The following is a 121,896-nucleotide window of genomic DNA, read 5'->3' on the forward strand; positions in this document are numbered from 1 at the left end:
CCGTCTCTACTAAAAAATACAAATAACTAGCCGGGCGAGGTGGCAGGCACCTGTAGTCCCAGCTACTTGGGAGGCTGAGGCAGGAGAATGGCGTAAACCCGGGAGGCGGAGCTTGCAGTGAGCTGAGATCTGGCCACTGCACTCCAGCCTGAGCGACAGAGCGAGACTCCGTCTCAGAAAAAAAAAAAAAAAAAAAAAAGGATGACAGTGTGCCATGAATTGGAGAGAATGGTAGAACCATCTCGTCTGGGGATTGAGAGACAAACAAAATGAAATAAACATCACCCTCTTATCCCCCTTTTTTCTTTATTAAGTGGAGCAAACTATCCAATTCACAGATCCTTCAATTCGAGGTAATGACACATATATTAATTTTTTAAAATCCCTTTTACTCCCAAGGGCCTTCCAGGGCAAGAACTGGAAAGCTGGAAAGAATGAGTAAGTTGGTTGTTATATTTCTCTGAGATCAATTAAGCCACTGCAGCATTCTGTAAGCGCATGGGGGCCCAGGTAAAATGTATTCAAGAGATTAAATTTGAGCCAGTGAGGGACCCTTCCTGATAATAGCTGAGCTGAAGTCAGACAAAGAGGGTTTCATATCACCAGAGACCTGAAGGTCAGTCTTGTTTCTACCTGCTTCTCCCAAATGTGGACAGTCTGGCAGCGGCCAGGACAGTAGTATCTGCTGAACCACAGCAGTCTGCTTCTTTGCCAGGAAATTTTCTGTGAAGGGAATGGGTGTCCTGAGACAAAGGGCTACAGAGCTGAGACAATGCCCCTGCTGTGTGCCCCCATTCAGTGGGCCTGAGACGATTCCTGGAGACATTTTTGTTGGGTTACTCCACACCCACAAATAGCTACTTAAAAAAAGAAAAAGAACAAAACTTAACAATTAGTGGGCTATTTGGAAAAGGCATTTTAAAACTAACAGATACACAGATGCGCCTGTTACTTCTTGCAATAGGCTCTAAATTGTTCTCCCAGCCTCCAGTCTCTCCCACACCAATCCATTCTGCACATTGTAGCAGAATTAATCTCCTTAAAGCACAGATCTGATCTTGCCACTTCCCCACTCAAGCATTTTCAGTGGCTCTCCACTGCCTTCAAAGTAGCCAAGGAATGAAGATCCTTCAGCCTCCTTTCTCTTCCCAGCCCATCTCCCACTATCTCCTTTGGGCTTCTGCGAAACCGAAGCTTTTCTCTCCTGCAGAGCTCTCTTCTTCTCCTTCTCCTTCTTCTTCTTCTTCTTTTTTTTTTTGTAAACGGAGTCTTGCTCTGTTGCCCAGGCTGGAGTGCAGTGGTGTGATCTCGGCTCACTGCAACCTCCGCCTCCCAGGTTCAAGCGATTCTCCTGCCTCAGCCTCCTGAGTAGCTGGGATTACAGGTGCCTGCCACCATGCCTGGCTAATTTTTTTGTTTTTAGTAGTGATGGGGTTTCACCATGTTGGCCAGGCTGGTCTTGAACTCCTGACCTCAGGTGATCCACCTGCCTCAGCCTCCCCAAAGTGCTGGGATTAGAGGTGTGAGCCACCACACCTGGCCCAGAGCTCTCTTCTTTATCTCTCTTCTCCTCTCACTTGCCTTCACTCACTGCTACTCCATCTGAACTTTTTTTTTTTTTTTTTTTTTTTTTAGATGGAGTTTCACTCTTGTTGCCCAGGCTGGAGTGCAACAGCACAATCTTCATCTTGGCTCACTGTAACCTCTGCTTCCCAGGTTCAAGCAATTCTCCTGCGTCAGCCTCCCAGGTAGCTGGGATTACAGGCTTCTCCACCACATTTGGCTAATTTTTTATTTTTAGTAGAGACGGAATTTCACCATGTCAGTCAGGCTGGTCTCGAACTCCTGACCTCAGGTGTTCCTCCCACCTCATCCTCCCAATGTGCTGGGATTACAGGCGTGAGCCACCGTGCCTAGCCCTACTCCATCTGTTTTGTTTTGTCTCTTTGAGACAGGGCCTCATTCTCTTGCCCAGGCTGGAGTACAGAGGCGTAATCATAGTTCACTGCAGTATCAACCTCCCAGGCTCAAGTGATCCTCTTGCCTCAGCCTCCCGAGTAGCTGGGACTACAGGCATGCACCACCATGCCAGCTTTTTCTTTTTTTTCTAGACAGGGTCTTCCTAAGTTGCCCAGGTAGGTCTTGGACTCTTGGTGTCAGGCAATCCTCCTGCCTGGGCCTCCTACAATGCTGGGATTACAGGCATGAGCCACTGCCTTTGGCTCCTACTCAATCTTTTACTCTTAGTTTATATGTTATTTATTCTGGTGAGCCCTTCCTGATTCCCACTCCCAATCTATGAAACTCCAGACTGAGCTAGGTGCCTCAGCAAGAGGTGTATATAACACCTTCAACTTCCTCCTATTGCAAAAGAAATTGTTCTGTATTGTGGTTGTTTGTTTAATTGTCTGTCTTTTCTGGTAGAGGATGATACGGTTTGGCTGTGTCCCTACCCAAATCTCATCTTGAATTGTGGCTGCCATAATTCTCATGTGTTGTGGGAGGGATGCAGTGGGAGGTAATTGAATCATGGAGACTGGTTTTTCCCATTCTGTTCTCATGATAGTGAATAAGTCTCATGAGATCTGATGGTTTTATAGAGGGGAGTTCCCCTGCACATGCTCTCTTGCCTGCTGCCATGTAAGATGTGCCTTTGCTCCTCATTCTCCTTCCACCATGATTGTGAGGTCTCCCCAGCCATGTGGAACTGTGAGTCAATTAAATCTCTTTCCTTTATAAATTACCCAGTCTCAGATATGTCTCTATGAGCAGTGTGAGAACAGACTTAATACAGGGGATAAGTTCTGAGGACCACAGGTGAGTCAGGGACCATGTTTATCTTGCTCATCATGTTAATTCCAATGACTGGTATGCACTTATAAAAGTAAACAAGAAAGATGCTGGCCACAGCGGCACCCCTGTAGTCCCAGCTACTCAGGCAGAAGGATTGCTTGAACTCAGGAGTTTGAGGGCATTGTAGCAATATCCCATTTCTTTAAAAAAAAGAAAAAAAAAAGTAAGAAAGGAGGAACAAATGAACTGAATGTTTTTCCTTGACTTCAAAGTTTCACTCTTGCCTTTATTTACCCCACCTGACCTATCTTTGCCACAATTCCTATCAATAAAAATTCTACAGAAACCACACATATACAGTCACTCAGTTCATAAGGTGATGCTACAGTAACACAGGAAGAGAATAATCTTCTTGACAAATGATTCTTAGTCAATCAGATATCTATATGGAAGAAAGGAATCTTGACCCCACCTCCCACACATGGCAAAATCAATTTCAGACTGATCACATATCCAGATAAAAAGTAAACAATGTGACTTTTAGAAGAAGAATCTTCAAAACCTTTAGGTAGGCAATGATGTCTTAAGCAGAATACAAAGAGCACTAATTATAAAGGAAAACATTGATAACATTTAGATTAAAATGTATTTTCACTAAAAGAAACCATTAAGAGATATAAAAAGGCAGACACGGAATAGAAGAATAATAGAGAAAAAAATCAACAAAACCAAAACTTTGATTTTTGTAACGATCAAGAAAATTGACAAAGCTTTAGCTCAATTGAACAAAGAAAAAAGGAGAAAAGATTCGAATTACTAAAATCAGGAATGAAAGAGACAGCATCACTACTGATCTTTCAGAAATAAAAAGGATTATAAGGGAATAGTATAAAAAATTGTATGCCAAGAAACTAACTAACCTAGATAAAATGAACAAATTCCTGAAAAGACACAAGTTACCAAAACTGACTTAAGAAGAAACAGAAAACCTGAATATACCTATAACAACTCAAAAGATTGCATTAGTAATAGTAATTAAAAAACAACAACACACTTCTCATGAAGAAAAGCTCAGACCCAGATGGCTTCACTGGTAAATTCTACCAGATGTTTAAAGAATTAATACCAATGCTTCCAAAAAATAGAAAAGGAGAAAATGCTTCCCAACTCATTCTATGAGGCCAGTATTACTCTGACCAAAACTAAACAAAGACATAAGAAAAGAAAACTACAGACTTATATGTCTTATAAATATAAATGCAAAAATCCTCAACAAAACACTGGAAACAGAATCCAGCAACACACAAAAAAGATTTTACACCAGGACTAAGTAGGATTTATCATGGGAATGAGTTTGGCTTAACATATGAAAATCAATCGATGTAATATTCCATATGAATAGAATAACAGATGAAAACAATATGATTATCTTTTTTTTTTTTTTTTTTTTTGAGACGGAGTCTCCCTCTGTCACCCAGGCTGGAGTGCAGTGGTGCGATCTCAGCTCACTGCAAGCTCCACCTCCCGGGTTCACACCATTCTCCTGCCTCAGCCTCCTGTGTAGCTGGGACTACAGGCGCCCGCCACCTCGCCCGGCTAATTTTTTGTATTTTTAGTAGAGACGGGGTTTCACCGTGTTAGCCAGGATGGTCTTGATCTCCTGACCTCATGATCCGCCCGTCTTGGCCTCCCAAAGTGCTGGGATTACAGGCGTGAGCCACTGCGCCCGGCGATTATCTTGATAAATATAGAAAAAGCATTTGGCAAAATTCAACTCCATTTCCTGATAAAAACACTCAAACTAGAAACAGAAGTGAATTTCCTTAACCTAACAAAGGCCATCTGTAGAAAAATTCATGAGCATCATCATATTTAATGATGAAAGACTGGTTGATTTCCTCTAAGATCAGGAATAAGACAAAAATGCCTGCTCTCACCACCTCTATTCAACCCAGTACTGGAAGTTCTAGCCAGAGCAATTCGGTAGAAAAAGAAATAAAAGGTATCCAGATTGTAAAGGAAGAAGTAAAACGATCTCTATTTGCAGATGACATGATCTCATATGTAAAAACCCTAAAGATCCCACAAAAAACAAAAAAACTTGTTAGGGCTAATGTTAAAAATTTCTCAATATTGCAGTATACAAAATTAGTTGCATTTCTATGCACTAGCAGTGAAAAATTCAAAAAGGAAATTAAAACATTTATGATAGTATCAAAAAGCATAAAATACTTAGGGAAATATTTAGCAAAAAAGGTGAAAGATTTGTACACTGAAAACCAAAATTTCTTTGCAAAAATTAAAGAAGACCAAAATAAATAAAAATACATCCATGTTCATGGAACAAAAGACTTAATGTTATTAAGATGGCAATACTACCCAATTTGATCTACAGATTCAACTTAATTTCTATCAAAATCCCAGTTGCCATTTTTGCAAAATTGACAAGCTGATACTAACATTCATGTGGAGATACAAGAAACCCAGAATAGCCAAAACAATCTTTTTTTTTTTTTTTTTTTTTTTTTTTTTTGAGACGGAGTTTTGCTCTTTTCCCACAGGCTGGAGTGCAATGGTGTGATCTCAGCTCACTGCAACCTCTGCCTCCCGGGTTCAAGCGATTCTCCTGCCTCAGCCTCTGAAGTAGCTGGGATTACAGGCATACACCACCATGCCTGGCCAATTTTTAGTAGAGATGGGGTTTCACTATGTTAGCCAGGCTGGTCTCAAACTCCTGATCTCAAGTGATCCCTCCACCTTGGCCCTCCCAAAGTGCTAGGATTTCAGGCGTGAGCCACCACGCACAGCCCAAAATAATCTTGAACAAGGAAAGCAAAGAGGGAGAACAGGAAAAAGTTTGAGGACTCACACTTCCTTATTATAAATCAACACAGTGTGATAAGGGCAGAAGAATAGAAATATAGATAATGGAACAGAATTCAGAGTCTGGGTATAAACCCTCATGTTTATGGTCAACTGTTTTTTGACTAGAGTACCAAGATAACTCAATGGGAAAAAAATAGTCTTTTCAACAAATGGTGCTAGGACAAGTGAATATCTACATGAAAAGGATAAAGCTGGTCCCCTATCTCATACCATATATAAAAATTAACTCAATAACTTGGTCCTCAGTTTGATCAGAAAAAAAGAAAACAATTCACTCAAACTGGATCATAGACCAAATTTTAAGAGCTAGAACTAGAAAACTCTTACAAGAAAACATAGGAGTAAATCTTCATGACCTTGGATCAGGCAATTATTTCTGAGATATGAAATCAAAAGCACAAGTGACAAAAGACAAAAATAGATGAATTGGGCTTTGTCAAAATTAAAAATGTTTGGGCTGGACATGGTGACTCACGCTTGTAATCCCAACACTTTGGGAGGCTGAAGCAGGCAGATCACCTGAGGTCAGGAGTTTGAGACCAGCCTGACCAACATGGTGAAACCTTGTCTCTACTAAAAATACAAAAATTAGCTGGGAGCAGTGGTGCACACCTGTAATCCCAGCTACTCGGCAAGCTGAGGCAAGATAATTTTTTAAACCTGGGAGGTGGAGGTTGCAGTGAGCCAAGATCGTGCCACTGTACTCCAACCTGGGAGACAGAGCAAGACTCTGTCTCAAAAAAAAAAAAAAAAAAAAATTAAAACCATTTGTGCTGCAAAGGATATCACCAAGAAAGTGAAAAGATTACCCACAGAATAGGAGAAAATGTTTGCAAATTATATACCTTATAAGGGGCTTGTATCCAGAATATATAAAGAATTCTTACAACTCAAAAACAAAAATCAAATAACCCAATTTAAAAATGAGCAAAGAAGTAGGAATAGACATTTGTTCAAAAATGATATAAAAATCACCAATCTGTACATGAAAAAGATGATCAATATCATTCACTAGGGAAATGCAAATCAAGACCACAATGAGGTACCATTTCTTGCTCATTAGGATGGCTACAATAAAAAAGATGGACAATAACAAGTGTTAATGAGGAAGTGGAGAAATCAGAACCCTCACACATTACTGGTGAGGATATTAAATGCTGGAGCCACTTCAGAAAACAGTTTGGCATTTCCTCAAAAGGTTAAACATAGAGTTATCATATCATGCAGCAATTCCTCTCCTAAGGTATATGCCCAAGAGAATTAGAGCCTATGTCTGCACAAAAACTTGTACATAATGTTCACAGCACCGTTATTATTATTATTTATTTGTTTATTTTTGAGATGGAGTCTCGCTTTGTCACCCAGGTTAGAGTGCAGTGGCACAATCTCAGCTCATTGCAACCTCAGCCTTGTGGGTTCAAGCAATTTTCCTGCCTCAGCCTCCTGAGTAGCTGGGATTACAGGCATGGGCCACCATGTCCAGCTAATTTTTGTATTTTTAGGAGAGACAGGGTTTCACCATATTGGCCAGGCTGGTCTCGAACTCCTGACCTTGTGATCCGCCTGCCTCGGCCTCCCAAAGTGCTGGGATTACAGGCATGAACCACCGCACCCAGCCTTACAGCACCATTATTTATAATAGCCCAACAGTGGGAACAACCCAGTTGTTCTTCACCTGATGAATGGACAAACAAAATGTGGTATATCTATATAATGGAATATTATTCAGGAATGAAATACTGATGCATGCTACAACATAGATGAACCTTGAAAAGTTATGTTAACCAGGAGAAGCCAGTCGCAAAAGATCACATAGTGTGATTCCATTTACATGAAATGTCCAGAATAGGCAAATCCATAGAGACAAAAAGTAGAGTAGTGGTTGCCAGGGGCTGGGGAGAGAGGGCAGTGGGAAGTGACTGCTAACGGGCACTGGAGTTTCTTTTGGGGATGATAAATTTGATAGTGGTGATGGCTGCACAAGTCTGTGAATATATTAAAACCACTGAATTGGGCCCTTTACAAAGGTGAACTTTATAAATAAATTCTATCTCAATAGAGCTGCTTTTTTTTTTTTTTTTTTTTTTTTTAAGACAAGCCAGAGATGGCTCATGCCTGTAATCCAAGCACTTTGGGAGGCCAAGGCAGGTGGATCACTTGAGGTCAGGAGTTTGAGACCATCCTGGCCAACATGGCGAAAACCCGTCTCTACTAAAAATACAAAAATTAGCTGGGAGTGGTGGTACATGCCTGTTATCCCAGCTACTTGGGAGGCTGAGGCAGGAGAATTGCTTGAACCCAGGAAGTGGAGGCCGCAGTGAACCGAGATCACACCACTGCACTCCAGCCTGGGCTACAAAGGGAGACTGTCTCAAAAAAAAAGAACTTTAAAAGGCAAGCCATAGGACAACAAAGGACTTATTAATATATCCAGAATGTGGCCAGTGTGGTTGCTCACACCTATAATCCCAGCACTTTAGGAGGCTGAGGCAGGCAAATCGCAAGGTCAAGAAATCAAGACTGGCTGGGCGCGGTGGCTGAAGCCTGTAATCCCAGCACTTTGGGAGGCTGAGGCGGGTGGATCATGAGGTCAGGAGATCGAGACCATCCTGGCTAACATGGTGAAACCCTGTCTCTACTAAAAATACAAAAAATTAGCTGGGTGTGGTGGCGCAGGCCTATGGTCCCAGCTACTTGGGAGGCTGAGGCAGAAGAATCGCTTGAACTCGGGAGGCAGAGGTTGCAGTGAGCCGAGGTCGTGCCACTGCACTCCAACCTGGGCGACAGAGTGAGACTCTGTCTCAAAAAAAAAAAAAAAAAGGAAAAATACCTACAAATAATGACAAAAATGGAAGATAACCAAATACAAATATATGAACTGAGCTGATCACAGTGGTTCATGTCTGTAATCCCAGCTACTCGGGAGGCTGAGGCAGGAGGATTGCTTGAGGTCAGGAGTTCAAGGCCATCCTGAGCAACACAACAAGACTTTGTATTAAAAAAAAAGTAAAACCAAAAAATAGACTGCAAAGTAACTTCTTAAAAGATGAAATTCAATTGGCCAACAACATATGAAAAAGTGATCAATTCCACGAATCATAAGGGAATACAAATTGAAGCCACAATGAGAGACCACGGCACACACATCAGGATGACTAAAATTAAAGATGCTGGAGATATCCTAGTGTTAGTGAAAGATAGGGAGCAACTGGAATTTTCATACGTTGCTAGTAGGAATGGAAATCGGTACAACTCTTTGGAGAACTGTTTGGCTCTGTTGACTGAGGCTGAATATTCATACACATATCTTATGGCCTAGCAATTACTCTACTGGAAATATTCCCAACAGAAACATATATACAATCATCAAAATATTCATAGTAGAACCACTGGACAGTGACCAAAATGTTCACAGTGGCACTATCATTACAGACCCACACTAGAAACAAATTTTATATACATCAGACAGCAGAATGGATACATAAAACATAGTTATATTCACAAAATGAAATACTACTGCAAGGAGAATGAATTATCTTCAACTACATTGACAACAGGAATAAATATTATGAATACAATGTTGTAAGAAAGAAACCAGAAACAGAAGAGTTGACATTGTATCATTCAACCTGCAGACAGGGTCGTTCCAGCATGGTGAAAGTCAAGAGAGCGTTTACCTCTGTCAGAGGTGAACAGAGTAGGAGGAAAAGGAAGATATCGGGGGTGCTGATATTTTATTTCTTTATCTTCATGCTGGTTATGTGGATGTTGTCAGTTTGTGAAAATATTTTGAGCTGCAGATTTTTTCAAGCTGTGTTTGTGTGTCTGTGTGTGTGTACTGCACTTAAATTAAAAAAAAATACTTTACTTAGAAGCATCCTAACAATTCTCCCAGATTCTTTTTAAATACTCCCCCTCCCCCACCTTTTTTTTTTTGAGATGGAGAGTCACTCTGTTGCCCAGGCTGGAGTGCAATGGCGTGATCTCAGCTCACTGCAACCTCTGCCTCCCGGGTTCAAGCCATTCTGCCTCAGTCTCGCAAGTAGCAGGGACTACAGGCATACGTCACCACACCTGGCTAATTTTTGTATATTTAGTAGAGATGGAGTTTCACCATGTTGGCCAGGCTGGTCTCAAACTTCTGACCTCAAGTGATCTGCCCACCTCGGCCTCCCAAAGTGCTGGGATTACAGGTGTGAGCCACTGCACCCAGCCAATACCCCTTCATTAACATTCATCAAGTCACAAAGTCTCTGGGATACCTGCAGTTGGAGACAACTCTCCTTTCTCCAAGATTCCACAGCACGTTGTAGAATCCTTGGATGACTCAGCCTCATCTAGAAGCATCTGTAGGGAAAAAAACAAGAGCTTTGGAGTCCTGGGTTCTAGTGCAAGCCACTTCCCAGGTGGGTGACCATAAGCAAATTCCCTACACTGTTCAGTTCTTAGTTACACACAGCATGAAGTGATTCTGCTGATATAAGGGGCTCAGGTAGTTGCTGGAATCTCCAGAAGACCCGAGCTAGGCTCAGAGGTATGCTGCAGGTGTGTCTAAATCACACTAAAGAGCTCGTCTGGTGCAGGCACCATTTCTATTGCTGTGGGCATCACTCACATAGCCAACCCTATGGACACTCAGTAATGTACTGCTACTAGAATCCCTGATATAGCTGCCTCTTGAAATGGAGGGTGCCATATACATGCCACCAGGGCAGATTCTGCACAGTTCCTGCCCCTTTATGTTACCAACTTTTAGATGCAAAGTCCATGGCAGGAGTGTCTATCAGTCTGATTAGCAGGAGTCTGGGTCATGTCCCTCACCCTTGCTGAAAGGGATTCTGGGAAAAGAAGTATCTGGGCTCTTCAGCTTTCATAGTAGGAGGTAGTCTGGCCTTTTCCCAAACATGACAACAGTCACCAAAAGAATGACAAATGTTCATTACATCACTCAAGGACAAGTTACCTTCCTGAACCTGTTTCCTGAGCCATAAAATAGGATATGATGGCTCCTATGGATAGGAGTTATAAGGATTAAAGTTGCTGGTGGTTATAAAGGGTCTATTCTCTGCCTGGCACACAGTAGGAGCTTCATTTATGGTGAACATCATTACTGGTGTTTTAGGGTTCATTCTAAGGTCTCCAACAGTCCCCATCCTTGGCGTGTCAGTGCCTCTTGTATTCTAACTATAGGCTGTGAAATGGGATTTCTTTTGTCATATCTTAGCAAGTTAACAAGTTTTTCAACTCACAGAAAGGTCTGTTGACAGCCAGCCCATCTTCAGTCTTTAAAAGTGATGACGCAAATGACACAGTGTTTGAAAAGACTTTCCCTTAGGACTTTTTTTTTTTTTTTTTTTTTTTTTGAGATGGAATCTCGCTCTGTCGCCCAGGCTGGACTGCAGTGGGACAATCTCAGCTCACTGCAAGCTCTGCCTCCTGGGTTCAAGCGATTCTCCTGCCTCAGTCTCCCAAGTAGCTGGGATTATGGGTGCCCACCACCACACCTGGCTACTTTTTGTATTTTTGGTAGAGACGGGGTTTCTCCATGTTGGCCAGGCTGGTGTTGAACTCTTAACCTCAAGTGATCCGTCCACCTTGGCCTCCCAAAGTGCTGGGGTTATAGGCATAAGCCACCATGCCCGACCGTCTTAGGACTCTATTTTGTCAGGGAAAGGAAATTTTAGAAACGGTATTTGTTAACTCTAAACTTAACCGAAATCAACTCAACACATGTTTGATTTAAACCTTTTTATTGTCAGATATTTTTCTTTAAGCATTTATTAGCTTTGATTGCTTTGGCGGCCAAACAAGGCAGCATCTGCTAAGAAAGGCACCTCATCAGAAACAAAATACATAACCACGTGGTGAGGTCCCCACATGAGACCAGCTGCTAACTCCTTCAGAGCAGCAGTTGTGTCTTAATATACTTAGTAGCACCTCAACTTGCACATAGGAACCCTTCTTACAGGCTGTTTACTGAGTTATCTTCATTAGTCAAAAATGAGACACTCAAATCCTTTTATTTGCCTCGCCCTCACCACTCCATCTCCCACTCTTTCCTCCACCTCCAAGCCTTCGTTTAGCAAGAGAACATATACTAGAGGGTAACCCCTAGAAGACTGCACTGTGGGCAGAAGAGTCTAGTTTCAGGGTTGAAATATGCTTTGAGACAGGGTCTGCCTCTGTCACCCCAGATGGAGTGCAGTGATGCGACCTCAGCTCACTGCAACCTCTGCCTCCCAGGCTCAAGCCATCCTCCTACCTCAGCCTCCCAAGTAGCTGGGAATACAGGCGTGCACCACCACACTTGGCTAATTTTTGTATTTTTTGTAGAGACGAGGTTTCACCATGTTGCCCAGGCTAGTCTTGGACTCCTGGGCTCAAGCGACTGACTGCCTCTGACTCCCAAAGGGCTGGGATTCCAGGCGTGCACCACCACAGCTGCCCCGAAACAACTTTTTCAAGCAGAATATGTTGAGGGGAGCATATTTGTCTATGGCTTGAGCCCTCAAATAAATGGCTTTGCTCTGGTTAGATGCCATTCTACCCCTTGCTCCTTGGGCCTGAGTAGTAGGGTGAATGAAGCAGGAATCCTTAGCACTTGGATGTGTTGAGAAGGGGCTCCTTTGGCCGTGATCATGGACGCCCAAAGGAGTTAGAAGTGGCTTTCCCCTCACCTTCAGCCTGGAAGCCAGAATCCTGATTTCTACTCAAACACATGGACAAACCCATGATCCTCCTGTTCAGCCCATAAGAGAATCCGTGGTGCTTTGAGCCGGGCCGGCAGGAGTGTGATACAGCAAAACAGACGGACTTTGGAGTCAAGAGACCTGGTTTTGAGTCTTGTCTTTGTGACTTACTAGCTGTGTGACTTTGGGAAAGTACTTTTTTTCTCTCTCTCTCTTTGAATCAGAACATTTCATCTGTTTTGAAAAAAATAATTCCTCCCCAGGTTATTGGGAAAATTTAATCCTATGAGATACTTTATGTGAAATCACCTTGCAAAGTGCCTGGCACTTGGTGGATGTTTAAACACAGTAGGAAGAAATAATGACCAGGGAGAAGGAATTTGCCAGTATTTCTCCAGAGCTATTCCACAGAGTATTTTTCCAGTGGGATGTCATGAGCTGTGTGACCCTGGGTCAGACCTCTTACCTCCCTGACTCTTGATTTCCCCTCATAAGGGATTTCTCTTTTTTTGAGACACAGTTTCACTCTATTGCCCAGAGTGGCACGATCTCGGCTCACTGCAACCTCTGCCTTCTAGGTTCAAGTGATTCTTATGCCACAGCCTCCCTAGTAGTGGGATTACAGGTGCCCGCCACCATGCCCAGCTAACTTTTGTATTATTAGTAGAGACAGGGTTTCGCTATGTTGGGCAGCCTGGTCTCAAACTCCTGACCTCAAGTGATCCGCCCGCCTCAGCCTCCCAAAGTGCTGGGATTACAGACATGAGCCATGACACCCAGCCTCAAAAGGGATTTCTGACCCCAAGAGGGAGAGACTCCTAAAATTTGAGGTTAAATGTCAAAGTGTGTCACTCTCTATAACAGAATAGAGATTTATTACCTTGTTTCCAAGATGCCATTGATTATAAGATACATAATTTATTAAAAACAACTTTTTGAGAGGAAGTAAAGAACTACAATTATATTAATGAACCCATCAATTGCAAGATATGTTCTGATTTCAGAATCATTAAAATGTGAAGAAATGTCTATCTTGCAATTGAAAAAAAAACCTATAATAATAATAATAATAATGTTGGCTCCTAGGCTGGGCACTGTAGTCCATGCCTGTAATCCCAGCACTTTGGGAGGCCAAGGCAGAAGGATCATTTGAGGCCAGGAGTTCAAGACCAGCCTGGGCAACACAGCGAGACCCCCATCTCTACAAAAATAAAAAATAAAAAAATTAGCCTGGTGAGGTGACACATACCTGTAGTCCCAGCTACTCTGGAGGCTGAGGAGGGAGAATCCCTTGAACCCAGGAGTTCAAGGCTGCAGTGAGCTGTGAGCGTGCCACTGCACTCCATCCCAGGTGACAGAGTGAGGCTCTGTCAAAAAAAAAAAAAAAAAAAAGAAAAAGAAAAAGAAAAAGAATCCTGGTTCCCACTTATTAAGCATCTCCTGGGTGCCAGGCACCATGCTCCAGATGTTTTCCTAAGTCCTTCACTTGTTATAGTGAGGCAGATGTTATCATTTCCACTTCATGGTTAGGAAACTGAATATAAAGAGGTTGAGTCACTTTTCCAAGGTCACACAACCAGGAAGTAGAGCTTGGATGGTAGGATTTCTTAATTCCAAATACTTTCTCTTCTTGGTAGATTGTTCTCCAGGTTAAGGAGTCAGAGATGAGGTCTCTATAGAATAGAAACGGGTTGTGAATGTGTTGCTTTGAACATGTCTTGAATCTGCAAGGTGACCAGGAAGGACAAAGGTAACATAGATAGAGTCGTAATCTAATTAATCTCCAAATACTGGTCCTTGGAGGCAAGGCATTAACAGGACAGTCAGGGTTGCTCAGAATCCAGATAAAGGGGAGCCAAGGACTGAGACAGTCAGGGTTGATACAGCCCAGAGTGGGAGAAGGACCCTGATCAACCACGAGGATTGTTCCAGGCCCACAGACAATGCAACAAGCTCTTACCCTAGAGGCCACGATTCCCCAGAGTCACCCTATTCCTTCATTCACTCTTTACTAATGAAGCAGAAATCTTTTGAGAATCATTTAGTTCTTCTTGCAACCTTTCTTCAAAAGGGGAATATGTGCTGAGCAATCGTCATGAGCCAGCAGGCAGAGATGTAGTACTGGAACAAGTTATACATTAACAAGGTTTTCTGGTTAGTTAGTCCAAGTTAGTTCCCCTGTGCCTGGTTATGGGATTGAATGTTTTGCTCTGTGAAGCTGTGGATATGGCGCTTCATCTGATAGGAACCCTGTGACAGATCCTATTGTGATACTCTCAGCAGTGCTCCCTGACATCTGGCTCCTGGGCTATCTGTCTATCTGTCTAACTACAGTGTTGGGGAAAGCCAAGCCCACACTGGTGGATTCCCAACATAGCTCTACCTCGTCAGATGACAAAAGAATGTTCTGCAGCTTTTTGGTGGGGTGGCAGCAAGGATGTGGACATAGCTGGGGGAGGGCAGGGCAGACAAGGTTGAGGATTGCTGGAAGCATCAGAGATTGCGTCAAGGATGTCTCTGGCGACCCGACCAGAAGAAACTCATCTTGAAGCTGCCAGAGAGTGTGCCTCTGGGTCTTGACTCTGGAGAGGCTCTTTGGACAGTGGCGGAGATAGCGCCAGGGTAGAGGTCACCGAGTCTCCACATGGACGTCAACAGGGCTGAAGGTCACAGTTGGAGGGTGTTGGCTGCCATTGTTGTTTGGACCCACGGCAGAAGGGGTGGTTGGCTTGGGGCCCTTGGGCTCCAGTTCCCGCCTCGTCCTCATTTTCCTGTAGGGAGATAGTGTGCACATGGTTGAGTCTTTCCTGTAGTATGCCGTGGGGAATGGGCTCTGTGACTACAGTTCTGGCCAACAGATTAATGTAGATTAACATGGACATTAAATCACGTTGCTTACTTGCCGCCGCAGAATTTTACAACTGGAAGGGACCTTAGGCATCAGCTGGTCTGCCCTTCAATTTTTTCACTTAGATCAGATATTTAATTGTATTTGTTTCTATTAAGGAATGAGTAAAATGTCAGAGGTGGCTATATAAAAGATAAAAATAAAGATATTACATTTTTTTATGTTCCAAGTTGTAGCATGTGTTACATTTTCCAGCCTCATTATGCTTGCTAAGTTTATTGCTAGAAATATTTAAGAACTTTTTACATAGTTGAAAAGAGAATGTACTTAAAACATATATCTTGGCTTCATTTAATATGCTATAAAATTCAATAATGAATAGCAATTATGAATTCCTTTTTTTTCTTTTTTTGAGACAGAGTCTCGCTCTGTCACCCAGACTGGAGTACAGTGGAGCGATCTCGCCTCACTGCAACCTCCGCCTCCTGGGTCCAAGTGATTCTCCTGCCTCAGCCTCCCAAGTAGCTGAGATCACAGGCACCTGTCACCATGCCCAGCTAATTTTTGTATTTTTTATTAGAGATGGGGTTTCAACATGTTGGTCAGGCTGGTCTTGAACTCCTGACCTCAGGTGATCCACCTGCTTCGGCCTTCCAAAGTGCTGTGATTACAGGCATGAGCCACCGCACCCAGCCAAATTTTTGTATTTTTAGTGTAGATGGGGTTTCACCATGTTGGCCAGGCTGGTCTTGAACAGCGGGCAAGTGATCCTTCCTGCTTGACCTCCCAAAGTGCTGGGATAGCAGGTGTGTGCCACTATGCCTGGCCAACAATTATGAATTCTCATGTCTTCATGATATTTCATCTTGCTGACATATATATATATATATATATATATATATATATATACACTTTTTTTTTTTTTTTTTTTGAGACAGAGTCTCACCCTGGTTGCCCAGACTGAAGTACAGTGGTGCAATCTCAGCTCACTACAGCCTCAACATCCCAGGCTCAGGTGATTCTCCCACCTCCACCTCCCAAATAGCTGGAACTATAGGTGCATACCCCCATGCCTGGCTAACTTTTTGTATTTTTAGTAGAGATAGGGTGTCCCTATGTTGCCCAGGCTGGTCTCGAACTCCTGGATTCAAGCAATCCACCTGCCTTGGCCTCCTGGGGTGCTGGGATTATAGGCATGAGCCACTGTGTCCAGCCTTATAATTATTTGTTTAAAATGTCAAATCTTCAGGGAAGTTGCAAAAATAGTACAGTTAATACTCTAATACCCTTGTTACAATTTGAATGTGGCCCCCAAAAAGCCTGCATTGGAAACTTAATCCCTAATTCAACAGTATTGAAAGGTGGGGCCTAACGGGAGGTGTTTGGGTCATAAGGACTCCACCTCATGACTCCATTAGTGCCAATTATAAAAGGACTTCATAGGCTGTGAATTTGATCTCTTGCTCTCTCTTTGCCCTTCTATCATGGGATAACAGAGCAAGAAGGCCCTTGCCAGATACTGGCCCCTCGATATCTTAAACTTCCCTGCCTCCAGAACTGCAATAAATAAATCTCTTTTCTGTATAATTTACCCAGTCTCAGATATTCTGTGATAGCAGCACAGCATGGTCTAAGACAGCCCTTTGCTGAACAATTCACTAATTACTAACAATTTGTCACATCTGCTTTTTTTTCTCTCTCTCTACTAGTTTATCTTTCTCTATTTCACACACAGTTTTTTAAAACCATGAACCATTTGTGAGTTGCAGGAATCATGCCACTTCATTCCTAAATACTCCTAAGAACAAAGACATTTTCCAATGCATCTATAATGCAATTATCAAGCTTTGAGACTCTTCATTTTAAACATGACAACATATAGGCAGGAGGAGGTTAAATAACTTGCTTGATTTTGACAAACCAAAGACTACTGAACCCAGGTTTCTCAATTCCCAGCCCAGGCCTCAGTGCAAACAGGGTGGGTTGAGTGGATTCTCCATTCAGATACGACCTAAAAAAGAGGTTCAGAGCTCCAGTAACAATGGAGAAAAATAAAGGGTAGACATTGGGGTTTGATGCCACTTCCTGGTTTGGGATAGACCCAAATTGTAATACCCTAAATATTTTTTTAAAATAACCTTTTAATGTTATTATGATTACATGTTACATGTAATTGTGGGAGTCCTTTCTTCGAAACCAGGTGAACTTAGGTTTGAATCCCAATTGTGCTAATCAGGGCTGAACAACCTTGGGCATACGATTTAATCTTTCTGTATGTGTTTCTATACCTATAAAATTGAGGATAATAGTAGTATCCACCTTGTGAGGTTGTTAGATGAGGATTAAATGCATTAACACATGTAAGGAGCTTAGAACCATGCATGGCATGTGGTATGAGATCAATATACATTAGCTACCTTTAATTAATTAATTAATTAATTAATTTATTTATTTATTTATTTTTTGAGACAGAGTCTCATACTGTCATCTGGACCAGAGTTCAGTGGTGTGATCTCAGCTCACTGCAACCTCCATCTTCTGGGTTCAAGCGATTCTCCTGCCTCAGCCTCCCAAGTAGCTGGGATTACAGGCACCCGCCACCATGCCCAGTTAATTTGTTGTATTTTTAGTAGAGATAGGGTTTCACTGTGTTGACCAGGCTGGTCTCAAACTTCTGACCTCGTGATCCTCCCACCTCAGCCTCCCAAAGTGCTGGGATTACAGGTGTGAGCCACCACGCCCGGCCTAGCTACCTTTATTTTAAAAACTTTTTTTTTTTTTCCCAGAGACAGGGTCTTGCTATGTTGCCCAAGCTGGTCTCAAACTCTGGGGCTCAAGTGATCCTCCTGCCTCAGCCTCCTGACTAGCTGGGGTTACAGGCAGAGCCACCACATCTAGCAGCTACCTTTATAAATAATATTCATATTCTTATAAAAACAATGCGTGTTTACTATTCCTCAAAACTTAGGAACATCCCCCTCCCAGCAAAAACTAACAATGTCATCATGTAGACGCACCAGTTGTTAAGACCTTGCTGTGTTGCTCTCCCTTGGATATGTGTATGGGTAACCTATGTATATGATCGTGATTACCATGTATATATTGTTTTGCAAACTTTGATAATATATTGTAAACAGCTTTCCTTATTAATCTGTGCACTTCTAATACATATATATGTATGTATATATGCAAATATATTTTTATAGACAGGGTCTTGCTGTGTTGCCCAGGCTGGACTCAAACTCCTGGACTCAAGCCATCCTCCTGCCTCAGTCTTCTGAGTAGCTGGGATTACATAGCACACTACCACACCTGGCCATGATATCTTTGTAAAGAAATGGCTTCTAGGTCTTCTATAATATGTTTTATTTATAGTTTTTAAATTTTTATTCCTTCCCTGAAAATAATTACCTTCCATCAAGGTTGCGACTGAAGGTAATTACATATAAGGTGATAAGATATAAAATTTATTTTTCATGTGATCAAATTATATTCTTTTATTTCCCCTTATATGTCTCCAGAAAGCAGAGTCAGGGTACATGCTTCCAGTATTTGTCATCTCAAACACTTATGTGGCCAGCTCATACAACCTAGCAGAGGGATCTCTGAGAGAAGAGGTCTGAACATTCCTCTATTATCTGTAAATTACAAACAAATGTTTACCACAGTGCTCAAGACCATTATCATTGTCACTATCATTATTACATTTAAAAAATATTTCTCCAAGTACAAATATAGTCGCTTTGAAATTCCTTCAACAGAACAGACTCAAAAAGGACCCCAAGGGTTAGACCATTTACTAAATGCTCAGGGATACTGCCAGGTACACGATGGGCACCCACGTATCATCTCCCATGTATTCTGAAGTCGCCGAAGGGGCCAGGCAGTTCCAAAGCCCAGGGCATCCGTACCTGTTGTACATCTTCAGCAGGATCAGAACCACGGTGAAGATGATGATGACAACGACCACAACGGCAGCAACAATGGCTCCAGAACCTACAGAAAGGAGAGAAGCAGAGACCGTGAACGTGCAAACTGAACGCAGACAGGGAGGACGCCCTGCTGTGGCACCTCACATCCTCACTGGGTCAAGCGAAGCAGGAGAGAGGGCAACGTCCTGGGATACTCCCAGGTGAGCCCAGGACAGTCACATCTGGAGTGGCTGTGCACCCCTGCCCCGAGCTGCGCTTGAAGGACCCCATCCTCAGTACATCGTCTGCCAAAACTCTGCCTTAGGCAAAGTCCTGGTTCTTATCAGCTCCAGCTCAAGACTAGCCTGGGCAACATAGCAAGATCCTGTTTCTAGAAATAAAATATTAGCCAGGTGTGGTGGCATGCACCTGTAGTACCAGCTACTTGGGAGGCTGAGGAGGGAGGATCTCTTGAGCCTGGGAGTTTGAGGCTGCAGTGAGCCAAGACTGTGCCACTGCACTCCAGCCTGGGTGACAGAGCAAGACTCTATCTCAAAAAATAAAAACAAATACATAAATAAATATCTGGCTAGGTGCAGTGGTTCACATCTGTAATCCCAGTACTTTGTGAGGCTGAGGGGTGAGGATCACTTGATCTCAGGAATTCCAGACCAGCCTGGGCAAGATGGCAAGACTCCATCTCTATAAATTTTTTTAAAAATATCCATTATAGTTTTAAAATAATTTAATACTTATACAATTGAATATCTGTCTTAAAGGAAATATTCCTAAATATGGAAAAATATGTACTTGGTAAAAATGGAACCATGGCCAGGCGCAGTGGCTCACACCTGTAATCCCAGCTCTTTGGGAGGCCAAGGAGGGCAGATCACAAGGTCAGGAGTTCGAGACTAGCCTGACCAACATGGTGAAACCCTGTCTCTCCTAAAAGTACAAAAATTAGCCAGGTGTGGTTGCGTGCACCTGTAATCCCAGCTACTCAGGAGGCTGAGGCAGGAGAATTGCTTGAACCCGGGAGGCAGAGGTTTCAGTGAGCCAAGATCGTGCCACTGAACTCCAGCCTGAGCAACAGAGCAAGACTCCATCTCAAAAACAAACAAAAAAAGGAACCATGGTTCACATACTGTTTTATAACAAATCGTAATCATCTTTCTGTTTAATTATATATTTTTCTTCATGACTTTTCATGGCTGCATAGTACTCCATTTTTTTGGTGTACCACAATCTGTTCACCAATTCTCTATTGAGAATACTTAGGTTGTTTTCAGTTTTTCACTATTAAAAACAAGGCTGTGATGATGTTCGTGTAGCTTAATGTCTTAGACTCTAATTTCAATATTAGTTCCCAGTTCCAATGTCACACTTCAATTTTAGTTTCTTTCTTGTTTTTTTTTTTTTGTTTTTTTTTTTTTTTTTTTTTTTTTTTTGAGAGGGAGTTTCACTCTTGTTGCCCAGACTGGAGTTCAGGGGCACAATCTCAGCTCACTGCATCCTCTGCCTCCTGGGTTCAATCGATTCTCCTGCCTCAGCCTCCTGAGTAGCTGGGATTACAGGCACCTGTCATTACACCTGGTTAATCTTAGCATTTTTAGTAGACATTGGGTTTCACCATGTTGGCCAGGCTGGTCTTGAACTCCTGACCTCAAGTGATCCACCTGTCTCAGCCTCACAAAGTGCTGCAATTATAGGTGTGAGCCACCACACCTGGTCTCCAATTTTAGTTTCAAGATCAACATCCTTGTCAGAATTGATACTGAAAATATCAAGAACCGCTTGCTGTGGTTGGTGGCTGATGCCTGTAATCCCAGCACTCTGGGAGGCCAAGGCAGGCGGATCACCTGAGGTCAGGAGCTCGAGACCAGCCTGGCTAATATGGAGAAACCCCGTCTCTACTAAAAATACAAAAATTAGCCAGACCTGGTGTCAAGCGTCTATAATTCCAGCTACTCAGGAGGCTTAGGCAGGAGAATCGCTTGAACCCCGGAGGCAGAGGTTGCAGTGAGCCAAGATTGCACCATTGCACTCCAGCCTGGGTGACAAGAGCAAAACTCCATCTCAAAAAAAAAAAAAAAAAAAAGAAAATATCAAGAATCATAAGCATGTTTATACTTTAAAGCAATCTATTTGATTCTGGAGAATTTATCTTATGGGAATAATCCTAAATACAGAAAATGTTTATGAATGAAGATGTTTATTATGACAATATTTATATTCTAAATATGAGAATGGTTAAATAAGGTATGGCAACCTATAGAATAAAATATTATACCACCATTTATTTATTATTAGAGGTGGGGTCTTGCTTTGTCATCCAGGCTAAAGTACAATGGCACAATCATAGCTCACTACAGCCTTGAACTCTCAGGCTCAAGTGATCTTCCCTTTTCAGCCACCTGAGTAGCTGGGACCATGGGTACATGCCCCATGCAAGCTAATTTTTAAAACAATTTTTGTAAAGACAGGGTCCTGCTATGTTGCCTAGGTTGGTCTTGAACTCCTGGCCTCAAGTGATCCACCTGCCTCAGCCTCCCAAAGTGCTGGGATTACAGGTGTGAGCCACCACACCCAGCCAGTAGTAATAACAATAATCATCATCATTAGGTACTTAGCATGTACCAGAGGCTGTGCTAAACTGTCGACCTGGATTATCTCCTTTAGTCATCACAACTGCCTTATGTGGCAGCTTCTTTAATATCCCCATTGTATAGATGAGGAAAAGGAAGCACAGAGCAGTAAAGTCATGTGCTCTGTCTCAAAAAAAAAAAAAAAAAAAAAAGAGACACAGTCCAGTCCCCAGTTGTCCCCCCAGGAAGACTCCCACTCGCTATTTCAGACAGAAATAGCGATTCTGTCCCCCACCCTTCCACAGCACTGCCCTGCAAAGAAACACCACTGAGGCATGTGTCCATTGCTTTGTCTGCCATTAATGCTGCAGTTGGCTGGTGGCAGAACTGAGCCTGAGACCCAGGCACTCCACCTCCGGAGCCCACACTCTTAACCTCTGCACTATGACCATGACCTGCCATCCCTCCCCAAGCCTCCAAGCCAAGTTGACCTTACTCTTATACAGGAAGTCTTCTCCCCTGGTGGTCATGTTCAAGGAGAAGAAGGTGGTATCCCCCAGAGGGGTGGCTGTGGTCATCTCGATCCTGATGAGAAAAAAGAAGAAGTTTTGTTTAAAATTAGATAAATCCTTATTATTGCTACTTGATGCCTTTTTTGGTCTTTATCTGGATGACTGTAGAATATTCAAGCATGCAGTTTCTCTTGGAAGCAAGTAAATACAAACCCTATTATTAGATACCATGGCGGGGGGAGGAATTTCATACTAATACCTGACATTTGTAAGGAACTTTGTTTTTCAAAACGGTTTAAATTTATTCAACAATATTTACTCAACTCCTTCAAATATCTGGATCAATCTCTTGAAACTATGTGAGGTGAGTTACTGTTGCCATTTTACTGGTGAAACCAAAGTCCCCAAAGCTACCTGGAATCCCAAGTTGACCTAACAGAATTTAACCCAAGATGTCAATCTTCCACTCTGGTGGGCTTTTCTCCAGTGACTGCAATGACACTTGAACTGGCATTCCTACTTTTTTTTTTTTTTTTTTTTTCCTGAGACAGAGTCTGGCTCTGTCGCCCAGGCTGGAGTGCAGTGGCACCATCTCGGCTCACTGCAAGCTCCGCCTCCCAGGTTCACGCCATTCTCCTGCCTCAGCCTCCCAAGTAGCTGGAACTACAGGCGCCCACCACCACGCCCGGCTAGTTTTTTTGTATTTTTAGTAGAGACAGGGTTTCACCGTGTTAGCCAGGATGGTCTCAATCTCCTGACCTCGTGATCCGCCCGCCTCAGCCTCCCGAAGTGCTGGGATTACAGGCGTGAGCCACCACGCCCGGTCCGCATTCTTACTTTTAAAGGCTTTATTATCTGAGGAGGCAAAAATAAATAAATAAATGGATGAAAAATGAACTATGATTTAAACAAAATTTTTTTGAGACACGGTCTTGCTCTGTCACCCAGGCTAGAGCGCAGTGGTGCCATCACAGCTCTCTGCAGCCTCGACCTCCCTGGGCTCAGGTGATCTTCCCACCTCAGCTTCCTGAGTAGCTGGGACGACAGGCATGTGCCACCACGCCTGGCTAATTCTGAACTATGATTATCAAGCAGTCAGTGACGTGAGCCATTGGGCTGTGAGGAACAATTTCATGGGAGAGACACAGTCGAATACGCCTTGAAAAATGGGCATGGTTGGGGTGTAAGGGGAAAGAGAACAAAGCCTGGATTGTACAAAGCCTTCAATCGGAAGACAATTAATGCAGTTTGGGAATCTACCATGTACCAGGCTCTGTCTCAGGAGACTCCACACACTATATTATCTGATTTAATCCTCTCAGTCACTGAGAAGTAGCTGTCATCTACCCCTTCTATTGAGCAAGCTGGGACTCAAGGTGGTTGAGTGAATCAACCGGTCCTACAAGTAGGAGGTGGAGCTTGGACTCACTCTCTGAGTGTACAATGTATTTTTTTTTTTTACCCTGAGGCCACTAAGAATCAAAATGCACAAGGCTACAATGTTACATTTGAGGGGTGAGCCAGGACTTACACAGTTAGTATGATGTCACCACTGGAAAGAAGTGTTGAGATCCTCCACCAAGAACCATAATCTAAGCACAATGATATTATAAATAATCACTCTGGGCCTGGCATGGTGGCTCATGCCAGTAATCTCAGCACTTTGGGAGGCTGAGGTGGGAAGATCACCTGAGGTCAGGAGTTTGAGACCATCCTGGTCAACGTGGTGAAACTCCATCTCTACCAAAAATACAAAAATTAGCCAGGCATGTTGGTGGGTGCCTGTAATCCTAGCTACTCGGGAGGCTGAGGCAGGAGGATCACTTGAACGTGGGAGGCAGAGGTTGCAGTGAGCAGAGATTGCGCCACAGCACTCCAACCTGGGTGACAGAGTGACTCTGTCTCAAAATAAAAATAAAAATAAATAAATAAATAATCACTCTGAACTATAGGCGTCAAGAATATAAGGAAGCAAACCAAGCTTAGCTTCATTATTTTAGAGTGGCACTTTGACTCCAGCTGCTGACAATTTGGAAGCCCACAAAGGGTCTACCTCAAGAGAATTGCCTAGACTTGTTTGTAATCTTAAGAAACCATAGGCCTCAACACAGCCATCTACTGGAGAAAGAGATATTCTGGACATTTTTTTAAAATGGTGCATACATTTATTTTCTTTTTAAAAGTAAGAAATGTTTTTTAAATTATGAAGACAAATATTACAGGAGCCCATGTACTGACCACTCACATTTAACAGATGTTTACAGTCATGTTTTCTTCCGTTTTTCTATGTATTTATTTATTTATCTGAGACGGAGTCTTACTCTGTTGCCCCCACTGGAATGCAGTGATGTGATCATAGCTCACTGCAGCCTCAACCTCCCAGGCTCAAGTAATCCTCCCACCTCAGCCTCCTGAGTAGCTGGGACTACAGGCATTCACCACCATGCCTGGCTAATTAAAAAAACTTTTTTTTTTGTAGAAGCTAGGTGTTATTATGTTGCCCAGGCTGGTCTCAAACTCCTGGACTCAAAGTGATCCTCCAGCCTTGGTCTCCCAAAGTGCTGGGATTACAAGCATGATCTCCCATGCCCAGCCTTTCACCCTGTCACCCAGGCTGAAGTGCAGTGGCACAATCTCAGCTCACTGCAACCTCTGTCTCCTGGGTTCAAGTGATTCTCCTGCCTCAGTCTCCCGAATAGCTGGGATTACAAGCGCCCACCACCACATCCAGCTGTTCTGTATTTTTAGTAGTACGAGATTTCACCATGTTGGCCAGGCTGGTCTCAAACTCCTGACCTCAAGTGATCCACCCACCTCAGCCTCCCAAAGTGTTGAGATTACAGGCGTGAGCCACCGCGCCTGGTCCCAGTTCTTCTTTATAAGAAAAAAAAATCAGACATAGCTGAAATCCCTTTTGTATTCTATCTCAATCCTATTTCCTCTCTTCCCCAAAGTAACCACTCCCTTGATCATTAGTGTGTATTCTTATCACAGTTTTAAAATGCTAACTACATAACATATATATATCCATAAACATTGTATATATTGTGGCTGTACATATCTATGAAACACATCTATTAAATATCAACCTGGCACCTACTAAGTAACTGATGCTGTGCTCAGTGCTGGGAATACACAGTGAACTCCTTGCCTTGGGAAGCTTACATTCTAGTGAGCACGACAGACTATAGGTTTGATCATATGATTCTGGGGCTCAGAAAACAATCATTTCCCCCTGTCAACACTTCAATATCTGGTAGTGAAAGCCCTTCACAGGCTGATTCTACCCTCTGTTTTTAGCATCTCAGCTACTCACACCACCCTCCGCCAAACTGCTGTGACAACACGGCACTGCCTCTTCCCCCATCATACTTGGTTTTTGCTGCCTCTGGGCTGGCTGCCCCAGGCATTGGCCTCCCCAGTCCTCACCCAAGATCTCTCCACAGAGTCCTTATCTATGGGCTGCAGCTTTCCTGCTCTCCCAGCTCTGATGGAAGCAGGGGTCAGCACCCCCCTTGAAACACACACACTAGGGTCAGGCCATCTGCACCCCAGCTCGGGGCTCTGGTGGCAGTGGCCTGCCCCGGGGGCTTCACAGGGTCAGAATGGCCTCTGTGGCCTGGCCCTGTTAATCTATAGGGTGGGCTCTGCCTCTACCTTATCTGCACTCCCTTAATCCGGGGCCCTGCCTAACACTCCCTAGCTCTTATCTACCCCTCCTTCCCAAGACCAGACCCTCCGGACTCCCATACTCAGGCTCCCACTAGGAGCCCCGTGTGACTCTGCCTGACCTCCCCACTCCTGCCACACTGTCTCCCTGCCTGGGCTTCCTGTCTCCCAACACCTGAAACAGGCTCAGGCTGGCCATGCTCTATTGCTCCCCAAGAAAAAGAATATAGCCTCGAAGACGCAGCCCAGGCCAGACACGGTGACTCATGCCTGTAATCCCAGCACTCTGGGAGGCGGAGGTGGGCGGATTACTTGAGGTCAGAAGATCCAGGCCACCCTGGCCAACATGGTGAAACCGCATCTCTACTAAAAATACAAAAACTAGCTGCTTATGGTGGCGCACGTCTATAGTCCCAGCTACTTGGGAGGCAGGAGAATCGCTTAAACCCAGGAGGTGGAGGTTGTAGTGAGCCAAGATCGCGCCACCGCACTCCAGCCTGGGCAACAGAGCGAGACTCCATCTCAAAAAAACAAAAACAAAAAACACAGCCCAGTCCCCAGTCGCCCCCCAAGGAAGACTCCCACTCAGACAGAAATAGCGATTCTGTCCCCTATCCTCCCACAGCAGCGCCCTGCAAAGAAACACCACCGGGGCATGTGTCCACCGCTTTGTCTGCCATTAATGCTGCATTTCATTGTCAGGTCCTTGAGGATAGAGACTATTTCTTGTTCTTTCTCATATCCTTCTACCTTCCTCAGATAAAGTGTCTGGGTCTTCTCTCCTTCGCCGTGCAAGGGCTGGAATGAGTCACTGCATTTCTCCCAGCTTCATTTGCTCACCCGTAAAACGAACTGCCTCTCCCTTTCCCTAAGGGAGCCGAGAGTGAGCAGTGGGGTATGGAAAGTGTTTTCAAATGCTCACTAAATGGTGGCTGTAAGTTTTATAGTGAATATTAGTAAATATTTGCTGAACTAACTTAGAGACAGGGGGATCTGGAGCTGAAAACAAGGAAACATTCTTTCTGTAAAAATAAGCACAAATTAGCCAGCCTGGTGGTGGTGTGTGCCTGTAGTCCCCACTACTTGGGAGGCTGAGGAGGGAGGATCCGTTGAGCCCAGGAGTTTGAGACTGCAATAAGCCATGATGGCACCATTGCACTCCAGCCTGGGTGACAGAGCAAGACCCTGTCTCTAAAACTAAATAAATAAAATAAAATTTTAAAAGCACAGACAAATATGAGAATTTGGAATGAAAGCCTTTCCCACCCAGCACTGCCCACCTCTACTGTCAAGGGGAGATGCTGGCCCTGCCTCAGCCTGTGAAGGGTATTAGTACGTATTTCCCTAAATTTTCTCCTTCTAGCCTCACCAATATCAAGCTAAGAAGACTCACCAGTGAGGCTTTCATACAATTCCTTTAAAAACAGAAAAGAGATGCAAATAGATGGCTGCGGATCAAGGTTTGCTTAGTGAGAGAGACATGGAACAATCACTGGCCAACCCAGACCCATGGACATATTCACCGTGAAACCAACACGCACAAAAATGACAGAAGCCACCATCTGAGTGTTTGCCATGGTCCAAGACCTTGCTCCAGATAGTTTCTGTCCATGCCCTTATTTAACTAGCAAAATGCCATATCAGATAAGTTTTCCTTTCCTCTTCTCTCAAATGAAGACCCTGAGACTTGATCATATAAAGCTAACTCTCGGCCAGGTGCAGTGGCTCACACCTGTAATCCCAGCACTTTGGGAGGCCAAGGTGGGCAGATCACTTGAAGTCAGGAGTTTGACACCAGCCTGGACAACATGGAAAATTAGCCGGGTGTGATGGCAGGTGCCTGTAATCCTAGCTACTCTTGAGGGAGGCTGAGTCAGGAGAATCGCTTAAACCCAGGAGGCAGAGGTTGCAGTGAGCTGAGATCGCGCCACTGCACTCTAGCCTGGGCGACAAAGCGAGACTCTGTCTCAGAAATAAATAAATAAATACATAAATACATAAAGCTAACTCTCCACGCTTATGTAGCCCCAGCGCTACAGAGCTGGTTTGTGAACCTGGGTGTTACAAACAGCAACATCTGCATCCTTCCTACTGCCCCACCCTGTCTGTGACACACACTAGTGGGGTCTGTGACTGGTTCACTGCAGGAATACAGGGATGCACACACATGCACACACATACACACACTGACCAGTAATGCAGCCACCTAAGGCCACCAGGACACAGGCTCTTCTACAGGTCCTGCAGGGGTGACCTCCTGGGTGCTGAGTTCCAGGTGCAGACTGTCTTTTGGATGGGCCCAGTTACTCTTCTCTCTCAGAGAACAGTGAGGAATCTCAGAGCATATCTCGCCTCATCTCGGAACTGAGGGCTTTCAATTGCCTCTGTGTGCCTGCTGCATCAGAGAAGGTGGGAGGGAGGGTGGTAGCACAGCCACGGCCAAGGATGTGGGTGTTTTCATGTGTGGGGCCCCAGCACAGTTGTTAACCAAGTGAGGACCAGCAGGGGCACTTCAGTATCAAACATCCTTAAGACTAAGGGCCACGGCCATAGAAAACAGGGAGAGGACAGGGAGAGGAAGGCCCGTCTTCACTGAGAGAGGCTAATTTAATCATAATAATAATGCACTATGTGTCAGGCACTGCACTCGGCGCTTTATGATGGAGAGCTCACTTAATCCTCATACCGATCCAGTAAGGAGGGCACAGGCACTTTGCCCATTCTGCAGATGAGGAATCTGAGGCTCGCAGCAGAGAAGCAACTGCCTTAACTTCACATGGCTGATATGAAAACCATGCCAGGATTCAAGCCAGGGTCTGTTCAATTTCACAGTTCCTTCTTCAAAAACCCTCCTAGCGGCCGGGCGTGGTGGCTCACGCCTGTAATCCCAGCACTTTGGGAGGCCGAGGCGGATGGATCGCGAGGTCAGGAGATCGAGACCATCCTGCTTAACATGGTGAAACCCCGTCTCTACTAAAAATACAAAAAATTAGCCGGGCATGGTGGCGGGTGCCTGTAGTCACAGCTACTCGGGAGGCTGAGGCAGGAGAATGGCCTGAACCCAGGAGGCGGAGCTTGCAGTGAGCCGAGCTTGAGCCACTGCACTCCAGCCTGGGCGATAGAGCAAGACTCTGTCTCAAAAAAAAAAAAACAAAAAAAACAAAAAAAACCCTCCTAGCAAATCCACAAGGCACAGGTGGCCCAGCATCCAGGGCCACCTGGATCAATGTGGGGCTTTGATGAAAAAACCCACACAGGCCAGGGTTCAGCAGACAGACGAGGGCCCTTGTCCCAGGTCCCTGACCCTGACCGTGACTCCTACCCAACGACTCCTGCCCTTAGCCACACTGTGAGCCTCTGGCTTCAGCAGAGCCTCGATCACATTTACGGAATCTACAAGGGACCTGTTGTTTTCTTGGGTTGTTTACAAAGGCCTGTGTGGGAGGTGAGTTTGGAAAGTGATGGCGGGTCATAACCATTTATTCACGGATCCATCCTTCTCTGACTAGCTCTTGACCAAGTCTAAGAGCCGAATCTGGAAGATAAATGCTGTCGACCCCACCTGTCCAAAATATCTCCCCTGAAGCTTTGCCCTAGGGGTACCCCCTCTCCCTCTGGCCTGGCTTACAAGTTCCTCCCTGGATAAGACAATAGAGAGACTACCCACCCTGGCAGACCGCTCCTCAAACGGCCACCTGTAACTCAGAGCAGGTAACCCACGAAAGCCCTCGACCCACCAAAACATTGGGATTGATTTCTCCCAATCTCCTGAGAGAGCGGAGACTTAGCAGGACTTGATCTCCTCCACTTAAGTGGCTCACTACTCCCAAGCAGCTCCTGGAGATATTGGGATGTTTTAATGGTCAGAAAATTGACCTTCAGTCCAGGTGTGGTGATGTGAACCTGTCATCATAGCCACTCGGGAGGCTGAGGTGGGAGATTCGCTTGAGCCCAGGAGTTTGAGGCTGCAGTGAGCCATGATCGAGCCACTGCACTTCAGCCTGGGTGACAGAGCAAGATACCATTTCAAAAAATTAAAAGAAAAAGAAAATTGAGTCTTTTCCTCTCAGAAGTCCCATCTTTCTCACTAAAGACAGAGCTGTTTTACTTTCTGTTTCTTTCTCTTTCTTTTGCCTATTAAACCCCCGCTCCTAAACTCCTACAAAAATAAAAATAAAAAATAAAAGAAAAAGAAAATTGACCTTCATATTGGCACCTTGTAATTTTTACTTATTGGTGCCAATTACCTCCCCACAAAGGTAAACCTGCTACCTCTTCTAAGTGAAAACCTGTCAGGATTAAGAGCACTTTTGTGGTGGGGAGTGGTGGCTTACATCTATAATCCCAGCATTTTGGGAGGCCGAGGTGGGTGGATTGCTTGAGCCGAGGAGTTCGAGACTAGCCTGGACAACATGGTGAAACCTCTTCTCTACAAAAATACAAAGATTAGCTGGGCATAGTAGTGTGCAGCTGTAGTCACAGCTACTTGGGAGGCTGAGGCTGGAGGATTGCTTGAGCCTGGGAGGCAGAGGCTGCAGTGAGCCAAGATCACGCCACTGCACTCCAGCCTAGGCTACAGAGTGAAACCCTGTAAATAAAAGAAAAGAAAATAAAAAAAAAAAGACAAGGAAAGAAAAGAAAAGAAAAGAAAAGAAAAGAAAAGAAAAGAAAAGAAAAGAAAAGCACCTTTGACCTTTGTATATGAAAGGCTCAATTCAAACTTTCCCGGTTGGAACAGAGCAGTTAGGGTAGGCGGTATCACCACATCAATGTTACCTCCCACCAATAGGTGGCGATAGTAGTTGGCTGCAGGTTGGTAAACATCCTGTGAAGCCAATCTGTTTTTAAGCAGAGGAGCTTTCTGCCCTTGAAAACAGCAATTGTATGTTCTCTGATGATTTTCTTCTCTGGGGTAAATATTCTCAGCTTCTTCAAACAAGTCTTCGAGTGATGGTGTCCCTCATGGGTTCCTCATTCCTCTGTGTCAAGGACTCCCCTAAGAACGACCCCAAAACTGGACACATGACTCCAGAGGGGTGCTGACATGTTCAGAATGACAGGTTTCTTGATGCTTATCAGATGTGAGCCTGAATTCTGCTATTTACTAGCTGTGTGACCTTGGCCAACTTTCTTCACCTCTTAGTTTTCTGGTCTGTGAAATAGGAATTATAATAGTCACAATTCCACAGCGTTGTGAGAATTAAATGATATGAAACATGTCATATATTCAGCACAGTGCTGTAGACGGTATCTATTGATATTGCCCTGGATTGATAAAAACAAATAGCTCATTGGCCTTATAGGCAGCCACAGCACACTGCTCCTATCCACCTACTGAAAGACACCCCCCTACTCTTTTTCACACTTATCCTTACGCTCGTTAATGGCCAAAGCCCCAAGATCACCAAGTGAAGGGGATTTTTTTTTTTTTTTTTTTTTTGAGATGGAGTCTCACTCTGTTGCCCAGGCTGGAATACAGTGGGACGATCTCAGCTCACTGCAACCTCCGCCTCCTAGGTTCAAGTGATTCTTCTGCCTCAGCCTCCCGAGTAGCTGGGAGTATGGGCACCTGCCACCACACCCGGCTAATTTTTGCATTTTTAGTAGGGACGAGGTTTCACCATCTTAGCCAGACTGGTCTCGAACTCCTGACCTTGTGATCTGCCCACCTCAGCCTCCCAAAGTGCTGGGATTACATGTGCGAGCCACCGCGCCCAGCTGTGAAGGGGCTTTATAAACTGCCAAGTGGAAAGAGAGTGGCAGTAACAGTCTCATGATGACAATATCATGATGGTCTGCTGTCCTGTCGCCAGGACTCCATTCTGCATTTGTGCAAATGACTTTTTGACAATCAGGACTTTGCATTGATCCCTGTTAGCCTTGACCTTGTTGATTTGGACCCTCAGGAGAGACATTTCAGCTCCTCCTGGATGGCTGAAATGACAGTGCTGTGACACAGCACATTGGCTAGAGGCTCATGATCCAGCAAGGACTTTGGGGTTGGGTAGACCTGGATTTTCACCTTTGCCTCATCACTGACCAGCTTGATAAACTGAGCCGCTCTTTCATTTGTAAAACAGGGATAACACCCCCTAACTCGTGGGGTTGTGAGAATAAATGAGATACCATAACTGCTCAACAGAGTGCCTGGCGTGCTCATGCCAGTTCCGGGCCTCTCTTCACCTCTCCCTGACTCCAGTCTGTGTTCTCCCTGCTCTGTCTCTTTGGAGCTTGAATGCCCGTTCTCTGTCTGGTCAAGTTTTGGGCTACACTTGGTCAAACTTAGGTATAAACAGGGAGGTCAGGGAGTCAGACCATGAAGCCTGGTGTCCCAAGGAGGGGATCTGAGCAGGGATTCACCAGGACCTCTGAAGGAGCTGATCTTCCTCTCCATCTCCACTGAGAGCAGAGACAGAGGAAATAGTGAGATCTCCCCCAGAGAGTCCTGATGGGACCAGTGGGGCACAGGGGCTGTGGCTGGACAGGGGAAGAGCAAGCTGTGGATTCATAACCTGAGACTCAGAAGACCAGGATTTCCCTTGTCACTCACTTGCTACCTGATCCTGGAAAGTCCTCTTCCTTCCCTGGACCTTGGTTTTCCTGCCTGTAAAATTGCCCAGTTTGGAGATCATCTCTAAGGGCTTTTCCAACCAGTGATTCTGTTATATGGAACTGTTCATAGCTTTACTCAAGAACCAGTGTCTTCCAAAAGCTTATTCTTCTTTGTAGATATGGACTCAGGGGATGTGAGGAGAGGGAAGTCAGCGTGAGCAGGTCGCTCTGGAAGGCAGCGATCCTTCCTAGAAGGCACTCGAGACTGGAACAGACCAAGGCAGATTCCATGCAGGGGCTTTGATTTGGCAACAGCAGTGCACAAGAAAGGAAACCCGGGAATGAACTTCCAAGCACTCTGTAGGGTGCATAGTCACCCGAGCCACCTGAATCCTGCATGGCCACTTCCTTCACCCTCCATTCCTGTTTGGTCCCTTATCATAAGCTCCCCACCCCATCTGCCCTGTCTGTTCATGGCTCTGTGTATCACAGCTCCCAAAGTTGGGGTAGGAATTCTGCCGAGTGCTCCCCCGAATTGGAGGCCATATGCAATCACATACTGAACATGTGTTCCTTGTGGTTGGAAGCACATTTTCTGCTGCATTTACCCATCCATTCTTTCATCCTGCCATTCACTCATGCCCCCACCCACTCACCCACTCACCCACCCACCCACTCACTGGGCACACAGTCCTTCCACCCGTTCTTCTGTCCATCTGTCCTCCCATCCATTCAACCAGCGCTCACCCTGCGCATAGGACTGAGAAGACTCAAAGAGGGCCGTGGGTCTGTTTTAAACCAAAGAACAATACACAAATAAATAAAATAAAAACCAAAAAACCAGAGGGGCCGAGGGGATTATGTCCTGAGGAACTCAGACCAAAAGGATGAGAAAAGGAATTGTTTCCTTTCAGAATCTTTTCTTCAATCACATGTACTGGACATCAACCCCACCCCCACTGCCCACTCCATGCCCAGCCCAGCACTGACCACAGAAAGGTGCCCGATCAATGTCATACTGCAGTCAAAGGGCAAAAGCCGCAGCCTGTGGCTCTGGAAGTCTGGGCTTCAGGCCCACCACACCTGTGAAGTAAGACCCACCCTGACAAACGGTGGCTCAGATGTCCTTTGTTCTGATTTTTGTGGCCTGCATTGTAAGGAAAGGGGACTCCCGGAGCTTCTAACCCAAGACCTGCAGATATGATAAGCTGTATGTGCTAAGAGTTATAAATAGAAACCCCAGCTGAAAGTGGTCACAAGGCTTATTTTGCTTGTGCCAAAAGTGTGGCACACACAGTGCCAGATGTCGGTGGGAGGAAGAGACCCGTGGACATTGTGGTGGAGATTGACTGAGAGCTAGAATGCGACCTGTGGCTTCCATCTGTCTCTCGGTCTTTGGGCTCAAGCCAAGGACCCAGCTCTTGAAAGGCCTCGACCTCCATATGAGCTCCCACGTAAATCTCCAGGTGTCCCACTGTCCCTGTGGGGCAGGGGGAGGCACAGGGTTAATGGGTTTATGTCCCTCAGTGAATATGTCAGAGGGTAATAATGCCACCTCGATATTCTAGGCCAGGAGGGAAGGAAGCCAGCACTCAAGCAGTCCCTACCCAAGTGCCAGGCACTGTGCTTTCACATGCTTCCCCATTCAATCCACACAACGAGGCAGGTCTTTTCATCTCCACTGTGCTGATAGGAAATGGAGGCTCAGAGAGGTTAAGGGGCTTGCCCAAAATCTAACAGCAGGTCAATGGAAGAGGTGAGTCTCAAACTCAGATCTCCTACTCCAAACTGTCCTCGGTGACTCTGGCCCCCAGGAGGTAAGCAGTATTCCTGGGGACACTCTGAGGGTCAGTGACCCTGCTAGGGAAGGACTCTGCTCACTTTTCTTTTCTTTTCTTTTCTTTTCTTTTTTCTAAGATGGAGTCTTGCTCTGTCACCTAGGCTGGAATGCAGTGGCGCAGTCTCAGCTCACTGCAACCTCTGTCTACCAGTTCAAGCAATTCTCTTGCCTCAGCTTCCTGAGTAGCTAGGATTACAGATGTGTGCCACCATGCCCAGCTAATTTTTTTTGTATTTTTAGTAGAGATGGGATTTCACCATATTGGCCAGGCTGGTCTTGAACTCCTGACCTCAGGTGATCCATCCGCCTTGGCCTCCCAAAGTGCTGGGATTACAGGCATGAGCCACCATGCCCGGCTACTCTCTGCTCACTTTTCTTTCTACCTGTTGATATTTTGAGCCCAAGAGGTACAGCCAGGCCTCAGAGTATGGCAGGGTTTCTCATCCTTGGTACTACTGACATTCAGGCCAGGTAATTCTTTGTCGTGAGAGGCTGTCCTGTGCATCATGGGATATTCAGCAGCATCGCAGCATCCTGGGCCTCTGCTCACTAGATGCCAGTAGCATCCCCTCAGTTGTAACAACCAAAAATGTTACAGGGCATTTCCAAAAGTCTTTGGCAGACAAAATTTTCTCTGGTTGAGAATCACTGGAGTAGCGCTATTTGGCCTGCCTCTTAACAGTTTCCTATTCTCTCTATCCAAGAAGATCTAGATAAGAAGGAAAATGTCCAGTCCGTTTTCACATCTGCAGATAAACAACCAATAACGGTGATAATGATGATAATGGAGATGACCAAAAGCACAATTACTACCATTGATCAAGTGCCTCACGTGTGAGTTACCATGCCAAGTACTTTGTATATGTTTTCTCAGATATATTATTCCTATTTTACAGACAAAGGAGCTGAGGCCCAGAGAGGTTAGGAAACTTGCCCAAGGCATCTGTGCTGACACATGGCAGAGCTCGGATCTATTCGTTTCCTATTGCTGCTCTAACAAGTTATTGCAAATTTAGTGGCTTAAAACAACACACAGTAATTTTCTTTCAGTTTAAGAGGTCAGAATTCTTAAGTTGGTCATAGTGGGCTAAAATCAAAGTGTTAGCAGAGCTGTGTTCCTTCTGGAGGCTCTAGGGGAGAATTCATTTCTGGGCCTTTTCTTGCTTCTTCTGCAAACTGCCTGCATTCCTTGGCTCGTGGCTTCTTCCTCCATCTTCAGACCAGCAGCGTAGCATCATCTTACCTTGCTCTCTCTGATCTCTGCTTCCATCATCACATCTCCTCCTCTCTCTCTGACCCTCCTGCCTTCCGATTATAAAGACCCTTATGATGACATTAGGCCCACTCAGCTAATCCAGGATAGTCTCCTCACCTCAAAGTCATTAACTTAATTACATCTGCAAAGTTCCTTTTGCTGTGTAAACTAACATAGTCTCAGGTTTGGGGGATTAGGATGTTCTTTGGGAGGCCATTATTCAGCTTCCTACATAGGAGTTGGAGTCTTATCTGTCTGATCCCAAGGTTTGCGCTTTGAATCCACTCCTGCTTCGTCTACACTGCCTTTACACGCAGACACATAGGCCAAGCACCGTGGGAGGCATTGAGGTGGATCCGATGTGTGCAGGGGGTGGTAGGCACCAGCAACACATCAGGAGGGCGCGCATGGGAAGGGCTGTGACAGATGGACAGAGGAAGAGTCCTGGAGCCGCCGGGCCAGCTGGGGTAGGGGAATAGGGAGTGGGCTCAAGAGGCAGTTGGGCAGGACTGATTCCTTCCCTGCTGAGCAAGCTGATTTCATGTAAGTCTTAGCACCAACCTACTTTCAACCTAACTTCAAAGGTATCTATAGTTCATCTTGTCCTGAAGGACCACTTCAGCCCAGCCCCTGCCAGCCCAAATTCTATCCCATCTGTGGGATTTATTTGCCTAGTTAACTCATAACCAGTCTCAAATCTTCCTTTCTAAAGTTCCTCCCTGCCAAGGGCTTAGAAGGTCTTTTGTCTTGTAAGGATTTAGTCTTGTAAATGTCTACTAAAGTAGACTGTCTGCTTTAGGGCACTCCCTGGCCAGTTCTGATTTGCAAGCATGTCTTTCAGCTGTCTTGTCCCTCCATGAGCCTCATCAATCCCTTTACAGACTAGAGAAAGTGCACTGGGTTGGTTAGCTGGGCTCTTTCGCAGGCAGGCAGAGCCTTGGACTTCTCCCGGCTACTCTGAGGCCGTCCAGTAACTTAGGGTGGTTTCTCTAGGCTACTGAACACAACGAGTTTCCTGTCTGCAGGAAACTTACAGGTCAGAAGGATGAATGCTGGTTGGCCTTATCTTGACATAAACAAAGTTTGGGATACATCTTTTAAACAAAAGAAAGCAGGGGCCGGTCGCAGTGGCTCATGCCTGTAATCCCAGCACTTTGTGAGGCCAAGGCAGGTGGATTACTTGAAGCCAGGAGTTCGAGACCAGCCTGGTCAAATGGTGAAACTCTATCTCTACTAAAAATACAAAAATTAGCCAGACATAGTGGTGGGTGCCTGTAATTTCAGCTACTTGGGAGGCTGAGGCAGGAGAATCGCTTGAACCTGGGAAGCGGAGGTTGAAGTGAGCCAAAATAGTGCCACTGCTCTCCAGCCTGGGCATCACAGCGAGACCTCATCACGAAAAAAAAAAAAAAAAAAAAAGCAGAAAGGAAGAAAGGACTTCTGGCTGGTTAAACAAACCAGATGGAGCATGAGTATCCATCTCTGCTTCATCCTGAACCCCCGACATATGACAGTAAAGGAATCAAGAATCGAGAGGCATCAACTCTCAAGGCCAAAGGGAACAGAAGAGAAAACAACCACACTGGAGAGAGCCCAGTCCAGGTTTGAAAGCTGGAAAAGCCAATGACTGAGTATGACTTACAGCCTGGAAGAGGCCAAGGCCCAAACCTACAGACTGGGGAAACCAATTAAAGCTGATTCCACTGAAGAAACCCCCCAAGGACTCAGGAGTGAGTGGGTGACAGAGATCACTAAAAGTCAGGGTACCAGGTGGGGCTAAAAAGAGGAAGACGGGCTGGGCGCGGTGGCTCACGCCTGTCATTCCAGCCCTTTGGGAGGCTGAGACAGGCGGATCACCTGAGGTCAGGGGTTCGAGACCAGGCTGGAACTTGACAAAACACGGTGAGACCCCGTCTCTACTAAAAATATAAGAAATAGCCAGGTGTTGTGGCACGTGCCTGTAGTCCAAGCTACTCAGGAGGCTGAGGCAGGAGAATTGCTTGAACCTGGGAGGCGGAGGTTGCAGTGAGTCCAGATCACGCCATTGCACTCCAGCTTGGATGACAGAGCAAGACTCCATCCCCCTGCCCCCCGAAAAAAAGAGGAAGACAAAAGTTAAGGCACAGCTCCACTCTGCCCCCCTCCACCCCTTCCCTCCGTCCTCACCACTGTGGGCCTCCTCCACCCTGCAGAATAGAGTGAGTTCTGCCCCTCTGCAGAGATAGCCAGGAGGAGGTAGACCTGCACTGCCCGACATGACAGCCACATATAGCCACAGCGAGTTAAAGAAAAAATGAATTCCACTTAAATACAATTAAAAATGCAGTGCCTCAGTCGCATTAGCCACGTTTCAGCTGCCCGGCATCCGCTGTGGCTGGTGGCTCCTGCGCTGGACAGCACAGGATTGTGTCAAGTCATTTTGGGCAGTGCTGCTGCAGGCTGTGGCCCTCACAGTGTGGTCCATGGATCAGCAGCACTGGCAGCTCTGGTGCTTTGTTGGGAATGTAGACTCTCAGCTCCTCTCAGGCCTGCTGGCCAGAACCTACCCCTCGGCCAGACCCCAGGTGATTCATAGGCACATTTGTCTGGGAAGCTTAGCTCTGCCAAAGGCTAATCTCTGGCTGAAAAGGGGAATATCACAGCCTAGGCTCTGGGAAACTGACTAGTCAAAGGGAATAGATCTACAGATACTGATTGACTAGAGAATCCTCTAATACAATGGCCAGGTTCTGTCTAGTCGGCCTATGGAGAGGCTGCTAGTTGACAAGCTCTGCCCACCTCACCTAGAGTTTTGAATGGGTTTTTGTTTATTTATTTATTTATTTTTGAAACAAGGTCTCACTCTGTTGCTCAGGCTGGAGTGCAGTGGTGCAAATCATAGTTCACTGCAGCCTTGGACTCCTGGGCCCAAGTGCAGCCTCCTGAGCAGCTGGGACTACAGGTGCCCACCACCATGTCTGGCTAACTTTTTAAATTTTTAGTTTTGTAGAGATGGGTCTTGCTATGTTGCACAGGCTAGTCTTGAACTCCCAGACTCAAGGGATTCTCTGGCCTCAGCCTCCCAAATCACTAGGATTACAGGCATGAGCCACCACCCCCAGCCTGTGTCTTACTCTTAAATAGGAACAGATAGCCAAGGACCATCAACAGACCTTTGAGAGGAGAAAAGTTCCAAGCATGACAAACAGATAGCAAACAAAACAAATGAACAGATGGAGGCATTTAAGGCAAGTAGAGACAATGCACAGAGCAGAAGAAAACATCAATATATTCAGACAGCTAAGATATTACATCTATAAAACAAGAACAGGATGCTATGAGAAAGGACACTTTTGGGCATGCAAGTCTTTAAAAAAAAAAACAAAACAAAAACCCACCCTACCCCATGCACCTTTTCCCAGGAAGCCCCTAGAGGATGCACCCACTAAAGTGAGGGAGGGGTGAAGCAAGAGAAGGGCAGGGATTCCAGGGACCAGGGGCTCCAGCCTCCAGCAGGAAGGAGCAAGAAGATGCGGAGGTCCGGGCTGCCGGGCACCGTCTAGGGGTAACCAGCCTGACTGGGGTGGGGGAGATTCTGTCAGCCAAATTAAAAATGAAACCTGTAGATTTTCTGATGTGTTTGTCTAGATGGAAAGGAGATCTACTCTTCTCTTCTGTTGGGGAGCTCGGGGGATGAGTTTATGATAGAAAACTAAGCGCTCAGTCAGGTGTGGTGGCTCTCATCTGTAATCCCAGCACTTTGGGAAGCTGGGGCAGGAGGATTGCTTGAGGCCAGGAGTTTGAGGCCAGCTTGAACAGTATAGTGGGACCCAACCTCTACAAAAAATAAAAATTAGCTGGGCATGGTAGCATGTGTCTGTAGTCCCAGCTATTCAGGAGGCTGATATGGGAGGATCACTTGAGCCCAGGAGGTCAAGGATGCAGTGAGCTGTGATCGCACCACTGCACTCCAACCTGGGAGACAGTGAGAACCTGTCTCAAAAAAAAAAAAAAACAAAAGAAAGAAAGAAAAAGAAAACTAAGCTCCCTCCCCCAACAGGCTTAGGGATTAAAACCCCTCATTTCTATTCCAGCTACCCCCCTTCCCGCCGCACTCCCAATTTCTCTTCACCACACCACACACCCTCTGTGGAGGCTCTAGGAAGCAACTCCTTGTCCCAGGATCCTGGAGACCCCAGTTGGAAAACTCCTGAGTCCATTGCCCTCTCTTCTACAAATGGGGAGACGGAGGGCCAGCAAAGCCCCCAGGAGCACATAGACAGAGGAAGGTTCATTGGTAATTTATTTGGTACTTTTTTTTTTTTGAGACAGTGTCTCATAGGCTGGCGTACAATGGCATGATCTCGGCTCAGTGCAACCTCTGCCTCCCAGGTTCTCGTGCCTCAGCCTCCTGAGTAGCTGGGATTACAGGCACATGCCACCATGCCTGGCTAATACTTTTGTATTTTTAGTACAAAAGGTATCACTATGTTGCCCAGGCTGGTCTCCAGCTCCTGGCCTCAAGTGATCCACCCACCTCGGCCTCCCAAAGTGCTGGGATTACAGGCGGGAGCCATTGCGCCCAGCCTATTTGGTGCATTTTTTTAGACCTCCTTTCTAATTCATTCAAAACAAAATGGGTAACAGCAGTAGCAAGAACCAAACCACCCCTAAAGGAGCCATGGCCGGGAGGCAACTTGTGAGATCCCCTCCCTGGCCCACGCGTCTCTCCCTCAAGCTTTCCTTGCAACCACCCTGCTGTTGGAAGGCACTAAGTCTCCCAAAAGCTCAAACTCAGGTTTCTGAGTTACTTCTGCCACCTACAAAAAGCAAGACTATGTAGATGTAGTTGATATCTATGCCATGAACAGGGCAACTGAAAACTTCTGAGAAAAAAAAAACTGGGGATGGAAGTGCAGGAAAAAATTCAAATCCAAATGAGTGCCAGCAATCTCTTTGGGTTTTTTTTTTTTTTTTTTTTTTTTGAGACGGAGTCTCGCTCTGTCGCCCAGGCTGGAGTGCAGTGGCCAGATCTCAGCTCACTGCAAGCTCCGCCTCCCGGGTTCACGCCATTCTCCGGCCTCAGCCTCCCGAGTAGCTGGGACTACAGGCGCCCGCCACCTCGCCCGGCTAGTTTTTTGTATTTCTTAATAGAGACGGGGTTTCACCGTGTTAGCCAGGATGGTTTCGATCTCCTGACCTCGTGATCCGCCCGTCTCGGCCTCCCAAAGTGCTGGGATTACAGGCTTGAGCCACCGCGCCCGGCCCAGCAAGCTCTTTGGAACCAGGTGTGTGGACATCCAGAATCAAGGCCAGGCCAGGCGCGGTGGTTCAAGCCTGTAACCCCAGCACTTTGGGAGGCCAGGGTGGGAGGATCACTTGAGGCCAGGAGCTGGAGGCCACCCTGGGCAATACAGTGAGATCCCATCTCTACAAACAAAAAACAAACAAACAACAACAACAAACAAATACACACACACACAAAAACAGAAAAACAAGGCCAGTGCCTTCTTACAAACTCCAAAAATTTGAGTTTATCCCTAATGAATCTTTCGGTGGCCTCGCTTTTGTTTCTCTGTCTCTTTCTCTGCCTTATTGAAGGGCTTGGCTAACCTCAAAGTGTTTATTAATGAGTTAAGGATGACAATTCTCTGGGAGTATCTGCATTTTAATATGAAATTCTAGGAAATCTAGTGCTCTTTAATTTTAGCATGTGACATCCTTTTTTTTGTTCATTTGTTTGAGACGGAGTCTCGCTCTGTTGCCCAGGCCTGGAGTGTAGTGGCACGATCTTGGCTCACTGGAATCTCTACCTCCTGGGTTCATGTGATTCTGCCTCAGCCTCCTGAGGAGCTGGGATTACAGGCGCCCGCCACTACACCCAGCTAATTTTTTTTTTTTTTTTTTTTTTTTTTTGCATTTTCAGTAGAGACAGGGTTTCGTCACATTAGCCAGGCTGGTCTTGAACTCCTGACCTCAGGTGATCCACCTGCCTCGGCCTCCCAAAGTGCTGGGATTACAGGTGTGAGCCACCTGCCCTACATGACATCCTTTCTTTGAGCCCCAAGGTCTTGGTCTATGGGGCTCACTGCCTCACCTGCTTAACACAGTCACCTTGAAAACTCCAAGAGAGGCCTGAGATGGAGGGCAAGAACCCTCGGCTGGAGTTAGGAGTTCTGGATTCTAGTCTCACCCCTGTTACTTACTTGCTGTGTGACCTCGGGCAGGCCACTTGTTCTGTCTGGACTGCAGTTTGCCCTCCTGCAAAGTGAACAGCTGGGGACCAGGGATCTCCCTCTCCGGCCCCTTCCTCCTTGTGACTCTTCCAGCCTCTCACTTGGTTCAGGACGTGGTCCCTCACCCTCCCCGAGGCTTGTTTGCCTCCACACCGTCCATTCCAGAAGGAACACTCCTCCCCTTTCCTGCCAAGCCTGGGCCTGGCAGTCACTGGACTCCAGAGAGGACAGGAGTTGGGGAAACAATCCCAGCCGTTCAAGCTGCCCGCGGTGTGTGCTGGCCAGTGGCCAGTCACAATAGGCCCAGAGATACAGAGGGGCGTTTGTCTGGGGGACCTGCGGTGTCATTTAAACCTACACTCTCACCTTGGCCTGCCGCCTGTCTTTTCTTCCCACCCTCTCAAGCAGCAGTGCCAGCCCCTAGCTTTGTCAGGAAGTGGGATGTGGATGTTCACGGACCTAACTGGCCTTTCTATGGCTGGGAAACTGGACCAAGAAAGGGAGGTGGGGGAACAGGCAGGGGAGCCATCTGTGCAGGGTGGCAGTGGCGAGGGTGGAGGGTGGGGACAGTGAGGGAGGGCAGGAGAAGATCTGGATGGGGCAATGCGGCTGTACAGAGAGGATCAGGATGAGGGAGCTAGTTCCGACTCCTTCACTAACTAGCCAAGTGACTATGGGCAAGGCACTCTCCTCTCCAGGCCTCAGTTTGCTCAGTTTTGTGTTTTTTGGTTTTTTTTGAGAGTGCAATGGTGCGATCTCAGCTCATCACAACCTCTGCCTCCTGGGTTCAAGCGATTCTCCTGCCTCAGCCTTCCTAGTAGCTGGAGTTACAGGCATGTGCCACCACGCCTGGGTAATTTTGTATTTTTAGTAGAGAAGGGGTTTCACAACGTTGGTCAGGCTGGTCTCGAACTCCTGACCTCAGGTGACCTGCCCGCCTCGGCCTCCCAAAGTGCTGGGATTACAGGCGTGAGCCACCATGCCCGGCCAGTTTCCTCAGTTTTAAAATGGGGCAATTGCTCCTAATCTGTGAGGACTGGGTTAAATACAATGATGAGCTTGCAAATGCCCAGTGTGGCTTGGTGAAGACAAGGATTTGGACTCAGATGGACCTAGGTTCAGATTCTGCCTCTGCCACCTTTAAACTCACTGTTGTAGACAAATTATTCGCCCTCCAGGAGCCTCATTTTCTCATCTGGATTATAAGGATCAAATAAGAGCTGACAGAAAGCACCTGCCCAACAAACCTGTCTGAACGAATGAAGACTCAGCCGGGTGCATTGTGACTTCTGGGGGCCCTCCCCGCACAATCCGTTTTCGTGGGCTCTAAAAATTTTATTTTTTTTCCAACCTGAGGGAAAAAAACTGAAACTTTTTTTCTGCTCTAAAAGTTCTTTCCCCTGCTTGATTTTAAAGAAATTAAAACATCTTTTTTTTTTTTTTTTTTAATCTGAGATGAAGTCTCACTCTGTCGCCCGGGCTGGAGTGCAGTGGCACAATCTCGGGTCACTGCAACCTCCGCCTCCCAGAAATTAAAACATCATAACGGGCCCTTAAAAGTATTATGGGCCTTGGCCAGGCATGGTGGCTCATGACTGTAATCCCAGCACTTTGGGAGGCCAAGGTGGGCGGATCACCTGAGGTCAGGAGTTCAAGACCAGCCTGGTCAACATGTTAAAACCATGTCTCTACAAAAATACAAAAATTAGCCAGGCATGATGGTGGGTGCCTGTAATCCCAGCTACTTGGGAGGTTGAGGTGGAAGAATTGCTTGAACCCGGGAGGCAGTGGTTGCAGTGAACCAAGATCATGCCACTGCACTTCAGCCTGGGCGACAGAGTAAGATTCCATCTCAAAAAAAAAAAAAAAATGTGTTTTGGGCCTTGTCTACTGTGCTTAGTGTTCCTGGTACTGCTGGTTCAGGGTCCTCTCAGAGCTGACCTGTCCTGGACACCGTCTCCAATGTCTACTGGTCCTCTCATGTTGTCTCTGAAGAATCTGCTGCAGAGCTCAGAGTCCTGGGACATGGTATATGTCAGGGTTCTCCAGAGAGACGGGATCAATAGGTTATACAGATGCAGAAGAGGGGACTTACTAGGGGAATGGGCTCATGCGATTGCAGAGGCTGAGAAGTCCGGTGACAGGCCATCTGCAAGCTGAGGACCTTGGGACGTAAGGAGCATGGCTCAGTCCAAGCCCGAAGGCCTCAGCACCAGGGACACCAACGATATAACTCTCAGTCCCACTGGCCGGGTGCGGTGGCTCACACCTGTAATCCCAGCACTTTGGGAGGCCGAGGTGGGCAGATCACTTGAGGTCAGGAGTTCGAGACCAGCCTGGCCAACACGGTGAAACCTTGTCTCCACTAAAAATACAAAAATTAGCTGGGCATGGTGGCATGCACCTGCAATCCCAGCTACTCAGCAGCACCTGCAATCCCAGCTACTCAGCAGGCTGAGGCAGGAGAATCACTTCAACCCGGGAAACGGAGATTACAGTGAGCCAAGATTGTACCACTGCACTCTAGCCTAGGCAACAGAGCAAGACTCCGTCTCAAAAACAAACAAACAAACAAACAAGCAAACAAAAACCCTCTCAGTCCCAGGCTGAAGGCTTGAGCACCTGGGGGCCACTGTGTGAGCCCTAGAGTCCAAGGGCCGGGGGACCTAGAGTTCTGCTGTGTAACACAGGAGATGAGCGTATCCCAGCTCCAGGAGCTAGACTGACACATTCCCCCTTTTTTCTGTTTTTTGTCCTCTCTGGGTCCCCAGCAGAGTGCGTGGTGTCACCCACACTGAGAGCAGATCTTCCCTATCTAGTTCACTCAGACTCGCTCGTTCATCTCTTCTGGAAACACCATCGCAGACACGCTCCAAAATAATGCTTTACCAGGTTTCTAGGTTTCTTTTCTAATTTTAATTAGATTTTTGTGGAGATGGGGTTTTCCTATGTTGCCCAGGCTGATCTTGAACTCCTGGGCTCAAGAGAGCCTCCTACTTTGGCCTCCCAAAGTTCTGAGATTACAGGTGTGAGCCGCCAGGCCTGGCTGGTTTCTAGGTTTCTCAGTCCAGTCAAGTTTTTGTTTTCGTTTCTTTTTTGCAGGGGGGACAGAGTCTTGCTATGTCGCTCATGCTGGAGTGCAATGGTGCGATCTTCGCTCACTGCAACCTCTGCCTCCCAGGTTCAAGTGAGTCTCCTGCCTCAGCCTCCTGAGTAGCTAGGATTACAGGCACGCACTGCCACGCCTGGCTAATTTCTGTATTTTTAGTAGAGACAGGGTTTTGCCATTTTGGCCAGGTTGGTCTCAAACTCCTGACCTCGTGATCCACCACCTTGGCCTCTCAAAGTGCTGAGATTACAGGCGTGAGCCACTGCGCCCAGCCCCGGTCAAGTTGATACCTAAAATTAACCATCATAGACACTGACGCCTCGCCCTCTACAGAGCTGAGCTCAGGGGTCCGTGCTTGAGCCGAACCGCCTGGTTTCAATGTGATATGAGTCCTGTCCCTGAAGGCTGATGGGACCCGGGAGAACCTCAAGTGTGAAGGCTGGGAGGACCCAGGTCTGCCCCGTAGACAGGCGTGGAGGTGTGTGAGCAGGGCCTGGCTTTCCTAGACCTGGGGTGTAGGGCATGGACACTTACCACCCAGTCATGGTTGTTCCTTCTGGGCGCCTCTTCCATGCCCACCACTGGGCACAGGCTTCATGTTCACAGTCCCATTGGATCCTTATCAAACTCCATTCTGCTTCACACCCAGGGTCACTGAGGCTCTGAGAGACTGAGTAAATCGTCCAAAATCACAGAGCTACTGGGGCAGGATTGGGACCCAGTTTTCTGCTTCCCAAACCAGGGCCTGGCAGCACCCATCCTGCCCGCTCCTTGACGTGTCAGAGGAAAAGTGGAAGAGACTTTTAGGACGTGCGGAACGTGTGAGGCAAGTGTGAGCTGGGGGTTCAGGAAATGCAAACATCAGCAGGAAAGAGGTCTGGAGAAGGATGTGGTGGGTGTGCTGGTGTGCTGGTATGCTGAGCTCTCCAGGGGACCTGTGTACTCCTAGGGGGAGGGGGCTGAGCAGTGGGGAGGGGCAGTGAGTGTGTGGGCAAGTGTGTAAGCGAGTGTGCATCTGTGGGCTGGTGTGTCCAGAGCTGGCCTGGCAGGGGGAGCTTGGCCAGGCGGGGCTAGCAGGTTCTTCACTTCCTCACTGAGCTACCCAGAACCATATCTGTTACCCATGAACCATAGCAGGTGCCAGGCTCAGCCCCAACCTGCACCATTCAGTGACCACTGACTGCCTCGGGAAAGAGCAGGTCAGAGGCACAGGAAGGAAGGGGCTGATGGGGGTCGGAGCCTCAGACCTGACATTTACCTTGGACAGGAGAGTCCTTCTTGGGGATGCGGACCCCATCTCCACCTCCAAGTCACATCCCAGTGGGGACCCCCTCAGTGTGATCCATCCACCCTACGGTGGAGAGGATAGAAAAGCCCTCTCACCTTAAAATCCATCAGCTGTACAGCCACCCCAGAGGACTTTCTAGAAACACATCTGACCATGCTCGCCACTGCCCCAACCTTGGGTGGCTACTCATCAGCTAAGGTGAATGAAGTCCCAGTCCTCAGCCAGGCTTTCACCACCTGGCAGCATCTAGATCTGTGCTGTCCAGCGTGGTGGCCCCTGGTCACACGTGGCTATTTGAGCCTCTCAAATGTGGCTGCTGTGAGTTACAATGTATTTTAAGCGCAAAATGCCCATGGGATTACAAGGATTTAGGACAAAATACAAGAATGTAAAACATCTCATTCATAATTTTTTTCTGCTGGGCCTGGTGGCTCACGCCTGTAATCCCAACAATTTGGGAGGCCGAGGCAGGCGGATCACTTAAGGTCAGGAATTTGTGACCAGCCTGGCCAATATGGTGAAACCTTGTGTCTACTAAAAATACAAAACTTAGCCAGGTGTGGTGGTGTGCACCTGTTACCCTAGCTACTCAGGAGGCTGAGGTAGGAGAATCGCTTGAACCTGGGAGGCAGAGGCAGTGAGCTGAGATCGTGCCACCACACTCCAGCCTGGGTGACAGAGCGAGACTCCATCTCAAAGAAAAAAAAATACACACACACACACACACACACACACACGTATATATGTATTATATATAATGCGTATATATAATATGTATTATATATAATGTATATATAATAATTTTTTTCTGTTGATTACATGTGGAAATGTTCATATTTGGAATACACTGAGCTATATAAAATATCAAAATTTACCCTGTTTCTTTTTTCTTTCTTTTTAAGATGGAGTCTTGCTCTGTCACCCAGGCTGGAGAGCAATGCCGTGATCTCGGCTCACTGCAACCCCAGCCTCCTGAGTTCAAGTGATTCTCCTGCCTCAGCCTCCCAAGTAGCTGGGATTGCAGCCATCTACCACTATGCCTGGCTAATTTTTGTATTTTATTTTATTTTTATTATTTTTGAGACGGAGTCTCGCTCTGTCGCCCAGACTGGAGTGCGGTGGCGCCATCTCGGCTCACTGCAGGCTCTGCCTCCTGGGTTCACGCCATTCTCCTGCCTCAGCCTCCTGAGAAGGTGGGACCACAGGCACCCGCCACCATACCTGGCTAATTTTTTGTATTTTTAGTAGAGACAAAGTTTCACTGTGTTAGCCAGGATGGTCTCGATCTCCTGACCCTGTGATCTGCCTGCCTCAGCCTCCGAAAGTGCTGGGCCACCGTGCCCGGCCCTCTTTTTACTTTTTTAATGTGGCTACCAGGACATTTACAATTACATATGTGGCTCACATTATATTGGACAACACCAAATCACACTCTGTCCTTCTCTCTTTGCTTTATACCCAAGGACGCTGAGAACTCCAAGAAAAGTCTCAGTGTCCCTGGGTGTGAAGCAGAATGGGATTTGATGAGGATCCAATAGGACTGTAACCATGAAGGCCATGCTCAGTGGTGGGCATAGCAGAGGCGCCCAGGAGCAATTATGACTGGGTGGTAAGTGTCCACCACCCATACCCTCCCCCTACCAACACCAATTCATTCATTTGTTCATACATTCATTCATTCAGGAAATATCCATTAATCATATATTAGGAGCTAGAGACTGTGGCACTGGGCAAGGATTGGGCACAGGGCACCTGGCATGTGCCTTCCCCCATGTGTGGTCTGCATCACCAGGAAGCAGATGCGACACTAACAAAGAGGTGCTGTGAGCTCAGAGGCTGAGGGTGCTGAGCAGGGGCCTGGGGGAGGGCAGGCCACCTGGAGCAGTGGAATTTGAGTGGCACCATGGGGTCATTAAACTCTTTGGCTGTGGGGTCAGACTGACCTGGATCTGAATCCTAGGACTATAATAATAGCTTGTATGTACTTAGTTCTAAGTGCTAAGCCCCCTGTTAAGTACTTTGTTTGTTTGTTTGTTTGTTTGTTTGTTTATGTATTTGGTTTTTGAGTGAGATCTTACTCTGTTGCCCAGGCTGGAGTGCAGTGGTGCAATCACGGCTCACTGCAGCCTTGACTGTCCCAGCTTAAGGGATCCTCTCATCTGCACCTCCCAAGCAGCTGGAACTACAGGTGCACGCCACTGCACTCGACTAATTTTTACTTTTTTCTTTTTGGTAGAGATGGGGTCTAACTTACTTTATGTTTATTTGAGTGTCTCTCCACCCTAAGCAAAAAGCGTATTGTTTGTGAAAATTTCTAGGTCGGGCATGATGACTCACGCCTGTAATCCCAGCAGTTTGGGCGGCCAAGGTGGGCAGACTGCTTGAGCTCAGGAGTTCGAGAGCAGCCTGGGCAACATAGGGAGACCCCGTCTCTACAAAAAAAAAAAAAAAAAAAAAATTAGCCAGGCATGGTGGCTCATACCTGTGGTCCCATCTAGAGGTTGAGGTGGGAGATCACTTGAGCCCAGGAGTTCAAGGCTGCAGTGAGCCGTGATTGTGCCACTGTACTCCAGCCTGGGTCACAGAGCAAGAAAAATTGTCTCAAAAAAAAATTTTTTAAGTGAGGAAACTGAGGCCCCAGGAGGTTGAGTAACTTGTCCAAGGTCACCAACTGAGGAAGGACGTGACCCCAAAGAATCTGACTTCAGAGTCTGCTCCACGTTTTGAAGGCTTGAAGAGGAGAATTTAATGAGCACTTACTATGTGCCAAGCACTTTTCTGAACACTTTATAAATAAGCTTTTATTCGTATAGTTTACATTTTTATTTGTATAACTCATTTCATTCCATGTCAGCCCTAGGAGGTGGGTACCGTTATTTCCATTTTACAGGTAGAGAAACTGAGGCCCAGAGAGACTAAATATCCTGAGGTCACACAGCCAGTGAAAGCGGCAGAACTAGGTGGAACTTAGGCCAAATACGCCAGAGTTCATGCTTTTGGCCACTCCACTTTACTGCTGCCGCTCAATCAATGCACGTTGTTATTATTATTATTTGACGGAGACTTTATGAGGTGGGAAGGGAAGAATGCCAGTCTAGCTGGGAAGAACAAGGGGAGTGAAGTCTGGGGAGGAGGGGGTGGGAACGGGCACATTAGGGAAGGAAAGTGTAGGATTTCGTGAGTGGGTGGAAGACCCAAGGTCACAGCAGAGTGAAGTCTAGTGCCCAGGGAGGGCCAGAGTGGAGCCTAGATTCAAGAAATATGTTGGGGCCGGGCATGGTATCTCATGCCTGTAATCCCAGCACTTTGGGAAGCCGAGGCAGGTGGATCACCTGAGGTCAGGAGTTTAAGATCGGCCTGGCCAACATGGTGAAACCCCGTCTCTACTAAAAATACAAAAATCAACCGGGTATGATGGCAGGTGCCTGTAATCCCAGCTACTCAGGAGGCTGAGGTGGGAGAATCACTTGAATCTAGAGGTTGCAGTGAGCCGAGATCACACCATTGGGCGACAGAGCAAGTCTTCAAAGAAACAAAACAAAACAAAAAACATATTGGGAATTAAAGCTGTGGAAGGACTTCCTCCACAGTAAGAAACTACCATGCTCTGGGCTCTCAAGAACCCCTATATTATGAGCTGGGTATGGTGACACATGCCGGTAGTCCTAGCTACTTAGAAGGCTTATTCAGAGCTACTTGGAAGGCTGAGGCAGGAGGATCTCTTGAGCCCAGGAGTTTGAGTCCAGCCTGGGCAATATATCAAGACCCCTGCCTCTAACAACAACAAAAAGGATCCCTATTATGGGATTAGTTTGTTGTGGATTCAGTTTGAGATGCTTGAAAATGAACCAGTAGTGGTCATAGCCAAACTGACCTGGCTCGGCTGGGTGGCCTTCAGAAAGTTACTTAACCTCTCTGTGCCTACATCTCCTTTTCTGTAAAGTGGAGGTAATAACAGGACCCTCTTCATGGGGTTGCTGTTTAATACTACTACCACTAATAATAAATATAAAGTCTCTGGCAGTGTTCGGCACAAAGCAGCCCTTTCATACATTTCCTTTCTCTCCCCTCCTCCACCTCTAAGATCTCCCCAAACCCCCAGCCACACAAGAATCGAGGTTAAAATCAGCAATGGATCTAGCACCACCGAGGTTCCCGAGGTCAGTAAGGCGAGGGAGGAAGAAGAGAGGGCAATGTCAAGCCATCCAGTTTCCAAATGTATCTAAGACAGAAAAAGGAATAACTAGAACTTGTTTCCCTCTCCATCCTGCTGTGTCAACTCCGAGTTACATAACTGAGCTTCTCTGTGAGGTGCCTCATAGGGGCCTCCAGGAGGCAGGGTTGGCAGTGACATAAATAAATATTTCTGTGCTCTCTGCCCCCGGGCTCAGGTTCTGAGCAAATACCACAGCCTGAGAGGGAGGCCGTGACAAGGAGGAAGCTCTGGGCTGTGAGTTGCCCCGTGTTCCAGGCCCAGCCCTGCCTGGAAGGATGTGAACGGGTCACAGGCAGGTGCCTAATTAGGTGACGAGCGGTCACGGGAGTGTGACCTGGAAGGAGAGATTCCAGTACGGCCAGGGCGTCACAGAACCCTTGGTCGATTCTCTCCATGGATAGAATCAAGCCCACTCTCCTGCCCCACCTGGTATTCAATGCCCTTTACAATTCATTCCCCGTCACCTCTCTCCTGCCTCCTCTCCCATCCCATCTGGGCACCCACGTACTCCACACCGCGGCTCCTTGAGACTATTGAGTTTTCCCCAAGATTTGTCCCCTCTCTGGGAATGTCCTCCACTTCTTGCCTCCTCCACGAACTAGAAAGGGGGTGGCGTAGACAGAGATAAGGGCTTTAGAATTAAACTGGGGATTGAACTCCGGCTTAGTCGTGTCCCCTTGGGCTCACGACTTAGCCTCCACGCCTGTTTCCTCAACCGTAAAGGAGGCTTTGTGACTCCTCTCTAGTTTTCTTGTGACACTCAAAGGAGATGATAATTGTTAACATTAAGTGTCAATCACTTAGCCTTACTGTATCGACCAGGCCTGTGTAAGGGTTTGGTATGCCTAAGTCGCTTTAGCAGTGCACGTTAACCCCCTAGCAGAATGCCTGGGCCTAGTGGGTGCTGATAATCTCAGCTCCTTTTTCTCCAAGACCTGCCCAAAGCCTCTCCTCCTATCTCAAGGAGGTCAGGCTCCTCTGAGACTCTTCACAGCATCTCATAGGTACCTTAGTGATAGCACTTACCACATGAAAGTGTTGTTTTCGGTAGGGAGGTCCAGCTTCCTTTCTATTCTAGGTGCTCCCTGGGGGACAGACCTGCCTTAGTCATAGCCATCCTGCCAGCACCCAGCACAAGGCCTGCCATTTAGAAGGCACTTGAATGAATAAACGCGTGAATGCGTGCGTGCATATAGGCTGCATGGAAGAGATGGGCTTAGGCAGGTACCTGAGGATGGGTTGGTTCCGAACATACGCTTGACTCTCTGGGGTCCGGCTCCCTGAGCTCAGGGCCTGGGCCCTCTCAGCTCCATGCAGACTCAAGGGGCAAGTCACAGCCTCCTTTGTACTTTTACATTGGATATTGAGTATTTTTATAGCAAAAAAAAAAAAAAAAACAGGATATTTGTCCCGGCAAAGAGTTTTTGGGCCACGAGTCATCCAAGAGGGAATCTAGAAGCTATGGACTGGAGTTTCCAGGATTCAGGTTTATGAATCATAGACTCACCTCCACAGTGCCTGGTCTGGCATTGTACCTAGCATACAATAATTGTCTAATAAATGCTTAGTGGATTTGAGGCGGTGTGCTTTTTATGCCATTGTGGCGCTGGGATATGTAACTGTGAAGGAATAGAAGCCTCCAGCCTCTTCCCTGGGGAGCCACCTGTTGAAGGAACTAGAATTACAGACCTTTGCTTTCTGCACGGTTTCTACATTGTTCCAATAGCAATGATCATTTCCAACTTGCTGCAGAATAAAGTTCTAATGATCTGTTGTGGGAATCAAGGTCTTCCATGAACTTGCCTCAGTCTTACTGCACCAGCCCCTCTCTCCTCCTCCCTTCCCCCCGCCAGGCAGAAAGAGCAATTTCCTGTCTCCAAAACTCACCAGTGCTTCCCAGCTATGCAAATTGCAGTTTCCAAAGACAGCCTCATAATATCTCCCATTCCATATTCTCTCCTGTAGTGTGAACCGGCCACGGCCCACATCAAGAGGCGGAGTCCATTTCTCCACTCCCTTGAGTCTGGGTGGGCCCTGTGACTGCTTAGACCACTAGAATATGTCAGAAATGGCCAGGCGCATGGCTCATACCTGTCATCCCAGCATTTGGGGAGGCTGAAGTGGGAGGATCACTTGAGCCCAGGAGTTAGAGACCAGCCTGGGAGCATTAGTTTGTTTTCTTACTGCTGTAAAGAACTGCCCAAGACTGGGTAATTTATAAAGGAAAGAGGTTTAACTGCCTCGAAGTCCGGCACGGCTGTGGAGGCCTCAGGAAACTTACAATCGTGGAGGAAGGAGAAGGGGAAGCAAGGTAACTTCTTCACAAGGCGGCAGGTAGGAGAAGTGCCAAGTGAAAGGGGAAGAGCCCCTTATAGAACCATCAGATCTCATGAGAACTCACTCACTATCATGAGAACAGCATGCAGGAAACCACCACAGTGATTCAATTACCTCCATCTGGTCTCTCCCTTGACAAGTGGGTATTAAGGGGATTACAATTCAAGATGAAATTTGGGTGGGGACACAAAGCCTAACCATATCACTGGGCAACAGAGTGAGACCCTGTCTCTACAAACACACACACACACACACACACACACACACACACATACACACAAATTAGCCAGGTGTGGTGGTGCGCACCTGTAGTCTCACCTACTCGAGAGGCTGGTGAAATTAAGAATATGAAAGACCAGGAAGAAGAGCAGGGAGAAATAACAGATGCCATACAAAGGAAGAAAAATCAGGTTGGCATTATACTTCTCAACAGCAATACCCGATAAAGGAAGTCAAAGAAGTGAGGTGGGTGGATTGATTGAACCAGGAGGTGGAGGCTGCAGTGAGCCATGATCACGCCACTGCACTCCAGCCTGGGTGACAGAGTGAGACTCTATCTCAAAACACACACACACACACACACACACACACACACACACACACACACACACAATCTTCTATCGCTTCTAAAAATGGAAAACCAGTGTCACTTGCCATTAATAGAAGGTAACAATGACATAAATTAGATGAAATAGATCAATGTCATTAAATTTTAGCTAGACAGTGTCACCTCCCAAACTGTCCAAGCCCAGGATTCACTCTCTCCTTGTTGAAAAGATGAACAAGTGTTGCAGTGACATTGGTACCCAGACTCTGGGTTCCAATATCTGGGCAGTTACAGTGTATCAGCTTCCAGGCCACTGGATCCAGGATGTATGTGTCCTTGAATTCAACAGTTCCCTGTCAAGTTCAGTTTCAATCTCCAGGGCAGCCTTGAGATTCTTCCACTTTCCTAGCTATGGCAGATGCTGTAGCTCCCCAGTCTGGCCAGTTCTGCAGTATTTTGGGAGCCTCTAGCCTTTCCTATATTTAAAAACAAAAACAAAACCAAAAAACCAAAAAATGAGGTGTATAAAATCCCCTCCTGCCTAAAATGCCAAGTATTGCACTGAAGCCTGACTTCCCACAGCTCTTGCAGGATCTCCTGAACATTTCTTTTATTATTTATTTCCTGCAAGAGTATTTTCAATGTGGGTCTTTGTGCATTCCACCTTCTGAGGCTTTATTTGCCTAAGAATATTTTTATTGTGACCTCATGTTTGAATGACAAATTGGCTGGCTTTAAAATTCTGGATTGAAAGAGTTCTTTTTTAAAAATTACTAGTGACATCACTTCTTTGACTTTCTTTATCGGGTACTGCTGTTGAGAAGTATAATGCCAATCCAATTCTTGTTCCTTTGTACGCCATCTGTTATTTCTCCCTGCTCTTCTTCCTGGTCTTTCATATTCTTAATCTCTCCATGATACCTATGTGCGAATTTTTCCTTATTCTTTTCTACTGTTGGTTACTCTATGAGCCCTTTCAATCTGCACTCATTAAAAAAAATTTTGGAACATTTAAATCTCCATTATTTCTTCAATTATTTATTTCCTCATCTCCACTTTTATTTTTCTTTCCTTTTGGGAATTGTACGTCTACTCTCCATCTCTCTCAGCTTTTTTTTTTTTTTTTTGAGACAATCTCACTGTGTTGCCCAGGCTGGAGTGCAGTGGCGTGATTTCAGGTCACTGCAACCTCCAATCTCCCGGGTTCAAGTGATCCTCCTCTTGCCTCAGCCTCCCGAGTAGCTGGGATTACAGGCATCCACCACCACACTCAGCTAATTTTTGTATTTTTAGTAGTGATGGGGTTTTACCATGTTGGCCAGGCTGGTCTCAAACTCCTGACCTCAAATGATCTACCTGCCTCGGCCTCCCAAAATGCTGGGATTACAGGCGTGAGCCACTGCGCCTGGCCTCTCTCAGCTTTTCTTTTCTATGTGTTGTCTCTGTTTCTTTCCCTGTTGCTTCTGGGGATAATTCTCAATCTGATCATCCTATCTACTCGCAAATTCTTCAGTTGTATCCATCCTGATATTCAGGCCATCTATTATGTCTTTTATTTTTTAAATCTTAAATTTTTCATAGCTAATGTTTTGGCTTGGTTCTCTCTTATGACTTCTTTTTTTCCTCTTCATTGCAGCAGTTTTTTAATGAAAGCTGTATGTAAGATTACTTTATTCCTACATCTTCCCAATTGCATTTTCCTTGTATTTGGGCTTTTCTATTCCTACTTGGTGAGATTTAGCTTTCTGCTCAAGGATCTCAGTCTTCGCTCAGGGTTAAGCGCCCTGCTGGGGCGAATGGCCAGCCTTCTCCCCCTGCACATGTCCAATGCAGATAACATATTTCTTCCCATAAACTTGGACCACTTTGCTAATTTGCTGACCTCTGTAGGGTGCTTGTGCAAACTGAGCTTCTTCATGCTTTCAGATGGGCATGGACCGAACATTATACTTCTGTCTCAGCTCTTTGGAAAGAGGAGAAGACATAATCTTCCCGTAAATATGGGAAGCTGCATTACAATACCGCTTATGGTTCTTGTGAGAGTCACAAAGATTTCCTGACTTTCAGAAGTCCCTTAATTTCTGTTTTTGTTTGTTTTTGTTTTTGAGAAGAAGTTTCTTTGTTGTTGCCTAGGCTGGAGTACAATGACGTGATCTGGGCTCACCACGACCTCCGCCTCCTGGGTTCCAGTGATTCTCCTGCCTCAGCCTCCCGAAGTAGCTGGGATTACAGGTATGAACCACCATGCCCGGCTAATTTTGTATTTTTAGTAGAGACGGGGTTTCCCCATGTTGGTCAGGCTGGTCTTGAACTCCTGACCTCAGGTGATCTGCCCACCTCAGCCTCCCAAATTGCTGGGACTACAGGCCACCATGCCCGGCCCAGTCACTGAATTTCATTTTGGCCACTGTTGCTTTCTCAGTGATAGCTGAGAAAGGGAAGTGCCTGTGACTTCTTGTTCTTACATTATTTCATGAATTTCTTCCTTTATCTCCTTAAGTATAATCATGCTTTACTTTAAAATCTTGGTCCATCTGCTTCAATAATTCTGCTCTGAATGGCATATGTGGTTTGATTTATCTTTCTTTTTTTTTTTTTTTTGAGACGGAGTCTGGCTCTGTCGTCTAGGCTGGAGTGCAGTGGCCGGATCTCAGCTCACTGCAAGCTCCGCCTCCCGGGTTTATGCCATTCTCCTGCCTCAGCCTCCCGAGTAGCTGGGACTACAGGCGCCCGCCACCTCGCCCGGCTAGTTTTTGTATTTTTTAGTAGAGACAGGGTTTCACCGTGTTAGCCAGGATGGTCTCGATCTCCTGACCTCGTGATTCGCCCATCTCGGCCTCCCAAAGTGCTGGGATTACAGGCTTGAGCCACCACGCCCGGCCGATTTATCTTTCTTTTGTAGTAGCTGCACTTCTCAAGTGTCTAATTATTCCAGCAGGTGAGTTCATGTCCCCCCAGGGATGCCAGCTCTCTGTCTGGTAATGTGCCCTGGAGAAAGGGCATAAGGAGGGGGAAGGGATGAGCCCCAGGGCAGGAAGCCATGCAAGCATCCTTGGCTTTTCTGCCTGGCACTCTGCCAGCTTCACCTTTAAGTTCCCAGAGAAAAGCAGGCTCAGTAGGAGGTAGACTCTGCTTGGGAGATTCTCCCAGCTGGGGGTGAGGATGGGACTTTAGGGGTATTAGTGGGGAAGTCAACGCCTGATCCCCTGCTTCTTTTTATAATTCCTCACTCCAGCAGGGCTGTAGCTGCCAATATGTGCACCAAAGTGACAGGCAGTGATTGTTTCAAGACAAAGAGCAGGGGAGCCGAAGCAGGTGAGCTCCTCTGAAGGACAGAGCAGTGGGTGGAAAGGGCAAGAGTTCAGGCTCTGGGGTCTGTCAAGCATTCGTTCATTCCACATTGAAAGCTGGTATGTGGCGGGCATTGTGTTGGGTGATAGGGAGACAGTGGGGAACCGGGCACAGTCCTCACCCTCAGGGAGGTTACAGTCTGACAACAAACTAACAGACATGGATCCATGTTGGCACTGCCAGCTGGGCAACTCGCTTAGTCTTTCCAAGCCTCAGTTTCTTCATCTGCAAGATGGAGATGATAATAGCACTAATGTATAGGGTTCCTAAGGCTTATCAGGAGACAAGGCTGCAAAGTGATTCGTAGAATGCCTGGCACTTGAAGGCTCTCAAAAATGTTAATTATTGTTGTCATTATTGTGACTAATGATGCTGTTACTGGGAATGAGGAACTTGGAGCTGTTTAGAAAAAAGATAAATGAATTGCTTTTCATCCTCTGGGCAAACCAGTTACCCTTAGGAGACAGAACATTCAGAATTTCAAAGAAAGAGGATTGAGTGGGCGTGGCTCTTAAAAAGTTGAGGTAAAAAGCAGCAAGGCAAAGAAACAAAACAAGTTTCATTTTCTAGCAAGAACTATTAATATCATTAAAGGTTTTCAGATTTTGGATAACTGATCTCCTTCTCCAGTTCTTCGTCCCTCCCCCCCTCCTTTTTTTTTTTTTTTGAGATAAAGTCTCGCTCTTGTCCCCAGGCTGGAGTGCAGTGGTGTGATCTCGGCTCACTGCAACCTCCGCCTCCCAGATTCAAGCAATTCTCCTCCCTCAGCATCCCTAGTAGGGGTATTACAGGTGTGTACCCACCACACCTGGCTAATTTTTTTATTTTAAGTAGAGACAGGGTTTCACTATGTTGGCCAGGCTGGCCTCGAACTCCTGACCTCAGGTGATCTGCCCGTCTCAGCCTCCCAAAGTGCTGGGATTACAGGCGTGGGCCACCGTGCCCGGCCCCCCCCTTCCTTCTTTCTTGCTGAAGGCAGTACTGTGAGGTTAGAGCTTCCACAGCGTTGGGCCGGGCTGGAGTTTCATCCCTTTTCTTGTTGGCTGGAGGACCCATGTCTCCATTAGGTGCAGGTGGCATGATGCCCAGAGTACTTTTAGGGGCCCACAAAAAATGTTTTCGTTTCTTTTAAAATTCAGAGGAAAAAGTGACTTTCAGGTTGAAGAAGATGTTTTGATATACCCATGCAGTCATATAAATATCATTGTAAATATTTCTTTTTCTTTTTTTGAAACAGACTTTCACTCTCGTCACCCAGGCTGGAGTGCAATGGTGCGATCTCGACTCACTGCAACCTCTGCCTTCCCCATTCAAACGATTCTCCTGCCTCAGCCTTCCAAGTAGCTGAGATTACAGGTGCCCACCACCACGCCCAGCTATTTTTTTTTTTTTTTGTATTTTTAGTAGAGACGGGGTTTCACCATACTGGCCAGGCTGGTCTCGAACTCCTGACCTCAGGTGATCCGCCCTCCTCGGCCTCCCAAAGTGCTGGGATTATAGGCGTGAGTCATTGCACCGGGATGATTTTAAATATTTCTTATGGGGCATGGGGCCCATGAAGGCAAAATTGCCCCAGGCTCAGGGAAGTCAGAATGCATCCCCAAGGACACCATGGAACAATAATACTCATCTCTGGGGGTGTTAAAGGGCCAGGGCTTGTATAGCACTCAGCACTGTGTGGGCACCTAAGAAGCTCTCGGCAAGCAAGTTAACCATTTGTTTCCTCTATGAACTACAAGTTGAAACCTTAGGAAACCTCCAGGTGGGTCATGGGATTGGGCACAGCAGTGAGGGGAAGTCGCACAATTGCTTTTTTTTTTTTTTTTCTATGAGATAGGGTCTTGCTCTGTTTCCCAGGCTGGAGTGCAGTGGTGCCATCACGGCTCACGACAGCCTTAACCTGCTGGGCTTGATTCTCCCACCTCGGCCTCCTGAATAGCTGGGACCACAGGCGCACAACACCACGCTTGCTAAAGTTTTTGTTATTTGTAGAGACAGGGTCTCCCTATGTTGGCCAGACTGGTCTCAAACTCCCGGGCTCAAGTGATCCTCCTGCCTTGGCATGAGCCACCACCCCAGGCCCACATTTGTTTTTTATTACGTGACAGACTAAGGAAATACCCCAGTTGGAGGAACAGATGAAAACTTCAAAGCAAGGCCACTGTGTTTTGGGGTGTGCAAGAAACCAGACAGGCAGCAAAAAGAGCTCTTTCTGAATTCCCAGTGCAGGTGTTAGCAAGCACTGAAGAGGTAGGTCGAGTCAATGAACAAATGAATGAACCAATAATGAGGGAATTGTGGGAGGAATTTTTAAATCCTGAGGTTGTTTGCCCCAAAAGGTAGCTCCCCAGACACAAGTTTCTTCGGAGGCAAAGGGAAACATTTTTTTTTGTTTGTTTGTTTTGAGGTGGAGTCTGGCTCTGTCTCCCAGGCTGGAGTGCAGTGGCGCGATCTCAGCTCACTGCAAGCTCCACCTCCCGGGTTCACGCCATTCTCCTGCCTCAGCCTCCGGAGTAGCTGGGACTATAGGTGCCCGCCACCACGCCTGGCTAATTTTTCGTGTTTTTAGTAGAGACGGGGTTTCACCATGTTAGCCAGGATGGTCTTGATCTCCTGACTTCATGCGTGATCCGCCTGCTTCAGCCTCCCAAAGTGCTGGGATTACAGACGTGAGCCACCGTGCCTGGCCACAAATTCTTAATAGGTGATTGCAGAGGGTACTATCGTCTCTGGTTAAATTAGGAAACTGAGGCTCAGAGAGGTAATGTGGCTTGAGGCAGAGTACAGGGCTTAACACCCTGCTCATCTCTGCCTCCTCGGGGCTGTTACTTGGAGCAAAGCCCTCCAAGCCCAGAGGCCCCAAGCAGGTACCGGCCCCACAAGGGCCCCCATAGTTCAGGTGTGTCCAGCCCAAGCAGGAGGCCCCTCGGAGAAGGCCTGAGCCCAGCTAGAGAACAGGCTTCTCTGTCTTAGAGGTTGGCACGCCCTCTGTTCCTTCCTTAGACTAAACTGCAGCCACTACCTTGGGGAATTTCAAACCACATGAGAAGGTCCCACCATCCAGCTCCAGCTCTGGTTCCACCCCCTCAGCTTCACCTACACCCCTACCCTGCTCAGGAATCTACCGAGACTCACTGCTGGCTCTTTTCTTGACTCAGTCCCCTTCCTTCTTCCTGCCTCCTCCTGCCCACCTAGGATCTGTACTTCTGATTAGTAATTCATTTCAGTGTAAACAGCAAGACATCCATCCTTCTAGGTCCCAAAGAAAAGAGCAGGACTCCAGGGGCCGAAGTGCCAACGACTGCCTCAGGAGACTGGATGGATGGTGATGGGGAAACCGATAGGGGAACGAGAACGAGGCTTGGAGGTTGTCCGGGAGAAACAAACCAGCTGCTGCTTCCGGGCTGACTTCAGAGGCCCTTGGACAGCAGCATGCAAAGTGGACATCTTACCGCAGGCACTTCCGGCCAGCAACGGGTTTAGCCCAAGTTACAGAAGCTCTGTTTTGGATATTTCTCTTCAATATCAAATATATATCTTTTTAAAAGTCAGGAGAATAGATGTAATTTTGGGTCTTTCTTTTCATCATACATGAGGGTTTTTTTTTTTTTTTTTAAGAAATTAAAAGAGTTTATTGGGCAACTTAAAATCCACTTTACCTTTCTTTTTCTTTTCTTTTTAACCTTTCATCCCAATTTATTGGAAGACTGTAAAATAAAGGGAAGTGTTGCTACATTTACAATTCCCAGAGAACTGCACTGCTTACTGAGTGTGGAAAGCAGTTGGAGTTAGGAGAAATGGCCTTCCCAGCTCTATATGACTCTGAACATCATAACCAGATTCCGGTTTGCAAACCCTGAGAGTGACAGTGTGCTCTGCTCCCTGTAGAGACCCTGTCACCTCTAACACACCATGACCCTGTGTCCCAGGAGCAACAGGATGGGAGGGGGTTCAGCTTGGACGTCACTTTCTCCTCTGGGAGCCCCGGGAACAGCGACATAGTGTGAGGCCTCCCCCTCAGCTGTCAATGTCTAGCACTAGATCCTTTTCTGAGAAGAGGCATTGGTGATGGTGGGAGAGAGAGTGGAGGTGCCAAATGTGAGACAGGGGGTAGGGACAGTGGGGGGACCACACAATGAAACAAGAAGCTCATGGTCAGTTAGTCAATCTCTTCTCTCAAAGCCAAAAGCCCTGTCCCTCAGCCTGGGTGAATGCATTCCACATGGATTCCTTGAGCCCCTTCTGTGAGCCAGACGCCATGCTAGGTGGGGACACAGTGAGAAGCAAGGCAGGCTTGCCTCCCTGCTTTTCTAGAGCTTAGGGCAAAACACAGATATTAAACAAGGGTTGTTGGCAATTATGGAAAGTGTTACAAGGAGAAGCTTCGAACTTGGCCCTTTTAGGGGGTCCAACGCCTCCTGACTGTTGATGTACTCCTCCAGTCTCCACCTCCACTTTAGACCTTTGCTTCTCACATATTCGTGGTCAACCCAGGGAGATGGAAACCCACTGCAGCTGCCTGCCAGGATGTCACAAAACTAAAACTAGCTTTGCTTAGAGTGGCTCTACCTCAAGGACACAGCTCCTTCCTGGCTCCAGGCAGGAATGACCACAGTCCACATGGTGCTATGGAGCCCAGGAACTGGCCCAGGGGATAAGCTGTTGATAGGAAACCACTACACCAGATTCCCACAGAGCCCAGCCAGTTCCTCAAGCCCAGCTCACCACACATGCCGTGGCTGGCTGGCTTGGCACTATGCTGCCTCCCCACAGCTCACCTCGGCCCCAGCCAGCAAAGAGCCCAGCAGGGACAAGGTGAAGAATGCCCCATGCCATGAAGGGATCATGGGAAGCCCCTTCGCTTTTCCTCCTCCCCTCCCACCAGGCATTCATGGTCCTTTGGTGTCTCTTGACTGCCTTTCTTTCCCATCTCCCCACTTAGAGAACATGAGTAAAGGTATTGGTCTACTTAGAGTTCCTGCTCCATCATCCACTCCCATGGGCTGCTAGGACTCAGGATTCCAGTGCCCTTCTCTACCCCGGTGCTCCGGCTGTGCCTGTCACTTTCTACTACCACCACCAACACACGCACGTGCGCACACACACACACTTACACACATGCACACATACACACATGCACCATAGGAGGGGGTGTCTATAATCTGTTGCTCTGGGCTTATGCTTATAACTGTTCCATCCACCTGGACCATTGTCTCTGGCATCCATACCCACCTCTTAGAACCAGCCACCTGTAAATTCACTATTTGTGTCAAGCATTGTATTTCATACTCATTCATTCATTCATTGGACAAATATGTATTGAGACCTACTGTGTGCTGGACACTGTGTTGGTGCTGGGGATACAAGGGTGAACCAAATAGGAATCATCCCTGCCCCCAAGCAGCTGCTAGCAGACATTAATAGCTCGTGTTTATTGAGTGCCTACTATATACCGACCCTGTGTTAAGCACTTTCTGAATTATCTGATTTAATCTGTCAGAGAAATTGTTTCATTTAAGGAGCACATCAAACTGAACCATAGAGAAAAGTGTGGACTTGCCCGAGACTGTTGGACGGCCTTGGCTGAGGGGTAAAGCAGGGACTCCAAAGTGCTGCCCTAACCACTACCTTTCCTTTCCCTGCCCCACTCAGATGCCACCTCCTCCAAGGAGGCTTCCGGAATCTTCTCCCAGACTCAAGGGCTGCCTTGGTCTCTCTAATCCAGCCTTCAGATTTGACACATCCATCTCCTCCTCCCACAAGGATACCCAGAGAACTAGAGCCGTCTCTGCATCATTCCTCAGGAGCGCAGTTGGATGAGCGACCCCCGAGCCCCTCCAAACGTGCGGCGGATCGGAACTAGAGCCCTGGGCTCCTTCTCTGCCATGGGTTTTCATCTCGCTGAATCGCAGATCTTCCGGAGGGGCCTCTGCATAGGGCCGACCCATCAAGGCGCCCATTTAACAGATGAGGCGGACAAGGCCCCAAGTGGGTAAAAGCTCCTTGCATCTCCAGGCCGGGTCAAGGTCGACCCCCTTTTCTTCCAGCGAGCCTTGGTCCCTCCGACAGACGCTTGGGTGAGGAGGGGACAAGGAAACCCACTGGGGACGGTCAGCCTCCCTCCCACCACCCCGGACCAACGCCCTCTCGTGCAGATCCCAGGCACTTCCTCCAACAGAGGTGGGGGCGAGACTGGGGACCCCTCGTCCCCTCCCTCAGGCCCTCCTTCGCCCAGCGCGGTCTGCAGGTGGACAGGAAGCCACCGCACCTAGGCCTGGCCGCTCCTCGCTCCTCGCAGCCCTGGGCGCCCCGGCGACCAGACGCCTCCTACCTGCTCTGTCGAGCCCCGCTCGGCCTCCCGCCAGCGCCGCCGCTCTCCCAGCCTGGGTCCCCGCCGCCGCCGGCGCTGCCACCCTGGGGATCCCGCCCCCACCCGGGGCGTCCCGCCCCCGGCCCCGCCCCGTGCAGGTGATCCCGGGGAGCCCGGGGGCCGCGCCGGGGGTGCCAGGGTCCAGCACACTGGAGTGGCGGCGCCTCCCCGTGGTGTCCCCGCGCCTGGGTCCTTTTTGGGACTGGCTCTGGCACTCACGGGCACTCAGTCCAGTAGAGAAATCCAGCAGGAGGCTTCCAGGTCGGACTCCTCCGAGGAGTAAGGAGAGGGAAGGGGCCTCACAAACACACCCAGGTGAGCTCTAGGCACTTTGAGTAGGGTGTTTAAAGGAGCACGGAGCTAATCTGATTGAAGGCTGTGGGGGGCAGGTGGGGATTCAGACAGCCACAGAACGTTAGACCGGGAGGAAACAGGTTTGGCAGCGGCAAGTGTCAAGAACTCGGCCGCTGTAGGATCAAAGGCTCCTTCCTCCCCAGGCTGTTGGGCTTCCAGCTGTATCCCAGGAGCCCAGGGCGATACCCCTGGCAGGCAGCAGGCTCTCAATCAATATTTATAGAAAGCGGGAAGAGACCTCGGAGAGGGGATCCCTTCTTTCAGAAACAGGGAAGCTGAGGCCCAGGAAGCAGAGGTGAGCACAAAGTCTTATAGCAGGTTAGTGACAGAATCAGGAGTAGAGGCTGGTTTCCCGGTTCTGTTTTCAAATGATTTCCAGAAAGTGATTGGATCTGGGCCGACTGGCTTGCCGCTCAGTGCCTGTGAGATGCTTTCAAACTCTCCTCAGCTAAGAACTAAGATTTTTATAAGAAAAAACACGTATTTTTATAGGAAACTCCAAGGTAGTATTTATTTATTTATTTTTGAAACAGGATCTCACTTTGTCGCCCAGGCTGGAGTGTGGTGGCACAATCTCGGCTCACTGCAACCTCTGCCTCCTGGTTCAAGTGATTCTCTTGCCTTAGCCTCCCGAGTAGCTGGGATTACAGGCACATGCCACCACACCCAGCTAATTTTTGTGCATATATATATATATATATATATATATATATTTTTTTTTTTTTTTTTATAGGGATGGGGTTTCACCATGTTGGCCAGGATGGTCTTGAACTCTTGACCTCAAGTTATCCACCAGCCTTTGCCTTCCAAAGTGCTGGATGAGCCACTGCTCCGGACCTATTTTATTTTATGGAGACTGGGTCTTGCTCTCTCGCCCCAGCTGGAGTGCGGTGGCGTGATCTCGGCTCGCTGCAGCCTCTAACTCCTGGGCTCTAGTGATCCTCTCACCTTGGCCTCCCAAAGTACTGGAATTACAGGCATGAGCCACCATGCCCAGCCACAAGGTGGTATTAACGAATTTTGATTGAGAGTATAATTCTGTAATTCTACTTTCTTATCAAAGACTTGAGACACTTGAGTATGGTCTTTAAGGAGCATGGCACTAATCTGTGGCTTCAAGAGCTTCCCTGTGGTGGGGGAGGCAGACCTGGTTACAGGGAGAGGCCACAATGTGAGGAGGGGAGTCCAGTGGGAGCCTGCTCTGGCCCTGAGGCCTGAGTTCCATAGTAAATGGCACTGGTGGGGGCGGGGGACACTTCAGGATGTTTCTGGAAGCTTTTCCAGGTTTGTTTGTGGGGGCAAGAGCCCCCAGTGCACAGTCTCAGATTCAAATCCTGGCTCCACTGCTTACTACTTTCAAGATGGGAGTAGTTTCTGAGACTGTGTCTTTCTGTAAAATGAAGAGAAGTTACTCAGTATGGTTGTGGTGAGGCTTAGAAATGTGATGACGCTTGTGAAGTGCCAGGTAAGTGGGAGAACGATCACGCCAAGTGGCAGGAGCTGGGAAGGGGAACCTTGGTGTCTCAGATAGGTCCTTCTCCATGGGGTTTGGTGGTCTTCAGCCTTCTGTTATCTATGGCTCAAGCCCACCTTCTGCTTTGTCCCTTAATCCAGGCTGGCTAAGCCACAGGACACCTGCCATGTCAGAATGAGTTTGTGCACACAGACAGTAAGGGGTTTGGGAAGGGAGCTCTTCCTTGCATCAGCCCTCCCATAACCAGGGTCAGACACACCAGCCAAGCCCAGGAGGCAGAAGCATGAAAAGGCTCTTCATTGCTCAGCATATTCACTCATTAAGTGCTACAGAGTGTTCACTACAGGCCAGGCACTTTGCAAGGTGGGACAGAGTCAGTGGTGGCCCCTCCCTGCCCTGTACACCTCACCTTCCAGAGGGGCTGGGGTAGGGGGACAGATGACACAAGCACAAAAGATGGTAACAAAATAGTGAGACCGTCTGAAAAGCTCTAAAGGAAATAATAATACGGTGTCATTGGTGATTATGGGTGGGGGCAGTGGCTCCCTCAGAAACAGAGGAGAGGGTAAAACCCATCTGCCAGGGGAGGACGGGGAGCTGAGACCCAAAGGACAGGCAGGCAGGTGAGGAGAGGCTGGAGCTGGGGCCGGGGAGTGCTCTAGAAGGGAGCAGGGTGGGATAGGGTGGGGGAAGCAGAAGGTTGGTTTGTGAAAAGATCCTAAAGCCAGTATGGCAACTAAAGCCAGGGGTGGTTTCAGGGAGAGAGGACAGAATGAGGTTAGAGGCAGGCAGAGATCAGACGTGAGGTCTTACAGGTCAGATAAGAATTTTATTCCAAGGATAGGGGAAAGCCATTGAGGGTTTCCCCTTGCAATTAAGACAAGCAACAGGCTGGGGGTGGTGGCACACGCCTGTAATCCCAGAACTTTGGGAGGCTGAGGCAGGAGGATCACTTGAGTCCAGGAGTTCGAGACCAACCTGGGCAACATGGCAAGGTCCCATCTCTACAAAACAAATTTTAAAAATTAGCCAGCCATGGTGGTGCATGGCTATAGTCCCAGCTGCTTGGGAGGCTGAGGTAGGAGGGTCACTTGGGCCTAGGAGGTAAGAGACTGCAGTGAGCTGAGATTGCACCACTGCGCACTCCAGCCTGAGTGACAGAGCCAGACTCTTTCTCCAAAAAAAGAAAAAAAAAAAAAAAAAGAAGAAGAAGATTTTGAAAGGAGTTTAATGGAATGTAAAAAAAAAAGTGTGGTGATTTTTCATTTTTAAAATAAAGATGATGTTTATATATAAATCAGTTTTATTAGTCAATGAAAATTACTTATAAAATTACCCAACATTCCAGCACTTTGGGAGGCCAAGGTGGGAGGATCACCTGAGGTCAGGAGTTCGAGACCAGCCTGGCCAACATGGCAAAACCCCGTCTCTACTAAAAACACAAAAAAATTAGCTGGGCGTGGTGGCGTGCACCTGTGATCCCAGCTACTCGGGAGGCTGAGGCAGGAGAATCACTTGAACCCAGGAGGCAGAGGATGCAGGGAGCCGAGATCTGCCCCTGTACTCCTCCAACCTGGGTGAAGAGCGAGCGAGACTCCATCTAAAAAAAAAAAAAAAAAAAAGCAACAATTAGCCAACAAACCACTCCAGTTTTGGATATTACCATATGGGAGTCTCGGGTGCTGGGGGATTTTAAAATAACAAAAAATGGCTGCTTCCACATGGAAAATACCCAGAGGCAACCAGTTATCCTTCCTTTTCTTATTAGCAGAAGATGTAACTACAAACTAGCCTTTGAGCGGCAGTGTTTTCTTCTCCTGGTCAGGCATGTCCAGTCTTTCATGTCTCCCCTCAAAGCCTTAATCTGCTGTTTATGGCTTTTGAGATGGTTGCTGGGGAAACCAGCCAAATGTCATGGGGATTAGAATGCAATTTCAGGGGAGGAGGCGAAGCACAGAGAATCATGAGTCCAGAGAAACCCAAGTCCACATTGTTTAATCTAGTACAGAGAGAGAGAGAGAGAGGGAGAAAGAGAGAGAGGAGGCAAAGATACCTAGGCCAATTGATTTTGAAACAATTCCCTGTCTCTCAATTAAGGGGGTAGAGAGTAGAAGGAGCAGCAAAGGCCACAAGACTCAGGCCAAGGTTCTAAATGACCTATAGGGCTCATAGTGCAGTGTGTCATGTGGCTGTTCCCAGATGGATGTGCGCCGGGTGGACGTGAAGTGCAGAGGAGGACCAGTGCCCCTTCCCACGCGCTGCTGTCCTGCATGTGGTCTAATTCCCATCTTACCTCTAGGAGCATCTGGTGACAGAGGATGAGAAAATAGAGTGACGATGCGGAGTCAGGGGTCTAATCTCCCTGCAAGCCACCTGATCTCCCTGGGCCTCTGTTTTCTCATCTGTGAAATGACAGGTTGGACGGCTTAGTCTCTGAGGCCTCATCCAGTTCCATGGTAAGTCTGATAATCGTGAGTGTGCCTTTAAATAGCCAGCCCAGGTAATAACCTGACAGCTTCCTCATTTTTTTATGCTACATTTTTAGGACTGTGTGTTAGCACAAACTATTTGCTGGCAATTACAAGGGAAAAACTTCTATTCTCAGAATGAAAATGGGAAGCTGTAAATTAATTTAAGTCCTTCTGCCATCAGCGGAAGCCACTCCTCCTCGCCTTGACAAGGAACCTGTGCTCTCCTGGTGACAGTCAGCCCATTCGCGGCTATCTCAGCTGCTAAGTCCTCCTCCCCTGGTGCCTCCTTGGTCTATCCTACTCTCACAGTCACCCTAGGAATCCCAGAGTGACAGCAGAAAAGACACACACCGAGAGAAGACACAATCTAATGGCTACTCCATTTACTTGCTGTGTGACTTCAGGCAGGTCTCCTAGCCTCTCTGGGCATGAGTTTCCTCTTCTATAATTCATTCATTCAGTGAATATTTACCAACAGCCTGCTATGTGCCAGCAATGAATAAAAGAGATGACAATTCCTGCCCTGATGAAGCATGCATTCTGATGGGAGAAAAACAACAAAAATGAAGAAGCCAGGCTGGGCGTCGTGGCTCACACCTGTAATCCCAGCACTTTGGGAGGCCGAGGAGGGTGGGTCACTTGAGTCCAGGAGTTCAAGACCAGCCTGGGCAACATGGAGAGACCCTGCCTCTACAAAACATACAACAATTAGCCTGATGTAGTGACACACACCCGTACTACTGGCTACTCGGGAGGCTGAGGTGGGAGGATCACTTGAGCCTGGGAGTTTGAGGCTGCAGTGACCTGTGATTGTGCCACTGCCCTCCAGCCTGCGTGAGAGAGTGAGACCCTGTCTCAAAAAATAAATAAATAAGCCAATGATATGGCATGTTGGAGAGTAATAAGTGCTCTGGAGAAAAATAAAGGGAAGCTGGGATAGTGATATCTGCCTACCCCAAAAGGCGTGGAGCATGAATGAGTTTATAACCTTACTTTCAAAGAGTAGGCCAGGCCTGATAGCTCATGCCTGTAATCCCAGCACTTAGGGAGGTCGAGGCTGGCGGATCACTTGAGCCCAGGAGTTTGAGATTAGCCTAGGCAACATAGTGAAACCCCATCTCTACTAAAAATACAAAAATTAGGCGGGCATGGTGGCGGGTGCCTGTCATCCCAGCTGTTCAGGTGGCTGAGGCAGGAGAATCACTTGAACTTGGGAGGCGGAGGCTGCAGTGAGCGGAGATTGCGCCATCGCACTCCAGCACGGGCGACAGAGCCAGACTCTGTCTCAAAAACAATAACAACAACAACACACACGCCCACACACACACACACACACAAAGAGTAATTACTGTTGATATTTGCATACACTCTTGTGCAAATATCAAGATTAATTACAGTATTGTAGATGGACATTTTGTTAGATGAAAGCATTTACAGTAATTCTAAAGGCCCAGGAAATGTGGTGATCTAGGGAGTGAGAAGCCACGTTTGGGTGACCTCGGACATCCCCCAGCCCTGGCTGTCTCAGTCCTGGTGGTCCCTCAGAATCCCTTGGGGACTTTGGAAAACTCCTGCTAAGGTTGCACTTTACAGCTATAGAGCTAGAGGCTCTGCAGTGGGGCCAGACCAGTCATGGGTTTTTATGAGGTGCCCAGGTGCTGCTAATGTGTGACCAGGGTTGGGAGCCACTGAGGAGCCCAAGATCATAGAGAGGGAGTGACTTGCTCAAGGGCTGGCACCCAAAGTGCTGGGATTAGAGGTGTGAGCCACCGCGCCTGGCCATTTATAGTGACTTTTAATTGCATGCAGATTAAGGGATGGTTTATGCAGAAATTTCTAGGAAAAGAGTAGTAACTTCTGGGTTTTTGGGTCATTGCCATGGAAAGGGGAGGTAACTCCTGGATGTTGTGTCAGCTGACATGGAACACTGGTGGGTGCGTCTCATGGAAAGCTGCTTCTGCCCTGTCCTTATTTTAACTACTCCTCCGTTTGGTTCAGTGTCCCAGTCCCCTTCCAGAGTCTAGTCCCACCTTCTACCTCATGGCTACTGTTAAGGATCCCAGTTATGAAAGATGATAATATGTCAATGTAATGGAAACACAGTCAATCCTGTCCTCTGCTCTGGCCATTTGCTTTAGGAGGTAGATTCCTCGCCTTAGTTCCTTTCAGGAGAACAGCGGGGACTTTGAGGCTAGTTTAAGATAAGAAAGAAAGAAAGAGAGAAAGAGAGAAAGAGAGAGAAAGAAAGAGAGAAAGAGAGAGGAAGAGAAAAGAAAGAAGACAAAAGGATTAATGGGCCATCTCTGGCAATTAAAAATCTCTGATCACGTGACCAGGCGCAGTGGTTCACACCTGTAATCCTAGCACTTTTGGAAGCTGAGTGGGTGGATTACTTGAGGCCAGGAGTTTGAGACCAGCCTGGCCAACATGGTGAAACCCCATCTCTACTAAAAATACAAAGATTAGCTGGGCATGGTGACATATGCCTGTAATCCCATCTACTTGGAAGGCTGAAGCATGAGAAGCACTTGGACCTGGGAGACAGAGGTTGCAGTGAGCCGAGATTACACCACTGCACTCCAGCCTGGGTGACACAGCGAGACCCAGTCTCAAAAAAAACAAAAAACCACTCTAGTCAGGTTTGTCTAACAAATGATCAAATGATCACAACTGTAAAAAATAAGACACAATTTCTGAAAAATATCTGGCATTTGGAAAACCACTGTCCTGTTCTTCCTGAGCTGTAGGATTGAGTTTTATTAAAATTATTCTATGGGGACCGGAAGTTACCTTTTCTGGGATATATAGGTGTTTGCTCAGTTAGCCACGTGTGAGTTCATTTGAGTAAACACTTCCTGAGAGCTTAAGTGGGCAAGGCTCTGAGCTGGGCTCTGCAAGAGTCACAGAGGCTGCATTCTCTGCTTACGTGTTTGTTCCCTTACCGGGCCTCTCTCCTCCCCATCATGCCAGGTTCCACATTCTTCCGTGTGTTTTACCATCCACTGTGAGATTTCCACTGTATGTTTTCTATTTCCTAAACGATGTGAAAACTACATTTTTAAACACAGAATTCCTTCCAGTTATTTTATTTTATTTTATTTTTGAGACAGAGTCTCACTGTCACCCAGGCTGGAGTGCAATGGCATGATCTTGGCTCACTGCAACCTCTACCTCCTGGGTTCCAGCAATTCTCATGTCGTAACCTCCCGAGTAGCTGGGATTACAAGTGACTACCACCACGCCCAGCTAGTTTTTGTATTTTTAGTAGAGAGGGGGTTTCAACATGTTGGCTAGAGTGGTCTCGAACTCCTGACCTCAGGTGATTCCCCTACCTCAGCCTCCCAAAGTGCTGGGATTATAGGCGTGAGTCACTGCACCTGGCATCTTTTATTTATAAAGTCAGAAAATCTAAATAAAAACATGTTATGAAATTATTTCCTTTCTTGAATCTTTAGGTGCTTAAATAGGGAAATGGCACAAAACCAAAATATAAGTGGCTAACCCTATTAAAAATTTAGAGTAATGATAAAATACTGTTCTTTATGTATACTGGCATATATGATATGTCTCTTATTATGACATGAAAGACTGGGATAATGGTTTCGTTTCACATTCAACATCAAGATTAGAAGGAAGCTCTGTGGTAAATATCATAAAAGCTCTCTATCTGAAATTCTCTATACCAGAACTTACTTTGGGTACATTTATCAAACATGCTTAAAATTTACTTCTCGTATCTTGCCTGGAATCAGAATTGAGTGGTGAAAAAAATGAAGGCCAGATAAAAATCAATGCTTACTTATTAGGTCTCTAAACTTGGACTAATTTACCAACGAATAAAATACTCTCCCCTTTTGGTCTTTATAAAGTTCCTTGAGATATTGAAGTTTACTGTGATTGAAGTCCACTGTGATCGCTATTTTATTTTTGTCTGCCCTGCTTTCATTTCCCTTTCTTGGGTAAGAGACTTGCCCATCTGGCCTCAGGGATGGGCAGGCAACCCAATCTGGCCAATGAGAATCCCACTGCAGTATGGAACCATAGAAAGAAGCTCTCCTTCCACCTGAGTTGTCGGCTACCATGTTCTATGCTGTGAGGGGACGTCCTTTTTGCAGTAAGAAGGAATTTGGTGGACATGCAAAGAGAGGTAGAGACAAAGACAGCTGAGAGATGAAGAAAGAGTCCTTACCCTGTGCCCGTCTAAGCTCTTAACGTAAGCATTTAGAGTTACACATTTTCCTCTCTACTTTAGCCCCCTTTTTCTCCTACCACATTGTACCAGGTTGGTCTATGACCAATACCATATGGCAGAAGTGATGGTACATCATTTCTGAGATTAGGTTATAAAAAGACTTCATCTTGGGCTCTCTTTCTGTCTCTCTGATCCCTCGCTCAGGGGAAGCCAGCATCCATGTCCTGTGATCAGGCTTCTGGAGAGGCCCCTGTGGCAAGGCACTGAAGCCTCCTGCCAACAGCCTTGTGAGTGAGCAGGGAAGCAGATTGTTCAGCTGAAACGGGAAATGTCCCTTGACCCCTTTGTGAGTCTTGGGACAAGGGTGCCTCGCTTACTTAGCCCACAGCTCTCAACCCCTGGTGGGACAGGGAGCGCAGGAGAACAGGTGCAGGAGCCGGGGCAAGTGCTTTTGGGCACTGGTAGGAGTGAAACTCCCATGGCAGCATCTAGAGGGGAGTACATGTGACCCCCCAAGAGACTGGAGGAGTTCTACAGTTCTTTTAAAACTTTATTTATTTATTTATTTATTTATTTATTTTGAGACAAAGTCTCACTCTGTCACCAGGCTGGAGTGCAGTGGCACGATCTTGGCTCACTGCAACCTCTGCCTCCCGGGTTCAAGCAATTCTCCTACCTCAGCCTCCTGAGTAGCTGGGATTACGAGTGCACGCCACCATGCCCGGCTAATTTTTGTATTTTTAGTAGAGATGGGGTTTCACCATGTTGGCCAGGATGGTCTCGATCTCTTGACCTCGTGATCTGCCTGCCTCGGCCTCCCAGAGGGCTGGGATTATAGGCGTGAGCCACCGTGCCCGGGCTACAGTGAACACTCTTTTAGCTTTTGCCGTTCATGGATGGCTTAAGTGTTAAACAGCTCAGTGGGCCCTCCGCCTTTTCGCATGAGGTGGTTGCTTTCCACCAGCGAGGGCGGAGGGTCAGTGTGACAGCCTTCTGTATCCCAAGCTCTTGTCTGGCATCCAGAAAAACATCAGGTCACATGAACGAATTGAAGGATAGTAAATGTGCGGGATTTTATTGCTGGCGGAAGTGGCTCTCAGAGGGAAGGAAAGCGGGAAAGGGGATGGAGCGGGAAGGTGGTCTTCCCCTGAGGTCTGGCCATCTCCAACCGGACTTTTCTCCAAAGTCCCACTGTCAAGCCGTCCCTCTGAAGTCAAGCTGCTTCTCTCTGACATCTGGCTGCTGCTTCTCTTCTCCCCTTCTCTGCTCTCTGCCAGTGGAGCCTGGGGTTTTTATGGGTACAGGATGGGGGTGGGGTGGGCCGGGGTGGTTTTGGAGAGGGCAACATTTGAATGGGAAAACAGAGATGTTCTCACTTTGGGCCATGGTTCTAGGCTTGAGGGTGGAGCTTTGCCAGGGTCCCTGTCCTTTTCAGCCTAGAATTTCTCCGCCTCCTGTACCTGTCACAGCCTTGCTGATGACTTGATGGCAACCTCTTAGAGACCCTGAGCCACCACTGTCCAGCTTAGCCACTCCCGGATTCCTGATCCTCAGAAACTGAGATCCTGTTTTCTTGTTTTAGGCTGCTAAATTTTGGGATAAAATGTTGTGCAGCAATAGATAACTAATACACTCCTTAATGGATTTTTATTAAACCTGCAGTTTAACTGTCTCCTTTTTCTCTAGCATGAACCACTAGTTAACTTCTCTCCAGGAAAACGCACCTTGAAGTGTTCAGTTCGTATCATTGGAGACATCTGGAGACAGGAACTGAGCAGGAGGGCAGCTCTGTGCCCTTTCACAATAGAACTCATTAGTATACAGTATCTAGGATTAGCAGGATGCTCAAGGGCTGCTTCTCATTTGCAAAGGAGACAAATCTCCATTCTAGACTTTCCAACAGTTGTTAGAAATATCTGATGGGATAGAATAAATAGCCTGCCAAGTAACTGAAGTTATCAAGGGAATAAGTCAGAGGAGGCTAGTCCATTTGGTCCATAAAAGACCTTTCATTCACAGGGCTCACTCAGGTGATGTCTGAGAAATCATTTTAGGTTTAATTTCCTCCTTTGCAGGAAGGGGCCTGGTCAAATCTCTCAGGACAGAAGGTTATATAATTTCCCATCAAAGATCTCAATTATTCAAAAGATATTGAAGAAAGATAGCACCGGGCTGCGAATTAACCTGATTACTTCTTTGAACCAAAAGGAAGTGGTGAATCTAGAGTCAAACCACATACAAAGCTCCTCATTTGTAGCTCAGAGAAGAATGAATGATACAGTATATATTTTTTCCATCCATATGGGAGTACATTTAATAGAGAATCTTCATCTACTATGAATATAGTAAAGTAGTAAAGTAAAAATGTAAAGTAGTAAAGTCATGTAGTAAAAAAGAATCTATGTAACCCTTTAAAGTCTATCAAAAGGTGATATAAAGTCTCACAGTAAATCAGACTTCTCAATTCATGGCACATTATCCTTGATCTGTGCAAGATGCTTTTTATGTTTGGAGGTATATGTTTAATGTGTATCTTTTTATTTGTTTGTATTCTTGCAAAGTGCATTACTGTCTGTGGGTGGTACTTCAGGTAATGCGAATGTTAGGTACATCTTACTCCTTTTGGCACTCAGCTGTTTTCAAGATACATCCATGTGGCTGTGTATATGGCTACTCTTGCTGCATGGTTCTCCATAGTGTTCATTTTCCAGTTGCAAACACCAGTTTGTCTCCATAAATAATGGTGCAGTGAACATCCTCGATATACCTCTTTATGGCCCTGTGTGAGAATCCCTTTGGGATATTCTTGGGACATCTCTCTCTCTCTCTCTCTCTCTCTCTGTCTCATCTATCTCCAGGAGCAGAACTGCAGAGTCAGAGATTTTGTTCTTATTTAGATGACCAAGGACTGCCAGTTTGTTCTTCAGAATGACTAAACTAGTCTGTACTTCCACCAGTTATATGTCAGATTTCCTATATCCCCGCCTTCTGGCTATACTTGTCATTAATTGTTTTTACATTTTTGAGACTCCAATAGGTATAAATGGCATCATGTTATTTTAATTTGCGCTTCATCTGATTACTGGGTTTTAGTGTTTCTTCATAGGCTCAATGTTTTCCTTTTCTGTCAATTACTTTTCATATCCTTTAGCCTATTTTTCTATTGGGCTGCTTTTCCTTGTCAATTTGCAAAATCTCTTTGCATTTTATAGTTATTTCCCCTGTGTTAGTGTCAGAGGTGTTCAAACCAGGGTGACTCCATCTTGAATAGGAGCTCAGTAAAATGAGACTGAGACCTACTGGGCTGCATTCCTAGGAGGTTAGGTGTCCTCAGTCACAGGATATTTACAGTTAAGGGAACAAGTTAATAATGTTAATGTTATTGGGAAATAATAGACCCAGGAAATGTCCTGATGTCCCAATATCTTAAGAACAAAAGCATTTTCAGTTTAAGAATATGTTTCGCTTTGAAGATAATAATATAGATGCTTGTGGAAGACAGCAGTTACACAAAGATTTAACAGTCCTTTGTCACAAACCTTTGTAGTAGAGCACATCTCCGCCATGATTTTTGCTTTATCTTATATATAAACAAGCATTGTATCTTAGGCAGGCATGTTCCCCCTTGTACTTTTGGGAAAGCCCTACTCTGCTTATGGAGTATCTATTCTTTCATTCCTTTACTTTCTTTTTTTTTTTCCTTAAGACGTTTCACTCTGTTTCACTCTGTTGTTTGAGAGTTTCACTCAGTTTTACTCTGTTGTCCAGGCTGGAGTGCAGTTGCACAATCTTGGCTCACTGCAACCTCCGCCTCCTGGGTTCAAGCAATTCTCCTGTCTCAGTCTCCCAAGTTGCTGGGACTATAGGTGTGCACCACCATGCCTGGCTAATTTTTGTATTTTTAGTAGAGACGGGGTTTTGGCATGTTGGCCAGGTTGGTCTCGAACTCCTGACCTCAAATGATCCACCTGCCTCAGCTTCCTGAAGTGCTGGGATTACAGGTGTGAGCCACCATGCCCGGCCCATTCCTTTACTTTCTTAATAAACTTGTTTTCACTTGGCTGGGCATGGTGGTTCACGCCTGTAATCCCAGCACTTTGGGAGGCCAAGGCGGGCGGATCACCTGAGGTCGGGAGTTCGAGACCAGCCTGATCAACATGGAGAAACTCTGTCTCTACTGAAAATACAAAATTAGCCGGGCGTGGTGGCGCATGCCTGCAATCCTAGCTACTCAGGAAGCTGAGGCAGGAGAATCGCTTGAACCCGGGAGGCGGAGGTTGCAGTGAGCCGAGATCGTGCCATTGCACTCCAGCCTGGGCGACAAGAGCAAAACTCCGTCTCAAAAAAAAAAAAAAAAAAACTTGCTTTCACTCTACTCTGTGGGCTCATTCCGAATTCTTTCTTGCATGAGATCTAAAAACGCTCTGTAGGGGTCTGGATGAGGGCCCTTTCTGGTAACATCTGGACTGTAAATATTTCTCCCTATTGTCAACATTTTGATGGCATTCTTCATTGAACATGAATAATTAATTTTGATGTAACCAATTATAATTTTTACCTTATAGCTTATGCTTTTAAAGTTTTGTGAAGTCTCTCCCTGCCTCTAGGTCACAATGATATTCTCCCACAATTCGTTCTATTAACTTAGTATTTTTACATTCTAGATTTAGGTCTTTAACTTTTAACTTTCAGCATTTAACTTTTCCAAACGTTTCAGACCACAAACTTTTCCCAAGTAACATACTTTGAAATACCTTACAGAAATATCTAATCTACAAATCACTTTTATTTATACTTTCTATGTCTCAGAAGACCTGGGGAAGCTTGGCAAGATGAGATCTTTCCTATGTGTATAAGAATTTTAATCTTTTCTTCTTCTAGATTAGAACCACATTTTAACGTGTTCATTGAGGGCAGGAATATAGCGGTTGCTCACTCCTGCCCTTTGAACATATTTCTCAGTGATAATAGGACTCTGATACATCTGATACATACATTGTATGCATTTAACTTGAAGCCAGTCTATTAGGTAAATTACTTAAATCTTGATTCTTGTATTTCATATTCTGCATTAAAAATTTTGTGTTTTGGCCGGGTGCGGTGGCTCGTGCCTGTAATCCCAGCACTTTGGGAGGCTGAGATGAACGGATCACCTGAGGTCAGGAGTTTGAGACAAGCCTGGCCAACATGGTGAAACTTGTCTCTACTAAAAATACAAAAATTAGCCAGGCGTGATGGTGTGTGCCGGCAGTCCCAGCTACTCAAGAGGCTGAAGCAGGAGAATTGCTTGAACCCGGGAGGCAGAGGTCGCAGTGAGGTGAGATTGCATCACTGCACTCCAGCCTGAGCAACAGAGTGAAACTTGGTCTCAAAAAAAGAAAAGAAAAAAAAATTTTGCGTGTGTGTGTGTTTTGTCTTGGTTATTTGCAGTGGTTTTCCAATTTTCTGTTTTCGCCAAGGAATCCTTAGCTCAAGTGAAACCTGATGCTGGGACGTTTAGGTGCAACAAATAATAGGAGTGCAAGGCCCCAGGAACTTGGAAGCATGGCGCCCCCTGGAGGCAGCCCCACAGAACACAGCTTGGAAAAACATCAAAGTGGACATGTCCACAGTGACTCCACTTTAGTTTTTTAAAAACAAAGAAGGCCACTTTGCAGTGGCTCATGCCTGTAATCTCAGCACTGTGGGAGGCTGAGGCAGGTGGACTGCCTGAGATCAGGAGTTAAGAGACCAGCCTGGGCAACATAGGGAAACCCTGTCTCCACAGAAAATACAAAAATTAGCTGGGTGTGGTGGTGCACACTTGTGGTCCTAGCTACTTCGGAGACTGAGGTGGGAGGTTGGGGCTGCAGTGATCTGTGTTCATGCCACTGCACTCCAGCCTAGGCGCCAGGGCGAGACCTTGTCTCAAAAACAAAGTATCAAGAACCTTTGAATCCAAACACATTTATCCAGCAAAATTAAAGATTTTGGTGTAACAAAGTAGTGGAGTGTGGTATAAAGAATGTCAAGAAGTGGGTTCTAGTCCCAGGTCCATGACCATCCAGATGTGTGCATTTGGCAACGCCTCTGGGGCCACTTTCTTGTAAAGGTGTGTTGGGGTGGGGTGGGGATGGAGGAAGTGGAGGGAGGCAGGGGAAATAGAGGGGTGTGTCTGGGTCTGTCCTGCTGAGCTCTCACAGGGGTTGGAACTCAGGTCCCCATTCCTCCCCCAGCCCCTTGAAAAGGAGCACCTTTGTTTACCTTTCTTTTTTGTGATCAATTTTACATTGGCTTTGTGTAAGATTTCATTTGAACAAAGAGCAGAGTCCTATGGCTTAAAAACAAGTATTCGAAATCCCACTGCACTAGATAACCTCTACTGTCATTTATAGTTCCACATTTTGGAGATTTTTTTTTTTTTTTAACCAAGACAAAAAGTAAGTCTTCACCAGGAATAAATCGTTTTTAACCAAAGAGGAAACCAGGGTAAAAGGGAAGAGCTGAAACTGCAGTGGTTATTTACACAGTCAGCAGTGACTCACAACCTTGAACTCTGGCACTGCGCGGCATTAATGTTCAACAGGACTCTTGTGGAAGGAACAAACACAATATTGCACTTCTCTGTCTTATTAGCTAAATGTAAGTGAGGCATATTGAAAATACTACACACACAAAAACTCAGTTCAATGGACTGATTTAAAAATAGCTACTAACTTTATTCGTAGGTTTTTAAAACAGAACTTGTTACAGGTAATCACGAAGCTTCCAAAAAAAAAAAAAATTACATTCTGCTTTTGTCACCTTGATAGGACAAGGAATGTTTAAATGTCCTTAAAACATAGGGGAGTTAAAAGTTGACAAATAAACTACTACAAACTATGGATTATCCACTTCACGCACACTAAAATGTGGAATACATGTACATAAATTACTGACCGGTTGTTTACAAAACAAACAGTATGCACTACAGCTTATAGTACCATAAAGGTAACATGCTCCAAAATATAACAGAAGATCACAAACACGTTCAGAGAAAATAGTAACTTTGACTCTTGGGTTCAATTAAGGTTGAAGTGAAATGATCGGGAAAGTTTTCTGAAACTTGAAGGGCACACACATTATAGCAGAACCGTCGATCAACACTCACATGGGGTTGAAAAGCAGCAGGAAGAATATGGCACGATAACAAGGGTAACCACCTTTCTCTCTCCTCAGTCCCCAATTTGAGTGAGGAAGATTGGGGACTAAACAGAAAACAGTATTTAAAAACATGTATTATCTGCATAGATAGAAATCTTCCATTATGACGAGAGTGAACATTCGGTCAAAGCTATGCAGGGGTGCCAAGAGTCTGCAGGATATAATTCTGTTTTCAAAAGGAAATATATACGTTTACATCCAGACGGACCACATAACGAATTTAGTGAAAGATCTTTATGCTGTTATTGAAGTGGGTAGAGACACTGACTCAGCCCCAGGTTAGTTCTTAACCTCGGTTAAAAACTCTACTTTGAACATGATTTTTATAATCTTTGTCAGTGAACCCAGCAGTTGTTGCTTTCAGTTGTCTTATCGATTGTACATTTGGTAATAAGAAAACAGTCTCCAAATGATTAACATTTTCCCCTGATTCACAATTAAACAATGGCATTCTGACCAAGATGTTCAGGCTGATCCATACACCAAGGGGAGTTTAAAAGACAAATAAGTATTTGGTGAATTGTAGGACAAGGTTCATAAATCTTTTAAAACTTTTTAAGTAGTGAGTTTCTGTAAGATGGACTTACTGCTCCAGCTAGGAAGCAACTATTTCCCCATCTTTTGTTCCTTTATATTGTCACCCCAATTATAAATAATTTGTTTCTTTTAGTACAGGAAGATATAAATGCAAATGTGTAAACAAAGGAAGAAGGAAAGATGGACCAAGTTCACCTGTTTGGTACGTACAAGGTCCACAGCTCTGCAGAAAGGGGAGAAACCCAGTAGACAGAGGGCCTGACGCACCACGGGATTGAGTACATTTTCCATTGCTTAATTATGTGTGAGATTTTCCCTTTTAAAATAAATCTATGGTCTGTGAAATAGTCTGTATAAAAATATGAAGCCGGCCGGGCACGGTGGCTCACGCCTATAATCCCAGCACTTTGGGAGGCCGAGACGGGCAGATCACGAGGTCAGGAGATCAAGACCATCCTGGCTAACACGGTGAAACCCCGTCTCTACTAAAAACACAAAAATTAGCCAGGCGTGGTGGTGGGCACCTGTAGTCCCAGCTACACGGGAGGCTGAGGCAGGAGAATGGCGTGAACCTGGGAGGCGGAGCTTGCAGTGAGTGGAGATCGCACTACTGCACTCCAGCCTGGGCGACAGAGCGAGACTCTGTCTCAAAAAAAAAAAAAAAACAACGAAGCCTTGAATAGGTCAGTCATAGCAGTTCTGTCTTGAATAGAACTCAATTTTACAAGCACGGAGTGACAGTATCATTCCACTGCAAACTCTTTTATTTCCACCTCATTAGATCTCATTCTGCTTCAGTAGAGTTACCTCTTCAGTACGACTATTACTCATTTCATTAATAGGAAAATCTGGGAAAGCCCATATAAAATGCCAATGTAACTGCTGGATACCAAGATAAAATTATTTAGGCAGATTCCAACCCCAATGGTTCAATGATAACAAAACCACAAAACATGGGACATCAAATTCATTCATTAAAATTACTAAGTCACCTCTTCCATCAGACGATGAGATTTTTCTTATTCATTGTTTCCCATCAGGGAAAAAAGAATCCTCCCACTTCATGTCTTTTTTTTTTTTTTTTTTTCTGATGACAGGAATTAGTATTCATTGCCTCTTTAAGAGGCCAATGCAAAAAAAAAAAAAAAAAGGTAGAAAAAGCCCTAGCCCAGGAGTTGGGATTGCCAGTTCGAGTCCCTGGGTTGCCTTGTTGGGGTGCCTAAGTCAGTGCCATAACCTCAGTTTTTCTAATCTATGTAACATGGGGATAGAGTACATGATTTCCATGGTCACTTTCACCTCTGTGATTCAGCCTCCAAGAAAGTCAAATCTTTTCACTTTGTAATCGTGACATTTTTAAAAGATGGAGTTAATATGAATGGGAAACCTTTGTTGTTGTTTTTTTTTTGAGCCAGGGACTTGCTATGTTGCCCAGGCTGGTCTTGAACTCCTGAACTCAAGTGATCCTCTCATTTCAGCCTCTCAAATGGCTGAGAGTACAGGCATACACCACTGCACCTGGCTAAAGACTATCTTTTTAAAGAATAAAAGTACTGCACTTCACCTCTATCTTCTGGTATCTGTTCGATTCAAACACACCATCAATGCCTACAACATTTTATTTAGAGCCAGGCGTGGTGGCTCATGCCTGTAATCCCAGCACTCTGGGAGGCTGAGGCGGGCGGATCACTAGGTCAGGAGATCGAGACCATCCTGGCTAACATAGTGAAATCCCGTCTCTACTAAAACCAAAAAACAAAAAACAAAAAAACAAATACAAAAAACTAGCCGGGCGTTGGGGCAGGCGCCTGTAGTCCCAGCTACTCGGGAGGCTGAGGCAGGAGGATGGCATGAACCCGGGAGGCGGAGCTTGCAGTGAGCCGAGATCGCGCGGCTACACTCCAGCCTGGGCGACAGAGCAAGACTCTGTCTCAAAAATAAATAAATAAATAAATAAAAAATATTTTATTTAAACCTTTATGTTGAACTTAAAAGTTCCTTGAAGCTTTGCTTTGGCTATTAATCACTGATATGTTTTTGAGTATAACATTCTGAAGAAGCAGAATGTGAAAAGACTAATTTGCTTTCCCGCCGAGTTTTAGTTCTCGAAGGCAATGGAACTGTTCTTATCCATTTCTGCCTCTTAGTACCTTAAACCTCAGAGATGCTCACTAGTACACTTTTTACTTGGATTTATCTTTGGTTTCATCAGGTGGATGTGCTACAAAAATCTAGAACGTAAGAGCCAATGCAGTGTATGTTCTGTGACTATCCTTGTTAAGTGTTACGGTTTTCTTTTTTTTTTGAGACGGAGTCTCGCTCTGTCGCCCAGGCTAGAGTGCAGTGTCGCGATCTCAGCTCACTGCAAGCTCCGCCTCCTGGGTTCACGCCATTCTCCTGCCTCAGCCTCCTGAGTAGCTGGGACTACAGGCACCCGCCACCTTGCCCAGCTAGATTTTTGTATTTTTTTTTTTTTAGTAGAGACGGGGTTTCACCGTGTTAGCCAGGATGGTCTCGATCTCCTGACCTCGTGATCTACCCGTCTCGGCCTCCCAAAGTGCTGGAATTAGAAGCTTGAGCCACCGCGCCCGGCCAGTGTTACAGTTTTCTAATCCTTCACAAATATTTTTTTCCCAACACAAAGCACCATTATCTTTTCTCACAATTTTCTACATAGTTTGAGTCCCATGAAGAGGTTATGGTTTCTAAAGAAAACATGGCTACTACTATGCTATCAGGGTTAAATACTTTTTCTTTTTTTTTTTGTCTGAGACGGAGTTTCACTCTTGTTGCCCAGGCTGGAGTGCAATGGCGTGATCTCGGCTCACCGTAATCTCCATCTCCCAGGTTCAAGCAATCCTCCTGCCTCAGCCTCTCAAGTAGCTGGGATTGCAGGCATGTGCCACCACGCCAGGCTAATTTTGTATTTTTTTAGTAGAGACGGGGTTTCACCATGTTGGTCAGGCTGGTCTCGAACTCCTGACCTCAGGTGATCCACCCACCTCGGCCTCCTAAAGTGCTAGGATTATGGTGTGAGCCACCACACCTGGCCTATCGGTTAACTCCAAGTAATAACTCAATTTCAAAAAAATTGCAGAAAATCTTATTAAAAGAAAAAAAAAAACACCACAAGACTTACCTCTCGTAAATTTGTTACATGAACTAGATATTATACAGCCAAAAAAGGAGAGAGATGATAGTACCTGTTAAGATCCTGGTTCATTTCACAATATGAAAAAGTTGATGGGTACTTAGTAGCTTTTTTAAAAAAAAAAATTAATTTTATTATATTATACTAGAAAAATGAAGATATTAATGTTTTCCATTCAGAAAAGTTTAAATGACTCTCTAATTTTGGTTTAAAGTTTTCTTCAATTTATTCAATGCTCTAAAAAAAAAAAAAAAGATAGAAAAGCATTGGGTAATTTGCCCTGCTTGACTGTAAAAAGTTTTATGTGTTAGGAATAGAATATTCTTTAATTGGCAGAGAATGAAAGCCAAGCCAAATAACAAAATATCATGGGTTTTGATCACTTAGAAAATTACAGTGAATCAATATTACCTAAAAGGAAATTCAAAAAATTCCCAATTGTTAATAATACATGTCTCCTGACATATAGGGTCCATCTTGCAAACAAAAAATGGGCACAATGCTGAGTTCAGAACTGCAAAGTAAATTTATTAAGTGGCTGTCGGTTAAAATGACAAATGATGATTTGTTTTGTTTTTTTTTTGAGACGGAGTCTCGCTCTGTCGCCCAGGCTGGAGTGCAGTGGCCGGATCTCAGCTCACTGCAAGCTCCGCCTCCCGGGTTCACGCCATTCTCCTGCCTCAGCCTCCCGAGTAGCTGGGACTACAGGCGCCCGCCACCTCGCCCGGCTAGTTTTTTGTATTTTTTTTAGTAGAGACGGGGTTTCACCGTGTTAGCCAGGATGGTCTGATCTCCTGACTTCGTGATCCGCCCGTCTCGGCCTCCCAAAGTGCTGGGATTACAGGCTTGAGCCACCGCGCCCGGCCGACAAATGATGATTTGAATTCAATACATCAAATTGCTGATAGAATTGCAAATTTCAACTGAATTTACATTGAGGCTTAGCTGCGGTAGTTGGCTACAAATGGAACAGTTTATTACCTCAGTATTTGAGGGCAAGGAAGATATAGAAAAAAAACTTAGGGGTGTGCAACACAGTTAGTGCTCAGAAATAAATTTTACCATAGTGAGAACAAAACCACAATGACATGTTAGTATCACTGTGCAGACGTCATGGTTGAATGCCTGCGTTCTGTTCCTCCATGGTGGCAGCCGCCTTGTTTCATTAGTTCTCACTCACGTTTGCAGCTCCTTCACACGCCCCGGAGCTTCCCAAGTGTGCCATACAAAAGAAACAGCGCAGTGAGTGGAGGCCAGCAGACCCACTCAGCCCAAAGCAAAGCCTTCTCAGTTATGAGACTTTTCTACAGAAGGGACTTCAAAGTCTAAACAGACCAGAAGAGTTAAAAAGATCCTGCTGCTTCTTAGGGAGGTTCAAATATACATTCTGATACATAAGTGAGAAACAATTCTGTCTTAGGAAAAGTGCCAATTGCAATCCGGGTACAAAATTTCAACAAAAAGAAAAGTAAAACTGAATGATCTCCCCCTCATTCCCTAATTCATAGAAAAATAGTAAGTGTGACTTTTGTTTCAAAGCCAGCTGAAAAATGGTTAAAGGGACAATTTACATTATCATTACCTTTTCTAGTTGAAAGTCTATGAATGACATACATAAACATACACATCACAGCAAAAGACTCAAGAACTAGTGGTTAACACGATACTGGAAAAGGTGAAGGATAAAAGTTGGTGAATGAAGGTAGTTGGGTGGTCTACAGGCTAGAACACGGTCACCAACGGCAGAACGCAGTAGCCACCTGCAATCCTAATCATTCAAGCTTCCTGGTGGTACGTCCCACTTCTAAAGCGGCCCTCCTTCCCGGGCAGCCATGTCTGGAGGGCGCCACATCAGGAATGAGGGCCTATGCATTGCTTTGTCCCAAATTCCAGATAAGAGCAACATGTGGGGACATCTGTGTCGTAAGACTGATCCTCAAAGTGGATTTGGCATTTCTTCCCCAAAGCTGATGAAACAAATACTTGAGAACCATGATTTCTACGAATTATTCTGTATTTCAGGTTTCTTTTCCTGCAAAAAATGTCGTGGATACTGAATAACCACCTTTCATCGATTTATTAATTAGAAGCTATTTATACCAGTAGAAAAATACCCATTGTATTTTTCTCTTTGTAAGACTATTTTTAAATTCATAAAAATGGTACTGTACTGGCTGCGACTAGAGTTGCAGTTTTTGGTGTCTCATGTGACATGGCATCAGGAGGACTTACATGGCTGGAGGGGAGCGAAACTGTTTTCCTCATCTGTTATTATTTAAAAATGGTTAAGGGTGGCCACATCTCCGGGGCTTCTCCTTTAATGTAAAGTCCCATTGGAATATCACTTAAAATCTGGGACAGGTCAAATCAGCTGCTACTCTACACGACCGTGTCTGCAGTACAGGCGTGGTGAGCAGACCTACACCTCATTCTGCAGAGTCTCAGCTACACCGTCAGCAGCAACGCATCGGCCGCGGAGCACAGATCGCCATGGCCGGAGCCCACCAAGGCAGCCGCCTTGCATCACAACCAAGCGCCTCACAGTGCGCAGTCGAAGGTCTGGGACTCATTCAGCGCTGCGGTCGGAGGGTCGGGGCGCCTCGTCTGGACAATTTTCTGTTTGGGGTTTTTTGTTTCTTCTTCCTCTTCAGTTTCACTTTCACAGACATGAACCACCACGCTGGGCGTCGACTCCGTTCCTGCGTGAAGTTCGTATTTCTCTCCTGCGGAGGTAAAAGCAAAATAAGAACCATGACAAAAGCATCACTTCCAGCAAAAAGAACTCTTTCGTCTCTTGCAACGTTTTGTTCTACTCCTATTTTAATGGGTGATTCTTGTTGTTTAAATCTTTAAGTCCTATGTCAGAGTATTTTATCTTGTTTTGGTGTTAGAGATTTGATACTTTAAGGCTGGTATAAAATGTTGTTGTTTCAGTACTGAGGTCTTGGGAGTTAAAATGCAAATGCTAATTATTGTTTTATGAATAATATGAGTGAATCTGTTTAATTAACTTATTTATTTATTTGAGATGGAGTCTCGCTCTGTCGGCCAAGCAGGAGTGCAGTGGCACGATCTCGGCTCACTGCAACCTCTGCCCCCGCCCCGGTTCAAGTGATTCTCCTGCCTCAGCCTCCGGAGTAGTTGGGACTACAGGTGTGAGCCACCACGCCCAGCTAATTTTTGTATTTTTAGTTGAGATGGGGTTTTATCATGTTGGCCAGGGTGGTCTCGAACTCTTGACCCCAAGTGATCTGCCTGCTTTGGCCTCCCAAAGTGCTGGGATTACAGGTGTAAGCCACTGCACCCGGCCGAGTCAATCTGTTTAACTTCAAAATAGTTTCGGTTTTCCTTTGGGAGATACTTGTAAGGATCCAGGCAGCACAGGCAATCCCTTGATTATAGGACCTTGGATATCTAAGATACAGCTCTAACATCTAAAAACAGCACTGAGTCACTTCTTCCTCAAAATGCCTCTTTTATTCCCCTTCAAGAGACGTAACTCTGTCTTGGGTGGACAACTGTCTGAACCAGCATCACGTCGGTTTCTTATATGATTTTAAAAGGAAGAGAGGTAGAGAAAGAGAAGGAACAGAGGAAATGAAACAGAAATGACAAAAATATTGAAGGAATGAGATGATATCACCACCAATTCTTGTAATGTAGTCAAAGCAGTTGTTGTTTGCCTGATACTTGGTGGGGCTGGGGAGAGAAGGCACCTAATATTCACTAACTGCCTATCAAGTACTAGCAAAATTTGTAGTAGTAAAAATTGCAGTTACATTTACTGAGTATTATGTGTACATCATTTAATACTTATTTTTTATTTTTTTATTTTTGGAGACAAAGAGTCTTGCTTCATGGCCCAGGCTGGAGTGCAGTGGTGTGATCTCAGCTCACTGCAACCTCCGCCTCTCGGGTTCAAGCAATTCTCCTGCTTCAGCCTCCCGAGTAGCTGGGACTAGAGGCGTACGCCACCACGCCTAATTTTTTGTATTTTAGTAGAGACGGGGTTTCACCATGTTGGCCAGGTTGGTCTCGAACTCCTGACCTCAAGCAGTCCGCCCGCCCTACCCTCTCAAAGTGCTAGGATTACAGGTGTGAGCCACCATGCCCGGCCCTCGTTTAGTACTTATAACCACACTGAATGGTGTATATGATTCTCCCTACTTTATAGATGGAAAAGCAGAAGCTCAGAAAATGGAGGCTACGTAACTTGCTCAAGATCACAGAGCAAGTAGATGCCACAGTTGGAATTTGAACCCAGGTGTGTTTGACTTTATCCTCTGCTCTAATCATACTGCCACAATGCACATTGCTGAATACGATCTTCAATATAAAAGTTTCTTGGGGAAGAAAAGAGGAAAAACAGAAGTTTATTACCTGGTCCCAATTTGGAAACAGCACAGAGTAAATCATAATTTATAACAGGCATCGCATCTTCGCTCTGCTTCCACCCCACCGGGGGAGAGGCTGGAGGAGAGATGAGGAACTGCTTGACAGGCTGGGGCGGCAGGAGATAGGACTTGTCCCGCACTTCACCAGACATCTGCACCTGCGGGGAGCGAGACGCTCAAAGCCAGTTTGCAAACTGGGCTATGTTTTCTTCATTTTCAACTTTATGTTTACTGTTCCATCTTTGTGTAGAAAATTAAAAATTTCTCTTAAACAGTCTATAATCTCCAAGAGGGTGGGACTGGGTCTGTTTGGCTCACCACTGGCCACTCAGTGCACAGCACATGGTCACACATAGTAGGTGCTTCATAAATATTAACTGAATAAAAAATAAATGGATGGGCTGGGTGTGGTGGCTCACACCTGTAATCCCAGGACTTTGAGAGGCCGAGGCGAGTGGATCACCTGAGGTCAGGAATTCGAGATCAGCCTGGCCAACATGGTGAAACTCTATCTCTACTGAAAATACAAAAATTAGCCGGGTGTGGTGGCACATGTCTGTAGTCCCAGCTACTTGGGAGGCTGAAGCAGGAGAATCACTTGAACCCGGGAGGCGGAGGTTGTGGTGAGCTGAGATTGCATCACTGCATTCCAGCCTGGGTGACAGTGAGACTCCATCTCAAAAAATAAAAAAATAAAAATAACAAATAGCAAATAAATAAATAAGTGGATGAACAGAGAAATGAACGACAGTAACTACTAAATTCCGATCTTAGAAGACATTAGGTTATATCGACTTATTTGTACTCCATCTCAAGAGACTCTACCAAGAAATGTCAAGACATCTTTTCATTTAGGTTTTCACTTGGAAGGCAAGACAAGAAACTTTTTTTTTTTTTTAATTTGAAAGGGAGACTGTAAAAAATGCTTTTTTGAAAATAAAACAGTGCACTTGATACACGAGTAATCTCTTGATTTTGCCCATTCTTCTCAGAAGAAATCCGTTTCTCAGAGTCACACCAACGCAGGATTAGAATATACTAAGTGTAGCCAATTCTTGGTACCCTACAGGGTCCTCTGCAATTTCAAAGTCGAAGATTTGTACAGTTCTGTGACCTCCCTGGTTCCTCATATGAATTATGGAACACAGAAAATGATTTAAGAGACCATTTTCTCAGTTTTCCCAAGGATTTCATGTCTTATTTCATGTGTGCCATTCCGGATGCACAGGAGGTAAGTTAGTTCCCTAACACTAGGTGTCAGGGTGTAACCCACGCAGAATCCCAGTTGATCAAAGCTGCCAGAAAAATCAACTCCTTCAACTGCTAGTCTCAGCAAAACAAAGTTAGGAGGTCAATGTGCTTAATAAATACATAAAATTATGTATCTATAAAATAAAAGGAAAATATTTTTGTATTATTTGCTGATTGAGATGGTTCATTCTATACACCTCTGCTATAATAATATAGAAAATGGTGAACTAAAACTATTTTTGGATGGAGAAAAACAAGTTTAGAGAACAGTGTTCTTTGCACTGTGAAGTACCTGTGCAAAATACAGCTTTAGCTTCTGCCCACTGAAGTCTGTTTCGTGGAGTTCTATTCGCGCTCTTGCTGCCGCTTCAGGTTTGCTGAAATTTATTCTGACTCTTCTAAAGCTTTTAAACAGCTGAAAAGTAACTTGGTCATCATAGATGGTGAAGAGTGCTTCAAATCTTTCCTACAATTAAGGAGCAGCAAGGCAAAGGGAATGGGAGGGAAAAAAAAGAAAAATCTTTAACAGAAGGGGAAATTTAAATCATGAAACCTAAGTAATTAAGAACACATTGTAAGTTAAACTTTTCTCCTAAAACAGTATACTTTTCTTGCACATATACAAGAACAGGTATCCTGTAATTTAGCAATTGCACTTACTTTATGTATTTTTTTGAGATGGAGTCTCATTCTGTCATCCAGGCTGGAGTGCAGTGACATGATCTCAGCTCACTGCAACCTCCACCTCTCAGGTTCAAGTGATTTTCCTGCCTCAGCCTCCAAAGTAGCTGGGATTACAGGGGCTAGCCGCCATGCCCGGCTAATTTTTATATTTTTAGTAGAGATGGGTTTTCACCATGTTGGCCAGGCTGGTCTTAAACTCCTGACCTCAAGTGATCCATCCACCTCAGCCTCCCAAAGTGCTGGGATTACAGGCATGAGCCACCATGCTGGGTCGTGCACTTATTTTAAGTGTAATTAACTTTATTAAATATTGTCTACATTCAAAGGTTATAAAACGAATGCAAGATATAAGAGAATGACACAAACATGCCCAATTCTAGAACACTGCTATTGTTCTGATGTCCTCGGTGCAACAAGGTTAGTTTTCCCTGTCACATTCCTTTCCTCCTTCAAAGCTGTCATTTCTGGAATTTTATCATTCCCTTGTTTTTCTTTATAGTTTACAACATTTATTTGTATCTCTAAAAATGTTATCATGTTATATGTATTCTTCCACAACTTGCTTTTTTTGCTTAGATCTTGCTGCTGAGGTTCTCCCTTGCTGCTGTGTGTGACTGTTTTGTTTGTTTGGTTTTTTTTTTTGGAGATAGAGTCTCACTCTGTTACCTAGAATGAGGTGCAGTAGTGCAATCTTGCCTCACTGCAGCCACGACCTCTAGGGTTCAGGTAATCCTCCTCCCTCAGCCTCTTGGATAGCTGGGACTAAAGGCACCTGCCACCACATCCAGCTAATTTTTTGTATTTTCAGAAGAGATGGGGTTTTGCCACATCGCCCAAGCTGGTCTCAAACTCCTTGGGCTGAAGTTGTCTACCCCCCTTGACCTCCCAAAGTGCTGGGATTATAGGTATGAGCCACTACACCCAGCAAGACATCCATTTCTAAGTACTGTTTCAGCTGTTCGCCACCAGTTTGTTTAATTTTTTTTTTTTTTTTTTTGAGACAGGGTCTTGCTATATTGCCTGAGTTGGGCTCAAGTGATCCTCCTGCCTCAGCCTCCCAAGTAGCTGGGAGTACAGGCATGTGCTACCACACCCAGCACCTGAACAGTTTCGATATGTTTTATTTTTATTTTTTTAAAATAGAAGGCAGGGCAAAAATAAAATAAAATAAAATTAGCCAGGTGTGGCCAGGCATAGTGGCTCATGCCTGTAATCCCAGCACTTTGGGAGGCTGAGGTGGGTGGATCACTTGAGGTCAGGAGTTCAAGACCAGCATGGTCAACATGGTGAAACCCTGTCTCTACTAAAAATATAAAAATTAGCCAGGCATGGTGGTCAGCACCTATAATCCCAGCTATTTGGGAGGCTGAGGTGGGAGAATCACTTGAACCCAGGAAGTGGAGGCTGCAGTGAGCCAAGATAGTGCCGCCGCACTCCAGCCTGGGTGACAGAACAAGACTCTGTCTTTAAAAAAAAAAAAAAAAAAAGAGAGAGAGAGAGTGAGTCTCTCTGTCGCCCAGGCTGGAGTGCAGTGGCGTGATCAGAGAGCTCACTGCAGCCTCGAACTCCTGGGCTCAAGCCACCCCCACTACATCAGCCTCCTTCAGCATGCACCACCACATCTGGTTTTTTTTTTTTTTTTTTTAAATGAGATGAGGTCTTGCTATGTTTCCCAGGCTAGTCTCAAACTCCTGAGCTCAAACTATCTTCCTACCTTGGCCTCCCAAAGTGCTGGGATTACAGGCATGAGTCACCATGCCTGGCCACACCTGGCTAATTTTATTTTATTTTTGTACAGAGTCTTAATGTCTTGCCCAAGCTGGTCTGGAACTTCTGTGCTCAAGTAATCCTTCTGCCTGAGCCTCCCAAAGTGCTGGGATTAAAGACGTGAGCAACTGCGCCAGATGATTCTAAATACTCTCTAATTTTTCTTACGATCTCTCCCTGTCTCGTGAATTGTTTAGATGTATGTTTCTTAAACTGCAAATAGACGGGAGTTTTTTTATCTTTTTAATGTCTAACTCATTTTCACTCTGATTGGAGTAGGCTATCCATAGTGATAGTAATCCTTTGACAGTTTGAGACTTGCTTTTGGTTCAATGTCATTAAATTTCATAAATCTTGTACATGTGCTTGAAAAGAGTGTATTTGTGCAGCTGTTTGGTACAGTATTATAAAAATGTTCAGTATATCCAGCTCATGTTCTTTACGAGTTCTATATCCTGATTTTTTGGGGGACTGTTTTAACTATTATCAGGAAAGATCTGTTAGATTTTCCCACTATCAGGTGGATGTGTTATTTTTCTGTATAATTTGGTTACTTTCGCGTCCTACATTTTAAGGCTAAGTTATCATGTGCATACAAGCTTATAGTTGTTTTCTCTTCCTGGTGAATGAAACTTTTAATCATTAGGTAGTGACCTTCTTCAACTGCCAGATAAAGGAATGTGCTTTGTTTTGTTTGTTTGTTTGTTTTTGGAGACGGAGTCTCGCTCTGTCGCCCAGGCGGGAGTGCAGTGGCCGGATCTCAGCTCACTGCAAGCTCCGCCTCCCGGGTTTATGCCATTCTCCTGCCTCCGCCTCCCGAGTAGCTGGGACTACAGGCGCCCGCCACCTCGCCCGGCTAGTTTTTTTGTATTTTTTAGTAAAGACGGGGTTTCACCGTGTTAGCCAGGATGGTCTCGATCTCCTGACTTCGTGATCCGCCCGTCTTGGCCTCCCAAAGTGCTGGGATTACAGGCTTGAGCCACCGCGCCCGGCCAGGAATGTGCTTTGTTTTAAAGTCTATTTTGTCTGGTATTAATATAGCTGTTGTAGCTTTCTTTTGATTATGTATTGTATGGAAATCAAATTTTAGCCTTTACTACTAACCTTTATGTATCCTTATGTTTTAGATATGTCTCATAAAAAGAAGACATGTGTGTATAATGCATGTGTGTGCCTGTATGTAAATAAATGCAGTTTGACACTCACTGTCTTTCCACTGGAGTCCATTGTTGACTGCTGATATTTTGGGATGTCTACTATCTTATCTGTTTGTCTTAGATTTTCTGTGTTCTTTTTGTTTGTTTTCTTTCCAACTATTTTTTCTCTTTCTCTATTCCTACCCTGAGTGAAATTCCTATGAAAGATGCTAATGTATGTTTGGCAACGTCTTTAAAGATGCCTAACTCCCTACAGCCACAGCTTCTCTTTCACAAAGGCAAAACCATCAAACCTTTTTCTCAACATTCATACTGGGACTATGTAATTCCACAAAAATAGCATTTTGGGGTAAAAAGCATTGGAAGAATATCTGAGCACAAATCATTTTATATAATTTGCAGTAAGTGTGATCTCCAGAGTATTCTGAGATGGACTAGAGAAAGAGAGCAATATTTGAATCATTCATGAGGCTGAGAAAAAAAGTGGTTATTTTCCCATTTATTAATGAATTGGGATAATGAAAAGCCTAATTTCAATCACCAGAAGAAATGCAACATTAAATTTTCTTTACAGAAAACATATTTAGGCAATGGTTTAATACATGAAATGTAATAAAACGGATCTAAGAAACTTCTCAATACCTTTAGAAGTATTCCTTAGGCTTGGCAATGGTAACACAATAAAAGGAACCTATAAATTAGCTTTGTTCTTGCTTGGCCTATGTAAAGATCTTTCAATGATCTGTTGATCCTGAAGTGCAAATTATACATTCCCTCATTTATTAGCTTCTCTCAATGTGAACATTTACCTGCCACTTTGCACTATTTCTCCAACTGGATAAAATATAAAATAATTTGTCCTCTGATATTTATTCTTTGTGTTCAAATATCCTTCATTCTTGAGGAAACATCATTTATCCTAAAGACTATGTATTTTTTGTTGATTCATTTAAAAAAATAAATTATGCCGGACTTTCTACTCAGCCTGGCTTTTCAGTGGACTGCAAGCTGCTTCCAGCAGGGGGCAGTTTTAAGATCAATCCTATTCTTGGGCCAGATGAAGTGGCTCACGCCTGTAAGCCCAGCATTTTGGGAGGCCAAGGCAGGTGGATCACCTAAGGTCAGGAGTTCAAGACAGCCTGACCAATATGGTGAAACCCCGTCTCTACTAAAAATACAAAAATTAGCTGGATGTGGTGGTGCGCACCTGTAGTCCCAGCTACTCAGGAGGCTGAGATAGGAGAATCCCTTGAACCCAGGAGGTGGAGGTTGCAGTGAGCCAAGATCGCACCACTGCACTCCATCCTGGGTAACAGAGTGAGACTTCTTCTCAAAAAACAAACAAAACAAGATCAATCCTATTCTTATTTACTACAGTATTTCCATATACTAAAGTAATACAGAAAGCCATGCGTGGTGGCTCATGCCTGTATTCCTAACACTTTGGGAGGCTGAAGCAGGCAGATCAACTTGAGGCAAGGAGTTTGAGACCAGCCTGGCCAATGTGGTGAAACCCCATCTCTACTAAAAATACAAAATTACACACCTGTAGTCCTAGTTACTCAGGAGGCTGAGACATGAGAATTGCTTTAGCCTGGGAGGCAAAATTATGCCAGTGTACTCCATCTTGAGTAAGAGAGCAAGACTGTCTCAAATAAAAGTAATATAGATAAATAATAAAATATTATATAGCTTTAGAAAGGATTTTAAAGTAGCATATCAGTTCTTAAAAGGGAAGGTGAATAGGTAAATATATTAAATACTGATAATTATTATTGCTTCTGGATACATTTCAAAGTTTCTTCAGCATCCATTTTAAAGGTGGTTAGCTTTGTCGCTTTTAAAGAGAATGAGAATTGAGATTTTGCAAAATCACAACCCATTTGGTTCTTGGTATTAGTTTATTTTAAATGTATTTTAAACATTAAGAAAATATTAAAATTCCCATGTGATATAGTCAAGAAATATTAACACTGAACACAATGGAAATTAAGAACTAATTAAGAACAGCTTATAAAATATTAGTACTTTGTTAATTCTATACATTAAACATTTTCCTTGCCCAAGGTAAAAGGACCATGTATTATCCCTAGTCCTCCACAGCAATGAATTTTTCCTAGTACCAATGCATTGTATGACAGAAGCTATCTTGCAAACAGCTACTTGATAATCATATCCTTCTTCCTTTCTCCCTTCAAGATACTTCTTTTCTTCAAATTCCAGAAATACACTGTAACTGAATGTAACATGCAGATGACAGCAATGGGTCATATGGCTGGCGCGTGCTCTCTCTTTCTCTCCACCAAAATCCAATACCTGTGATAGGACTAAGAATAATAACAAAATGGCCAGGCACAGTGGCTTATTCTTGTAATCCCAGCACTTTGGGATGCCAGGACTTGAGACCAGCCTGGGCAACACTGCAAGACCCCATCTCTACAAACAAATTAAATAATTAGCCAGGCATAGTGGCACACGCTTGTAGCCTTATCTACTCAGTTGGCTAAGGTGGGAAGATTGTTTGAACCCAGGAGTTCGAGGCTGCAGTGAGCCACAATCGCACCACTGTACTCCAGCCTGGGCAACAGAGTGAGACCCTGTCTCTCTCTCTCTCTAAAAAAAAGAATTACACAAAAATGAAGCCATGCAAGAACTGATTAGCAAGCTTTTTCTGAATTTTGTGTTCTTTCTCTCTCCTTCACACCCATTTTCCCTTGAAGTAGCATAAATATGGTTATGAAATATGTGAATTCTAGCTGTGAGGTGCTTTAGAAGCATGAAGAATTAACTTGGAGGCAAAACCATCAGTTTCCTATTTGAGAAAAAAGGTTACGAGCCCTCAGCTGGTAGCTTTGCCCTTCTGTGAGTCCACAGACATCCCTATGTAGATTTCTGATGCTGCCCCTGATAGCCCGACATTAGCACGAAAGGGATTTAGAAGATTGCAGACAGCAGGGAAAGGACATAATCTATGAAAATGGACTGAAAACGACTTGTGATAAACATGAAGGATCTGCAGCTGTTCATTCAAAAACCAAATGACTATTTTTCTCCTTAGAATTGTTTCAGAAATAGCTCACTTTTATAAATTTCTGAATTCTCTAATGATGTAACATTAACATCATCCTGTTGGGTGATGGCTGCACATTTATTTGAGAAAAGATAATGTGGATTCCATTAAAATAAAAATCATCATTAACCACTTTACTTTTTCTGTAGTCACTTACTATCGCCCTCTGGCAGCGTAAGGTCTACAGGCACAACACAAATAATGCAACCTAAAAACCAATGCCTGAGGCTTTTTCCTATGATGTATGTAGGTTTTCCACAAAATATAGACCAGAAGCTGCCTTCGTATGCTAAGACCACCTGTGCAATTAGCCATCACAATGACAGCACATACCTTGTACCTCAAATAGCTAAGAACAACATGTAACCAACAACCTTCTTGGGGACTTAAGAAAGAGTGCTTGACAGCTGGATAACAGGCATCAGTAAAGGAGAAAAGTGGAAAAGGCCATACAGGAAGGTCAGTTTCAAGGAGCAACAGATGAGGATGGCAGCCAAGTGTGTATTTCCTGACCTTTCTGGAACCACCATGGCTCCATTCTGTTGCCCTATCCCAACTCGGAGAAGGCAAGGTTTAGCTGTTTCACTGAAGGACAAACTGGGAACATGATTTTGCCACACCCCTTTGCTTTGGACTGAAAAAAAATGAGGAGTCCACCACTTCTAGTAAACATTAGAGAGTAGGAGGATGGGAGGCTGAGGCATGAGAATTGCTTGAACCTGGGAGGCGGAGGCTGCAGAGAGCCGTGATTGTGCCACCACACTCCAGCCTGGGTGACAGAGTGAGACCCTGTCTCAAAAAAAAAAAAAAAAAAAAAAAAAACCAAAAGAAAACAAAACAAACAGAGTAGGAGGAACGATTTTACTCTTGAGAAGGAATGGCTTGATTCATTCAGCAGTGAAATTATCTTTGGCATCCTAAGGCAAGAGATTTATATTCTATGTCTTTCTGTAAATCTGATCTAGAAAATTCCATTTCTCCAGTGTCCCGAGCCTGCAGGTCCAGTAATATCAAAGGCAAGGCCTCCATTTCTGTCTGGGGGTAGGCAAAGTGCTTTTGGTTCTCCTCAATCATCACTGACTAAAACAGCCAGGGAGATGGACTTTACTGAACAGAAAAAAGAGCACATACAGCTAGGCATGGTGAATTTTAAAACTTTCCTTTGATAATCTGAGTACTTGTAAAATTCTGGGACCTAAAGTCAGAAGTGCTAGAGGGGAGCAGAATATATGAAAAATGCAAAAACCTTTGTCAACCTTTATTATTTATGTTGCCATCATCATTTTTCCAGATCAGAAAGAAACCTGTAACTGAATTAAAATTCAAGAAAATATGGACTGCTAGCTATTCAAGATGGGTTTTTATGTTTTAATGGCTACTGTATTTATAAACACATACTCTGACTTATTGGAACATAAATTCTTTCTTTTTTTCTTGAGACAAGGTCTCGCTCTGTCACCCAGGCTGGAGTGCAGTGGTGCAATCTTGGCTCACTGAAACCTCTGCCTCCTGGGTTCATGTAACTCTCCTGCCTCAGCTTCCTGAGTAGCTGGGACTACAGGTGCCTGCCACCACGCCCGGCTAATTTTTGTATTTTTAGTAGAGATGAGGTTTCACCATGTTGGCCACACTGGTCTTGAACTTCTGACCTCAAGTGATCTGCCTGCCTCAGCCTCCCACAGTGCTGGAATTATAGGCATGAGCCACACTGTGCCCAACCCTGGAACATCAATTCTTAAACGGCTGTGATTTTTTTCCAAATCTATAATATTCCTTAAACCATGTACAAGAAAAGTGGTCAACATTATGATTAATCATTATTGATCGGAACAAATTATGGATTGGCATAAGGATGAGATCATGAAAATACTTTGATTGCTGTGTTAGTTACAAGGGTAGATACTGTCAACTCACCAAACTGCACACTTTGAAGATCTGTACATTTCACTAAGAGTTTTACCGAAGTTAAAAACAATGTATAAGGGGAAACAAGATAAAAAGATGGGGTGAAGTGGCTACAGCAGCCAGCTGCCAGGTCAGAGGTAGCACCTGGGTCTCACCATCACTGAGCACAGGTGTTGGATGCCAGAGCCCTGCTTCATGAGTGTCTGCCATGGACCTGGCTGTGGGCCCAGAAAGGCTGGTTTTGGCTGGCACTATTTTCCATCTTTAATTAGGGCAACATATCCTTAGTTATTAATAGTAATTCTGGTTATAGAAACTTCTCTGGCTGGGTGTGGTGGCTTATGCCTGTAATCCCAACACTTTGGGAGGCCGATGCAGGAGGATTACTTGAGGCCAGGAGTCTGAGACCAGCTTGAGCAACAAAATGAGACCTCATCTCCACCAAAAAAAAAAAAAAAAAAAAATTAGCCATTCGTGGTGGTGTGCACCTGTAGTCCCAGCTACTCAGGAGGCTGAGGTGGGAGGGTTGCTTGAGCCCAGGATGTCAAAGGTGCAGTAAGCCAAGACTGTTCACTGCTTCCAGCCTGGGTGACAGAGTGAGACCCCAACTTAAAACACAAAAACAAAAAAATAAAAATAAAAATTTCTCTCTTCCGTAGTTAAGTTGGAAAAGATCTATGACTGTGCTTGAACTGAATATGTATGCACAATGAAATCATTTTCAAGCAGTTTGGTGGCCAGTTGCCAGCCTCAAAACACCTTGAAAATGCACTTTGCCACCCGAGGAACAGGTCCACAATCACAGCTACCCCCCAATTACAGCAACATTAACAGTTAAGCTGATTAGGCAGCTGTCAGGGCTTCTACAGAAACAGTCTACACACACACACACACACACATACACACTCTTTCAAGATGTGAAGGTACTGCACTCAAGTGATGACACTCAAACCCTGTAGCCCATCAATAAAGAAAAGTACTTTTTATTTGGCTTTTCTATTGGAGAAGTGCGATCTTCAACACCACAAATGGGAGAACTTCTAACAGCTCATGACAGCAGTATCGGCCTTTTTCCCCTTAAGCCTAGAGGTTGTTTGGTTATTTACTGAATAAAGCAAAGAAGACAGAGGAGCAGATTATAAGGTCCCCTGAAGGAAACAGCAGATGGACCAAATCTAGAGAGCGCGCACACGAATTGTGAAACACAGATTTCTGTCCTTTGCAACCCCACTTAGCTATTTTGCTATTGAAGGGTATCTCAAAGAGGCAGTCAAATTATAAGTAGGCAATTACCTAATCCAAAGCCCAAAAACAGCCCACAAAACACTTCAGGTTTGCAAACCTATCCAGGGAGCTGGACTCAAACATACAGTTTTGATCTAAGACATCACAGTTAAGAAAAACCAGGGTGCGTTCTTCCCCCCACAAACCGTGCAAATTTGCCCAGGAACAAGGGAAAGTGTTTCAGCTGCCCAGGCTGCTGTTCAAGCACTCTGGGCTCCGTTTTCAAGGTTGGTGTGGTAGCAGATCCATGCCAGCTGCTCGAGAAAACTGATGACTGCTCTCTAGGATGTCCACTGGAATCTTCCCTCCCTCTTTCTTGTCCTCCCTGTCCATGAAGTAGGAAGGATTTGGGAAGTCCAAGTTCAGCTTGAATTCCACATCTGGCCTTGGGGTCCATGACAGCCAGGAGCAGAACAACATGGGCGAGGTGCAGATGCTCCGACGGCCCCATCAGAGACAGTGTCCATATGGTGATCTCTTTGTGACTTTTGTGAGCGAGCATTGGCTTTGATGAACAAGCATCAAACCCCGCTCTGCCTCTGAGAAGGGGAACATGAGTGGATGTTATCCATTCGGGAGGACCAGAGGCCCCTGTTCATAGGCCTGGTGGTGTGTGCCTGTGGTCCCAGCTACTCAGGAAGCTGAGGTGGGAGGATCACTTGAGCCCAGGAGGCAGAGGCTGCAGTAAGCCGAGATTGCTCTACTGCACTCCAGCCTGGGCAACAGAGCCAGACCCTGTCTCAAAACAATAATAATAATAAAAATAATGAATAAGGCATCCTTTCTATTCCTGAACATTCAGTCCAGAAGCTGTCGATGGAGCCATGTAAGGTAGCTGTGCACAAAGCTGGGCAGTGGGGGAGCTGCAGCAGCCCGCAGCACGGTGTGGGGTCCGGGTGGGGCAGGGCAGGTGGTCACTTGGAGAGTGGCCTGGCATGGGGTATTGGAGCCCAGCAGAGATGAGGATGGTATGCCCAGCAAGAGGTTGCCTAGCACAGGGTAAGGGGGAGAGTATTCTTGCATTGGAGCAGTCGGACCGGAGGTGGAAGCCCAGGCAGGGTGGGAAGGTGATGGGGCGCTGTGTGGGAACTCAGCAGCGGGTAGTGGAGCCCTGTAGGATGAGGGGGTGCCTGTATAAGGGGCAGCCCAGTACACACAGGAAAAAGGCAGTGACAGTCACAGACAGGGGAAGGGAGAAAATTCTTTAGTATTGGAGTGGAGCTGGACGTGTTAAATGTAAATACATGTATATGCACGTATGCAGATACGTGTATATGTGTGCATGTATGTAGACACGTGTGCATCTGCATATTTCCTAGCCCTGTCCACTGAAGGGCCTAGAAACAGGGACACTCCATGAGCAATGGACACAGCCAACTGCCATATCCTAGTTTCTATACACTCTTCTCCACTGAAAGCAATCCAAGGGCTCCTTGGAAAAATGGCTGACTCCTAGTTCAGCACTGTATGTTGGAGCCCAAGCGCTAGGGCTGAGGCAGCGAAAGTACCAAATAATTCTGGAATATCTTGTGCTAGAAAGTAAAGAAGTACTCAAAGAATGATGGGTGCATGTCAAAAAGACACAGAAGCCACCTTGAAGGGACAACCACTGGCCAAATCCGGACAAACTGCAGCATCAAAATAATCACAGTAACAGATTATAACCAGTGAATAAAATAGGAAACCATGGACCTTACTGTATGAATAAACTGAATATACTAAAAGTTTGATGGGGAAACAGTTTCAAAGTACCTCCCACAAAATATTAATTAATTACAAGGAGAAAAAGAGCAACTCAACAGTGGAGAAGTCTGGCAGACACCACCTTAGCCAAGGGCTCAGAGCCAAAGGGGACAAATGGAAACCGCACCATCGGACAGGACCTGAAGGGAAGAGATCAGCGTCACTTCTGCAATGTTCTGGTCAAAGATGCACAAACTGAATCAAACCCGGAGGAAACATCACGCAAACCCAAAGTGAGAGACATGCTACAGAGTAACTGGACTGCAATCTTCAAGAGCATGGGATGCTATGAACAGTGAAGAAAAACAGGCTTCCGTCAGATTGAAAAGGACTTAAGAGACCTGACAAATAAATGCAATGGGTGAGAAACAACTGGATATTTTCACTGTAAAGGACATTACTGGGACAACTGGCAAATCCTGAATGGGATCTGAGGATTAGGAGGGAGAAATGTAACAATGTTAATTTCCCGGTTTTTGTTTTTTTTCTCCTAGGAAAATGCCCCTGTTTGTAGGAAATACATATCGAAGTACTGGGGAGTGAAAGCCATCATTGTGGGCAACTTACGCTTTGAAATGCAGGAAAAGCAAAGTGCTCTGTATACCTAACCATTAAAAGTATCTTTTTTGGGGGGGATGGGATCTCGCTTTGTTGCCAAGACTGGAATACAGTGGTGACATCATAGCTCACTACCGCCTCAAATTCCTTGGCTCAATAGATCCTCCTGCCTCGGTCTCCCAGAGTGCTGGGATGACAGGTGTGAACCATCATGCCTGGCTTATTTACTTATTTATACACACACATATATTATGAACATGTTCTACTGTCCTAAATATGGCATAAAACTTACAAAAATAAAAATGTAAATCAGGTAAGGAAATAAAAAAATAGGAAACACATGGTTATTCAAACTAATTGATGAGGGTTCAACATAAATGTTGGGGCGTGTTGATGTCTCAGTACACGTAGATTACTTTCCCAGTCATTTTTCCAGCACGTATTTCATGAACAGCAAGGCTCACAAGCCAGGCTCTGTGCTAGGCGGTGTGGAGGTGACACACATGCCTATCCTGAGCTCTCTCACTTCTGAATTACCCTGTCCCCACCCATGGGAACACTCTGCTTTGGAAAGATCAGGAACGTATACACATGGGTAACCTAGCTATTTCTTTCTTTTTTTTTTTTTTTTTTTGAGATGGAGTCTCGCTCTGTCACCAGGCTGGAGTGCAGTGGCGCGATCTCAGCTCCCTGCAACCTCCGCCTCCTGGGTTCAAGCTATTTTCCTGCCTCAGCCTCCCAAGTATCTGGGACTACATGTGCACGCCACCACGCCCAGCTAATATTTGTATTTTTAGTAGAGTCGGGGTTTCACCATGCTGGCTAGGATGGTCTCGATCTCTTGATCTTGTGACCACCTGCCTCGGCCTCCCAAAGTGCTAGGATTACAGGCGTGAGCCACCGCGCCCAGCCATAACCTAGCTATTTCTTAGCACCTAAGAGTCTTGAGGTCTACCTTGATTTGGGGAGTAGTGGATTGTTTGCAGCTGAAATTGACCTTACTGGAAAAACAAAAAGCTTCAAGGTACGGGAAGGGGCCATTAGCTCAAAGATATTTTACACTTGCTTTGATATATGGAACCTCCATGAATCAAGATAAAAAAATTATAAAGCATTTTGACTATATATACACATCAGAAAAAAGTTATTTACATTATACCAGGATAAATGTCAATGAAGTGATAGGAAGTTAAGTAATTCTTTCATGTTATTTAGGTCTCACTTCCAATGTCAGTTCTTTGGATAGGCCTTCCCTGACCACTCAAGTTCAAAATCACCACCCATCAAGTCACTCTCTCTTGCTCCATACCATTTTATTTTCTCACGGTACTTGTTATTATCTGAACGTATTCGCTTGTTGGCACGTTCACTATCTTTTTCTCCCTATGCTCCATGAAGGATCCTTCATCTTGCTGACCGCTGTCTCCCCAGAACCTGTGACAGAGGCCAGCACAACGCTCCATCAAAACTTACTGACTGCACAAATCAAGAAAGGGGATCTGTAAACAAGTCATCTCCAAGAACATGACAGCCAACCTTACTGTTCAGTGACTCTTAATTTTCTATTAATTTAGATGTCCAAATAAATCATCTGAAATCCTTTTAAATTCTTGTGTTTGAGGCAACGTATTCACAATGGAAGCTACAAATATCCTGGATGGTAAATGAAGAGAGCTTTTTCATTTCAAAATCTCTTAAGATATTTCAAAATCCCTAAATGTTACATATACCGTGATGTAGTCTGAGGACCCAGAGCTAGTCCGTGAACTTTGCTACCAGTCCGCGAGAAGGTTCAGTACCGAAACAGAGAGAAAGTGTTTAGAAACGCTTTAGCAAGTTTACATCACTATGACATTTTTATTCCATTTTACAAAAGCATCAGACAGTGACAGTTTCGAGGAAAAAACCTGGTCTTCCACTGGCTATAAGTCTGAGAAGGATTCATCTATAATTCATTGAAAAATACGTTGGAAAGTAATAAAAATGTAACTACTAGACCAGCAACATTTTTAAATTCTGGAAATAAAAAGTACTGATGATGCTCTGAAGCAATGGGAACTCTTACACATGGCTAGGAAGATGCAAACAGCTCCAAATGCCTTAGAGAGTATCTGACAATATGCACTAAGACTGGAGAAGCGTAACTCCACAAGCCAGCAGCGTCGCCCCAGCCTCACACAGGATGCTATGGAATGTAAGCGGCATCCGGGAATGAGATGGCAGCACACCAAAAAGAACCTAAATGCCCATCAACATGAGAATGGGTAAATAAATTGTAGTATATTTAGAAAATAAGATACTATAGAAGTGAAACTGAATACACATTTCAACATGGATTAGTCTTGCTGATACAGTGTTTAGCAAAAAAATAAGAATTTATACAGTTATGCCATTTATATAAAATTTTATTTATTTTTTATTTTATTATTTCCTAAATACTTCCAACTCCTTATTTTTTGTCTTTTTTTCTCAGTCGCTCAGGCTGGAGTGCAGTGGCGTGATCTCGGCTCACTGCAACCTCTGCCTCCCAGGTTCAAGCGATTCTCCTGCCTCAGCCTCCCAAGTAGCTGGGATTATAGGCATGCACCACTATGCCCGACTAACTTTTGTATTTTTAATTTTTAGTACAGATGGGGTTTTGCCATGTTGGCCAGGCTGGTCTCGAACTCCTGACCTCAGGGTGATCCACCCACCTTGGCCTCCCAAAGTGCTGGGATTACAAGCCTGTGCCACCATGCCTGGCCAATATATAAAATTATAAATGATGTAAAATTCTATTAATTTCATTAGTGTTTTAGCATATAGTTTAGCATATGATTTTCAGCATACAGATCATATACATATTTTGTTAATGTATACTTAAGCTACAAATATCGTTGAAAGTAATTGAAGATGCTTATCTCAAAATATATTACAATATTTCATGGCCAGGCACGGTGACTTGCTTGAATCCAGGAGGCAGAGGTTGCAGTGAGCCGAGATCGCACCACTGCACTCCCGCCTGGGCAACAGAGTGAGACTCCGTCTAAAGAAAAAAAATATGTGTGTGTGTGTGTATATATATATATTTGAAATAATATAGATTTGACATACCTTTATATATGTGTGTGTGTGTATACATATTTGTATAAATATATGTGTGTATGTATATTTAGGGATTTTTGAAATATCTATAGATATTTCAATTTCCAAATGTTTACTGTTACAAAGACAGTTGATTTTGTGCATTGAACCCATATCCTACAATCTTCCTAAACTCACTTATTCACTCTAACAGCTTTTACACAGATTCCTTTCTAAAGAGACAAATCACGTCGACTTCAAATACAGATAATTTAAAATCCCAGCACTTTGGGAGGCCGAAGTGGGCGGATCACCCGAGGTCAGGAGTTCGAGACCAGTCTGGCCAACATGGTGAAGCCCCATCTCCACTAAAAATACAAAAAATTAGCCAGGCGCAGTGGCAGGCACCTGTAATCCCAGCTACTTGGGAGCCTGAGGTAGAAGAATCGTTTGAACCCAGGAGGTGAAGGTTGCAGTGAGCTGAGATCACGCCATTGTACTCCAGCCTGGGCAACAGAGTAAGACTCATCTCAAAAAAAAAAAAAAAGTGTGTGTACATACACATAGAGTACCAGGCTAAATCAGAATAAATGCTGATATTTGCACTTTTGACCAACAAACATAGCAATTTCATATGGTTAAACCTATTAAAGTTTACAGATTTCATGGAAAATGGGAAACCTGAGTTCAGGACGATGGTTATCTCTGGGAAGAGACACAGGGGATTCAACTGTATTAGTAAAATTTCATTTGCTAAACTGGGTGGGCACATGGGTGTTTTTTATATTAGTCTTTATCCTTTTTGCATAACCTAAAATTTGCGTTTTTTATTTTGAGAGCCTGGGACAGCACCTTACATAAGAGGAATAACCACAACCAAACTTGGAAGCTTTACCTGTGCCTAACCTAGGCTCCCTGGAGAAGCAGAGGCAAGGCAAGGCAAAGGCACACACACTGTTTGTTTCGGGAAGCGATCCCATGAGACAAGAGTGGAGGCCTGGGAACAGTGGCACTGGGAAGGAGGGCAAGCCCATTCTCTGTCCTTCCAGGTCATGTTTTCAAGCTTGTCACCTCTGTGGGCAACTGGGGCTTGATCTGCTGGGGAGCCAGTAAGAACCCACCTGAGAATTGTTGGATTCAGTGTCAGAACACTGGGCAACATAGCAAGATCTTGTCTCTTAAAAAAAAAAAAAAATCAGGCCGGGCACAGTGGCTCATGCCCGTAATATCAGCACTTTGGGAGGCTGACATGGGCAGATCACTTGAAGTTGGGAGTTTGGGACCAGCTTGGCCAACATGGAGAAACTCTGTCTCTACTAAAAACACAGAAATTAGCTGGGTGTGGTGGCATGTACCTGTAGTCCCAGCATTTTGGGAGACCAAGGCAGAAAGATCATCTGAGGTCAGGAGTTTGAGACCAGCCTGGTCAACAGGTGAAACCCTGTCTTCACTAAAAATACAAAAAAATTAGCCGAGCATGGTGGTGGATGCCTGTAATCCTAGCTACTTGGGAGGCTGAGGTGGGAGGATCACTTGAATCCGGGAGGCAGAGGTTGCAGTGAGCTGAGACTGCACCACTGCGCTCCAGCCTGGGTGACAGAGTGAGACTCCATCTCAAAAATAATAATAATAAATAAATAAACAAAAATGAAAACTTAGCCGATGTGCTGGTGCATGCCTGTAGTCCCAGCTACTCAAGAGGCTGAAGAAGGAGGATTGCTTGAGCACAGGAGGTCAAGGCTGCAGTGACCTATGATCACACCACCACATTCCAGCCTGGGTGACAGAGCAAGACCCTGTCGCTTTTTAAAAAGACAGAGAAAAAAAAAAAACTGGCGTTAAAAACAAACAAGCAAATACAATCACATTGGGACAAATCCAAATCTGTCACAGAAAAATGAAGCACTAAGCCTGCCGCACTCCTGATGGAGCGACTGACTAGCAGAGCACAGGCATGAAATTAACAACCCTATAGCTGAGAAATACACATTGAAAGGTAAGTCCTTTTCTCCACCTATTTTTCTTACAGTTTATTTTCCTATGATTTATTATCCCCCCAACACTACTAAGAAATACTGATAAAAACATAGAGCCAAACCTAACAATCTAGAGCAGATTTACCTTTACATGATAATAGCACCTGTGTTATTTATTCTATTGTTTGGAAGAATGTAAAAGCTTACTCCAATAGTTAGAAGCTTATGAAGACAAAAACTTTTTCAAGTTAGGAAAAAAAAATTTTTTTTATAGAGATGGGGTCTTGCTATGTTGGCCAGGCTGGTCTCGAACTCCTGGGTTCAAGCAATCCACCTGCCTCAGCCTCCCAAAGTGCTGGGACTATGGATGTGAGCCACTGCGCCCAGCCAGAAATTATTTTTTTGAAATTAAAGTGTTTCATTGCAACCAGGATTATTCTGCCTACAATCCAAAAAAAGCAACTGTTTTATTTTTTGCACATTCATAGATAACCTGAATAAACAGGTGATTTCAGGAGAAACAACAAAATAAGACACTGGTAGAAGAAAAATGTAAAGGAAACATTTGATTCTGCCCATATTTTTAAAAATATTTCTTTAATAGAAACGGGGTCTCACTATGTTGCCCAGGCTGGTCTCAAACTCCTGGCCTCAAGCAATCCTCTTGCCTTGGCCTCCCAAAGTGCTGGAATTACAAGCATAAGCCATCATGCCTGGCTTGATTCTGTCCATATTTTATATCCAATTGATGATCTATAGATAACTATAATATAAACATTTTATATTTAGTCATTTCAGATATTACTGTTAAAGTTATTCAATACAATTTATAGGAAGTTCACTGAACTGCTGTTATTAGAATTTCTGCTGGGAGATTTCCAGTATAAATTTAGGTTAGATATAATCCCCAAATGGTTTAAAAACTGAACTGAAACCCAACAAGGACTCACCCTTTTTGCAGGTTAAAAATTTCCCAAGCTACAGTTAAAAAGAAAAGGTAGAAATAGAAAAGATTGTGAGGTTTCTTGAGAGAATTCCTACGTATATAATTTTAACATAAATTGGCAATTCATCTGGTTTCTTACAACAATAAACAACAAGGTTAACTTATTTGTAACATAAAAACTTAGAGCTCTTAGAAAGCATGAGAAAACTCAAAAGGATGATTTCAAAATGTCTAAATTATGACTGGACTTGGGAGAGCAAACAGCGTTTGTAAATGAAACAACCCTGAAAGACACAAAGCTGGTGACTGCTGCCCCTCCCCTGCTCCACTTCCGGGTGGGTCATCTCCAGGTGGGTGCACTCCGAGAGCTCCCTGCTCTGCCCTCTTCTCCCATGGCGCCACCATCCACGTGCTGCGGGCTCAGCTTCCTGACATGGAGCTCTGATGGCCGCTCTGCGTTCAGAAAACCTCCAACGGTTTCCCACAAAAGGGCAAGCTCTGGGTTGTGCTGGGCAGCCCCATACTTACTCTTCTGGCCTGATTTTTCTGACTCTGGCCACATATCAGCTATGTGCTAAGCACACAGAATGGCTCACTACTCCCGAAATGGCCCACACTCTCCCGATTCAGCTCTTTTCTCATTTTGTTCCCTATGGCCAAAATTCCCTTTCCCTTCCCTGCTAAAATCCTACCCATCTCTCACAGCCCTTCTCCAATGTCACCTCCCTGTGAGATCTTTTATTCCAACTGGCTGTGATCCTTCCTCCTTTCTTACCTCTACACACTTTTTAAATTATTATTACTTTTTTATTTTATGGAGATACGGTCTCACTATATTGCCCAGGCTGGTCATGAACCCCTGGGCTCAAGTGATCTGCCCGCTATAGCCTCCCAAAATGCTGGGATTACAGGCACGAGCCACCGTGCCTGGCCCTATACTTTCAAGTGTTTCTTTCTTTCTTTTTTTTTTCTTTGAGACTGAGTCTCACTCTGTTGCCCACGCTGGGGTGCAGTGGCGTGATCTTGGCTCACTGCAACCTCCGCTTCCCAGGTTCAAGCAATTCTCCTGTTTCAGCCTCCAGAGTAGCTGGGATTACAAGCACCTGCCAACATGCCCAGATAATTTTTGTAATTTTTTTTTTTTTTTTTTTTTTTTGAGATGGAGTCTGACTCTGTCACCCAGGCTGGAGTGCAGTGGCGCGATCTTGGCTCACTGCAAGCTCCGCCTCCTGGGTTCACGCCATTCTCCTGCCTCAGCCTCCTGAGTAGCTGGGACTACAGGCGCCCGCCACCTCGCCCGGCTAGTTTTTCGTATTTTTTAGTAGAGACGGGGTTTCACCGTGTTAGCCAGAATGGTCTCCATCTCCTGACCTTGTGATCCGCCCGTCTCGGCCTCCCAAAGTGCTGGGATCACAGGCTTCAGCCACCGCGCCCGGCCAATTTTGGTATTTTTAGTAGAGACGGGGTTTCAGCATGTTGGTCAGGCTGGTCTGGAACTCCCGACCTCGTGATCCACCCGCCTTGGCCTCCCAAAGTACTTGGACTACAGGCATGAGCGACCATGCCCGGCCACTTTCAAGTGTTTCTAAAGGCACTAAGATTCCATTTGATATCATAATTACTTGTCATCCCTGCTGCCTGGCCTTGATTTTGCTGCAGGGCTGGACACCATGAGACAGAAGCTGCATGACTCACGCTCTATCCCCTGAAGCAACTGGCACCAGTGCCTGGCACATTGTAGGCACTCAAGTATGTCCTGAGTTAAACGGTATTGAAGTTCTGCTCCAAGAAAGTCACTGGAAGGGAAATACTTTGGGTGCACTGGCTGAAAACTAAAGGGCCAGCGATAGCGTTTTGAGAAAAAGCCTCAGAACATGGAAAACACATCCCAGTGGCAGAGCTATTTTACTTTTGTGGGACTAAGACCTATAGCCTTTTGTGAGGTCATGAGGGGGAAAAACAAAATACACACACACACACACACACACGGGGAAAAACAAAATACACACACACACACACATACACACACACACAAACTCTCTTTCTAGGTAAATAATAAATGAACTAAAGGAATCTTTAAAATAAGCTCAATCATTTTCCCCAGTTGTAGAAACTAATATAAGAAACGTGAACAATTTTGTTACGACAAAATCATAAATAGTCCTAACGGGTTTTAGGTAGATCAGCCCCAGGAAAAAGCTGAATTCCTTCTTTTGTGAATGCACTCCCAAGTAACAGGAAGCCCGGCTAAAGATCTCCAGGTTTTCTTTAATTACAGTCTCTGAAAATGAGTAAGTGAATAAATAAGTAAATGGATTCAATAAGACTTGACTCAGAGTTCACTAAATGCCAGTGCTTCTCAAAGCGTCTATGGAGAAGGACTGGTTTTGAAACATTTGCTATCTGCTGCAGACTGATACGCTTCTAAAAATACAATAAAAATTCTGCGCCAACATCTATAAGTGGACATACATTTTCTTTTCTTTTTTGAGATGGAGTCTCGCTCTGTCCACCAGGCTTAAGAGCAGTGGCATGGTCTTGGCTCACTGCAACCTCTGCCTCCCAGGTTCAAGTGATTCTCCTGCCTCAGCCCTGCGAGTAGCTGGGATTACAGGTGTGCGCCATCACACCTGGCTAGGTTTTGCATTTTTAGTAGAGACAGGGCTTCTACATGTTGCCCAGGCTCATCTCGAACTCCTGACCTCAGGTGATCTGCCCGCCTCAGCCCCCCAAAGTGTTGGGATTACAGGTGTGAGCCAATGCGCCTGGCCTAAAAGTGGACTTACATTTTCTACACTTAATTTGTCAGGGACCAGTCATGTCCTGTTTCCCCAAATCCACACACATTCAACATGCTACAAATGCAGGCAAAGGGAGGATAGATGCCTACCTTCTCCTCTTGTGCCTCAAACACGGCTTCATGGACGCTGCAAGCAAAAAGTGAGGTAGGCAGATCACTTAAATCCATCATCTCATCCAAATCATCTTCATTTTCACCAAAAATCATCTCTTCTTCCTCTTCTTGGTCAGTGCTACACAGATCTGACTGGCTATCATTCCAAGATTTCATAGTGTCTCTCAGCATGATCCCCCAAAGTGGGCCTTTTCCGTCTGTATAGTCCTAGGATCAGGCACCCACTGTTAAAAAAAAAAAAGAAAACGCAGAGGTAAAACTCTGAAGGCCAAATAATGTTCCAATCAATCAATGTCTCCAGGCTACAATTCATCAAATGAAGGAATCTTATTTAGAAAGATAAATCAGTATTTAAATCAAAGCATTTCAGTCCTCATAAGTGAATTCTAGATACGCTAATTTGATTTGCTTAGCATATTTTATGTAACATATTTCACTGGCAATGATTTATTAAGAAAAAAAGGCAAAACGTTTTCTAGTGAACTTATGGAAAAAAGGGTAATATAAAATGAGATCATATCAATATGTACTCCAGTTTATAAGCAGTAGAAAGAAAAATGTGAACCAGAAGAGCCTCCACATATTTGTTTGGGGTTTTCCATCTACAACAGTGTAACTGTCACAGCCAAATACAACCCACACTAATTCTCTCACCATCTGCACCCTGAAATATGGTCTGTGATGAGCTGACTCTACCTCTCCTAACCAATTTGTTCTTTTTGAATACACTTGAAAGAATTAAGTTACACAGAATCAAAAGCTGTCTATAAATTCAGTCTTTGTTAATATCTTAAATATTTGCAGTAGGCAAAATTTAACACAGAAAATCAAAAAGAGAGCCAGGTGTGGTGGCTCATGCCTATAATCCCAGCACTTTTTTTTTTTTTTTTTTTTTTGAGATGGAGTCGTGTTGTGTTGCCCAGGCTGGAGTGCAGTGGCTCGATCTCAGCTTACTGCAACCTCCACCTCCTGGGTTCAAGCAATTCTCATGCCTCAGCCTCCACTACAGGCGTGTACCACCATGCCTGGCTAATTTTTTGTATTTTTTGGTAGAGATGGGATTTCACCATGTTGGCCAGGCTGGTCTCCAACTCCTGACCTCAGGTGATCTGCAGACCTCGGCTGCCCAAAGTGCTGGGATTACGGGTGAGAGCCACCACGCCTGGCCAATCCCAGCACTTTGGGAGGCTGAGGCAGTGATCAAAGGATCACTTGAGCTCAGGAGTTCAAGACCAGCCAGGCAACATAGTGAGACCTTGCCTCTACAAAAAATTTAAAAAAATAAAAAGATGTCATTTTTCTGAACTTTCTTTGAGACGGAGTCTTGCTCTGTCACCCAGGCTGGAGTACAGTGGCACAATCTCGGCTCACTGCAAGCTCTGCCTCCCGGGTTCACACCATTCTCCTGCCTCAGCCTCCCAAGTAGTTGGGACTACAGGCACCTGCCACCACGCCCAGCTAATTTTTTGTATTTTTAGTAGAGACAGGGTTTCACCGTGTTAGCCAGGATGGTCTCCATCTCCAGACCTCATGATCCGCCCGCCTCGGCCTTCCAAAGTGCTGGGATTACAAGCATGAGCCACTGCGCCCAGCCCCTTTTTCTGAACTTTAAAAAATAACCAATTTTAAGACAAATGTCTGAAGCTGACAGTGTCCCTGAGTGGAATAACAGGACAGAATCTGCCTCTCATAGACTGTTTCTGTGCATGTCTGCCTCTTCCAATGAATTGCACATCACATCCACCGAGCACAGAGTCTTGGACATGACACATTTCAAGATGTAGGGGCAGAATTTAAGAAATACGTAGCAGGCACAGACAAACTAAGTGATTATGATTACTATTACTACCTCAATACCACCTGATTTGTGATTTTTCACTTTTATTTCAAAGAACAGAAGGTCACAATACATTGCTTATACACAGTACAATATAGAATGGTAATTATAGAATAAAAATAGTGAGGTTTTTTGGTATTCTATAATACTAATCAAGACTGCTTCTAAGAAGTAAAATCTTTACTCATTTGTATACACATTTTCTGAGTGCCTACTGCTTGGTGTTGGGGAGTGAAGAAAACATGGTTCCTACCCTCAAGGCACTCCCAGCAAAGCCAGCATTTCTCCTCCTCAACAATGGTAAGCACCCATTCTCCTAAAGCACTTCATTCCATCAGCTGTCAGCTGTACTTAATTTTTTTTTTTTTTTTTTTTTTTTGAGACAGAATTTTATCCTGCCACCCAGGCTGGAGTGCAGTAGTGCGATCTTGGCTCACTGCAACCTCCGCCTCGCAGGTTCAAGCCATTCTCCTGCCTCAGCCTCCCAAGTAGCTGGGACTACAGGCATGCACCACCATGCCCGGCTAATTTTTGTATTTTTAGTAGAGACGGGGTTTCACCATGTTGGCCAGGCTGGTCTCAAACTCCTGACCTTAAGTTATTGGCCCACCTCGGCCTCCCAAACTGTCAGCTATACTTTCAATTCCTCCTTCTCCACTTGTTCCTCTTCCTCAGCAAACATATGTGTTCCCATAAGCCCTACCATCTGGATTCTACCCTCCCTTCACACTGGTCCTAATTCTCCTTCACCTTCCTACCGGCTCCTGGGAAATGTGGTATCTTCTTGCCGCGCTCCCTCTGCTCTAGTCACTCCTGAATTAGGTGCAGTTTGGCCTCCGCACTACCTTTTGCCTGCAGCTGCCCTCCTCATGGATGGCAACGGCTTCCCAACAGGCATCCCACATTTTATCACGCGTCACTGTATCACACAGAACTGCGTTTTTTCCAAAGTGAAGTCTTGTGACAACCCTGCATTGAGCAAGTCTATCAGTGCCATTTTCAAACAGGATGTGCTCACTTCATGTTTGACATGTTCTGGTAATTCTCACAATATTTCAGACCTTTTCATTATTATTGTATCTGTTATGGTGATCTGTGGTCAGTGATCTTTGATGTTACCATTGTAATTGTTTTGGGGCACCATGAACCGCACCCTTATAAGACGGCAAACTTAATACATGTTGTGGGTGTTCTTAATCAATACACATGGGTGTTCTTAATCAATGAATACATGTAAGTGTCCTTAACCAATACATGTTGTGGGTGTTTTGTTTTGAGACGGAGTCTCACTCTGTCGCCAGGCTGGGGTGCAGTGAGGTGATCTTGGCTCACTGCAACCTCCACCTCCCGGGTTCAAGAGATTCTCCTGCCTCAGCCTCCCGAGTAGCTGGGACTACAGGTGTACGCCACCACACCCAGCTAATTTTTTGTATTTTTAATAGAGACAGGGTTTCACCATATTGGCCAGGATGGCCTCGATCTCTTAACCTTGTGATCTGCCCACCTCGGCTCCCAAAGTGCTGGGATTACAGGCGTGAGCCACGGTACCTGGCTGTGGGTGTTCTTAATCAGTATGTGTTGTGGGTGTTCTAACTGCTCCACTGACTGGGGCCATTCCCCCGACTCTCTCCCTCTCCTCAAGCCTCCCCACTCCCTGAGACATGACAATACTGAAATTAGGTCAACTGATAACCCTTCAATGGCCTCTAAGTGTTCAAGTGAAAGGAAGCTTTGTGAGTCTCTCATTTCAAATCAAAAGTCAGCAATGATTAAGCCCACTGAGGAAGATTCGTCCCGAGACGCTGAAAGCTAAGTCTCTTGACCAATCAGTCAAGTTGTGAATGCAAAGGAAAAGTTCCCAAAGGATATTGAAAGTGCTGCTCCAGTGAACACACAAATGTTAAAAAGGCAAAAACAGCCTTAAAATGATATGGAAAGTCTGAGTGATCTAGATAGAAGATCAAACCAGCCACAACATTCCCTTAAACCAAAGTCTAATCCAGTGCAAGGCCCTAACTCTCTTCACTTCTATGAAGGCTGAGAGAGCTGAGGAAGCTGCAGAAGAAAAGTCTGAAGCTAGCAGAGGTTGGTTTATGAGGCTGAAGGAAAGAAACTGTCTCTGTAACATGGAAGTGCAAGGTGAAGCAGCAAGTGCTGATGTGGAAGCTGCAGCAAGTTCTCCAGCAGATCTAGCTAAGGTCACTGATGAAGGTGGCCACACTCAACAGATTTTCAATATAGACAAACTAGCCTTCTATTGGAAGATGCATCTAGGACTTTCATAGCTAGAAGTCAATGCCTGGCTTCAAAGCCTCGAAGAACAGGCTGACTCTTTCGTTAGGGGCTAACATAGCTGGTGACTATAAGTTAAAGCCAATGCTCATTCACCATTCTAAAAATCCTACGGCCCTTAAGAACTGTGCTAAATCTACAATGCCTGTGCTCTATGAACAGAACAATACAGCCTGGATGACCGCACATCTGTTTACAGTATGGTTTCCTGTATGTTTTAAGCCCATTCTTGAGACCTACTGCTAAGAAAAAAAAAGAGAGATTCCTTTCAAAATATTACTGCTCGTTGACAATGCGCTTGGTCACCCAGGAGCTCTGACAGAAATACACAGGGAGATTTCTTTTCCTGTCTGCTAACACAATATCCATTCTGCAGCCCATGGATCAAGGAGTAACTCTGACTTTCAAGTCTTACTATTTTAAGAAATACATTTCATAAGCATACAGCTGCCAGAGACGGCAATTCCTCAGATGGATCTGGGCAAAGTAAATGGAAAACTTTCTGGAAAGAAGTCACCATTCTAGATGCCATTCAGAACATTCGTGATTCATGGGAGGAGGTCAAAATTGCAACATCAACAAGAGTTGGGAAGAAGCTGATTTCAACCCTCATGGATGACTCTGAGGTGTTCAAGACATCAGGGGAGAAAATAACTGCAGATGTGGTGGAAATACCAAGAGAACTAGAATTAGAAGTGGAGCCTAAAGATGTGACTGAATTCCTGCAATCTCAAACAAAACTTGAATGGATGGGAGTTGGCTTCCTGTGAATGAGCAAAGAAGGCGGCCGCCTGAGATAAAATCTACTCCTGGGGAAGATATTGTAAACATCATTGAAATGGCAACAAAGGATTTACAATATTCCATAAACTTAGTTGATAAAGCAATGGCAGGGATTAGAGGATTGGCTGCAAATTTGAAAGAACTTCTATTGTAGGTAAAATGCTATCAAACAGCATCACATACTACAGAGAAATCTGTCATGAAATGCTGTTGTCTTATTTTAATAATTGCCACAGCCACCCCAAACTACAGCATCACCACCCTGATCAGTTAGCAGCCGTCAACCTCAAGGCAAGACCTTCCACCAACAAAAAGATTATGACTCAGTCGTCAGCATTATTTTTTTAGATGGGGGTCTAACTCTGTTGCCCAGACTCTAGTGCAGTGGCGTAATCATGGTTCACTGTAGCCTTGACCTTCCCAGGCTCAGGTGATCCTCCCACCTCAGCCTCCCAAGTAGCTGGAACTACAAGCGCACACCACCATGCCCGGTTAATTTTTGTATTCTTTGTAGAGATGGGGTTTTGCCATGTTGGCCAGGTTGGTCTCGAACTCGTGAGCTCAAGTGATTCACTCACCCCAGCCTCCTAAAGTACTGGGACTATAGGTGTGAGCCACTACACCAGCCGATCGTTAGCATTTTTCAGCAACAAAGTATTTTTTAAATGAAGGTATATACATTTTTTTTTTTTTTTGAGACGGAGTCTGGCTCTGTCACCCAGGCTGGAGTGCAGTGGCCAGATCTCAGCTCACTGTAAGCTCCGCCTCCTGGGTTTACGCCATTCTCCTGCCTCAGCCTCCCGAGTAGCTGGGACTACAGACGCCCGCCACCTCGCCTGGCTAGTTTTTTGTATTTTTTAGTAGAGACGGGGTTTCACCATGTTAGCCAGGATGGTCTCGATCTCCTGACCTCGTGATCCGCCCGTCTCGGCCTCCAAAGTGCTAGGATTACAGGCTTGAGCCACCGCACCCGGCCTGGTATATACATTTTTAGAAGACATATGCTATTGCACACTTAATAGACTATAGTATAGTGTAAACAAGACTTTTATATGCACTGGGAAACCAAAATTCATGTGACTGGCTTTATTACAATGATCTGTAACAAAACCCACGACATCCCCGAACAAGCCTGCAGTTGAAACCCAGTGTTAAGTCTCAGCCTGTATCTGTAGCACATGACCGGCCTGCCTATTCCACTCATTCTTGGACCTCTCTGTGTCCCTGCCTTCTGGGTCTTGGCTCTTCCTGGCCCTTCTTCCTCACCAACTCTATCTTTTTTACTGCCTCCTCTTTCTCTACATCCTCATCCTCTTTTCCTCATCTTCCTCTCCTGGGTGATTTTATCCACACTGGAGTATTTAGCTGCCTAACCACCAGAGGTTCTCAACTAAGTTCCTGCCTCCCTATGGTTCACACACACCTGTGTCAATACTGGCTCTCATTTCATGCAACGACCTTAAGAGAGGATGAATGTCACCAAAGTTGGGAGGGAAGCCAGAGCAGAACCTTGAGCAAGAAGGAGGATAGGTAGTTTGGAAAAGTACCATGTCCCCAAGAGACTGTGATCTGCCTGTTGGTCTTTCCTGCCTACAAATCCTGAAAATCACTGATCTATATAGCTATGTTCAAATTTATATATCAGGATTCACTCTCTCTCTCTCGAGTTCTGGTCTTGTATTTTTCAATTTCTTTCTTTGCTTTCTTTTTTTTTTTTTTTTTTTTGAAACGGAGTTTCGCTCTTGTTGTCCAGGCTGGAGTGCAGTGGCACGATCGCGGCTCACTGGCAACCTCCACCTCCAGGTTTCAAGCGATTCTCCTGCCTCAGTCTCCCGAGTAGCTGGGACTACAGGCACGCGCCACCACACCTGGCTAACTTTTTGTATTTTTAGCTGAGATAGGGTTTCATCATGTTGGGCAGGCTGGTCTCAAACTCCTGAGGTCAGGTGATCTACCCTCCTCGGACTCCCAAAGTGCTGGGATTACAGGCGTGAGCCACCACACCCAGCCATAAATGTTCACTTTCTATTGAATATATCTATCTGGGTGGCCCACAGGTACAACAACTGTTTTTAGCTTATTCATTTATTGTGCCAGAAATCTCCAATCTGGAAAGGGGCCCTGGGGGAGCAGGGCAGGGAGTGACACTGTATCTCACTGTGGCTATTAGTCTTTTCTTCAAGACAAAGTTATCAGGTGGACTTAGCTCTTACAGGGCGTGGTTCGTTTTTCTGTTACACACTTATGTTGTGATTATTTGTTTACAAATCACCCCTAGCTACAAGACTGTATATGTGAAGCCCCAGGCCCTGGCACAGTTTCCCGCTCACAGTGTATGCTTAAATAAGGGAGGCTGAATAAAAGCAGGTAGCATTGTGGTGACCCCACTGATATGTCAGCACAGACACAGGTAAATTGAATTCTGCATGGAATTAGAGATAGCTTCCCAAAGGAGGCGATGGTGAGACTTCCAGGATGAACAGAATTTCAGAAGGAAAAGAATGGGGAGTATTCCATGCAAAGCCAGCAGGACATGAACAAAGGCAGGAAGACAATAGGACCCGCATGTTCACGTGATCTGGCATGGCTAAGGTGCAAGGTGTTTGGTGGGGGTGGCATGAGACAGTCGGAAAGGCAGGTATGGGCCAGGTTGCCAAGAAAGTAGGGTTACAGAGTTTTGACATAAAGACCATGTCAAAAAAAAAAAAAGACCATGTCAATATCAGCATGCCACTGAGGGTTTTTAGGCAGGGAAATGATAAAATCAAAGCAATTTACTTTTAGTATCTCTAAAGGCGGGCTGTCTTTGTGTTTTATCTCTTAGAGGCACTAATGTTTCTATCCTATTCCCAACCCATTAAAAAGAGGTAAAGAAAATACTGTGCCTGGGTTTTTGAAGGCTGACAAATTGAGGAGCTCTGGCTGACTAGATTTTGAAATTTGAGAAAGTCAACCTATTCTTGATAAGATTTTGTTTGTTTGTTTCAAGTTCCCTCGTCTAACCCGTAAAAAGATTTTAAAAAACAGAACACAGGAAATAATCCTTCACCTGACTTAAAAAAAATTCTTAGAATGTCACACCTTCGTTTCCTGTTTTCTATCTTCAATTTTGAGTACCTTTTTTTCTTGATATAACTTCAAACAGAAGTTATAAGACTAGCACAAGGAATTCGGGTACGTTGTATCCTTTACCCAGAGTCACTAATTCCTTCTGTTTTGTCCATCTGCTTTATCTTTCTCTATTTTTATAGATGTGCATTTTCCTGAGCCATTGAAAGATGGAACATACCCCTTTTACTTCCAAATACTTCAGTGTATAAAAACAAGATCATTTTCTTACATAACCCATAAGATATTTATCAAAAATAGGAAATTTAACATTGATATAATACTATTATCTAATACATAATTTGTCAAATGCATAATCTGGATTCAAATTTTGTCAGTTATCCTAATAACGTCTTAGCTATTTTCCTTCCTTTTTTTTTTTAGATTATTGTCAAATTATTTGTCTTTTGTCCCAAGATATCTATATTTCTTTCTTTTTTCTTTTTTTAGAGACAGGGTCTCTGTCACCCAGGCTATAGTGCAGTGGTATGATTACCGCTCTGCTCCAACCATCACAAGACTCAACTGTTCCTCAGTTTACCAATCCAGGGAACTCCTGACTGGCCCAGCAGAATGGGCTGAACCAATATCCTCCAGCTCCTGTAAGCAAAAAGTCTGTGCTATTCCAGGTTTCCCATCATCTCTAGCACAACTGTAACTGCCGCTGGCTTCTGGCAAATTGTTTCTTCATGGAAATATCAAATGAGTGGAAAAACTCCAAGTAGCATGACCATCTGGTCCGCCACAACAAGCCTGTGACAAAAGTCATCTATCAAGGCAAAATGTCAAGCACATGGCATGGATCTTGCATTTTCTGTTCTGATCAGGGAAAGGCAAGTTTTTTCTCCTCCAGGATTAAAATAATAATTTTTCAAATTAATAGGCTTCCCAACTTGGTGAACATTTCAATATCTTAGCTGGAAGCACTTTTTACTTTTTGTGTGTGTTAAAAATGCTGGCAGGCAATACTGGAAGCAAACAAGTGCTCCATTATCAGCTCAACAAGCGTCCTGCTGAATAACCTTGGGAAAAATCACTTGCCTTTTCCGTATTTATAAAATGAACAAAATAAAATACATAAAATGTATAAAATATATAAAATAAACACAGGTGCTTTGGGCTACTAAGTTCCTTTTATAAATTTCTAAATTATAAATTTCAACTAAGTTAAAAAACAAAACGAAACACCTGGACTGGTGTGGTGGCTCATGCCTGTAATCCCAGCACTTCGGGAGGTGGAGGCAGGCGGGCTGCCAGAACTCCAGAGTTCAAGACCAGCCCGGGCAACATGGCAAAACCTCGTCTCTGCAAAAAAATACATGGTGCACGTCTGTAGTCTCAGCCACTCAGGAGGCTGCGGTGGGAGGCCTACTTCAGCCTGGGAGGCCAAGGCTGCAGTGAGCTGTGTTTGCACCACTGCACTCCAGCAGTGGGCAACAGAAGGAGAACTTATCTCAAAAAAAAAAAACAAAAGAAAAAGAAAACGAAAACAACGAAAAGCCACTTAGGACCATCAATGGGAAGTTCCAAACGGCTTTCACAAAGCCCTACCTTCTATTCTCTACTCATTTACCCCTTACAGGTAGAACTGTACTATTTTTTAGTAGCTGTGTGTAAGAAAAATTTGGTGCGACAGTAAAGTAAAACAGGTGAAAATCTGATTTTGTATTTTGTATGTTTCAGTGACCCATGTCCTGTTTTCACACATAACCTAGAATTAGTCCTGTTAAAATTGAGGTTCCACTCCACCAGGAATTTGTTAGCAAGAGACAGATAGAAATAAACAACCACCACCAGCCTACAAAACACATGAAAACAACAGGCTTTAAAGAATAACTGAAGTTGAGATATATAAGACTGACGCTATTTGTTGTGCTGTGTGTAATTCCTTTCCCCTGGATAGAACCTTTACATTCTAGGGAGAAAGTGGAGGCTGCTGTCCTACCTCCACCTTCTGTGGGTTTTTTTTCTAAGTAACAAATGGTGTTGAACTTCAGAGCTTCCATTATTTCACAGGCTTCAGGCTAATGGATTTCCGGTTCACACGACTTTTCATGTTTTAAGTCCTTCAATCAACAACTCTAACACCATACAAAATCTGCTCTTGTCTGTTACCTAATGTTCACATGTTTGAAACCTTTACAAAAGTTGTATTTCAACAACAGGAAAAATCTTGTTTCCTAGAAAAGCACTGAAATCTGTTTCCAGGCTAAGAAAAAAGGTCTAGGCCGGGCGCAGTGGCCCATGCCTGTAATCCCAGCACTCTGGGAGGCAGAGGTGGACGGAAGGCTTGGGCCCAGGAGTTCAAGAACAGCCGGGCAACATGGTGAGACCCAATCTCTACAAAAAATTAGCCGGCACCTGCAGTCCCAGCTACTCGGGACGCTGAGAGGTGGGAGGATCGCTTGATCCTGGGAAGTTGAGGCTGCAGTGTGTTGTGTCTGCACCACTGCACTCCAGCCTGGGTGACAGAGCCAGGCCTATGCCTCAAAAAGAAGGAAAGGACAGGACAGGACAGGACACGAAAGGAAAGGAAAGGAAAAGAAAAGAAAAAAAAGGCAAGGCTTGCCAATGCAGTAAAATGTAAAGCTGATGACCTGGCTAACGAAGAGACTCAGTTTTCAGGCTTTTCACAGTCTTTTTGCATGGAAAGCCCATTTCTAGAAGATCAATTTAAATCCCCACCAAAAAGAACACATTTGTGTGATGCATATCTAGCTCCTGAATTACGTGTTTACAGAGCTTAACATACTGAACTAAAGCCAATGAAACAGTCTTAGAACAAATTACATCGTATGTAATCACAGCTACCGATAAATCAATTGCTTCTTTTGCCAAATAGTACATCAGAGACTTCTATGAAAAGTTCAAATAAATGTGGTGTACTCGGTGGCTTCCAACAAGTGAAAGCGAGTATTTTTGGCTTTCAGCACTACAGGAAAACATCACTTTAAATAATCCTTGTTTGTATCTGAAACACGGATCTGGATTGCTTCCTACACTAGAATCCTAATCTCTAAAGGAGATGATCAGATTTTGCACGGAAGCTAGACGAAATCAACCTGGAACAGATCACTCCTGCCCTACCTGTCCAGGCGGCGGACAGAAGCAGACAGACAAGTTTCAAGAAGTTAGGGAGTCACTGATGCGATGGTGATCCACGCACCGTGGGGGCAGCGGGGCAAGGGAGAAAGACAGGGGGCTTCCACCTTCCAGGCGCCCATGCACCGCTCCTGCCTTCAGAGGCAGGCTGGGCCTGTCGGCTTTTCAAAAAGTCAAACACTTGGTGGGAGAAAATCGTTGGTGGAGAAGACAAAACACTTTTGTTTTGTTTTCCGGGACACCACCCTCGAGGCTGCCAGACTAGACCCCACGAGGGAGAAGGGTGCGGCGGGAGGCGACGTCGCGCGCGGCAGCATCTCCGGGTCCCGCGGCTGGGGGCTCCCACCCCTCCCGGGCTTCTTGGGGTGGCTTCTTCCTTTTTTTTAACTTTTTACGCCCCCCGCCCCCGCCCCGCGCCCCACCCCCGCCCCGCGCTGGGTGCAGACCTGCTGGAGAGGGCGGGCGCCAAGGAGCCTCACCTGCACGCCCCGCCGCCGCAGGACCGGAGCCGGGAGGACCGCGGACGAGCCCTGGCGGCCCGACGGGTCTGCGGGGAGCCTGGGGCCGCGAGCTGCGAGGCCTCCGAGAGCCTGGCAGGCGGCAGGCGGGGCCGAGGGCAAAGCCAGGAGCCGCGGGCAGCAGCAGCCTCGCCGCCACGCCCTCGACGCCGGAGAGAGCGGCCGCCTAGGCGCGGACTAGGGCGGTGTCCCGGCTGAGCGAGGCTGCCGGCGCCGCGCGCGCTCCCGGGCCCCTGCGCGCGCCCGCCTTGTCCCCTCCTGTTCTGGCAGGGCGCGCGCACGGCGGCGCAGGCGCCGGAGGCCCGGCCGAGGCCGAGGCCGGGGCCGGGGCCGGGGCGGGGGCGCGCGGGGGCCGGGGCGGGGGTGTCTCGCCGCGCGCGCCCTCCTTCCGCTCCTCCGGGTCCTTGGTCCCCAGCCTGTAGGGGGCTTGGGCTGTAGCGCTGTGGGGGGGGGCTTTAGAGCCCCCCAAAAACAGGACCTCTGGCGACCTTCTCGTTTTCCACCGGGAGCGGAGAGAGCCGATCTCCTTTTCCTGCTAGCCCCGTAGGACAGTCTCCGGAGCAGCTCATAGGAATATGACGAACGTTTACTCAGGGCTGGTTACTATGTACACTGCGCCTCGCGCGCGGCGAGTTTACCTCGGTTCACCTCCCGGCAACCGGCGGCCCGGATATTATCAGATGCGGGGGACTTGCCGGCGCCTTATTGCCCGAGGAGAGGCGGCCTCAAGTACCTGAGCTGGAGCTAGCACCAGGTGTGGGACGGCACAGGCTGGGTCCCGCCCTGGCGGGTACAACCCTCTTCCCCTTCCCCTCCTCTCCCCTCCTCCCCACTCGTGCTCTTCTCCCTCCTCCCGCTCTCCCTCCTCCTCTTACTCCTCTTCACCCTATGCCCTATCTACTGTTGTCGTACAATTCACATGTTTAATGCTTTCTTTTTCGTGTAAAAACCCTTCCATGCAGTCTTGCTTGCTTGTCTCCGACGCCCTAGGAGACCATGGGACATGATTACAACTATTAGGCAAAGGGAAGAGCCGGGGTCTAAACTGTTCAGCGCGTTTCAGTGGTAGAACCGAGGCTTACATTGGCAGGTATTATTATTACCAATAACAGCTATGATGACAAAGCGCCTGAGCACAGCTTGGAAGGCAGCTGGTGTCTCCTCCCTTAGCCGGCAGAGAGGGAAGCAGGGTCACAGAGCAGGGAAAATA

General features: G+C 45.4%; 2 protein-coding genes and 1 long non-coding RNA gene across 9 annotated transcripts; 1 reads left to right on the forward strand and 2 right to left on the reverse strand.

Annotated features, from left to right (window-relative positions):
* Positions 1–11,412: 11,412 nt before the first annotated feature.
* Positions 11,413–62,983, reverse strand: NCMAP (non-compact myelin associated protein). 3 transcript variants are annotated; one of them, XM_015440755.3, is made up of 4 exons: positions 62,935–62,983; positions 22,209–22,297; positions 19,128–19,212; positions 11,413–15,139 (listed from the first exon to the last, which is right to left on the reverse strand). In XM_015440755.3, the coding sequence occupies exons 2-4, from the start codon at positions 22,288–22,290 to the stop codon at positions 14,998–15,000; spliced, it is 309 nt and encodes a 102-aa protein (XP_015296241.1). In that variant the 5' UTR covers positions 22,291–22,297; positions 62,935–62,983; the 3' UTR covers positions 11,413–14,997. The 3 variants fall into 3 exon arrangements, with proteins under 3 accessions (XP_015296241.1, XP_045233886.1, XP_045233894.1); XM_045377951.2 differs by lacking the exon at positions 62,935–62,983 and adding an exon at positions 45,399–45,640; XM_045377959.2 differs by lacking the exon at positions 62,935–62,983 and adding an exon at positions 28,085–28,259.
* An 86-nt stretch (positions 62,984–63,069) lies between these two features.
* Positions 63,070–87,680, forward strand: LOC102145849 (uncharacterized). Of its 4 annotated transcripts, none has more exons than XR_012424461.1 (3): positions 63,070–63,288; positions 67,101–67,257; positions 86,509–87,680. It is a non-coding gene; the product is annotated as an uncharacterized lncRNA (long non-coding RNA). The 4 variants fall into 4 exon arrangements; XR_273987.5 differs by lacking the exon at positions 86,509–87,680 and adding an exon at positions 67,347–69,991; XR_006693935.3 differs by lacking the exon at positions 86,509–87,680 and adding an exon at positions 67,407–69,991.
* RCAN3 (RCAN family member 3) lies at positions 78,139–120,921 on the reverse strand. Of its 2 annotated transcripts, none has more exons than XM_015440768.3 (5): positions 120,648–120,921; positions 109,023–109,270; positions 88,272–88,445; positions 86,715–86,886; positions 78,139–85,057 (listed from the first exon to the last, which is right to left on the reverse strand). In XM_015440768.3, the coding sequence occupies exons 2-5, from the start codon at positions 109,215–109,217 to the stop codon at positions 84,873–84,875; spliced, it is 726 nt and encodes a 241-aa protein (XP_015296254.2). In that variant the 5' UTR covers positions 109,218–109,270; positions 120,648–120,921; the 3' UTR covers positions 78,139–84,872. The 2 variants fall into 2 exon arrangements, with proteins under 2 accessions (XP_015296254.2, XP_015296256.2); XM_015440770.3 differs by having other exon boundaries at positions 120,615–120,921.
* Positions 120,922–121,896: the final 975 nt, after the last annotated feature.

This window comes from Macaca fascicularis, chromosome 1 (assembly GCF_037993035.2).
Source record: "Macaca fascicularis isolate 582-1 chromosome 1, T2T-MFA8v1.1".
Taxonomy (NCBI): Eukaryota; Metazoa; Chordata; class Mammalia; order Primates; family Cercopithecidae; genus Macaca; species Macaca fascicularis.

Excerpts from the sequence above, each read along its gene's own strand:
- NCMAP (XM_045377951.2), bottom strand. Across the intron at positions 19,213-22,208 it reads AGAAGACTTCCTGTATAAGA|GTTCTGGAGCCATTGTTGCT; the intron begins GTAAGGTCAACT and ends TCCTTTCTGTAG. Across the intron at positions 15,140-19,127 it reads CTGCTGAAGATGTACAACAG|GAAAATGAGGACGAGGCGGG; the intron begins GTACGGATGCCC and ends ATCTCCCTACAG.
- RCAN3 (XM_015440768.3), bottom strand. The coding sequence starts at position 109,217 with ATGCTGAGAGACACTATGAAATCTTGGAATGATAGCCAGTCAGATCTG. Across the intron at positions 88,446-109,022 it reads TTGAGGCACAAGAGGAGAAG|GAAAGATTTGAAGCACTCTT; the intron begins GTAGGCATCTAT and ends CCTTAATTGTAG. Across the intron at positions 86,887-88,271 it reads TAAAGCTGTATTTTGCACAG|GTGCAGATGTCTGGTGAAGT; the intron begins GTACTTCACAGT and ends CGCTCCCCGCAG.